The following is a 141,456-nucleotide window of genomic DNA, read 5'->3' on the forward strand; positions in this document are numbered from 1 at the left end:
GCCGCAAGGTATCTTATTATAAATAAACTTGGTAAGAGCTAAGAGTGGCAACACATAAGAGCAAAAGATGGGATGTGCTAAGCTCCATTATCCTCATGAAAGAGACTATAAGAGTGAAGAGTGATTATTTTCTTAAGATGTAATTCAGTTAGTAAACACAGGCAGTGTAATGAACTGCGACTTGTTGTTGGTCTTGCAGCAGCGATTGAGCTGGGAGACTGGAACTCGGGTTTGAGATAAAGCAGCAATTTTTGTGTTTTTGTGACTTAAATCACTCTGTGTTTGGGTGCGAATGTCGTTCTTTCAGTTTGTTGTATTTCTAACTTGTTGTAGTTCCGAATAAATAAATGGTTGAGTGGTGTTTGGTTTGTTATTGAAAGATTTTTAAATAAACACATGCCAAATTGAAGTTGCCGTCAGGAGGAATATGGTTTGATATGAGAATATGAGATGGAAAATGGTGACAGGAAAATTGGGGCATCATCTCCATAGATAAATGGTGACATGACAGATTTTGGGCAGTTTTGTGCGACAAGGAATTATCAGGAAGATTGTTGGCTGGGAGCGCAGGAAGTTTAGGTCTTATATTGTTGACATGTTTTTGGTGTTGATGTTGTATTCTTTACCTTGTGTTTACAGTGTTGTTGTAGGCTTGTAGCTTATGTTATGTTAGTCTAGATTTTTAAGTGTTTTGTTTGGTCTTGTGAGTTGTGACTGTGGCAATCAAAACACGCACTGGAATCACACTTCAAAGCATAAGCTTGTTTTTGTTGCTTCTGAAATTCATGGTGCATCCAAACACATAATAATGAATACATTTTGTCTTTTAAAAACAATAATCTTAACATCTTTAAGATTAAGCGTCTTAATTTTCAGGGAGATTATCTAATTACTTTTGAATGGATGTTTTAGGAGACAAGGTAACATAGTGACTAATATTTTTTAGAGAAGATAGATGTATATTCGTTTAATTCTTATGTCTTCAACTTTTATTTTTGAAATGTAAAATTTAGGGTGAGGGATGATGCTTTAGTTTCATACAAGGAAGACCTTAGAGTCCAAAGAACATTTATAAATTATTGCCCGTTCAAAAAAAAAACTTATAAATTATTTACATTTATACCACTTATTTTATTGGTGAGATTTCTAACCACAAGACTACTTGACAAAAAAAAAATTCATGATAAAATTATATTTATACGCCTAACTCCTCCTTTTTGTGTACCCGTTAACATTCTTATGGTCATCTTTATGGTATTAGCTAGTAAAAGCATTGTGTAACATAAATTGTTCGTATAAATTTAGTTCAGTTGACAGAGACATTACATCACATATCTAAGGCCAGAGTTTGAACTCTAGACATTCTACTTATTTACCTTAAATTTATTTTTGTGGTTTCTGTCATAATCATTTTTATTTTAAATTAAAAATTAACGACCTCAAAAGTCACCTTCACGCTTCATTATTTTATTTTATTTTATTGACAAACACTTCATTATTTTATCTTTACACTTAATTATTTTCTTCATTGTAAAAGTCGTCTTTATAGTATTCATTATTTTTAATTGTTTAAAAAAATGGAAAATTCATATTTATGATAAATTAAATAAAAAATTGATAAAAACAAAAGATAAAATTTTAGAGAAGTATTTTGAGAAATAAAAATAATTTTGGGTAACCAAAATGTCTGTGGGGGTATACTTAACAATATTTTACTTTACAAACCTGTATTGGGCTGGACCAAATACGCACCTTTAAAACCCGTTTTCTTTCTACAGCCCAAATACGCATTTCTCTCTCATTTCATAGTTTCATTCCAACTCTTCCATTTTCCAGCTCCACTTTCAGAGGTCACAGCTCGTTCTCTCTCTCATGGCGAATCTAGCACGCTTTACCAACAAAGCCCTCAGAACCGCATACGCTGTAACAAAGCACCACGTGCAACCGCAATTACTTTCATCAGAACGCGCTTTTGCGACTGAGGCTGTGAAATCGATTACTCCTTCACCGGATCGGGTGAAATGGGATTATAGAGGACAAAGGAAAATAATTCCGTTGGGACAATGGCTTCCGAAAATTGCAGTCGATGCTTACGTGGCACCTAATGTTGTTCTCGCTGGTCAAGTTCATGTTTGGGATGGAGCTTCCGTTTGGCCAGGTTGTGTTCTCCGTGGCGATCTTAACAAGATCAGTATCGGTTTCTGTTCTAATGTTCAGGAACGATGTGTTCTTCATGCTGCTTGGTCTTCTCCTACAGGTTAGGTTTTGTTGCAATTTGATTCTTATTCGTTTGTTTTGATTATAGTTAGAAAATTGTGAATTTGTTGTAGTTATTCGTTGATTCTAGTATTAGTTTGTTTGAAATGTCTAAAATTATTACTATTTGGGAAATGCTGGTGTGATTGATTCATAGTTTTGAATTGATCCTACTACTATTAGAATGCAATAGCTGAAGATGAAGAATATTTGGCATTGATTTATTAGATAATTGATCAGTTTCAAATACCTTATTAAGTTTCTAACTCCAAATTGTTTAGGGTAAGAGGGGAAAATAGAATATATATTTTTTAATCGGCAAATGTTAGTTGTTAGTATATTGTTAGAGGGGAGGGGGAAATGTTTGTAGCTAGGGATGGAACCCTGGACCTCCTTCCTAAACTCCTTCAACGTACCCAACCCTTTACGACTCGGCTACACATTTGGGGACAAATAGAAGATATATTTGATTTATGTTCCATTGCCTGGCCTTAGAGTCCTTAACGTAGTGACTTCATATGTAAATTTGAGTTCAAGTTACTTTCTTTCCTGCAGGAACAAAATGGAGTTAATTTATTGTAAATTCATCTATTTTCTTTTGCTAATTGCTATTTAGGATACGAAATTTAAGTTTAGTTATTATTCAAATATGTACAAGTTCAGGTTCTTGGTGTATATTGTGTGCTGTTGATCCTCTAAGTAAACATTTGGGACCTCATAGTGTTACCTTTATTAAGCCTATAATCTAAGGGTCTATTTGGGTGTTTAGGAGGAGGCGAGGAGAAGATTGTGGGTAAAAGGGAAGTGGGAAAAAAGATAGTACCCCAACTTGAATGTGGGGGTTTATTTTTCTTCATATTATAAAATCCCTCAAAATGGGGGAACTCAAAAATTGTATTGGAGAAGGATTTTGGAGGCCTTCTTAGATAAATTCTTAAAATCCAATCTTTGTTGTTATAATACTTTCAAAATTTAAAATATATTAATCATAAACATTCATTTATCATTCTCTACAGAACATTCACTTAAATAAGGTAGTATTAGATTTCTCTCTACTTCTCTAGTTTGCTCCCCTCCCCTCCAAACTCTCAAACAGAGCATAATGATACATTTTCCTTGGATGGACTAGCGTTTGCTATTACCTTTGTTAAGCCTATACTCTAATGACACACTTTCCTTGGATGGACTAGTTTTTGCTATTATAGTGGTTCTGCTGTAAATGTTCTCTTGATGCTGAGCCTCTGTTAGAATGCCACAAATTCTCAGAGTTAATCGTGTTATTCTTTTCCATTCACCTGATCTACCAGGATGCAGCAATTTTTTTGGGATCACCTGTAGTTTCGTATCAACACTTGATGCAAACACTTATTACCTTCGTCCCTAAATATAGGTCCCCGTTGAGTAAATCATGTGAATTAAGAAAGTTGACTGTGATATTAATTTTTTGACAATTGGTATGGATTTTACAAGTTTGTCCTTCAAGAGAGAGAATTAGTTAATATTAGTTTATTTATTACAGATTGCAGAAAAACATGCAAATTAATTAGGGGTTTGTCTGTAAAGAAATAATTAACGTAGTTGAAAATTCAAAGAGGACCGTATAAAAAGGGGGAAAAAATACTCAAGAAGGTCTTATATTTAGGGACGGAGTTATTTTATAAGATTCTCCTTGTAGATAGCATACAATCTATTTCTACATTACTAATTCATTTTTTAAAGAGAGAATGAGAGGTGGGGCTGCAGTTTTTTTTTTTTTTTTTGTGAAAAGGGGTGGGGCTGCAGTTTGATGTAGGTGCTTGTTTATTCTGATTACTTCACTTTGCAAAGGTATTAATCCTCAGATTATATGTTCGGTATTCAACAAAGTCACCACCCAATATCTTTTTGTCACAAGTTAGCTGAAGTTCAAGTCACATGCTTGTTTTTTCTGCATTGATCAAGAAATGTAATTTTTTTTTTTGAGTAATGTTACTTTTTAGCCATTGATGTCCTGGTCAATCTTGCACTGAAGCACTCTGTTCTGTTATGGGTTGTGTCCAAAAAAATCGTGTAGTATCTACTGATCCGTTTTACTTGCATGAGGTAGCTTTTTCGTGAGACCTTCTTTGTCTATCTTCAATTTTGATTTAAACGTCTATCTTCAATTATGATTTAAACATTAAAATATGTTTTAACTATATTTTTTCGTGAATTTCATTGTAATGACTAAACCCATAAACTACATTAAGGAATAAAAAGATTTGTCTTAGCATTTTCTAATAGCTAATATGTACATAAAGTACTATCACTAATGGCTGGTGTGGTGATGGTTGACCGATTAAATTTCCAATTTTTTTTTTCATTTATTATTTTTTGCACCTTAGTTGAATACCTCATGTATGTTCGATTTTACTTCTAGAGGGGTCAAAATTGATTCGAAAGGTGTAGAATTGATTTTGACTTGTTCGTGTTTGGTTTCTCTAGAGTAGAATTTATTTTGTCTCCAGAATTGTTTCTACTTGAAGTTAGAAATTGTAGCTTTTGATTCTAGAATCAATTTTCATACTCATATTTATTGTTCAACTCAGTTTTCATAAATGTATCCAAACATAAATCACTTTACCTTCAACTCAATTTTAAGTTAGAATCAATTTTTCGCACCGCAGGACCAAACACACACTCCTCCATTGCTGAGGAGAAGTGTAAAAATGAATGAGATGCTGAAAGAACCATGGCTTATCTGAAGTTAACATTTTTTGGCGACCTTTTTTCGTTTATTAGTATTGCGAATTAGATTGTGATATTCATTAGAGGCGAATTTCATTGCATTTTCCAAATTCACTCCAAGATCCTTGAAAAATGAACATTGACTATGCTTAACTATGATTTATGATTTATCGATGTATTGCTATTTCTAATGCATGCATTCTGCTGCAAAACAGGCCTTCCAGCTGAGACTTCAATCGAGAGGTATGTGACTATTGGGGCATATAGCCTGTTAAGATCCTGCACTATCGAGCCAGAGGTCATTATTGGACAGCACTCCATCCTCATGGAAGGTTCATTGGTAGAGACACACTCAATTCTTGAAGCTGGGTCAGTAGTTCCACCAGGAAGGATAATTCCATCAGGGGAACTTTGGGCAGGTAATCCGGCCAAGTTTGTGAGGACTCTGACCCACGAAGAAACCTTGGAAATCCCTAAACTCGCAGTTGCAATAAACGATTTAAGCAGAGATCATTATAATGAGTTCCTTCCATATTCCACAATATATTTGGAGGTTGAGAAGTTTAAGAAGTCCTTGGGCATTTCTGTTTGATGTTCTTTGTTGTTATTCTTTAATGTATGTGTTAGCTGGACTTTTGCTTGTAAGGGAAATAAGAATTTAAACACAGAGCAAGTTTTTGTGTTTCCTTTGTGCTCCTTGCTGAAAGTGTTGGTTTAAGACATCATGTCCTGTATAATGTATTGGAGATAATATGTTAAGAGATGAGATACATTCATCGGTACCTTCGACTGTTGACATCAGTTTTTGCTTCCAATTAGATTGGGTACACCTTTGTTATTTATAAAGGTAAAAAGAAATAATAAATGTCACAGGGTACGACCAACCATTTTCTGCCTGTTCGGCATTTTTCAGCTGAGATTGGGTGGTTAACCTTCCAGGTTCTTGCCACACTTTTTCTTTTATGTCTTTTCTATAAACTAGTTCAAGGCATATGCTATAAAGTTCCAGCGAATCATTTGACTTGTGAGTTGAAGTTTGCCTAGGAAAGTATCTCTCCAGTTCTTTGAGGAATTGATGTTACTTGGCACACTTTTCACATGATCAATATTGTGCACACTAACTAATTGTTATCTGGTTCAAAGCATATCGTTGTGTAAAGGTTTGTTGTATCTAATGTACAAAGTACTAGAGGTGATTCTAATTATCATAAGAGAAACATGATAAATATTGAACATGTTCTAAAAAGGATATTCATGATTCTTATCTGGATTCTAATTATTATAGTTCTCAATTTCAACAGTCCACTTTAACGGAGATTGACTTTATGGAGCACTATATTGAACTTAAAGATGTAAGTTGACATTCATAGTCCATCATCACAATTAAATGAGAAAAACATGAGAAGACAAACACGAGTTATTGAGGAAAAATGAGAGGAAATAAAAAACAATGCAGTGTACATAACTTTTTCACATTGTCAAAGTTATTTTGAAGTTGGCTAAATTTGTATTGCAGAACTACTTGTCAAACATTGTTAAGTAATAATTTTTTCTCCACCTAACAACAAGTGACAAATTAGGCCACGGACATAAAGTTGTATAAGTAATATATTAATGTTTGAAATGGCCACTAGAACCATATAATAAAAGATAAGATAAGAATATAAGGTTGTCCGATTAATTTCTCAGAATAATATTTGAACAATAGCAAGCAATTAGTTGTCAATTTGGCATAATATTGTTGGAAGGATTATTTTTAATCAAAGTCAATTGGAAACCGGTTAGGATAGAAACTTCACCTTTGTGGGCTTGTTATATATATAAGCACAAACCACAATGTAGTCATAGGAAATTTATATATAAGACGTATTGACATCTCCACCATCCTCATTCATTCAAACTTTTCCTATATTTTCAGTTTCTTCTCTTAGAAAGCAAGCCAATTTAAGGGGTTATTCTTCCATAACCCCATAGGCCTTCAGTATAGTTTTATTTCAGCTATTAATTTTGTTGCTGGAGCATATCAATACCCAGAAACAAAGCATTATCTTCACATATACAATGCCATAGTGATCATTATGTTTATAGTTTTTTTTTATTCCTTTTAATTCGAGCAAATGGACAACGATGTTGGCACGGTTCAATCAAATCAAATCTCTCTATGATTTGGGTCCTTTGATATGATTGAGCCGTGCCAATATCAATTTTTGTTTGCTATATATTTAGTTGTTCACTAACTATTATAGTTCCCCTCTTCCTCGGTGCCAAATCTCAGACCGAATATCTCAACCAAATAACCTCTCTATAAAAAAACAGGCACGTGACATGTTATAGTTGGTGAACAGTACAAACAACACCTATCAACCAGTAATTAAGTTTTCTTGTGTATTTATCGCACTTTATTCAAATCTCATTAATTTAATTCTTTCAGTTTTCTCTTATTTCTCTCCTCTATATATTTTCATTATCACCAACTTTCTTAGCAGGAAAGTGATCAATTTTACTGTAGTATTTTAAGAGTGTGTTTAAATTAGTTTATATTTTGTTATGTTATAATTCACACTCAAGGTTTATGACTTGTCCCAAAACATATAATGCATTATTTGAATGAACTAATTTTTTTATTTTGACAAAAACTTGAATGAACTAATTAATAACACTATTACGGGCTTATGATGCAAATAGTGGATATTAATCATATTATACTTTAGCAAAATAATGGATAGTATGCACTAACTAGTAGGTCATGCTAACTTGTGTTTCAGGACATGTGTTAATTTATTTATTTTTAAAAAAGAAGAATTTTTATATTATTTTTATTTTAACTTTTGTGAAATTGAATCCACAAATTCTAACAGAATATTTCTATATTTAGTTCATTAAAATGTACCCTTGAATTCTTGAGTACATATTAGCATTTTTCAAAGAAAGTTGATAGTATACCGTAGCAAACCTGTCACATATAACACATGGAAAAAAATTGATTATTTTTTATGCTAACATCTCTATAGGTTTGCGGGGATCCACGGGGTGGCGACGAGGAGAAAAAACTCTTTGAAGTGGGAAATTAAGATGTAAATGAGTTCTCATTGAAAGGAAAATGATGGAGATGTTTCATTATTCCGGTGAGAACATAATTTATTATAACTCATATTATACATTTGAGAAAAAATCAGCTACAGAACTACCAGCAGGGGCAAAAATACGATAAGTAGGTACAGAATTTCGAATGTGACCAGACAACCAAAAATCAGACAAGTTTGAACCCAAAACATGAAAACTCAAAGATGCGAGCGCTGTTGCTCTTGGTTGGTTAACCTGTATGAATGCTACTTGGCTTGGAAAATTATCGATCATGCATAATGCATTCCACACTATTCAGTATTCAGTACCAGCCAACCCCCACTACCCCACCAAACTTGTTAAATGCAAAATTTTTCCACTAAAGTTTTGTCTGCAGGTCTGAAGTGGAGCGAAAGAGGTGATTTTGGAGTGAATGAAAATATAGTCATATTTTGCATTTTCTTTGAGAAGTTGTTTTCATAGATATTATTAAATAAATCTTTATGCTTAATATATTTTTATTTTGAGAATATTATAATAATGTCGATTAAATTGCTATTTCAAAAAAAAAAAACTTCATTTGGTCTCATATATATAAGTATAGTTTTTTTTAGATTCATTGAATAACTTGTATATTTAGTTTATATTATGGACCAAATACATCAGTTATTCAATTAACCTGAAGAAAAAAAAGAGGTGTGTTATATAAACACAAAAAAGTTGGACAAAAAATACAACACATCTTTTCTCGAGTTGAGATCCTCTCCATTTCTTATGTTTTCCATTTCTTCCATTACCAAAGTTTTTAAATATTTTGGGGTGTATAAATGACATTTGGACCCACTTGATGTTACATTTTTGCATTTATATTCCCAAAACTATATAATAATGGAGGAAATGGAAAGAATTGGAAATGGAGAGGATCCCAACTCTCTTTTCTCCACTCATAGTTCGGATATCGAGGCGTGCAACAAATATTAAAAAAACAAATATTAAATTTTAAAAAATTCATATAAATCCTTTAAAAGACTCCTTTAATATAATTTTTTAGTTCCACCAAATTAAAAGGATTTTGTATTATGAAAGAGGGGGAAAAAATAAAAATGAACCCTCCCAAATCTTCATCTCCCAAACTTCTTTGTTCCTCCCACTTATTCTTTCCTTTTTTTTCAAAACTCATCTCTTCATTTTTCTACAAAACCTAAAAATCTAGGATTTTTAATTTATTTTATACCAAAGATTTTGTTAATTGAAAGTTCTGGAACACATTTCATACTTTTTTTTTTCCTAAAAATAAAATAGACACATAATCCATTACTAAAAATCGAATATGAATTGCATGCAGTCAAAACTGTATACAATCATACCGTCAGATTAAGATCAGAAAGTTATGATTTAAAGCATGATTTTAAAAATGTTTTATATCGTCAATGATGAAATTAAAAGATTTATATCGTCATGAATCAAATTAAGAACTCCCAAAGCAATGATGCAAATAGTGGTACACTATAGCAAGCAGCCCCATCACTTTTTTCTTTTTTTGGTGTTAACCGAGACTTATGAGTGACACGTGAAAAAAAACTCACACAAACACATCTTAAATAATGGTCCATTGCTTTGATGCATTAATAAAAACAAATTGATAATTCAAAAACAGTACAAAATAAAAATAACTGATCAGCAAACAAATTAATTAAGGTGACAACCTTATATAATAGTAATCTAATCCCATTGAAAGGGAAATAATGGAGGAGCTTCATTATGATTTCCTTCATGAGAATGAGATTGATCATTAGAACCCATGTTATACATTGAAGAACAATGAGCATTCTGATCATTTGAACCCAAAACAGAGTCAACAGATCCCAAGCTATGATCATGTAAACTCAAACCTAAAGGTTGCATAAAAGATGAGTGAGTATTCACCATGTGATTCAATCCATTTTCAGGATGATCATGTGTCTGTGGTGGTACTGATGATGACAGAAGAGAGAGAGCACAGGAAGTGTTATTGTTGTTGTCACAGAACATTTTGCATCTTTCTGAAAATGGGTTTGTTGTGTTCCTGTGAAATGTTTGACTCAAACCAGCTGGTAGATGTTGATTGTTGTTGTTGAGTGTGGCTATTGTGTTCTGGTTAGTGCTACTACCTCTGTAGCTGCTGTTTGGAGATGATGAGGTTCCAAGAAAAAGGTCTTGTTTTTCGACCAAATGATGATGATGATGCATTGGTTGGTGTTGGTTGTGATTATGGAGCCTAACATCTCCTCCACCCCAAGTAGGATTCACCATAGCAGTAGAAGGGTATATGTGTGAGCTTGAGAAGGGTAGCAACTGGGTTCCTGATAAAAAAAATTATGCATCAACTTTCGAGGAATACTTGAATGGTCACAAGGATTTAGTCATGTATTTAGTCGCACACACATGTTTATAAAAGGTAAAAACAGAAAATAATTAAATAATGTGTATTTTTAAAATAATTAAATAATTAATTAAATAGAGTGGCCAAATTCATGTAAGTATTTTTCTAAACTTTTTGTTGTCTACAACATCTAGGTACTTTTCATAAATAAAAAATAAAACATCAAATCATCAAGACTAATGCAGAACATTTAAATGCTATTTTTTTTCACCACCAATATCCGACCTACTGAACTGAATAATGGGTCAATTTCAACCATTAACAATCTTGAAAATTTGTCTATACTTCTAATAATTAATTTGTAGAAAAATAGGTCAATTTTTTCTTATAATTGTACATTTTATATGTAGGCATAACACCTTGTTTGGTTTAGTTCTTTTTTCATTGATAATATAGAAATATCACACTTGCTAGTAATTTTCATTTGCATTATTAGACACATTTTCTAAAAACAGTGTGAAAATGATATTTTTGTTGTAATTATTAGTTGAACTTGAAACAAATTTTCCTGAGAGTCAGACCAATTAGCTACACAGTGAATCTTTGTTTCACAATCACATGTACTCAAAACCAAGGTCTAGAAATATTGTGTTTGTTGTAAAGATATGTCCAAATCATGGAAGAATTATTGAAGCAAATAGATAGACAATAATAGCTTTGTTAGAAATGACAGTCTAGTTACTAACCAGTAGCTTTTGCCCCTCTCACATTCAAAAGCCTTTTGTGTGTATGTAATGTACTGACACAGTGACATGTTTGTTGTTTTTGTTATGACCACTAGATTGTGATGAACATAGCAAATAAGTGGACCAAATTATAAAGGATAGGATAGTGTCAGCAAGCATGGTGAGGTGTAGATAGCAAACAAGTGCATTATGTGTAATTTTTGTGTGTGTGTGTGTTAGTATTTGTTACTCTTTTAAGATGTTTGTACCTATGTGGGGATCCTCAGCAATTGTCTACTCCAAATCTAGACAACTATTGGGTCCACTCAGATAATGTTAGCTATCCTACAACTTTAAAACTAACCTTGGTAATTGGACAAAAAGCTACTACTTCGAGTTATGGGTTCTGCTTGTGGCTTTCTTCTCCGTCGGTTGTGTCCATCTAAACGTTTTCTACAGCTCCTTTTTCCTTCATCAAATTCCTCCAATGAATGGAACCTACACAAATTAAGGAAACATTTACATATCAACCTCAAAATAATGTGAAAATCATTAATCACTTGATGCATTCAAGAATATAGTTTTCACCTCATTAAATAGAGAGTATCTACTACTAAGATTTTTAGATGGGGTCTCTCAACTTAGATTTTGTTAGGGGAGTAAACTTTTTTTGGTAGATATACCAAAACCTGGATCAGGGTTGTGTGCAGTCAGATAATAATGATTGCAGTGCAGACGGCCCAATAATCACCGTTGGGTTAAGATCGGATGATCCATAATTTAAGCTTAAATTTTCTATTTATAAACAATTAAAATTCGATTATAAAATCTGAACCGTCTGATCTTAGATTCGGAAAGACATGCTCTTGTGCAAGATCAAGGACAACACTTTACTTAGTATTTACGATAAAATTTACATAAAATAATTTATCAACGCCAAAATTTTAGACTTTAACCCAAATCAAAATAAGTGTAAACGAAACATACCGAAGGTCCAACCATTTGTGTTATACTCGGTTGGCATTTTATTAACTAAATTAACCAATATGTGAGAAAAAAAAAAAAACCAACATTTACAAGTGTTTTGGTAGGGGATTATCTTGACTAATAAGGAAGTATTTTATAGTTAGGGATTCCTTCTTCTTTTTTTAAAACCCCCAACATTAGTTAGGGCCTTTATCAATTGAGAGATTCCTTCTTTTTCTTTGTTAAGGATTGAGCGTCAAATAATTATTCTTCTATAATATTAAGATACTAAATATAATACTTGTGAAATTAGCAAGAATAATGTGTATAAATATACACATAATTTAGATTTTCACAGAAATAAACAACTAAGATCAATTTCATGACAAAACATATATAACACATAAGTTAAACAATCTTTAGTCAGACTTTTACTTAATTTTCAGCCGAATTTCAGATTATCAGAGTTTCTTTTCCCTAAGATCTCCCCAAGGAACCTGAAGTTCAAGACCAAAATTAACACACACAAAAGAAAATGCATAAGAAAAATGCACCTGCTACATTGTTGGCAGAACCTTTGCTTATGTCCACCAATTGTGACTTGTGCAGTCTTGGAATGAAGTTCACAAACCTTATGGCGCCTATGATAATCTCTACAATTACTCAGATCAGCTTGACAACCATCAACAAGACATGAAACTATCTGAGTTCCATTGTTAATAGCTCTAGCTCTCTTAGATGAACCTGAACCAGTTGAAGATGATGAAGATGTCATTTTTGAAACTCCACCAACAACATCTTTGGATTTTGTTACAACTGATTCAGTGCTAGAATTTCCAACATGACCAAGCTTCAAATCAACAGAAAATTCCCTTTGTGTTCTATAATCTCCAAACCTCTTTGAACCATCCATTGTTTCTATGTTGTTTAAGGTTGTTTGATCCATTTCAGTTAAATCCCATGAAGGTGCTTTCAAATTGTTCCACTCCATAACTTAAGATGCTTCTCAATTGCATGAAAAATCAAAAACATTATAAATTAATATGAACATACATTAATTGAACTAGACACTTACAAAAATAGGTAAAGTAAAATTAAATTAAATCTAATTAAGTATATTCTCAAATTTGATTAAAGAAAACAACATTGGAATTTTAATCTAACAAGGTTTTTAATTAAAGTGAAAAAAGATAGAGTAGGGAAATTTGAATAAATTGGAAGATATAAAATAGGCACTTCCTATGCTAACATAATTGACATTGGCTTGTCCTTATTAAGGAAAAGAGACAGTGAGAGAGAGTAGAAGAAACCTGCACCAAAGAGAGTTTGAGAAAAAGAAGAAAAAAAAAACATGAAACATAATTAATGATAACTACAATAGAAGCCAAGTTGAGAGAGTTCCAAGGAAACTGGAAGTTACAATTAAGAATGTTACAAACATTATAGTATAATGAATTAAGCAACTATATGTTATAAAATATATTAAAAAAAAAAGTAAGAAAAAAGTTCATGAATAAGAAAAGGTAAGAAAAATTGTAAAAAAAAAAAGAAGGTAAGAACAAGAACAAATTAAATATAATTGAAAAATGAAGAAATTAAACTTGTAGATGGAGGATGCTTACAAGATATTCAAATTAAGGAGCTAGATTTTTTTTAATTTATTTTCTCTCAATTTTTTAATGTTTTAAATAAAATAAAAAAAACATACACAAAGATATTAGAGGGTTTTATGTTATATTAAGAAAGAATCAACACTAATCTTTACCTTATTAGGAAGATGAAAGTGTGGATTTGTGAAGGAAGACAAGAGTGTGTGTGGATAATGTATATAATGAAAGTTGAAACTGAAAGTTGGGAAGTGAAAAGAGAGAAGAAGATGAACGGAACTCAAAAAGGGTGTGTTATGTTTAACTAGTTGAACTAAATATAATAATAATTTAGAATTTCTTTATTACTAAAAATAGAGGGTATGTGTAGCTTGAGAAAGGAAAGAAGGAAGATAATGTCATAATAAGGACAGGCTGTTGGTTGCTTTCAACTTTTAATAATAGTCAAGAAAAGACAAGTACAAAGAAAGAATGGATGCTCATGACAAAACTAAGCATATGGAATTGTGTTTCACATTTCATAGCATGTCTTCTCTATAGGTTTTTTTTTTTTTTTTTCCTTTCTTTCTTTCTATTGATAATTTTATACTATTTACTTGGAATTTGGAAATGGAAGCCTGCAAGTTTAGAGTGTAGCCCACCCTCCTTGGAGCCACAATGGGGAACAAAACAAAACACTTCCAATTTCAAGATGACAAATTTGTAGAAATATTTCAACTTTTATGTTTAATTATTAATTTTTTTTTTGTGATTTTGTTTGTTTTAATAGACATATACATCAAACAATTAAAATTTTCAAGTTTAATGCATGTATCACGTTGGTTGCTAAATTGACTATTATAGATAAGGAGAATAGATCCACGGCAATGAAATTATTTTACGGTGTAATCTCAGTCATTCATTACGATGATTGTGAAAGATTAAAGTTAAATATCAGAATTTTAGATGGTATAGATGTTCACTACTCTCTCTATAGTGAAATCTACAATTGAAAAAATCATTTCTCATAGATAGCAAACATGTGTATTTATTATTTAAATTAAAAGTTATTACCAAACAAAATTGCCATTTCATATTAATAATATATATAATGAAAAAAAGTTTTTAAAATAGAATATATATATATATATATATATATATTGTTCTAAAATACGATATTTCGGTTTAATTATTATTTTTGTCATAATTTACTGACTTTTAAAAAAGTAATATAATAAATTAGAATTTAATTAGCATATAAATAAAATATGATCAATAATTAATATTGACAATATTTGAATAAAGTTTTTTGAAATAATTCAACTTCTTATTAAGATCCAACCACGGATTATAATATTTATTTATTTATTGCTAAAAAAATAATAATTTATTGGACATAAGTCATCTCATCGTTTTATAATCTTCTTTTTTACTCGAATAAATTGTAAACATGTTTTTTAAACGTTTGAATATATAAAATTATATTTTACCGTGTTTAAGGCAGCTTGTGGGGGTTTATTAAGAGATAGTAATGGTCGATTTTTAGTTGGCTTCTCTGCTCGCTTGAACAATTCGTCGGTGCTTGAAGCAGAACTTCGGGAGGATCTTCCATGGCCTTACAATGGCGTGGGAACGTGGGTTTCGAAAAAATTAAAATTTATTTTGATATTTTGATCCCTATCAAGCTTCTCAAAGATGGTTGTCTTTCTACTCATCCTCGGCGTACTCTTGTGGAAAATATTCATCCTACAATAAGGTGGGTAAAACAAAGAGGGTTTAACCCGATTTGTGATCCCTCCACCAATCATTTTCACTAAACCCAATTATATGAGCGATTTAGGCAAATTGATGGAGTACTTGTTTTTGCTGCATTAAACAAAAATAGTAGCATTGGACTGTAGTTCCTTACGAGATGGCAAATGATGATCCCTTCTCTGCTTTGGTGGGCCTTTGTAGTAGACGTTGAGCATTAATTTAGAGGGCTCCAGGTTTAGATGCCTTACTGATTTAAGCCACAACAATAATGAAATGCAATAAAACATCCTTTGCTCAAACACCTTCCAGCACGTGACTATTTTTACCTTATGTGTCTTAATCATACTCGTCCTATATCTGCGACTCTTACATAATTCATATTTAATGATTCTGGGAAAGATGAATTATGGTGATTGCAGTATACCAGCACTTTAAATTTAACCAAAAATGAGTTGAGTTGAGTTGAATCGAGTCGGATTTAGTTTTAATTCAGTTACGCTCAATTATTTAAAGATCTGCTATTAGTGTAGTGGTCTAATATATTGTTTTCGTGTTCATGAAAAGGAGAGATGGTTGACATCTCCCCTAATACGGATCAGAACAACTTTCGGATTTTTCTGTTACATACCTCGGTTAAGGTTGTGCATCTCTTTGAGGTTGGATCTATAACCGAATATAGTTAATTTAGCACAAAGTTTATTTTGAGTTTGTTATGAAATTTTTTTCGTACCCAATAAATTTAAATTTGCGAGCAAGTTTCTTGGATTCTTCGTAATAAATGGAATTTAAAATCTTAGCTGCACGATCTCAATTTAATCGTTTAGATCCGTTACAATGTGAAAATGCATGAAATTTCTACAACAACGAATCTAAGTCTGTGAGGAAAAAAAATAGTCATTTTAGTCCTTCAATGTGCAACTCGTTGTCATTTTGGTCCATAATTGAAGAAAAAATATAAAATAGTCTTCGACTCTGCAATTCATTAGTCATTTTGGTCCATGACGTTAAAATTGATAGTTAAATTTACAAAAAAACTGACGTGGCCTTTTTTGGAGACATGTGGCACGCTGAGTATGCATTAGTTAAACAAATGGCCTGATGCATGGCGAGGGACCAAAATGACGGTACTTTTTTTTTTCTTTCTTTCCATTTCTTTATCTTCTTCTTCTCATTCTTCTTCATGGTTGATATGATTACAATGATTGATATAAGATTTAAGAACATAAAGTATGTATTTCAATGGTTGATATAAGATTTAAGAGCAGATATGTGTATCTTGATATTGGAGCTAGAAGCTATGATTCAAGCGCTGGTTTAAGAACATAGTTAAGGAGAAAACAAGTTTGAATAATATATAGAACATAGTTAAAGAGAAAACAACCCTAAATAAATAAGAGTAGGATCAAATTCACCTATCATATGTCCGTCCACCTTCAAATTTGTCAGCATCTTCAACAACAACAACAACAAAGTTGCATGCTTCATGAAATTGAAAAGTGTTCATCCTATTTTCAAGAGTTTCACTGCCTCAATCTTAAGATCTTCATCCTTACCACGATTTTTGAGTTCTGCAATTTCTGGATTTTATATAAATGTATGAAGAAGTATGAGAGGAAGAAGATGAAGATGGAGAAATGAAAAGAAAAAAAAAACTGTCATTTTGGTCCCTGGCCATGTTATCCGGCAACTTGTCCAATTAACGCCTACTCAGCGTGCCACGTATCTCTAAAAAAAGGCCACATCAACTTTTTGTAAAGTTAAGTGTCAATTTTAACATCTGGGACCAAAATGACTAACATATTATAGAGTCAGAGACTATTTTGTGGTTTTTCTTCAATAAGGGACTAGAATGACAACAAGTTACACATTGAGGGACTAAAATGACTATTTCCCTCCAAAAAAAGACATACATTTAATTAGTGAGACGGATCTTTCTACATTGGGAAGAAGTTTTAATTTCAAAAAATTGATACTCTCTTTCGTCTCATAAAATTTTGCAACTCATGCACAAAAATAATTGTCATTTTATCAATTTAATATTTAACTTTTTTTCCTAATACATTTTTTTTTTGTTTTTTTTTTACGGTAATATATTTTTATTTGTTAAATTTCAATCTTCTTGACTATTGTATATTCCCTCTAGTCTTTTTAATATAAGAAATTGTTTATTTTTTAGATAGATGGAATAATTTATGTGGTAAATTTTGATTCTGGTGTAGATTCATGTCAACTAGCATCTTTTTTATTTTCTACATGAATAAACTAGCATCATTCACTCAAATCCACTTTGAACTGAATCCCACTAAATGGAATACGAAGGTACTATAGTAGAACGGCGGATGCTAGCGTGAGGTAGTAGAGCATGTCTCCCACCAATGAGTCATGTGCTATGTGGATCGGATTGAATGTGTACGTGATATTATGGTGTACTGTCAGTATTATATTATTTTTTATTTTTAAAAAAAAGTTTCCAATTTTTTTGGGAAAAAGTTTTCGATCTTTTTTGTGGAAAAAATTTTCGATTTTTTTTTCGGAAAAAAGTTTCCGATTTTCGGGAGAAAATTTTCGATTTTAGATAAAAAATAATTTCGGAGGTTTTGTCTGAACAAAAAAGATTCCGTTCTTTTTTCGGGAAAAAAGTTCCGATATTTTATTCGGAAAAAAGTTTCGGATATTTTCCGGAAAAAAGTTTCCGATATTTTTCTGGAAAATTTCTAATATTTTATTCGAAAAAAAAGTTTAAAATATTTTCTGTTTTTTCACTCTTTTTTGTATCAGCAATACTTTTTCAGATGAACATTTCGAAACTATTTTCCCCAAAAAATCGTAACTTTTTTCCGGAAAACATCGGAACTTTTTCCAGAAAAAATCGAAATCTTTTTTTCGGAAAAATCCGAAACTTTTTTCCCAAAAACAGAACGGGAACTTTTTTTTCCAGAAAAACTCCGGAATTGTTTTTATCTGAAATCGAAACTTTTCCCCTAAAAAATCGGGAACTTTTTTCGGGAAAAAAAATTAATAATTTTTTCCCGAAAAAATATCAAAAACTTTTTTTTAAAAAATAAAAAAATTTAATACTGACAGTACATCATAATATCATGTACACATTCAATCCAAACCACAGAACACATGACTCATCAGTGAGAGACCTATCATGGTCTCCCACCCTAGAATCCGCCTAGTAGAACAGGCCAATCTAGTCATAACATGATAGGTGGAATTGCAAATAAAATGACTTATTAGCAGATTAATAAATCATTTTGAAATTACATATACATCACACATCCTGGATCAAGTAAAGACTCTAGGGTTCCTTCATACCAAATACATTAATTAATCATTCTATAAATCTAAAAAATAATTTTTTAATTTTTTTTTTATATAAAAGATTAGAGGTACTAGTCCCCACGAACTTAACTCAGTTGACAGAGAAACCATATTATTATATACTTCACTTTTTCATTTTTAAAAGATAAAATTCTAACCACTAATACTACTTGAGAAAAGAAAAACTGAAGGTAGTGGTATAATAGTTAAGATTGGTTTAATAAATAACACTAATTTTACTGTTTAAATGAACATAAATGGAACACTTTCATTTCATGAGTAGTAGTAGAGCCACTCATTCTTCTTCACCCTCACCCGGCCCTCTGTTTCCTCGTCAATAGAAAAGCAAAAGCCTTTCCAAATCTCTCAGCATCAAGCAGTATGGGCAAAAAGACGTAGCGTGAGCCCCCCCAACACACATTATATATTATATATATTAAAGCAATTCTAGCAAAGTTATTGATAAGTCACTGTAGTACATATCAGGAAAAATCAATTATACATTTAAGGTAAATGAATCACCGTTCATGATGTGGCTTAATGAGAAGAAGAAACTCGTGGGACTGTGGACCATATTAGGAACATGGAAAAATCACGATATTTGCACTCATACAGGTTAGTCACACCCAAATCTTACTAACACATTGTATTTCCTTTTCAGTCATATTTTCTCTATCACACCATACCATGTGACAATGTCACCGTTCGTATATAACTATCGTCGTTACTAAGTGTATGTTTGAATTGACGGTAAACTTTAAAAATCACCGTGTGACAATGTGTACAATTACTTACAGTGTGTGTAATTTTGTGTAACCCGCCATTGACATTTCTAATTCCAAAAATGTATTTGGGTTTGATGAGTTTGAAACGCTTGATTTGTTTTTTGGTTGTAGCGGGACTAAAATGGATACTATGTGCTGCTGAAGATTCAAATTCAAAGACGAAGCGTGTTGTTTCCAGGAGCAGGAAAATTGTAACCATCTTTTCTCTATTTCCTAGGTAAGTTTACCACATATTTTCGTCTTCCCAATTTCATTTGTCAAACCAAAGTGCTAGGAATAATTTAGTGTCCCATTAATTAATCAATAGTGGTATTTTAAAAGTTCGTTTCAATCCACAATTTTCAATTTGGAGAATGTAAACATGTATTTGAAATGCACAAGGTAGATAAGTGGAATGATCGGAGTTCGAACTCCAATCCGCTGCACTCACGGGACCAAAATTTATGTATTTTAATTTACATGTTAATTAAGGAAATAAGTATAAAAGTATTTTTTTGACACTTTTTAAATTTTTTAAGCATTAAACTTATTACATTATTAAATTCATAATTTTTATATGGCAAAATTTATTTTTGATCCTTGTAATGATAGCGAATTTGAGTTATAGTCCCTGGATTTTTCTTTTTTTAAGATTTGTCGCTGTAATTTCAAATTCCTTTCTTTTTAGTTCCTAGTGTGGCCATGTCACACAAAAACGCTGATATGGTCAAAATTTGTTGACTAGACCATTGTCACGTGTTCAAAGGACGCTAACTTGGCATATATTGAGGACGAAAACAAAAAAAATTCACTTTTAAATTTCTGATCGTGTGTCCACAAATCCTAACTTAATCGATAAAAATGTTAAAATTGTTAGGTTTGATGTCATGATATGACTAGGATTCGAACTTTAATCCCTCCACTTTATATGTGAGTTTTTAATGACTTTTCATTTTGTGTACATACCAAAAAAAGGTCTTAGCATGTACACTTAGGGCACATGTTAGTAAGACTCTGACTTTCATATAAAATAAGGAGGGGTGACTATTTTGATCCTCACAAATTTTTTTATGGGTCAATTTAGTCTTAATAAAACTCAAATTAGTCCATGACATTTTTATATTAAAGACAAATTAGTGGTGAAATATTTGGATAAAACACATAAGATACTAGGTTCGATTGATTATGTTGTAAATACAAAAAAATAGTATATTTATTTATTTTTTATTTTTTAAAATTCGGTATCGGACCGTATGACAAACAAATCTGAGAAAACCAATTTCACTAAAAAAAATCTGAGAAAACCAATTTCACTAAAAAAAACCTATTATATCTAGAATATTGAGTCAAAAGCTACTCTAGAAATTAGTCAATAGTTTAGGCACCTAAACTATGGACACCCTCAAAATTTACCGTTCACATATTTTTTGTGTGGATAGGGGGAAAGTGCGAAGAATATAAACATGCAGGTACCATTCCTTTCTTTGGGAGAAATCATTTGACATTTGTGATGGTTTGGTAAATGGTGAAGCCATTCTAGCAATCAAAAGGGATACGATAAGATAAGATGGAATAAAATTGAAGATACACACGACCCTATATTTTAAATTTGATACATAGTACTGTACATACTAGTAGTACTCTTATCTAGATGAATAAATACTTCATTCGGCCACAAATATAAATAAAAATGTACTATTTAGATTCATTGAATAACTGATATATTTGATCGGAGGAGTAAGGTGAACACTTCATGATTCTGGCTTGAGTTTAGTTAGTTACACATTTATTACTATCCAATAATTTAATGTTACGTCATCTTATTTAAATTTTGATTTAATTTTTTCTTTTCTTTTGATAATTTTTTTTCTAAATATTATACTTTCTTTAGTTTCTTAAATTTGATACATAGTACTGTACATACTAGTAGTACTCTTTTCTAGTGAATATATATAAGGTGACACTTCTGGCTTGAGTTTAGTTGGTTAAACATTCATTACTATCCAATAATTTAATGTTACGTCATGTTATTTAAATTTTGATTTAATTTTTTTTTTCTTTTCTTTTGATTGATTTTTTCTAAACTTTAATTGGGTTTGATTCGTAAACATTGTCTCTGAAAGATGAGAACCAATCATGTAGCATCTACATTGAGAATTCAAGTAGCGTATACGTCATTAGACAAAATAGTATATGTTTAGGAAAAATAGTATTGAACAAGACAAAACAATGGAGGTATCCATTTTTATTTTATGAATGGTTTACTAATCCAGTGTATTGTATTTTGAGGTAGTTTAGATTTTCGGCCGCGTTGCGAACTTGCGTGCTTGTTTTTATTTTCGTTCTAGTAGGGTAAGTACTACTTGTACTTCAACTCGACTTGTAGCCTTGTGGTGGGCAAAGTACTCTTAGTACTTTTTTTATTGGAATAATTATTTTTATTGTTAAAAAAAAAAGAAGACAAAAACTGCATTGAGAAATAATATTTTTTATGTAGAAAAACATAAAGGGTATTTTAATATTTTTTATACTAGTTTGTACTATAGACAAAAGTTGTCCTATTGGGGGAAAAATTCTTGTTTTTTTTTTGTCTGGTCTCTTGATATATATGTTTTATCAATCCCATGACCAGTTTTTAGATCAAACAAGATAAAAAAAAATTGTCCCGTTCAATCCTTAATTTTTTAGAACATCAAACACAATGTTATTCCTAAAAAGAAAAAGAAAAATATTCCTAAATTTTTTTTATATCTTTTGAAACTAAAGAGAGTTATTATAAAAAATAATAAATAAATTAAAGAGAGTTGAAGGAAAATACAGTAAAAAAAACTATAAAGCAATAAATAAGGGATGACTTTTAGTCAAAAAAAAAAAGGGATGACTCATCCCTATAATATCAGCAATAATTAAATGAAGTTATTATTTGCACAAACGAAGGGCCCAATAGTTTTGGCGGCAATTATTCAGTTTTGGCCCAAATGTTAAAACCAGACAAAGCCCAATTAACTTATAACCGCTGACTTGGTTCCACACTTCCACTCACAGTCACCGACGATTCCCCTCTCCGCGCCCTTAGATACGAATTTTCAGCCTTCACAGGAAGTTGAATTCACCGCGACTTTCTGCTTAATTGTTCGTCTCTAACTATTTTTTCGTTAAGTTTTTGCTTTTTGTGTGTTCTATTTTTTGCATTTTCGAAATCAAAATTGTGAAGTTTCCGTTAACTTCGTGAAACAGTTTGCGGTTAGAAATGGACGGTGACGGCGAGGAGTTGACGGCGCAGGAGACCGCTTTGTATGACCGTCAGATTAGGGTTTGGGGAGCAGATGCTCAAAGAAGGTAACTCCTTCTTTCCAATTTCTAAATCACTATTTTTTTTATTTACTTTTGTTTTTTTAGTTCTAACCTAATTTTATTTGCTTATTAGTATTCTTAACAACTATAATTTATGTTTTGATTTTTTTTTTAATGATTATGTTGTTTTAGATTAAGCAAAGCTCATGTCTTGGTCTATGGAATGAAAGGAACTATTGCTGAGGTAAAGATATAATTTTTGTATATAGTAACTCAATTTAACTTTGACCCACGAAATTATAATGTAAATTGGGTTTTGTTGAATTTGTTGTTGTATAGTTTTGCAAAAATATTGTTTTGGCCGGAGTAGGGAGTCTGACATTAATCGATGATCGACTGGTCACTGAGGAAGCGCTTTCGGTGAACTTTCTAATTCCTCCGGATGAGAATGTGTATAGTGGAAAGACCATTGCTCAGCTTTGTTGTGATTCACTTAAAGACTTCAATCCTATGGTTCGTGTTTTTGTGGAAAAAGGTTCTTGCTTACCCTGTCCTTGCTAATTTATTTTCTTCTCCTGCATTGTTTCGTTGTTTTTTTAGTTTTTCACATCTTGTTTTGGTTTATCCGTTTCTATTTTGGCTTCAGGTGATTTGTCAAGTTTTGATGTAGAATTCTTCGGAAAGTTTGATGTTGTTGTTGTCAGTTGTTCCTCGCGTTCAGCCAAAGTACTGTGGAAACTCCTTTATATATAGTGCCTGTGTTGTTTACTACTTTATGGATTTCTGATATTATAATTTTTCTTCTAACACTTTATTATTTTTCTGTAGAAACTAGCCAATGAGAAATGCCGGAAAGCATCAAAACGTGTAGCATTTTATACTGTTGAATGTAGAGATTCTTGTGGTGAAATTTTCGTTGATCTGCAGGACTATAAATATTCAAAGGTATTATCCTTGTAGTAACTTTCACTAATGGAAGACTACTCATTAAGTATGTGTGTTTAATTTGAATAGGTTTCAATAGATCTCTTGTTAGTATGATTTGAACCCATGTCATTTTGTACCCAAAACAAACGCCCTACCAAACTGTGTTACATCCCTTACATTGGTTATCTACTTCGTTTTGTTGTGTCAATCCCTTTATGAGATGATGGTTCATAAGATACCATACATTTCTCTTCTATTTATGACGATAATGAATATGGAATCTATTAAAATCATCATTGGTTGTAGGAATTTTTCCTTGCAATCAGTGATAAAGGTTACGGGGGCAGAATTGAAGTACAAAATCACATAAAGCAGGAAACCTAGTGAAATTGAAGTTTGGGATGGATGAAATGTTAAATAGCTCTATTCTTAATGATGCTTATGGTTGTAGATTTTAGTTTGTTGGTTATTTGATAATTATGTTTTAATAAGAATTTTATAAACCTTGTGTGTATATGTGTTCGTAACAACAAGCAAATTGCTTTCGCTGGGTCCGAAGTTCTAGATGATAAGCAGCGGTGGATGCTGCTGTGCTTGCTTCTACAGCAACCACTAATTTTGTTTTAATGTTTCATTCTTCCATGGCAGAAAAAATTGGAGGAAACTATAGAATGCCACCTAAAATATCCAAGTTTTGAGGTATGCTTGTATTAATGTATTATTGTTGCATTTTCTATCCTGCTTTTATTTATTTTCTGTTCGAAATCCATCAATGTCTCTCAAAATAGTATGGAGTATTTAATATTTAACTTAGGGTCTTGATGAGTTGCAACCCTCAAGACCTTCAATGTGTTCCGAATTATATCTTTCGTGTGGCTAAACAGCAGACTGACTTTGACCTGAAGTATATTTGGTGCACCTTCTAACCTTAATGGCTTACCCAGTCATTTACTAACATTAGATGCCCAAGGGACGACATTAAATTCATTATTGTATACACAATGATCTTATAGTGATAATATAGAAGTCGGTAAGAATCAGCCTCTTCCTTTTCTGTCACATACTAAGTTTAGGTGTGTCATGTTGTATATTAGATTCTCCTGCGGATTTCAAAAATCACAGAGTTTTTTGGTTTTTCTTAAAGGAAATTGACTTTTATGAAGTTCAAATAGAAGATCTGCAATTAGGGTTATCATGCACCCCGTTCTGTCGTGATATTTTATGAATATTTTTTAGTGTGCGTTTCAGTCACCGCCACCACAAGTTTGATTGCATTTTACTGCAGATGTAAGACATTCATGTTTTGTCTGCCTCCAAAACAAACACATGCTATGTCATTTATAGTTTATCTGTGTGCCTTACTCATTTTACTTTACAATGAATTATGTATAGTTAAGAGGTTCATATTCCTAGGTATGACTTTGTCAATTTTGCTACAGGATGCTTTGTCAGTACCTTGGAGTGCACTTCACAGGAGAATGTCAAAGCTGTACTTTGCAATGAGAGGTTTGATAAGCTATGCAGTTTTATTTTTTTTATTTTTTATTTATGTAAATGAAATAAGAAAAATGGATTCAAATCTGTGTAAGTGGTCTAATGTATTAGGTCTTTCAACTACGTTAAGTGATAAGAGAGAGGTGGAGAGCAAGGTTATTCACGGGTTGGTCTAGTTTGGATTCCAGGAAATCCAACCTGCGTTTAGTGATCAGGTTTCATCTCGAATTTTTTTTCCAGTCAATTGTATTAAGATTGAGTTGGTTTGGTTCGAGTGATTAATATATTATATAAAATATGACGAGGAACATAATCCAAAAAACTTGGTAGTGCTGGAGGGGAATGCCAAAATTAACAAATAAAAAAGATAAAAGTATAGAAACATTTGAATTATTAAAGTCTGCATAACTTGCAAAGTTTTGAAACAAATACAAAACCGAATGTTTTTCAAACAATTGTAGAAAGCTTAAAATGCTTAACTTTGAATGTATTTAAACCAATGCTATCCAGTTTACTTGATTCGCTTTGGATTATCGTATTTATCAAGTTTAATCGAACATGCCTAATGGAGAGAGAGCTTACATTATGTAGGCTTTTTGTGTTTTGTGTGGGAAAAAGTCGCATTTTCTGCGTGAAGTTAATAGATTGCAATTTTATGATTGTTCTTTCTATAGACAAATGTACAGTTAATATCATTTCATATGTCACAGTAATAGAGAAGTTTGAAGAGGCTGAAGGACGTAGTGCAGGAGATGTTTCGGATGCAGATCTTTCCAGTGTTCTGAAGCTTAAAAAGGAGCTTTGTACTGCACAAGTATGCTTGCTGGAATTGGTTATTTATGTCTTTAAAGTTAATTACATTATTCATCCGATCCTTCTGTTTACGTTACAGTCTCTTAATGAATCTCATGTGCCTGACTTCTGTTTACGTTACAGTCTCTCAACGAATCTCATGTGCCTGATACTCTTCTAGAAAGATTGGTAGCAGATACAACAGAATTTCCTCCGGTTAGTGCTGTTATTGGGGGAATCCTTGGACAGGTATTTTATTGGGCATCATTGTTTACAAGACAATATGCCTTGCAATATTAGCTGACCACGTTGACTGTTGTAACATTACAGGAGGTTATCAAAGCAATTTCTGGTAAAGGGGACCCCATAAAGAACTTTTTCTATTTTGATGCTTCTGATGGGAAGGGTGTTATAGAAGACATATCTGATTCAAATACTGGAAAGTAAACATCTTCGAGTCAGTGTTCTTTTCAGAGTCACCGGCAATCTTTGGTTGTGAATTATAGCAAAGAAAACTAGTAAACTTAAACAGATATCAGTCAAGAGACTGATCTCGTATTAACTGCTTGTTTGTAGTTTTTGTAGTTCCTTATTTATTTTGATTGGTGACAATTTAGGGTTAGAATTGTCTCCTAAATGTAGACGCTCAAATGTATGTATGCTGACCATCAAAGCTGTCTCTTAAGTTACAAAACCTCGCTATGGTTCGGAAAGTAGCTTGTCATGTTTATGTTCTGGGTTCTCCAGTGGGTAAACCTGGTTAATTGAACTACTTAATATAATGGTGCCTTTTGTTATAGTTGAGTATGTGATATGATTATTAGAACATTTCCTAAAAATACACTTACATGAATACTATATAGCAATTATATTTTTCCCTTTGTAAAATGAGATATTACATACACATCAGAGCCGTGGAACGTTATTTTCTCAATAAAACACAATTATGGAATTCAAATAGCTAATTTGAAACATTATTATTATTATGTTATGTTTATAGCTAGTTCTTACATGTTACATTTAGAACCTAAATGGGAATATGTACCGAGATTGTTACTCATCATTCATCAATGGCAATTTACCATCATTGGGATGTTACATTGCAGTTACATTATATAGTTGATTGCTTGTAATAAAGTTTCTCAAGATCTGGTCGAAGCTTTCAGTTGACTTCTCGACAGGGTGAATATGCACTCCTTCGTACGTTGTTTCCACAATCTGCTCCTCTTTGGAATGCCTTTGGATTTGTTTCTTTACATTGCAGCCTCGATAAGTGCATTTGTAGTAACTTCTGAAAGTAGTAAAATGAATTTGGAATGAAAATCTAATTAACCACACATGACTAATTGAGAAGTTGCTGTTTTAATAATACTGGATTATAAAACTCATTTAGTTTGTTCATTTGTTAATGCAAAGATAGAAAATTTACATAATAGTTTTTTAATCACATAGTTTTTCACCTAAGCATCTCCTCTCACCAACATAAATCCATAAGGAGTGGGTTTAAATTTTACCAATGAGATTGTAGTTGTAGCATGTTTTTGTTGCTCAAATTGAATATCTTGAAACTACAAAGATTAATCTTTGGAGCATTGTAGTATTATCATAGAATGGCACATACCTAGGAAATTTGTTGTTTTTCACCGACTTTTCGCCATACTTTCTCCATCGGAACCCATCGTCTAGTATATCAATCTGACTCCTTGTTTGAAATACATATCTATGCTTCATGATTTCTTTGCCTCCTTTCTGCTTTGATGTCTCCTTCCTTATAGTTTTCAGAAATAATTCTGCCTTTTTAGCATGAATATTAGAGGCATTACCGGGTTTAACATCAATAGGAGAAGCATCTTTTGAAGATGAGATAGGAAATATCACTTCATGTCTCTCCATTATTGATTTAGAAGTAATAAAACGAGGACTATAGCATAAATCATGCATGTGTTATATATATAATGGGAAAATATGACGAAGGGTGCATGCATTTTCTAAGGATGAGAAACACGAGGGCTGCAAGATGGTCATTGGTCAACAATCAACATGTGTGGTCAAAATCAAATTTATCTGACTATAGATAAAATAAAAGGATTCATGAAATGAACTCATACATAATATTGGATATGCACACGTACGATTATGTCGTATAAGATGGATCAGCGTGCCGTGAATAACATGGAATCTAATAAACTAAATGCAATTTTAAAAATTAAATAAATAAACTATATGCAACCATACTTTTCTATTGAAACCCATACTTTTCTAATTAAAGTGGCCAAGGCTGAGTCAAAAGTTAGGATGATATCCAAGTGTATTTAATTTCATTGTACATTAGTTTCGTTTTTATTTATTCTGAAAAAAGACGTGACAATTTTGCCAACAGGAAAAAACGTACTGCATTCTATCTATGTACATTTTTATAATTTAATGAGAAATATGAGACACAACATGGAGTTGGCTTCGTGATGGTTGTTAAACCATTGCAGCGGACATTTGAAATACGTATAGGTCATAAGATTCGTTATATAGAAAGTTTCCATGAAATTGCTCGTGAAAAGTATATAGCAATATGTCCAACAGCTAAAGAAACAACAATTACTAGTGATTTTTTGGCTAAAAACCCTAGTAACCACTGCTCGTTCTATGAATGGGAGGTGGATCCGATCCTGTGCTGGAGCCGTTAGCGGTCTTGTGGGTTGTGGGTCCCTTGATTCTTGGTGGTAGATACCATGTTCTATGTCTGTCTTTTATTCTTTCCTATTTTCTCCCTTTATCAGGTGTCTCGGTTCAGGTTTTTTTTGCCAGGTGTTTGGCGTTTTTTTCATTCGTGTTTTTTGTATTTTAGTAGCGCTGCTTTTCGGTTTGTAGTAGTTCGGGAGTGTATTTCTAGTACACTTCCTTATTTTTCTTCTTTTGGTGTTTTCTTTAATTTGTACTACTATTTTTTCGTTATATATTTACCTTTGCCATTAAAAAAAAAAAAGAATTAAGTACGTACAAGATGTGCTTAACAATAAAAGAAAATTACATATTGTAAAAAAAAAAAAATTGAGTTTACATGAACATATAACAAGCCACAAAAAAAAAAAACACCATCTTAGCCCAATTCATCCCTAAACAGGTGTAACACCTATTCTAATCAAATTTAAAATTCTTCTTCTGAATTTTCAGCCACCACCAAACAAGGATTTTGATCTTATCAAACAAAATATCAATCAATACTTCTTTTTAAGAGAAAATTTTATTATTTTTTTCTTTAAATGTACCAACAACATGTCAACTACATCGTTTGAAGATCAAATTTAAATGTGATTAACTCTAATTTTAGTCAATAAATTAATCTTTGTTGAGATAATATTAATTTTATTATAGGACTCGAGGTCCTTCGTTTAATATCGGTTTAGTTTTCTTCTTTTTGGATACGTCCCTATTTATAATATAAAATATCTATTTTTAATAAAATTTTATTAAAATTAATTTTTAAAATAGTTGAATGTGAAGTCTTCTTTATGTTACCAAAAAAATATGAGATCTTTTAATCAAGTAACTTTTTTTTTTCTTCTTTGGGTTGACTCTATAGTATAATTTTCATGATTCAGTGTTAAAATACTTTGCATTTTTTTTTGTGATCACTTTGGATTCTTTTTTAATTATATTAAAGTGGTGATATTTTATGATTTATAAATTTATTAAACCCAAAAATACAAATATAGATTTAGATACTAATTAGATATTCAAAGAGCATATAATACTGCTACATGTATTTTTTTGGTTACAATACTGCTACATGTATGAGTTCAAAATACTGCTACATGTATGAGTTCAAAATACAAATATTTTTTCAAAGGAAAATATTAATATATACCTCTTTAAGACTTGTTTATGTGCTAAAAATATAAATTTATATTGAAAAATATTCATTTCATTTTTAAAAAAATTATCTTTTTAATATAATTTATAAAATCTATACACTCTTAAGACACAAACAAGCACACAACCATTTTTTAAATTGCGAAAACATAAACAGGTTCTATAGTATCACATGTCATCTATGTGTCCTTGATTGGGTAAGTTAAGTGAGCACATTTTTTTGTCTACCGGCCTACATTTTATTTCCATGGATGGGTTCCACAACGCATCATCTCATGCATCTCCCATAAACAAGAAAATGAAATAATTTCACCACGATATACATGTTATAACTTTTCTCTAACAATGACCGATATTTCTGCCTTTAAACATATCATGCATGTTGTGTCAAAATAAATAAATATCGTGCATGTCAGCATGTGGGCTGTGGCTCGATGCCTCGATGCAAGTTTTTGTGACTGAAAAATATACGTAAGTATCAAGGATACTTATCAAGGATGGATCTAGAAACTTATTGCACGGAGGGCTGGAAATAAGAACAATTATTTTGAGCCTTAAACATATTTTTTGTTAGTCATTTTGATTTTCAAATTTATCTTTCCTTTGTTAGTTTGATCCTCAAATATGTTTTATGTTAGTCAGTTAGTCCAAAAATTACTAATAATAGACATATTTGAGAATATTTTATAATTTCAATACACTTTATTTGACAATTAATATTTCATATATTTAAGGACCGGTATATTTTATGTTAGTTATTTATTTTTATCATAATATAATTCATAATACTAAACTAAAGTGTTATAGATAGATAATTGAGACATAATATATATATATATATATATATATATAGATAGATAGATAGATAGATAGATAGATAGATAGATAGATAGATAGATAGATACATACATATATGAGGGGGAGGAGGCGACTTAGCCACCGTCTACCCTTCTTTGAATCCGTCCCTGGTAAGTATAAATACATTTTTTAATGTTGTACCAAATGAAACGTTTTTCAATAATAGTATAACTAAATTATCTAAATATGGGATTTTAAAAATAAATACATAGAGAAAATTTACTTGGGAGAAAATACATAATATATCTTGCGTGATTTTTGAAGGGAATTCAAATTCATATATCTAAATTAAATTTTCTTGTTTGAATGATTAATTTGGAGAATTTTTTAATTGAAAATTTATAAATTATTTTGTTCAATTTAAATTTTAAAATTCATCCAAATATACGCTAGGAATGTATTTGGATGGAGTAATTACAAATTTTACACGATTTAGAATTCTAAGCAATTTAAATGATTCTATTTGAATCAGTTGCGGAGTCAGGGGTGGCCAGACAGGGCCATGGTCCACCCCAAAAAATTGGAAATTACTTAGATAACCCTATACATATATAAAATTATATGTTTATAATTCTAAAATTTCTAATATCTCATCCAAACACCCAACAAAGTTTTGTGGAAATACTACATATGTATATGTAATTTTAAATATTACATATGTTAATAATAGACAAATTAAATTTATATGTATCAATTGTGTCAATCAAATTTAAATGGAGAAAGTATATTGCTTTCAATAAAATAAAATAAGATCGGTGTTTTCAATAAAAATAATACACATAATCGTATTATGAAATGCATACATCAAATGTACAGGTTGCAAAAAAAAAAAAGAGGAATGTTCTCTACTGTCTACTCAAAGGTGTTCAAACTTAACCATTAAGTAATTAGTATTATAAAGATCAAAAGATTGATTTGAAGGGTCAGTTGAAATGTTTTAACGAGCCATACCTATGACCTATCCCAGTTTGTTTCCAGTTTCCATATTCCACAAACAACTACTTTGGCTCATGCATTTGCTTTTTAAAGAAATTAACAAATTTTAACACTATTAAACCATATTTAACTCCTTAAATAATATCAAAGGGATATTAGCATACTACTAATTAACATGACTCTTATTATTGTTAAAAAACCGACTCTTATTAATATTAATAAGACAGGTCAACACTATTATTAGTATAATTCTTTTTTTTTTTGGTCAAACATTATTAGTACTAGCTACAAATACTTTTGTCAAAAAAGAGCAACATAATACTTACAATTACAAGCCTACAAGTTAATTGGTTCTGGGCCCAGCAGTTAGGCCCATATTCCCGGCAAATATTTCTTTTCTGTTTAGTTTGGTCTCTCTCCACAACCCTGACAAGTCATATGAAAATGTTTCACGATAGATGAATTTTAATAAGTTTTGTTGTGATAAAATAAAAATAAAATTAATCAAACAATTGAGTTTAAGTAGTTAATAAACTCTAAATTCTATAGGACAAATCGTTTAAAATAATACAAATTTAATTTTGGAAAGAATAATTTTTTGCCAAACTTTACTTACTAGAGTCGAACTATTTTAAATTATCGATGCGCTTTTCTCTTGATAATTGGACGTTAAACATAAATAAATAATTGGATTAAATGTAGTTTTACCTCCTATTTTGAATAAATCATAATTTTATCCTCCTATTTTAAAATCCGGAATTTTACCCCAATTTTAAAATCCTGAATTTTACACCCCTTATTTTATAATTTTTCGAATTTTACACAAAACTGCTTTAGAGCCTCAACTTCAAAGCTTCGCACAAAAGTCAATTTTGATCAATAATTCACAAAACTGGTACCGAAATGACCGTAATCGAGTTAACTTTCCACATAATCAAATCCAACTAAATATGGAGTTACAGAGAGAGATTAATTGTCGTTTTAGTGAAAGTCTGTCCAAATTAATTATCGTATAGACCTACTACTGGTATTTTTGTCATGTATCACACTCTGTAGCTTCGTTTTGAATAATATTTACATGTCCGTAAAGATAACAAAATTACCCTTGTTGGAATTTCAATTTCATCAAATTTGGAGTTACGATGCGTTCGGTAGACAATGTTGAATTTGAAGGTCAGATGCAGATTTATGCAGAATTAGTAATTAGACAGGTCAACACTAAATCGATAAATACTCTCCCTCTATAACTCCAAATTTAGTGGGACTTTATTCTATGGAAAGCTAACTCGATTATGGTCATTTTGGTACCAATTTGGTGAATTATTGATCAAAATTGAGTTTTGTGCGAAGTTTTGAAGTTAAGACTCAGAAACAGATTTTGTGCAGAATTTTGGGGGGAAAAATCCAAAAAAAAATTAAAATAGAGGGGGGGTAAAATTCCGAATTTTAAAATAAGGGATAAAATTCCGATCTAATCAAAATAGGGGGAGTAAAACTGCATTTAAGCCTAAATAATTAAATTAAAATTGATGGGACTTAGCAAGGGACACCAACACCATTGTTTCTTGTGACCATAACCCTTCATGTTATAAAGTTCAGGTGTTAGGACATTGAGCTTGCACGCCAATAAATAACAAGTTGGTGTTTAATAAAAAATATGTTGCCAATGCCATGTGTCTATACTTTGGGCTTGTTATTAGACAAGTCATTGATCATCCATTCATTATCTCTGGAAAAAAGAAGTCATTGATCACTATCATCGCTTGAGTTGAAGTAACAAGAAACAAAGTGTATTATGTTTTTTTTCTTTCGGTAATTAGACATATTTCAATTATTTGTTATGACATGTTCTTTTTATGATGTGATATAATATCAGACAAAACAACATGAAGAGGGGAATACCTTGTAGATTTGCAGGTATATTGAGAGAGATGGCCTCGATGAAGGGTTTTCTTGAGGACCCTTCAACTTTAGAATACCACATGGAATTTCAATCAGGGGAAAAAATGATTAATGATTAATTTGGTTATAACTTATACTCATAGCACAATTATTAAACGGTGAACATCCCGATATATATATTATGTGAATATGTTACCGGGATGATTGTCTCATTAACTTGTCTCTTGATAAACTCCACCCGAGAAATGCTAAAATAAGAGCATCAACAATCTCATTAAACTTGTCTCTTGATAAACTCCACTCAAGAAATGCTAAAATAAGAGTTATAAACAAGCATACAATCTCTAATAATGTCTCACATATCTGACACATCAACTCTCTAGTACTATGAAATTTAGAAACAACGGTTTTAGAATCTAGCTCGAAATCAATAGTACCTAGCTGAAACTCCTGAACTCGTGTCAATGCATCTAGAAGACCCAAAATTTCACCATCGTCGACATGAATAATAGGTGAGAACCACTCCGTCATTGCAAGAACAAAATTTCCTTGATAATCTCTAATGCAAACTCATGTTCGAACTTTATTTTGTAACGATGAGAATAAGACATCTACATTACATACTTGTATCTACCTTAATCATGTTTGAGCCAAGTTATAGTGGTAGAAATAGTTTGTTGTGCATTTCTCTCTTTGTTATGCACCATGCTTTACAGCGAGCTGGCAAATGGCAAGTAGGAAGTGCCGAAGTGGTGCATCGTGTTTAATAGAATCCTCTAGTTCTCGATCCCTATTATTAAAGATTTTATACTACATTGAATTAAACCAATTTGATAGAGACGTGTCCACCAAAAATACTTGTCCTCTAAAGATTGTTTCCTAAAAATATCCTCCACCTTTAGGGGTTACATAGATTAATAATTAAATAGAAGTTGAACAAAATTTTAATATAAACTAATTATATATATATATATTGCTTCAAAGACTAATTAACTATTACATATTCTTGTCAAAAACAAAAGTTTCAATTGTAGGCCAAATTTATAAAAAGTCATGTCGCACTAGCGCATGCAAACGTTGTTTTCCAACCAAAATTTCTCACATAGTGATTTGTATATATGGTTTATGAATCGGAACCAACAATGTTGTTGCTTCCATATCCATACAATTCATATCTTCCTGCCCCTTATCCCTTCCATCATCCACTTGAGCAACCTTTTGATCACATTATGGGTTTTCATCATCCTATGTTTGTCCCTCGAGTCAACTTTATATATATATATACACACACAACTTTTGTCATGTTTCAATTTGAATCCAGTTAATTTTATTTTATTTCTTACTAAAACACCATCATAATGAAGTCGTTTAGAGTTTCATAGTAAATAGATAAAAATATTCAGCGTAATATTTAAGTCATAACGCGTATAGTGGTGAGGGGCTTTGATAGTATGCATGAGGTTATAGATTCGTTCCTCATTGACAAATATTGTAAACCAAAAAAAAAAAGTCATGACGCTAATAATAGGTACAACATATTCTATTTTTTTTTAAGTATTGTCAATCTTCAAAAAAGTTTAATTTCTAATACAATTTCATTTTTTTTTTATGCTTCTAATACAATTTCTAGGAAGCATTCTTTCTAACTAGTTTCTCCAATTTTACTCTATTTTTTCCCGGAAACTTTACACTAACTACTGGCAAAAAAAATATTTAGTACCGTTATGATAGTAGTAGTAGTAGTTAATACGTTGTAATATCGTACTGTTTGTCAAATACAGGAGAAACTAATAAAACAAGAACTAAATAGTGTACTATTTTGTTTGTAAGCAAAACTATCGATCTCTATTTAGTAATCATGATGTTGAGAGGGCTTTCAATATAACCTGTTAGGTACATCAACCTTAAAACAGGTTATCTCATCTCATTTTCATATAACAACTATCACTTTTATTATCATTGGTGTGGTGAAAAAATTAAGACATTCACCAACCAAACCTTTGCACCAAAAATGCACTCAACCATTGATTCCTAGCTACGGATACTACTTGTATTTTGAAGACAAAACTTTCTTTTATAAGGTCCTTAAATAATGTCCTCAGGCAATTTTATGAGGCAATAATAATTCTCAGATACTCCATGAATTTTTTTATTTTTTTTAATGTAGTTTAATAGCTAGAAATTTCACCCTTAAAAATAAATAAGTGGAATGTTCGAAATTCGAATTTTGAATTCTATATATATATATATATATATATATATATATATATATATATATATATATATATATATATATATATATATATATATAATGTTATGTTTTACCAACTGAATTAAGTTCACGACATAGAGATACTGTATGAACTTCATTTCATGTATTGGATTATTTTCATCTATTTTTCCTACCGTTGATGTAATGTTACTTTTTTTTTTTGGGTACATTGCTGTAATGTTAATTAAATAATGAAATTTCTACAAACAAATTATTAAGTAGTACTATTCATTATACATCTAGCTATTTGCTTAATCAATGAACTTGCATGTGATTACTGGAATCATGTTTGGTTTGGGGTTGGTGATAAGTGTATACTGAAGCACATGACATGCAGCATAACCCCTCAACACTGCAACTTAGTGTTCCTAATCCTAGCTATGTTGCCAGATACGAATACATGGTATTGACAATCCATGTCTCCAACTCTAGTAGGACCCTCAATTTGTGATATATACCCTTTAATCCATGAAAATGATTGGTGGTGTGACATAATCTTCAATCCCAGCTATCCAATCTCAAATTAAGTATCTTGATTTTTAAAAGCTGATTTTATTATTGTAAAAAAAATAAAAATTGTCAAGTAATATAGTAGCTAGAAATTTCATCTTAATATGAATAAGTGTGAAAATCGGAGTTTGAACTTCGACCCCTACATATATAATACAATATCCCTACGAACTTAAGTAAGTCAAGGAACTATTGTATAAATTTAATTTGTTTAATTTTAAATTAACGGTAAAAATTATTTACCACATATAAACAAGTTTATTCTGCACAAAAAACCCTTAATCCTTTGGCTTTTTTGTGGATATAGTAATGTGGCTAAAGCTGTTAAAAAAGTCCCAAGTAATTTTGGGCTTTCTAATTATAGCTCCTTAAAACAATTTTTATTTTAGATCGGTTTGTATTGATTTATTTTAATTTATGAGTGAACAAGTCAAACAAAGATAATGATACATTTAAAATTTGTTTATAATTGATCAAAATGTAAAATTGTTTTGCACAAAATATTTTTAAATTTTATATATATGTAGTCCCTCTAAATGTTTTAAATTTCGGTTTAAGTTTTTTAAAGATTTTTATCAAATAATAGTCTCCCTAACATTTTTTATTTGCAAAATTAGTCGATGCATTCCGTGCAGAGAGGATATATGAGTACTAGTTTAAACTTTTAATAGTAATAAGTATTTCATTCGTCCCAAATTATAAGGGGAAAAATAAAAATCACACTTATTAAAAAAAAGTAAAATATGATAATTTGAAATAAGTTGCACGAGAAGATGTAAAAACAATTCTTATTGATTGTTGTTTATTGGGAAAAGAGAAGAGAGAAAATTAAATGCAATTTGCATTTAATTTTATGAAATTAAGAAAAAAAAATATTCTTAAAATGTTTTTTCCCTTATAATTTGGAACGAGGGAGTAGTTAAGAACTCCAGGAACGGATGATATGGTAGTTAATATCAAATATGTAACCATGAGTGTGTTTGGTAAGTCCAATAAGTTAGATTATAGTTTATTGGACTAGCTTATAAGCTTGTTAGAGGTGTTTGGTAACAAGCTTTTATAATGAGCTTATACTGTCTGAGCTTATAAATTAGTTTTAATTATTTTTATTTAAAAAAATAAAAATTAAACTACCCACGATAGGAACATACCGTAACCGCTTGCCCTTGTTCAATTTTTTTCAACGGAATTTTTTTGAATGTAGATCAATATTTATTATTTTTCTTTTTACATATTTACCATGTTAAATAAAACCATAAAATTTTCCATTAAAAATATGAAAATTTGATAATAAATTTAAACACTTTTAGTTAAACAACTCTGAAATAATTCCATATATCACATTTATAATTTTCAAACTTAATTATAAATAAATTAAATATTTAAAATAATTTGTAGTTAAAAATGTGTATAAATATATTTTTTAAAAATAAAATTAAATATAAATGTACTTTTATATTATTTTATACTTATCAGTTACTTGAAAAACTAATTTTACTAAATACTTCAATTAAAATTAACTAATTTTTTGGCTATCAATTAGTTTATAGCTTATTTTTACCGAACAGACACCGTGAGTACTCGATGGACTAGTCAAATTTGTTAATGATCGGAACTTACGAGTAATTGATTAAATTTGTTCCGTTAAATTGAAGCAATACTAGGTGGAAAGAGCAGAGAGTGATGCCGCAGAATAGATTATTCTAGAGACTCTCAAAACACCCAAAGTCGTCAATGCATATGAAATGCCCAAACTACCGTAAAATGTAGTAAATTTACGATAATAGTAATGGTAAATTGTGGTAATAATGCAGTTGTAACTGTAAGCATGTACATACATTACGTAACATGTTCTTCTATTCCATGTGTCTTAAGCAAGAACGTCCTCGGTTGCACGTGCCTCTTAATGTTTGCCACGTATTGTTGATGATGATAGAATGAGTGGCTTCAAATCGTATGGTCCAATAAAAATGATAAAATATTAAAAAAATGATAAAATTGTTAGAATAGATATATGTGGTGACCGAAGTATAAATGTTAAAAATGTGAGAAATTCTAATGTGGGCACAAACCCAAATAATTTTTGTACCGAAAATAAAAATCCAAATAATTTTATCTTACCCATATTTACAACAAAAATAAAAAATTAAAGAGAAAATAATTAAAGTGATATTGATTGATGTGATTATTTTAATTTTCTTTTAATTTTATAAATTTATGTGTACGTCTAAATTTGTGCATAAATCATTTGTGCATGGGTAAAAATACTTCTAAAAAAGTTAAAAATGCATATGTCCTCTTCTTTGACCGTCGAGCAGTACCCAACAATGGATCGGTCCATGAAGACGCGACTCCAATCAACGGACGAGATGCGTAGTGCATCATAACATCCGACATAAAAATGATGAGGATTTACTGTTTATCATGGCTCTTCAGCCGTTTTCCGATGATCATTAGTGGCATTAAACATGTCCATCAACGACATTGTCTCAGCGTTGGGGAATATATATACTCCTCTCATACAAATGAGTCATGTACATTCTAACCTTCTTTGAAAACCTTGTTTCACAATCACACTATAACTTGAGCGTCGGAGCCCCTGCATGTACACAACCCTCCTCCCATTCGTCGGAACAGAAGAGGAGCATTACCAACGATATATGAATGAAAATTTTAATATATATATATATATATATATATTGTAAGCCACTACATTTGGTCGAGGGGTGAAAATTTTAGATAAGATGCATGAAATTTTAGGTTCGATCATTACTTGTTCCATTATAACAAAAAAAAAACTTGATTTATCTCATTATATTTTTTATTTATTTTTAAGATTTTACAAAAACATCAAATGGTCAACTTTATAATTAATTTTGAAAATTACGAAGTATAAGATGAGAAAAAGAAAAGAAGTCACACACATCACAACACACACTACACTTCATACATTAAAAACACCGAAACTTTAAGGCAAAAAAATAGCCGCAGAACATTGCTTATCTCCACAGAAACTCTGTCTCTATAATCTCATCAACTTCAAACCTTTGAGTCAGTCACTCACACTAAACCAATGGGAGAGGTTTGGTTTTCTTCAATAACTTCTTTCTTCTTCTTCTTCTTCTTCTTCTTCTTCTTCATTTTTATAATATTGATTTTGTTCTAATTTGTTATGAATAGGAAGAAAAGAAAACAGAGGAAACCAAAGTAGAGGAGAAAAAAACAGAGGAACCTAAAACAGAGGAACCGAAGAAAGAAGCTGACAAACCCACCGAAGAGAAAAAGCCGGAGGAATCTAAGGAACAAACTCCGCCACCACCGCCTCCAGAAATCGTGCTAAAAGTTTTCATGCATTGTGAAGGTTGTGCTCGCAAAGTTCGTCGTTCACTCAAAGGATTTCCAGGTAAATAAAATAAATAATCTCACTTTTCTTTACCATTTTTTTATTCATTCTAAGTGGTTCATCAATTTCAGGTGTTGAAGATATTGTTACAGATTGCAAATCTCACAAAGTTGTTGTTAAAGGAGAAAAAGCGGATCCATTGAAGGTTCTAGAAAGAGTACAGAGGAAGAGTCATAGACAAGTTGAACTTCTTTCTCCGATCCCAAAACCACCTTCAGAAGATGAGAAAAAACCTGAAGAGAAAGAAAAGCCTAAACCAGAAGAAGAGAAGAAAGAAGAGGTTCATTTTTTTTATTTTATTTTTTCCATTTTAGATTTCTCTGAATCTGTGATGAATCAGTTTATAATTTTATTTTATGGTGCAGCCTAAGATTAGCATAGTGATTCTGAAAGTTCACATGCATTGTGAAGCTTGTTCACAAGAAATCAAGAGACGCATTGAGAAAATCAAAGGTATGTTGTTTTTTCAATTCAGATTTGATTTGAACTTTTTATTTCATTCAAGTCTAAGGTCCCATCCATTCAGGAATTTGTCAGTTATATTCTTCATTATACAATTCAAATTAATTTAACATGTCAATATCATCTTTGCACTATGATTCTCTTATTAAGACCTTATTATAAAATATTCAACTTAATTAAATTAAATATATTTGAAAGTGGTCCACAATCAAAATCTCATTTTAAAAATTAAAACCAAAAGTTTATATTATAATTATGCAGGAGTGGAATCAGCAGAACCGGATCTGAAGAACTCACTAGTGACAGTGAAAGGAGTGTTTGAAACTGATAAATTAGTTGAATATGTTTACAAGAGAACTGGAAAACAAGCAGTGATAGTGAAACAAGAGGCAGAGAAAAAAGAGGAAGCAAAAGAAACCAAAGAAGAAGAGAAAAAAACTGATGAAAATGAAAAGGAAAAGAAAGGGAGTGGTGAAGGAGAGGAAAAGAAAGAAGCCGCTGCAGCTGCTGCAGAGGGAGATGGAAAATCAAGTGATGCTGCAGAAGAAACCAAGGTGGTGGAATTTAAGAGAAATGAATATCATTATTATAATCCACCAAGTATGGAATTTTATTATAATCCTAGTCAAGCTTACCCTCCACAGATGTTCAGTGATGAGAATCCAAATGCTTGTTCTGTTATGTAAAAATATGGGAATGATAAGGGTAATATTGGAATTATGAAAGATAATGAGTGAAATCTGGGTGATAGCCATATCCTGGGTAAGATGTGCCCTCTGAACTTTTCCCTGCAGTAGAAAAGTGTAATCTACAGATGAACTGTAGAATTTTGCAACCCTTTGTACTTTTTTTTTCCTTCTTTTAAAACAATTAATTGTTATATATGGAAATATAAATAATTAAAGCTTTTTATTTTCGGTATAATTGCAATTTTACATTTAATGCTTCTTACACACTTTCAGTTTCAAATTTCGATGTTCGTTTTTTTATCCCGAATTACGAATTTACCCTCAATTTCATTTTAAATTTCATTTTGCTCTCTTGAATTTTTGTTTTATTTTAGTGTTTCAAATTATTTGGATGTTAAGGACACGAAAGTTACCTTTCAATTGACTATCGGAAAGCAGTTTTTGGATGTTTGTATAGTTCATGCTTAAAATTTTCTTCCGGTTATTTCAATCAAGGGATTAGGTCAGTATATGTCATCGGTAGAGTATCGCACTGTCCTCAAATATTGCCTGATGATTTCTTTATTCTCTGATGATGAGGTATGTCATGTTTGCGTGTCTAGATAGATTTAGGGAGCACGTAGTTCATTGTCGAGAGCTTCCGAGCTTCAAATAAAAACATGTCATTGTTCTGGATTTCCTTTTGGATGTTTTTAAGCGCTCGGAGTATCTGTGAAAAAAGAGATACGTGTGAACTTCTTGACTGTCCCACTAGATGTGAGAGGTTTACATTGAGGTCAGTCGATGTTTTGTTGTACGGGTGGGTAGGAGGAAAACATGCATGTGTTGACTTGACTGGAGTTTTCCCACAGTGGGATTGACGACTGAAGATTTTACTATAGAACAGACAACCCTAAAAATTACTTCAAGCAAAGTGGCCAAATATGAGAGAGCGCGTTCTGACAATCAACATGTGTTAATACCATTTGCAAAGAGTTCAAAAAGTCGTACATATCAATGTGGTGTCCAAAAAGGTTAGCGACGCAACTTGTTGTCCGTTTGTCTTTCATTCAATTGTAATTATCTTACGTATATATAATTAGAAAAATTATTTATTTTTGTTGATAATTAGTGTGTTTTTTTATGCAAGAAAAAATTAAAAGTTTAAAGTGAAACATCAAATTAATATAAAGAATAAAAATATAACTTTACCTCTTTTATCTTTCTTTTATTTTATAATAACTTTATATCTTTTTATCTATGAACAATGTAGTAAATATTATTGATATTCATATTTTATGAGATTTTAAATTTATACCCGAAAAAAAGAATATGAACAAATATTAGTTGAGTTTAAGATGCATTATCTTTCTTTGTTATCTTGATCCTTTTTAAGGAAAAATAACATTTTATATTTTATATTTCCATGTTGTCCGTGACTGTGTTGGGAGAAGTTCTGTTTGCATACTGTTTCCAGAAGTGGGGTTATTTATAGCTGACAACTAACAAGCGTTTATGACTTTGGTTCGTGCGTGATAGCAAAGTCTATGCCGTACAAGTGACTCAAGTTGTACACCATGCACAAGTCATTAAAAATATTATAACGAATACGAATTTTATAAAATTTATCGTTGGATTGAAAGTTTATATTGTATAGATCATCCATATGTTATTGAGACCCGTCAAAATTAACAATTTATGGATTTTTATTGAATACCGTTAATCTTGATGGATCTCAATAACATATCAAATGATTTTCAAAAAAATTTATGAATGATCTAAACGATATAAACTTTCTATCCAACGGTGAATTTTATAAAATTCGTATTCGTTATAAAATTATCGAAGACTTGTGCACCATGCACCAGTTAATCAAGTGGTGCATGTTAGACAAAGCCTGACATGTAAGCGTTTATTATCAACAACATGCTTACATATCAACTTCAATTGACGCTCGACTTATCCAATCTGATGAGTGTCTCTTTTAAGCCATAAGCTTCCGCATCTTGAGAATTTGAAATTTATCATGTTCGTTTGAAACATACAGCAACATGATGGGAGCAAAGCCTACTTTATCTCTTAATGTTTATATGCTCTTCACCTCATAAAAAAAATATCCTCATACTATATGTTTTTTTATTATTTTACGACTTTTCCTGTTTTATATTCTTTTTCCTATAATGAAAATAAATCATTTTACACCGATTTCAAATAAAAATGATTTAATCTTTCGTACTATGATCGTGTTAACATGTGTTCTAGTTTGTTAAAAAAAAAAGTGCACATGTTAACAATCTTAAAAAATAGAAAATGTTTATTACAAAAGTTAATATTTCCTGGACATTTTTAAGAATTTAAATACACACTTTACAATATAAATTTTTCACTTTTTATTACTTGACATGTGCTCTTAAATTAAAGCATATATTAACATTTTCCTTCATTTTATATAAAAAATGAGTGAAATGGATCACCTTACAAAATATAAATTGTTTTACATCGTTCAAATATATTTTTTATCTCAAAAAATTATACTTCATCTGTCCTAAATTATAAGGAAAAAAAATCATATATATTGTATTTATTGATCTTTGATTATCAGAAAAAGAAAAGATAGGTAAATTAAATGACCTTCTGTACCTTGAAAATAATAAAAATTAATTTTATTTACTTATAATTTGGGAAGAACAATTTTGCTTATAAATTGTGAAGGGAGGGATACCATAACATTATTTAAGGCTTAATCAGTCTATTGGTCCCTTAAATATATTTTAGGTTTCACAATGGTTCTTTAAAGAAAAAAGTTTCGGATTGATCCCTTAAAGACACATCCGTTTCTCACATTGGTCATTTCCGTAATTTTTTTACAAAAAATGTAAGTTTTAGTTGACTGAATTGTGGATGTCATTAAGTTTAAGTGGTCCACTAAAAACCTTATTAATTTTTAAAATTTTAACCATTAGAATTTTTTGTTATATTTGGAGTTAAAATTTGGCAAACATATATGTCTTTAAGGGACTAATCCGAGTTTTTTTTTCTTTTCTTTAAGGGATCAATTCAGACAATTTTTTCTTTAATGGACCATTGTGAAATCTAAAATATCTTTAAGGACCAATAAACTAATTAAGCCCAATTAATGTTCTGTCACTGTGTCCATTTACTATATGGTGAGTTCACTTTCACCATCCTCTATTTTATGATGCCGTATGTAATGACAACGACAGCAATGGCTTTGGAGACTAGCAGTAGTAGTGCCGCATTGATCGAAGGAGCTAGTAACTATTCTCTTGGATCAGTCTCAGAGCAAGTTTCCCTTTCCCCTGGCTACATTTATACAGTACAGTATAGTATAGAGGAAATAATTGAAGGAAAAAAGCATGGGGGAAGTTTTAGGCACCGTACTGCAAATATTATAAGTAAAATTTTACTTTTAAGATTCGTAAAATATTAGATGTATTTGGATGTGAAGGGATGGAGGAAGGTGGTGGCTAGGTTGTAAACAAAGAGAGAAGGCAGAGCTTAGTGTCGGTGTTAAAGATTTGTAGGATTTTTTTTGAGTCTCTATTGGTATCCAAATTTAAACATATAATATTAATTTTATTTTTTGACTAAAAAAATTCGATACAGTTTATGTACAGTGGTTTCGTTTTGGTTGGTTCCCTTTGATTTACAAACTCATCTAAAACGTTTGAGATAGCCAACATCACACGACTCTGAGGTGGGTAACTCCATACAGTATAATTACACGGATCCAAATCCAAACTATATATAGCAATATGATTATGATGACGGAAAGTTTTTGTCGGTTGCATTGTATCGTCTCCGGTATGTTGCGTCGCCATCTATATAGGCTAGTAAAAATAAGCTAGCTAATGGCTGATAAGCTAATTTATAGTTAAAAAGTTAGCTTATAGCTGATAGCTGGTAGCTTAAAGCTGAAAAACTAGTAGAATAAAATGAAAGTGTTTGGCAAATTTAAATTTTGTAAGTACAAAATGACATAAAAGTATATAGTTGGTAGTTGTTTTTTTTTTTTGTTAAGTGTTAGTGGGTATTTATTACATAATTTTAAAATAAATAAATAAATAAAACTAACAAGGATAAATATGGAATAAAATGAAAAAACTATAAGCTAGTTAGAGAAGTTCGTTACCAAACACTTCATATTTTTATCAAACAAGCTTATAAGCTAGTCCAATAAACTATAAGCTAGGTTATTCAACATAGCTTATTAAACTTACCAACCAACCAGTGCCATAGTGTGTGATTTAGTGATCATTTAGTAGTATATCTAATTATTTATATAAGAAATAATTCATTTTTTAAGCTTATCGATCCTAGTCCATATTTCATTTATGTGACTATGAATGAAAAGGTACAACATAAAACAAAGTTGTATCGGAAAAAGCTTATTAAATAAAATATGTATCCATATTATAAAACCTTTTTTTATGCTTTATTCGATGAATTTGAATTATTTTTTTCTTATATTTAAAATCGAAAATAGTATAGAGTACCCAGAACAATTGATACATTCAGGGCCGGCCCAACATAATATGAGGCCCTAAAGCAAACTCTGAAAAGAGACTTTTATATATTCTAATAATAATAATATTTTTATTAAAAGAAATGAGATGGATGATGGAGTTCTCATACAAAAGAGAGTCGATCAAATAAAAAAAAGTTATTAACTTTTTTCTATGGTTGAGTTTTTATGAGAGGCCTTTTTTTTTTTTTTACTATAACCTTCTTTAATTATTGGCCTTTAAACTATTCAATTCATCATTTGTATGAGGCATTTTTTCCTTGCTAAATAAAGATACTTCAAATAGTAATTATATCTTGAACAAAACAACTTTTGACTTCTAAAGAGATAAAATTCACAATTTTCAATACAATATTACTTTCTATACTAGTACACTAACAAGTAACAATTGTTTTAAGGACACATGTTAGTTTTTTCCTAAATATTTTACTTTTTTTAGAGTCAAAACTCTTGCTTGGATGGCTTGGTCCTTAGGCCGGCCCCGGAATACATTTTTTTTTTTTTTTAACAAAATTGAGACTTATAAATTACTCCTGTAATATGTAGTAATTGAATTAGACGGATTAGATATTTAGATTCATTGATGATAGACAATTACTAGATTCTGTTGTCACCAAATCATAAGCATAATGCATAATATTAATGCTTTGATTTTCTCCATGGACTTGCATTGTTTTCATTGAGATTCTTGGAAATGGCATCTCTTGGAAGACCACACCATTAGTCCTCAAAACTAATCCATGGGCAGCAACAAACTAAACGGTTTTTCCATTCCAAGTAATGTGATTTTCATTTTCCCAGGTAGTAGTATAATGCAAAATCACTCCCCAATGTACACTTAAAAGCACACTGAATTGCATGAGATCGATGGTGTGTATTTTTTATTGAGATTTTTGGTAAAGTTCAAAATTCCAAATCAATTTCATCTTGATTACTATAATTGTTCTTTCATGCATGCATAGTTTTCTTATTATTGTAGGACCACACATGGGCCCCCATTACCAGGCCCAATTCCAATTTGCAAACAAAAATGTTATTTTAGAAGTTAGATTCACTGTTGTATTGTGATGGTTCAACCTAATTCTGTCAATTTTATTATAAATTACTATCAACTACTAACATGTCAAAATGTTGTAGTTTTGCCTTGATTAAATTGTGTTTATAATACCAACAAAAAATGTGCATTTATACTTTTATCGTGCATTGATTAAATGAGAAAAATGTACACTGAAAAAAGAAAAGCAAAAGGAAAAAGAAAAATTTGAAGTTGAATCCAATGAATTTGATAACTTTAAAAAATGCAATTTTTTTTTATAAAAAAAATGAAGAAGAAAAAAGACCCTTGTGCTCTGACAAAGGTACTACCAATAAAAGTTGAACTAAGTAGGTCATGGTATGGTGGGTTTAGTACATCAAATAATAATATTAAGCACATACTTATAATTAAGCACATGCAATGCCTTTTTGTTATTGTGAGTTTATCAATTAATTGTTGAAACTTGAAGTGGTATTGTCGAGATTTGTGCCAACAAACAGGATACATACATAAGTTAATCATGCATCATGGCAACATATATTGATTATATGTAACTGTCTATCTATGACTCAAAATTCTGATGCCAAAAGGTCCTATGACTGTTTGTTGTGCCTAATTTAAGATTCCATCTCACATGCAAAATTCATCATTCTTCCTGCTTAGAGAGCTTTCGTTTTGTTTTCTTCTGAGGAGAATATTGGTAAAGTTTTTTTGAGATTTAGCTGTGGCCTTTTTTTAATAAAGCAAAAGTTTATTCAATTAATAAAGACACTTAAATTAGAATAGAAAGTACCTTAGATAAATAACAAAGCTTATTGGTGGGACAGAGTGTTCCAATTATGGCATGCTAGTAGTGTGCAAATCAATAGTAAATTATAGTGTGGAGTAGTAGTATATGATAAATGGATTTTGTGCAATTAACTGCAGCTTTCGGCCATTTGATTATGTGATCAAAGTCGGACAACTGACATCGCTCTAACTACATGCAGTTATAGGTGCTGACTACACCCGACGATTCACATCTGTAGTATATGTGATCATATGTTAAATTTTTCCCGCATGAAGGAGAAATTAATGTGGAAAAGCATTATCAAAAGATAACTAATACTAGTACACTTTGGCCTTTAACCTATACAATACCAGATTTCAATTAGTGGATAAACAATTTTGATGAATTTGTTCTTAGTTTGAATGTGGATTAGCTATACACTAACACTATGTTGCTATATTTGTTCTCAGTTGTTTTTAAAATCGGTTTGTATTATGAGTGATAAGAATATGAATGTCCTCATCGATGAAGCTAGTAGAACGCAAGGCAAGTTGGAGATAAGTGACACCTAAAAGAGAATATTCGAATCCCATTTGATAATAATAGTAATTGACATGCACATGAGACATGACATAACTCCCCTACTCGATCATTTTTTGTCTCTAATAGACGGAAGTTACTTACTAGTACAGTATTTCTTTTTTGTTTTCTTAGGGTAAATTAATACTGTATGAGGAGGAAATTTATATGAACTGGGTCGTAGAATAGGTTAGTGACGCAATTCAAATCATATCCTAAGGACTTGTGGTTCCACCTTCATTCGTACTCCACCATAGTACCTCTTTTAACTCTATAGTTTTTAGCTATTGATGACGGATCGTCACACTCTCTAATCCATGCCTATTTTAGCAACATTAAATGCATTTTAGTAGGTTTTAAGCAATAAATATAAGAGAAATCTAATCATAAGCTTGATTACTTGTTTTGCAAGAAAACAGGAAAAATTGCAGGAAATTGCTGATTTTCACTACGCTGGGGGCGTAGCACATCACGCGCCGCGTGATGGAGATCACAGGGAGCCAAGTTTTCACTTTGATCACGCGCGGCGTGATACCTGACCACGCGCGGCGTGAAGCTTTGTTCAGGAATTGGATTGCTCTCTGACTTGATTACGCGCGGCGTAGCACTTGACCACGCGCGGCGTGAAGAGAAGAGGATCAACTACGCCGGGGGCGTGGAGCTATCACGCGCGGCGTGAAGATGGCAGAGCTGAAGATCAGAGACCTCAGATTGGATCACGCGCCGCGTGATACCGTTACACGCGCGGCGTCGTTGAAGAAATTGCAACCACGCGCGGCGTGATAGATCTGACGCGCGGCGTGGTCGCGATCACTATATAAGGATTCTGCATTTTTCTGTTAAGGTGTGGGAAAATTCTGCAATATTCATCTATTCTCTGATTTTGGAAGCATCAAGATCCAGATCAAGGACTCCATAGGAAAGCTCCGAGCACCTCAATAGCATGGATTCTCAAGCCATGAAGTTGAAGCGAGGACGCGAACGAAGCAACATGAGGAGCTAAGCTTCTTTTGGAGGTAGGATCTAGGATAGTCTAGGATGTAGATGAATCAATGTGATCTGCTATATGTAAGAATGTACTCTGTTCATGTGTTTACTCAATGCAAATCTATTCTTAATGCTTTATAATCCTTCATTAGTGTTGTAATGATTTCGAGTTAAGTCACGTGCGAGAGTATTGATTTAATTTCTGAACTGAATTGCATTGAGCACTCGAGTGTTTCCGGTCGAGAGATTGAGACATAGAGTGTAGCGAACGATCGACGCGCTTTCATATCATTCGTTGTAGGTAGCTTCCGCCCGAGAGATCGGGGGAGTATCGACAACGAATAGAGTGGATTTTGACAAGAGATTGCGATTCACTAATTTGTTGATCCAGTTGTGAACATTTGAGTAGATTCCTATGATATAGTAGATTGCATGTGGTTTAGCTATAGACTAGGTGATTCCGATGATTCTACCTCGCTTTTCCATTATATCAAAGCACGTTTTCTAACAATTCATCACTCAACATACCCCCAATTTATGTGTATTTCTTGCATAATGTTTATGAACACTATTAGACTAGTTTAATCACACAATCCCTGTGGATCGATATTTTTATTACTACGTGGTAATTCGTTCACTTGCGAAAATTATCCATCAAGTTTTTGGCGCCGTTGCCGGGGATTGTGATTGATTCGACAAGGCAATAGTGTTTATATTTTCTGTGTTTTCTTTAATTTTTCTGTTTTTGTATTTTTTCTGTCGGGAGCGTTCTACTTGTGTGTTTCCTTGTGCATGCGAAGGACAGGTCTAATTGAGCTGGATTTCGATCCTGAAATTGAGAAAGCAGCACGAGCAAATCGTAAAGCGGAAGGAAGACATGTTTGAGTCATACAATCAAGAGGCACTTTTAACTAGTTGCAAGTTCCATAATGTGTTTCTACAAATCATTACCAAACAACTAGAAGCTCAATGTATGGTGCAAGCAACCTTTCAAAATAATCCTCATTTTAACACCTACAATCTTGGAGTGAAGAATCACATGAATTGTTCTTATGGAGCTAATCCGAATCAAGCATTTCCTCAAGATCAACATTATGAAGATCACCTTGAATCTTTTGAAGATACTCTTATCTTAGCCATGAAGATGACGCAAAGCAATTTTGAGGTGATGAAGGCAAACCAAGAAGTGTCAAGCGAACGTCATGAAGCCTCCATCAAACATCTCGAAAACCAAATGGGTCAACTAGCAAGGCAAGTCTCTTCTCTACAAACTCAAAGTGGTTTTTGTGGAAACACCCCGGATCCTCGTAACGAAAGTTGTAATTCCATTAATTTGAGGAATATAGAAGTTTCATCACCGGAAGTAGTGGAGAATCCTAAGAAGGATGAGAGTAAAAATGGTGTAGTTGAAAAGATGAGGGATGGTGTAGTTGAAGATAGAAAAGAAAATAAGAAAGAAGAAAAAAATAAGGAGGAAAAAGCTTATGAGGGTGAAGCTGAAAAGGGAGTGGAGAATGAGTCTAGTGCCAAGAAAGGCAAGAAACCTCTTGTGAAGGACCCCAAGTTTCAAGTTCCTTCACCATACGCTAGAATGCCTTATCCTAGGATGAAGAGGGTCAAGAACCAAGACCTTGAAGTTTGTGGAGTGGTATCCAAATGTTTCAAAGTGGAAGTGCTAGAGGAAGTGGTAAAAGATGATAAAGAAGAAGAGTGGGATCATGAGATTGAAATTTTTCTTCAAAACTTGGATAACCCCCTAGAGGAGGAGGAAGAGTCAAAGGCGATAAAAAAGCCACTGGAATTGAAAGAACTTCCTCCTAAATGGAAGTATGTGTTTTTGGGTGGCGACCCTAGGAAACCCATGATCATAAGTGATTTGCTCACTCCACTAGAAGAGAATTACTTGTTAAAAGAAGCGGAGAAAGTGAATGACGACCTAGGATGGGACTTGGATGGTGTGGTTCCTATCTATTGTTTGCACAAGATGGCCAAAGAAGAAGAGCCCGATCCGGTTGTCAATCCTCAAAAGTCTTCCACTTCAACATTGAAAGCTTCGGTGAGGAAAGGCTCTAAGAAATCTCCATCACGGTCTAGTAAGAAGGAAAGAACCAATTTGAAGACCAAAGGGGAAGATCTCAAGAGTGATTCGGGAAGTGTGAAATCATTACCTATTGATATTAATATTGCTCCTTTGAATGAAGAGAACAAGAGGAGCCGGGTTGAATCAAAGTTGAAGTATCCTCCCTAACTTGTGATGATGAAGCGTCAAGCTAATGACGAGAAAGAAGCGCTTCATGGGAGGCAACCCATGAGTTTACGGTCCTTTCTTCCCTTTCACTCTTATGCTACTTTATGAATAATTGTTTGATGTTCCTTTGAATTGGCTGGATGAATGTACTTTAAACTCTGAATTTGAATCTTTGTCTTGTTTGATTGTGGAATGATTTTTACCTTTAGAATTTGTTTCGATATTTTGGCATGTTCCTTCTAGTTACTTGAGTATCAATTGCATGATTTTCTCCGTGTGTAATTTGTGAAACTTGCAGTGCAATAGCTTGTTGCACTCATGTGATCAAGAGGCAAAGGAAAGGAACGCACACTTTTTGACCGGTTCTTGGATTCGACCCAACCGTGAGGTATCGAGCCAAACACTCATTTTTCTTCTATGTGTGATATCCACTCATGTATTGTCTCTCGATTTTGCTTGTCATCTTTTTATTTGATTGGTACTTTTGTAGCACACACGAGGCATGTTCCTTGGTACCTTTGAGCTTTTCTATCCACCCTTACATATAATTATCCTTTGCTTAACCAATTTGAGCTGAAAAAGAAAATGTTATTTTGCACAACCTTAAGAAAATTTTGATGAAAAAATGAATGACTTTCTTGGAGGTTAGGCACCTAATTAGTGGTTGATGCGCATTGCTCACCACTAAGTTTGGGGTTGCTCTTTGGAATTAGCAACAAATAAAGTTTGGGGTGAGGGTCCTAGAGAACTTATACAAAGTTTTGATTTCAAAAATTTCAAAAATGTTGCAAGGCTTTAGTCATAAAAAAAAGAAAGAAGAAAAGTATGAAAAAATAAAAAAAATGATGAAACATAAAAAAAAAAATAGTAAGAAAAGAAATATTGGAAAAGAAGTACAAAAAGAAGTGATAGCCTTGATTTCAAAAGTATTACAAAACTTTACTTGTTGAATTGGAAAAGTTCTCTAGTCCACTATAGTTCAAAAGAAGAAGGGGTTTGGTTTATGAATTTTTGACCTTAGGGAGATCTAACTCCAAGTTTTTCTACTACTTATCCCAAAATGTCACCATCCACCCTAGCCAAGCCACGTTATAACCCTTAAAGACCTCTAAAGTGTGTGCATAAAGTGAACCGAATGAATTCTTAGACTACTTGCAAAATTATTGTTGACTTGCATTGATGTGTTGATTTGAGTGAATTACCAAAACTGAAGAGTGTATGTGAGAAGTGTGATGGGATCTTAGAGCCTTGGTTGAAAAGTGTGAATTACTTGAAAATGTCTTGCGGGAACGATTGTGCAATTGAGCATTGTTTGCAGGTGGATCATTGATCATCAGGTGATTCTCACGTATGTATGATTCGAGTGAATTTAAGGAAAATGCCAAGGTCTTGACACAAAAGCTTGAGGTAAAAGTTGTTTCCTTGAGGACAAGGAAAGGTTTAAGTTTGGGGTTGTGATGACGGATCGTCACACTCTCTAATCCATGCCTATTTTAGCAACATTAAATGCATTTTAGTAGGTTTTAAGCAATAAATATAAGAGAAATCTAATCATAAGCTTGATTACTTGTTTTGCAAGAAAACAGGAAAAATTGCAGATTTTCACTACGCTGGGGGCGTAGCCCATCACGCGCCGCGTGATGGAGATCACAGGGAGCCAAGTTTTCACTTTGATCACGCGCGGCGTGATACCTGACCACGCGCGGCGTGAAGCTTTGTTCAGGAATTGGATTGCTCTCTGACTTGATCACGCGCGGCGTAGCACTTGACCACGCGCGGCGTGAAGAGAAGAGGAACAACTACGCCAGGGGCGTGGAGCTATCACGCGCGGCGTGAAGATGGCAGAGCTGAAGATCAGAGACCTCAGATTGGATCACGCGCCGCGTGATACCGTTACACGCTCGGCGTCGTTGAAGAAATTGCAACCACGCGCGGCGTGATAGATCTGACGCGCGGCGTGGTCGCGATCACTATATAAGGATTCTGCATTTTTCTGTTAAGGGGTGGGAAAATTCTGCAATATTCATCTATTCTCTGATTTTGGAAGCATCAAGATCCAGATCAAGGACTCCATAGGAAAGCTCCGAGCACCTCAATAGCATGGATTCTCAAGCCATGAAGTTGAAGCGAGGACGCGAACGAAGCAACATGAGGAGCTAAGCTTCTTTTGGAGGTAGGATCTAGGATAGTCTAGGATGTAGATGAATCAATGTGATCTGCTATATGTAAGAATGTACTCTGTTCATGTGTTTACTCAATGCAAATCTATTCTTAATGCTTTATAATCCTTCATTAGTGTTGTAATGATTTCGAGTTAAGTCACGTGCGAGAGTATTGATTTAATTTCTGAACTGAATTGCATTGAGCACTCGAGTGTTTCCGGTCGAGAGATTGAGACATAGAGTGTAGCGAACGATCGACGCGCTTTCATATCATTCGTTGTAGGTAGCTTCCGCCCGAGAGATCGGGGGAGTATCGACAACGAATAGAGTGGATTTTGACAAGAGATTGCGATTCACTAATTTGTTGATCCAGTTGTGAACATTTGAGTAGATTCCTATGATATAGTAGATTGCATGTGGTTTAGCTATAGACTAGGTGATTCCGATGATTCTACCTCGCTTTTCCATTATATCAAAGCACGTTTTCTAACAATTCATCACTCAACATACCCCCAATTTATGTGTATTTCTTGCATAATGTTTATGAACACTATTAGACTAGTTTAATCACACAATCCCTGTGGATCGATATTTTTATTACTACGTGGTAATTCGTTCACTTGCGAAAATTATCCATCAGCTATATTACACCTTACACGCATCCTTGCAAGCAAAGAGCCAAGAGGAAAAATGCTTTAGGATGTATTCACTACTACCTAAGAGCTATTCTTACCAAGGCACTATTATCATGTACTAGCTATAGCTAGTATAGTTACTATAGTAAGCCGGAAAAAATAGATGTTCAGGGTTCGAACTCAACTTAGTTATACACATAAGATGTCCTTTTAGTTTTCAAGGTTTTCACGCCGACAACAAAATTGAAATTAACATCATCACACTGTAAGGTATGAATCAACTTTATATCAACTAAACTAACTTTTCTTTTACAATAATTAATAGTAGCAGTTATTGACTTTATAGCTTGAATATTTTATTTGGCGCAACTTTGGATTTGTTTGAATAAACAACTTATTTACAATTTTTTTTTATGTACAAGTTTACCTAAACTATTTTTATTACAAATTAGTTTATATGAATTAAATTATGTCTTTTATAAAAAGTGATCGAAAATAATAGTAGTATTAATTAAAAGTGATGAATTTTTTTTAGAGTTTATCTTTTAAAATTATAATATCAAACTCTTTAATGTGGTAACACCTCTTGGACTAATATCGTTCATAAATGAGTTTATCAAATAAATGAGCTGAACTTAACCATGCATATATAGTATGTATGGTTCAACTCATTTAATTTGTGATCATTTTTGTGTGAAATAAAATGTACAAAATTTACATATAAATCATGTTAAGTATTGATTCACAATTTTTCATTTTTCTGCACTTAAAAAAAATTGTATCCAACTTGAGTTGCATTTTTAAGCTGTACCAACTTTTATATACTTGATTTCAACTCAGATTCAAGTCCCTTTTTATAATTGAAAAAAAGAAAGAAAAATAAAAAACTCTAATTCTATATGAATGGATATGGATTCATCATGCATGTTCCAAATAATTATATCTGCAAGATCTGCATAAATGTTTAGATACAGAGTAATTGTACTTTGAACATCTCATAAGAAAATAAGAGCTACCACCTTAATATGTCAAGGACATGTGGCTGTTGTAGCCACATGCCACTAACTCTATGCATATGCAATCTTCATAACCTTTTCCAAGAACTGACAGTACCTTGTTGTGGAATCATTGTAAGGAGAGGCCCAGGCCTAGGCCCATAACATAGTCCAAAAGTAAAAAAAGAGCTGAATAATGTACCTACAAAATGAATGGCAAAGATAGTGAGAGAAATAGCTTCCTTATTTGATTTCTTTCAAAGTCATGCTAAACGGTGATTATGTGATCACTACTACAATTTTGACCTACAATAGCACTAATTTAATAGTACTTTTTCTGAAGTGCTATTAAAAATCTCACTCAGACATTTATAATAGCACTTTTTTTCGGAAGTGCTATAATATAGTGAAAATAAATTTTGAGAGAGGCCTTTAATAGCACTTTCCTTGCAAGCGCTATAAAATTATATCCCTTTGATAGCACTTTTCGTGAAACGCTATTATAGGTCTTTCCGGAAAAGAAAAAAAAAACACTAAAACATTTCGCTGAAAATTTCAAAAGGTTTCATTCCCTTTTTTCTCGGTCCACCGTTTCACTCTTCCTCACTCTCCGTATCCATCGTTCTTCATCGAACTCTCAATCATCACTCTCCATCGTTCTTCACTCTTACTCACTCTCCATCATTAACTCATCAATTGAACCCTAAAACCTTCTTCTCTCCATCGTTTCCAATTTCCCAAAACTTGTTAAACCCTAAATCCCAAATTGAACCCAAAAATTGAAGGAAGTGGAAGCTATACGCAACGAATTAATGTATTGAATACACAAATTTTAAGACAATTTTTTTTTAAAATTTTTATTAAGATGTTTAACTAGTACCTAGAAACACTGTTTAATATTTTTCTTGTTTCAATTCATGATGAAATAATTGAGCTTCATATTACTGGTGATAACAGTAAATATCCAATTACTAATGGTCAAGAAAAATAAAAGATCAACTAGAATATCATGATGACTGAAGAGTTTTAGGACCATTTTAGGGGCAGTACATGAATTATCATACATCTATATTTTTATTTAATGTCACATGGTTGATCAGAAAAAAGTTTGTACTTTTAATCAAAAAAATGTAAAATGAGAGATAAGTTATATACTGTGACACTGAGTGGGTGTCTATGGTGTGGGGTAATGTTTAATTATATTCCCATTACAAGAAAAACTTTGATTCACCACCAAACAAAGAGAGATTCAATCATCAATAATTTAGTGTCACATGTCTTCTCAGAGTTTGGTTGGATGAGATTAATGCTATTGACAAGGCAACTGAGAGAGTCTACAGAGTCATATTTCATTATTGAAAAATTACTACTTACTTTATCAATTGCTTACTCCATTAATTTCATTGTCTTAATTGATTACACTTTTTGAAAAAAATGATGGATTCAAAATGGTCTTCATTTTTTGTTGATAAGTTGCAGAAGCTGGTGGAAATCTAAAATTCTTTTGGTATTTGATTGGCAGAGAACAAAGACTAACTTGATGATTTACGTACCACTAGCATCAAATCAATGTAACACATGTACTCTTTATTATCGTATATATAGATCCTCTTTATATTAGAATTTACCTACTTGTGATGTGTAAGTAAGAGATTACCCTATATCTATACTTCAGAATTAGATGAAATCCGATGGTCTAAATTTTATGTAGTAGGAAAATGGTGCAGTTATGCGGTTAATAAATTGATTAGGTCATTTAATCTTAATGAGACGGTTCTTATGTCATCTCAAAAATGTATGTTTGGTGAGCTTAAAAATCGGGGTAGAAATCCACAACGGAAAAGAAGCTACAACTAATAGAATTGCATAAATGCATGTCTACTTCCACACAAACAAGGAAACAAACATGCCAAAAATTGGATCCCGGCCCCTATATGGCGCAGGATATTGAGATCGACTTTCCACAAATGCTTCATTACATACTCCCTCCGTGATATTTTATAACCAAAAATCTACTTTCTAGGTTCATTGTATATTTAATGAATATACCAGATTCATTAAATATACAATGAACCTATAAAGTAAATTTTTGCTTATAAAGTGTCACAGAAGGAGTACCATTGAAGACCAAATATTCAAGTAGTCTTGACGGTATATTCAATCATATTGGTATTAGAACCAAAACTACTAAGAAAAATGTTAACAATTATAAGTGAGTGTTTGTTTTGCCGATAGGAGTAAAGTAAATGCAAATCTGCGACAAAGCTATAAATAATAGCTTTTTTATTTAGGGCAAAAGACGGAGTTAGAAGGGGACTAGCAAAGGTCACATAGCCGCTAAACTTTTTAAATTTTTTTTATTGTAGCATGTTATATTCTATTTTTGGTTTAATTTTATTAAACTCATTATTTTAACATTTGTTGTCTTTATAATAGAAAAACATTTGTTGTTACTTTGGGCCTGCAGATGTTTTTCCTCCTAAAATTGGTATTTGTTTTTACCAAAAATATGATTTATTGCCCTCAATTTAAAATTTAATGATAAAATATCACTTTTAATGCTAAAATCACCTTTTTGACGTTAAATACATAAAAAATACATAAATGTGAAAATATAGTAACCAAAAAGTTCGACTTAAAGAAGGTGGCTTATAAAATACAAATTCACAATATTGACTTTACATTTATCTTATAAATTTTTTATATATGTTGTTCATTTTAAAATTTAGTTTTTGCTTTACTAAATTACACATTTAAATTTGGTCCCCTAAATTTAGTTCCTGCTTTAGGTCTATATCCCCTAGAAACTATTTTTGCTTCAGACAAACAAAAAGAGTTAAAATATCATGGGAGTAATTATAGAAAAATAATATGGGAGTATGAAACCTTTTCATCAAATTTATCTCTTGGACCGTTCGGGGATGTTAAAAATTATCGTGGGCCATCAAATTTATCACAGGCCTTTGTTTGGATTGTTCATTAGTTCAGCTTGTACAATTATATTTTGATGTTTTCTCTCCCGACCCCCAGGGTTTCTTTTATACCCTCATAAAATTCCATTTTGCCTCGTATTTTGAAAAAATTTGACCAACTTATTTCGGTTTATACAAACCGAAATTTTTAAACATGGAAAAAAAAATCGGTTTATATAAATCGAAATAACATAAATGTTAAGAAAAGAAAAAAGATTTATGTGAAAATTCGTGTAGAGCTACCTGTGGTAAATTTGGCATATTTCTCTGAATATAAGTCGTATGCTAATTATTTTTAATCTAGTGTAAAGAAAACAAAATTTACTACAGGATTGACACTGGAATTGTTAAATTTCATTAAGTATAGTATGAGAAAATCTACTTACAAGTTTGAGAAAAGTTTCTGCTCTATTTCTGTACTAGTACCCATTATTTGGTCAAACTGAACCAATTGGATAGTTAACCATCAAAACAAAAATTATATTTGTAATCTTGACACCCTAAGCTTTCCAACGAGTGGTCGTTTACTCAAATCAGACATCGTTTAGTATTTCAAATAAATTGTGGAAGTTGAGGGTCTGATGCTGAATTTATGCAGGAAATCTGGAAAAAAAATTGGAACACAAAATATCGGTTTATATTAACCGAAATTTTTGAACATGACAAAAAAATTCGGTTCGTAAAAATCGAAGTACCCCCAAGGGCAAAAACAGAAATTCAGGGGGTAGAAAAGAAGGAAGGGGGTCGGGAGAGAAAACATCATATTTTTTTTTGGAATAAAAGAGGGCTAAAGCCCAAAGAATAAAATAACATATTAATCAATGAGGAGTGATAACTCCAACAATATCGGCTATAATATAACGATGTTTTCTCTTCCGACCCCCCGTGATTCTTTTATACCCCCAATATTTCAATTTTGCCCTTGCAAAAAAATTCGGTTCGCAGAAACTAAATTTTTTCTAATGCAAATTCAGAGTAAATTTCGGTTTCTAGAAACTGAAAAAAAATTTCAAGGCAAAAAAATTGCAAGAGAAAAATTGAAAATTTAAGGGATATAAAAGAAATACGAGGAGTCGGAAGAAAAAACATCTAAAATAACAACTAATTTGAGCAGAAACTTGCTCATAAATAATTACAGAACGACCATCATCATATTAGCCAAGCCGTCACATGAATTAAAACATAATGGCCCGATGAAATTAGGCTGTGTAGAAAAAACAAACAAAAAACTCAGAGAATTGGGCCAATAAGTTTTTAGAATTCGGCCAAAAAGTTTTTCTTCAAGGGAATTGCTCGTCGTGCCCCCTTAATTGGTCCGAGTCCTCCTCAAAATTTCAAAATTGTCTCTAAAAGTGTCTATTGAGAGTTAAAATCTGGTGGCACCTTACCAACAGATAAAATTCTGTAGGTTAAAATGTACACTCCTGAATTTCTAAATTTAACACCTACCAAGTTATATCTTCCGATAGTTACGAATTTTAACACCTATCGAATTCTATCTTCAGGTAGGCCTGAAATCAATTTTTTTTGCTATTGTTGTATTTTTGTTTGTGTTTTAACTATTTCATTATATCTTTAAAGTGTGATATGTTATTATATATTTTTAATTATGAGTGATACTCTCGGTGAATCTAAATTAGACCCTGCTAAATCAATGATGCATGAACTTTTGCACGAATAAGACATCTTATTCAAGATAGTTTTATTGACTAGGTTCATTGTGAAACAAGGATACGTTTTTCGGTAGTGATAATAAACACTGATAATAGTTCTGATAGTAGAAAACATTTTTTTGAAGGTCGTAAAAGATGTGATGTCTACAGAGGAACTCAAAAGAAATTGTAAAGAGAAATTTGATATTTCTGCCTACTAGATTATATCCACCGATCTATAGTTAAACATTGACAAATACATTTGTTAGTATAATTTTATATTGGAAATGTGTGTTTTTAGGTTTATTTTATTTTAAGTATAACTACAATTTTAGGATTTAGATCATTTCCAATACTTTTTCTCATCTTTTCTAATTTTTATTTCTTTTTAAGAATAATTAAATTTAAATTTGGTTTGAGAGAAAAATAGGAAAGAGAAAAAAAACATGAAAACCAATGAATAAATTTTTATTAAGGTATAAAAATTCATTCATCAATTTTCGTGTGTTTATCTCTTTCCTATTTTTCTTTCAAACCAAACCCAAGGATTCATGTTAAGGAACAAATTAACCTGAAAACTTGGAGTAATAGCGGATTAGCGATGTCGGTAATGATATGCATAAAAATCAAGACACACTACTTTTTGTCAGAAAATTGAATGAATACGGACATGATGTGACGTGTGTCACCGACCAGCTGGTGTTGGGAAACGTTCACACGTGGCTTGTACATTAGGCAAAGAACTTTTTTTTCGGAGTACATTGTTTTTTGTTTGAGAAGATAGTAGAAAGCACCGAAATTAGGAAATAAATCTATCAAAAATCAAATAAAATTGTAAAATATAAATAAACTACATTTGTTATTTAATAAATAATTACCCACTCTGTACCACAATATTAATTAAATTAAATTTTTTAATTAATGTTATATGAAAATAGAAATTATATATTCGTTTACAAAATTGTCCTTCATTAATAATACAGAAAAGATAAATTAAAGAATGAGGAGTGCTAGCAACACACTCTTTAACAAACACACTTTAACACACTTTCTTCTATTGGTTAAAATTTATATGAGTCCCATAAAAGTTATATGGGTCCACATTTTTTTATGAGACTCATGTGAATTTCAACCAATAAAAGAGAGTGTGTTGGAGTGTGTTTGTTAAAGAGTGTGTTGCTAGCATTATTCTTAAAGAATTGAAAGAAGAGAATAATAAATAGTCAAGAATATGATTGAAAAAATAACATTAAATATTTTATTTAAATTTTAAAACGATCTATAATTTGATATAATTTTTTTTCGTAAAAATGATTTATAATTTGTTATAGAGTATGCATATTTTGTCAAATAACTCTTCTAGCAGGACTTTTTATGTCAAGGGTCTTGCTAATGTTTTATTTTTCATAGAATATGTAAAATTAATTTACAGTGATAAAACATACTATGTACAGTATTTGTTATAATTATTTTGTTTACACACAAAAAAATATACATATAATGTTATTTTTCATCCTTCCACTCATCTATTTATATTTTATATATTAGTAATATATAAATAAATATTATACCAAAAAATGTTAAATTAATTTATAAAATAAGAGTATAACTGTCAAAAACATGTTTTTGTTTTTTTAAATTTATTGAATGATTAATGTATATTATTTATATTATAAACTAAATATATTGATTATTCAATAAATATAAAATGTAAAATTTTGTTTATAGTTGTAGTTAGAGGGAATAATAAAAGATAGGCAAATGCTAACATGTGTCCCAAGGGCACATTTTAAGGTGCATTTAATTAACTAATATTTCATTTAATTTACTTCAAAAATAGTAATAATCAACTTTATTAATTAAAAGATATGATCCACTATATTTATTACCTATTTAAAAGAATTGGAAAGACAAAAATATTATATGCTGCCAAATTTGATTTATGATGACGCGCCTGATTATACGACCATAATTATACGACTCCAATTTTTGTTTTTGTTTGTTAACAATCAGGCTTATATGTACTCCTGGTAATACTTGATTTATGCTAACTTGTGTTTTTTGTTTTTTCTCGGTGAATAAGACCGAATATTATAGTATTATGTTGTAATGGTAACAATTGTTAGTACTATTTTAGCTTTTGAATTGCTAATATGTGTTAGAATTTTATAATACTTACTAGTATAATTTAATTTTGTTTTCAACTTAAAAAAAAAGTTTGACAAAAAAAAAGCTTTGTAGCAAAAAAAAAAAAGTTAATTATCATATTTGGCAAGTATCATATTTTGTCTATGCAATTTTTTTAAATGGGTAATAAATATAATGAACTATATCTTTTAATTAATAAAGTTGATTATTGCTATTTTTGAAGTATATTAAATGAGATATTAGTTAATTAAATACACCTTAAAATATGCCCTTAGGGCACATGTTAACAGAACCCTAAAAGATAATTAAAAAGTAATTAAGTTGCTTATCTAAAAGAGAAAAGAATTAAGATATGGGATTAAGATGCTCACTAGGCGTTAATTAAGCATGACAAGTTTCTAAAGAATCAGATACTGTATTACCTACCTCTTTTCTTCTTTCTCACGTGGTCACGTTCCCATCACGTGTACAATCCAATGAAACTAGATTTGCTAAATAAACAAAATAAAATAAAATAGATATTTAATTAGATTTTTTATTCAAAAACAACAATATTCATTCAAAATGACGAGAAATATATCGATCAAAATAATTACAAATTAAATTTCACTAAAAATTAATAAGGATAAATCTGCAAACAGACCGACACATACAACTTAATAACATAAATACTTAATAACATAAAATCACCTAATGCCTATTGCCTAGAACTAGCCAATATATATGTAAGAGGTAACGGCCTCTTTAATCCATATACCTACCAACGTTGTTTGTTTTCGTAACTCTCTCGTACGTACGTTTCTCCACTTTACTTTGTCTCCCAACCTCTCACTCCTAATCCCTTATTCAACACTAAAATGAGCAAGTTGTGGATTTTTATCACCCAACTTAATTCGGTTGCTGGGTTTGTGCAAAATCTTCTCCCTTTACCTTTTTGTCTTCTTCATTTCAATCAAGATCTTCAATTTCTTTCTTGTTATTATTAATTACCAATTCATGTATATTTTTTTTTTTTTTTTTTTGCAGGCCAGTGTTGATGTTATTATATCCTTTGTAAGTATAACCCCTCACACATATATGATTAATTTACATAAACTTTGATTAATTTAATTTATTAATTTATCATTTATATTATCATAGGTATGCTTCGGTTGTTGCAATAGAGAGCACATCCAAGTTAGATGATGAACAATGGCTTGCTTATTGGATCATTTATTCATTTCTCACTCTTGTGGAAATTGTTCTTGCCTCCCTCTTAGAGTGGTAAGATTTTATTTTAGATTATATGAATCAATAAAAAGATAATTAAATAATTAAATTTGTATTTGATAGAGCATAAATTAAATTTTGTAGGATACCAATTTGGTATAATGCGAAACTATTTCTTGTGGCATGGCTAGTTTTGCCACAGTTCAAAGGTGCTGCTTTCTTGTATGAAAGATTCGTGAGACAACACGTTCGAAAGTACATCACTCCTAACAAAGTGAGTTAATCATTTTTTTTTTGTTTGCTTAATAATCTAATTGAATTGATTCAATTTCTGATGCAATTAGTCATTGTTTGGGAACAGGTGAAACATGTTTCATGAGGGATGTTGAAAAGTAAGGAAGGAAGGAAGGTGCTGCTGAGCAGTGGATGGATTATGGTGGCTATTAAGATAAAAGGTTTTGAATTTATATTATTTAGTATGTTTTTCGTATTTTGTTTTGTTTGACAAACTCACAATGCTTCTTGTTAACGCATCGTGAGTTTTAGGGTAGGTGTTAAAATAATAAGTTGTTGGGCTTTATATTATTGGGCTCATTAGGTTTATAGTCTACTAGGTTTTGCTATATAATCTCTTGTAACTCTATTTTATTTAGTTAATGTAATTCTAATATTATGTAACCCTAGTTGCCTCCTTTGTTATTCTCCTAGTTTGTATCTTTGATTCTAACATGGTATCGAGAGCATGGTTTGATCCGCCTTGAACAATACGACGGTTCCGCCGCCGAGTTCCCAAAAAAAAAAAATTTGGGAATATGATTGTTTTGTTTCTTGTTGATTAGTTTCGATCCCCCTTAGTAATATTTGTTGCTTCTGCCCGTAAAGTTCCCGATAGTTTGGGAATGAAATCATGGTCTTTTGTTTTTTTGTTTGTCCAGTTTGGTTGTTCTTTAGTTAAAAAAAAAAAAGGTTTGCTTCGCTGAAGGAATGCTTGGTTGAATTGATCTATGCTTGCCGTTAACTAGGAGTTTAGTGATGGATTGATAATTTGTGGCGCGTGAGTTCTAATTGGATTGATTGAGATGTTGGTTGCTAATTTGATTGTCGCAAGTGCCGTTATTATGTTATTGAGATTTTGTGTTGATAGTATGATGTGGTTTACATATGGATATGGTGATGAATAAATGGTTTCGACTCTTCGGCATGTGCCCTTTCGTCAATTTTCTGGTATGGTTTTCTTTTTTGGTCAGTGTTGAAATGTTTGTGGGTGCTCCTTTGGTTGAGTCACTATATCCTTTTTGGTTTATTTGTTTGAGTCCAACTCTGTGTTCGTTGGTTGTATGAGTTTTCGGGTGTTTTGAGTTAGTATAAAGAAGAAAAAAAATTAGTTTGATTTGTTGGTTTGCATGTATTTATTTGATTTCGTCGGTTCAGTTTGATTTGGCTTTGTTGTTTTGGTTCCATTTGAATTTGTTTGGATTGGTTTGTTTGGTAAGTTAGTGCTCACAATTTGGTTGTCTGGTGAGTTGAATTCTCACGATTCGATTATTTGGTGAGTTGAGTGCTCACAATTCGGTTTCTTTTGATTGATTGTTGGTCTCTCTTGTTTGATTGTTTCTCTTCCCCTTTTTTTGATTCTTCTTTGTTTGATTGTTTCTCTCTTATTGACTTATTCTGTTTGATTGCTTCTCCCTATACTGATTTTCTTATGTTTGCTTCTCTTCGATGAATTCTCTTAAGTTGAATTGCTCCCCTCCGTCTGTTCTTCTATTTTGGTTGGAATGGAACAATTTGGTTTGGTAAAGTTTTGATTTGTTGGATTGGTTTGAGATTGGTTCTTCTATATGATGGTTTCTCTCTTTGGAGGCTACTTCTCTCTCGGATGATTACTCACTTTGGTTGCTTCTCTCAATTGGTTCGGTTGGTTAAGCTAGTAGTTGGTTGATTTATTTTCTGGGTTAACTTATAACAAGCTTAAAAGCTTAGTAAGCTTTAGCTTGAGGGGTAGTATTAAGATAAAAGGTTTTGAATTTATATTATTTAGTATGTTTTTCGTATTTTGTTTTGTTTGACAAACTCACAATGCTTCTTGTTAACGCATCGTGAGTTTTAGGGTAGGTGTTAAAATAATAAGTTGTTGGGCTTTATATTATTGGGCTCATTAGGTTTATAGTCTACTAGGTTTTGCTATATAATCTCTTGTAACTCTATTTTATTTAGTTAATGTAATTCTAATATTATGTAACCCTAGTTGCCTCCTTTGTTATTCTCCTAGTTTGTATCTTTGATTCTAACAGTGGCTTGACCAAAGATTTAACGTGTTGTAGTGTTTATGAGCTTAATTTTTACTTGATTAAACATTAATACTAATTGGGTTTGTTTTATAATAATCTCTAATGTATGGCTTTTACCACAGTTCAAATTCTGGCATTGTTGTTTTATCACAACCATATTTATGTAATGTTAATTATTCCGTTCACTTTTGTGCAATAACATATTACTTCAAAGGTATAAGAAGTACTGATTTCCAGGTGAAATTGGTTCTGGATTGGGATTGGGTGCAGTCGACACCCATGTCGATGTGCCGTCGCCCGTTAGTTTGTTAGTTTATAATAGCGCCAATAATAAAAATTGTAGTAGAGATGTTCACTTTTATACATATTATTTAAATCTCTCACCATTAAACTAAATTTAATCTAAATTTAATGACTTGCTGTCGCTGTTAGTGATATAGTAATAAAAAATAAAAAGAAATTAGAATCTCAAACTCATTACATAAATTTTAAATCGGTGTTAAAGTTAAAGTTTAACTTTAACGTCCCTTTCAACTTTGCAAAAATCGCAAGTACTGCTACAATTATCCCCTATATCCCCACTAAGGCACTAACCATTAAAAAAAAAAAAATTAACAATTTTTTGGAACCACAGAATTTCACCCCTCCTAAGTTTTCCGAAAATAAAAACAATACCGGAAATCTATTGGCACTACATGTCTGCATCTTACAAAAATCCAAACAAGATGGAGGTGAATAACATGAATTGTTGTTATCTTACTCTTGCCTTCTATTATTATGTAAATATCCAACTCCTTACTTTGCTAAAAAAAGCTCAATTCCTTGATATATGATATTTTCCACCATAAAATGCATAGTTTAAGTGTTTAACCACGGGCCAACTGTTGCAACAATGTGACTAAAATTCCAAAAAAAAAATTTAAAAAATTCTTAAGTTATTTTGTTGCTACTTCCTCCTTTGATTTATATTAGCCATGGTTAAACCATGGCTACAAAGTTGAAAAGTTTCATGAAATTCTTTGATATGATAGTCAATTTCGGTAAACTTTAAGGTGTCGAAAAACTTATGAGGGTGAATGGATTTTGGGTGTAGTAAAGTTTAAGGCGTCGAAAAACTTTAAGTTTCATGAAATTCTTTGGTATGATAGTAAAGTTTCATGAAATTATTTTAAAGGGATAATTGTAGAAATATGGGGTAAGTTTCTCATTAGACCATTCACAATGGTGGAGTTGAATGAGAAGTCAACATGACAATAGGAGTTTAATGGTTGTTGAAAGAGGTGATGAAGATGACATGGAAGAGAGAGGTGTTGAGAAAACTCAACACAATTGAAACTGACGCAGGGGGACACGCGCCACAATTTGTTTGGCTGAAATCAGGCGCGTGTAATACACGCGCAGACAGGGGCGTGGCATGCTTCTTCACGCGGAGAGAGAAAGAGCTCTTGATAAAATCCAGCCACGTGGGATGACAATCCAAAATAAGTTAAGTTCGCAGATAGGCCACAAACTCATAGGGGCCATATGGGATCGGTGTAAGTCTTTTTTTTGGTAGCATAATTGGATCCTAACTTTGGGTCGTGTCGGGAAGGGATCCTCTCCTCTGTGTAATTTTCCCAGGAGGGATTAATATTTCCATCTCAGTCTTTCAACCCTTTATGATAACCTTTATAACATGGTTAGCCTGTCAACAAAAACAAAGAAGAAGTGCGGTTAGGATTTTACTTGAGACACTTTACAATGGAGAGGATTCACTCCCAGTCGTGTCTTGCCATACGTGTCAAATGAAAATTTTACTTTAGGCCCCCCAAGTTTCTTTTATATAGGTGTTGACATTAGCATTATCTTGTCTAAATCTCAATCAACCCAATCAAATTGCGATTACGGATTACACTGAAATCAATATTATCTTATCTAAATATTAGTCACTCAATCATATCGTGATATGTAGCATGGGTACTCCTAAAATGGTGAAGTACCCGTACCGAGTACGTATCAGTACCGGATACTCCATGGTACTCGTATGGTACGCACCGATTCCGTACCCATTTTTATTTGGTTGATTTATGATGATGAATACGAAATAAACATATTGGCTGTTGAAAAATCTCTTAAAATATTATAATTTTTTTTATTATATTTCAATTATCTCTCATTTTTTATGAAAATAGTTGAGACGGTAGACAAAAAAAATTAAACCTTCAAAACATGATGATAATAATTCACTTAAAAATAATTTTTCTAATATTTTATACTAACGTACCCGTACCTTAAATTTTCTAAAAATATCGTACCGCGTACCAATACCGGTACCGGATACTGGTACCGTACCTAGGCAACATACAAATTATGATGACATAAGCGATGATGTCAGCACTATCTAATTTAAATCTCAATCATCCAATCAAACCGTGATACAAATTATGTTGATGTTAGCGTTGTCTTATTTAAATCTCAGTCATCCAGTTAGATCGCGATTACATATTATGTTGACATCAATATTATATTATATAAATCTCAATCACTCAATCGTATCATGATTACAAATTATGATGACATAAACACTTATGTCAACATTATCCTATCTAAATCCTAGTCTCCTAATCAAATTTTGAATATAGATTATGCTGATTTAAGCATTGACGTCAGCATTAGCCAATCTAAAATTTTGTCACCAATCAGACCACAATTGTAGATTACACCGACGTCCGTGTTGAACGTTATATTATCTAAATCCGTGTCACCCAATCAGATCGTGATTACACATTATGTTAATGTCAACGTTGTCATAAGATATTTTGGTGGGCTAGGGTTTGCAAAGGGCTAGGTGTTGTTTTGAAGAGAAATTGATTTGGAAGTTAGAGTGTATGAGTTTATCTTTGTTGGTATAGGAATATTGTAGTATTATATATGAGCTCAAATTCAGAATTCGCTTATTTATTTTAAAGGACAAATTTATAGCTAATAGACTATTTAACAAAAAAAAAAGTGATTAGATGCTCATAAGTTATGATCCAATTGATAATGTCCATATTGTTGGATTAAATATTTTTACTCTGAGAACCTCGTAGTTATATTACACAGAGTATTTATAAAGAAAAAATATCATACATCTTATTTTATATTCCTTCGCAAACATGACCCGCCAAACAAACACCTACCCCTTTGCAAGAGGATGAACTCTCTTTAAATCCCTTAGTATACTCTAAGGCCCCTCAACATACTTTAGAAATTTGGGAGGCCTTAAAGCATATTGAGGAGTTTAAAAGAGAATTTATCTTGCAACACTATCACGTTTTTATTCTTCACAGAAGTGCACCCTCCACTTACTATGATGGAACACAACCAAAATATATACTGACACAATTGGGTGAGATGTAAGAATGAATGATAAGGCCGCAACTCACGGCCTACACAGAAGCAAAGAAACTAAGTCACCTACCCCCCAGTACAAGCCATACCACCCAACCACTAACACAACCCACACTCACTCACTCACACCGACACACCGAGAGTATGTTTGAAAGTGTTTTTGTTACATTTGTATGAAAGTGCATGTTTTACTTTTCAAAAATTATCTTGTCAAAAAATAAAAATGGTTTCTATGTTAAAAATAAAATAGCTTTTCCGATTAATTTTTGAAAAAAAAAATCATTTTTAATTAGAGAAAGGAACACATTTTACACTTTACCCATATTTTTTCTACTAATTTATTGATAATTTTTTTTGAACCATATTGATAAATTATTTTAGAGGAGGGATCCGTTGACTCCAGGAGTAAGTCTCCATTGACTTACTCCGCTTAATAACTCGATATCGACATTATATTTCTTCAATCCAACCGTTGAATTCAAATATCTTATTGAGTAGATCAACTCCACAAATTTTTACAAAAATTCAAAAACCGTAGTTATGCATTCAGACTATTGAAATTCAACGGTTTTTTTTTTTAAAAAAGTTTGTCATACGTTCAATTGAAGTTATCAGAAAAAGTATCAAACAGTTTTGAATTTTTATAAAAATTTGTAGAGTTGATCTACTAAATGAGATCTTTGAATTCAACGGTTGGATTCAAGAAATATAATGCCGATATTGAGTTATTAAGCGGAGTAAATCAATGGAGACTTACTCCTGAAGTCAACGGATCCCTCATTATTTTAACATGTATAATTTTTTATGTTTCTTCAATCATGATTTATATATTTTTTTTCAAAATATCTCTAAAGAATAATTTCTAAATTATTTATACAAAAATTACTTTTATTTAAATCTATAACAAACATGCCCCAAAACATTATTTGTAACATTGACATTGATCCAATTGTAAAAATAAAATAAAAACATTAATTTTTTTTTTCAATTTTTAAAATTATTTTTTATGGAGTATTATTATATATAAATTTAGACTAATATAGAAGAAGGGGAGCATGAATTCATATATACACGTAAGAAAAAAAAAAAAAAAAAATACATGGTTTGATAATTTACACCCACTCATTTTTTGTGGGTGTAGATTAGCTATTAATCATAAATCCCTATTTTGAATTATTTTTACTTTTTGTCTCTCAAATTTGCCCTATAAAATATAGGGACTAAAAATGAATAAATTTTTTTGAGGATGAAACTTTTTAGTTAGTAATATAGGATTTTCGAATATTCATAAATTCATCCGAAATTATTGGAAGTTTATCACGGTTTAATTTTGGATTGGGAGCTGCGCATCAAAGAGCTTTGATACTATTCTGATTCTAAAACCGTTATCAAGTTGTTATCTGATCATGTTAATGCTTGACACTACTATGCATCTATTGTTTATAATATCAAGAATAAACTTGCTAAGGACTGTAGGATTAAAGTTATTTATACTCTTCGAGAGAGCAAACCCCAGTGCAGACTATTTAGCCAAACTTGGAACATGCAACCCTGAAACTTACTCTCCTATAACTATTCCACCTAATGGAACGAGTCTCCTTCCGCTAACTGGTGCTAGTGAGACATTATTTTCTAGATAATGTTTTTGTTGTTTATTTTTTCCTTTCCTTTCCCTCCTTGTACCAAAAAAATAATAAATAATGGCAGAATTGCATTAAGACTGAATTTTAAATCAAAAGATCAATTGTTCCTAAACAATCTCATCCATTCAAGTGCACTTTGGTGAGTTTGGTCTCTTTTTTTCCAAAAAAAGCTAATTTATTCCCCACGTTTCCGACAAAGTGCAGATCAACATTTCCTATAAAAAGAACACCACCCGATTTTTGAAACAGCACAAGAAGTCAAGAAGTGAGGTAACAACAATGGATGATAAACTAGCAGCATCCTCAAAACAAGCACAAAGCTTGAGTAATGGAACCAAGCGTAGTGGTTGGATAAGTTTCCCCTTCTTCATTGGTATCTTTTGCTTCTTTCATTGAACTTTTACCTCAACAACATTATTCCCTCACTTTACCCTTCATTTTTTTTTCTTTCAATAACGTTCTGATTCTTATAAGAAGAGACTATAGTAATCTAAAATACAATCGTAAAATAAATAAAATTTGACTAATAATTATTTCAGTCAAAATTCCAATTTAGTTTACGTTTAATCTTTTATTTTCTTCAAAGAGCCTAATTATATAACTCACACATACCAAGTGTGTAGAGAAGAGAGGCACTGCGAGTCGAACATGTGCCTCAACATATCAATATATTGTCTCTAGTACTTACGAAGTGAACAATTATTTATTCGTTGAGTTCATTAATAACTTGAGCCAAATCATTTGCTATATGATCATACTATATTAATAATATTCTTTTTTTTAATATTGTTGATTAAATATAGGTATGGTAGCAGGGTTGTCAGTTGCAAGCACAGGAATTGTGGGAAATTTGATAGTATATCTTATAAGTGAATTCAATATAAAGAGCATCAATGCTGCTCAGATTGTAAACGTTGTTATTGGAAGCACCAATCTATTTCCAATAGTTGCTGCAATTGTTGCTGATTCTTTCTTTGGCTCTTTCTCTGTTGCCTTTGCTACTTCTTGTGTTGCTTTGCTGGTAATAAATTACATCTACTACATGCTATATGTTACATACATGTTATGTGACATTACATATATGCAAGCTTTTTGTCTCATATAATTATTTGTTATTAGATTATATACCAATGCATTTTTTTTTCCACTAAATATACCAATGAAATATTAATTACATTTTTTTTACTAATACACTTTTATTTAGTATATCCAAACTCATATTCAACTATATGTACTTACTCGGGGCCATGTCGAAGGACATGATAAAAATGGGAGCCTAAAAAAAAATAGAGTAGTAGTATTAATAAATAAACTAGTCCCACACCCGTGCGATGCACAAGTGTTATGTTGTATTTTATATTATAATGTTGAAAAATTATTCGTATAAATTATAACAATAAGTATTATAAAATGAAAATTATAATAATAATAATAATAATAATATAAAAGTGTACGTACTTATCACTTCCTCCAACCAATACATATATATACCTATATGTATAGAGAATGAGTACGGACCATCAAAATTGAATGAAATATGATAATGATAATGGTTATATATTTCAATCTCATAACCTAACTTTTTGCATAACCTTCGCTCTTCTCTACAATTATAATGTAATTAAGTCAATAATGTATACACTCTTCGTATTTTTTTATGTGACTAAATTATAAACTCTTTGTTATTTCTATGAAAACGGTTGACATTTAAATGAGATAAATGTTGAAAGAGAATCCGACTATGCTCATCTTCATTGTCACTAAGGAATGTTATAATAATGTAGAAAAATGTAACATCTTGTGACATCAATTTTTGGATAATTGGAGAGGTATAATTCAATAATAATGTAGAAAATTGTAACATATTGTGATATCAATTTTTGGATAATTGGATAAGCATAATTCTTTATTATGAGATTGATATAATATAAAAACAAAAAAAATAGAGATGAGAATGATATAATATAAGGAAGTGATGTGACATTATTGTGTGATTTAATTGGATGTAAGTGGGTGATGTGGATTAGGGTTAAGATGGATAGTAGGAGAACTATCTAGGAATTATATATATAGATAAGAGATTGTGAATCTCAAAATGAAAGATTTATTAGTTAGAAAAGATCCTAACCGAATATTGTTCTGGGTTTTAAAGATAATTTTTGTAGACATTTCATAGCTAAGCGATATAATACAATTTTATTAAATGGAGAGGCGTTTAATAAGATTGACTTGTTTAATACATATTTTTTTTTTCACTTTTTATTTTATTAAAGTCCATTTTTAATAATCTCACATACTCCAAATAGTTGGAGCCGGGTCCAACATACTACATTAATAATAATAAAAAATTAGTGATTATAGATTCGCAAACTAATTTTTTAATCATATTTTATATTTTACCACTTAGTTATATTTTACCACCTTAGATATAATTTTTTAACGAAAGATTGATTAAACATGAATTTTTATATACTAAAACTCTATTTTAAATAAAATATTGAGTACTTTTTTCTCAAAAAATATATTTAAATACTTTGACAAAAAAAATTACACATTTTAAAATATCTATAAATTATTAAACAAGAAATCATTAGAATGATGCTTCAAAAAATAAATTAGAAAGAATATTTAAATTATTAATAATAAATACATTTATTGGCCATTATAATTTAAGGAGGTTATAAACCCCCGTGACGTGAATGATCGAACCGTGGAGACTCTTATAAATTTTCATCTTTGCACGTGCAGGGAACGGTTATTTTATTTTTGACATCAACTATCAACTCCTTAAAGCCTCATCCATGTAGCAATGATTTATCCATCATATGCAAACCACCAACTGGAATCCAATACACAGTTCTATACATAAGCATAGTTCTAATATCAATTGGTTTTGGTGGTTCACGTTTCACAGCAGCATCACTAGGAGCAAATCAATTTGACAAACCAGAACATCAAGGATCATTTTTTAATTGGTTCTTTTTCACATTCTATGTTGCTTCTGGAGTTGCATTATCTGGAATTGTTTACATTCAGGATAATTTGGGCTGGGCTTTGGGATTTGGTATTTGTGCTGTGGCTACTTTTGTTGGTGTGGTTGTTTTTTTGTTGGGCTATCGATTTTATCGGATGGATGAGCCGCAAGGGAGTGCGGTTTTGGATTTGGGCCGTGTTTTTGTTGCATCTGTTCGTAAGTGGAAGTATAATCTCTCGTCTAGAGTCGAGGATTACTATACTAGTACTACTTCTTGTGATGATGTTATGGTTCAAATGTTGCCTCCAGCTACACTCGGAAAAAGATTAAGGTACTAAGCACAATAATTTGGATTTCTTTCTCACAATTAAAATACATTAATCTTTAATATATAATTGAAAACTATTCAAAATTATAATAATGAAGAGAAAAAAATGGAGAAAATCCCAACTCGTCAGCAAGGTTATAGTCTTTTGGTGGTGGTGGAGAAATCATCACAGTAATGGTTGATTTATGTGTGGTAGTGGCCAATATTCAACAGTGTTAATTAATAATTTTGTCTATAGTTCTAGAAGACCATAGTTGTAAAGTAGTGGAGTGGGAAGCTTTTAGTAATGGCCACTATTGTCCGTAGTTGTAGGTAGTAGTTAAGCTAGTGGACAAAAAGTCATATAAAAGTGCATGGACATTTTTTTCTCTATTCATTTAGGATATATTTAAATCTACTCTACTGACATAAATTGTTCAGAAGAGTTTATGAAAATAGCTTATGATCATAAGCACTTTAAGATAGCTTATAGAATGATCATGGTTCTCTGCATTTGAAATCTACTGAAGGTCCTATATTAGTATAAAATTTGAACATGAGAGAATAGATAACAATTAGGTGATGAAAAGATAAACAACATCATGCATAATATTGCAAATATAGGGAATGTTATAACCTTGAATGAAGTAACCTTATTTCCTTAGGAAAATAACTTATAGTTTATATAAAAACAAATTAACTTGATTTAATCTTTTACTGTAACAATAACTTATAAATAAACATTTTGTTAAGAAGTATCACATCAGATTTGCGTTGGTCTAGACAAGAGTTTATAAATAAGAGACAATTCTCACCTTACAAGTCGGTTTTGTAAGGATAGTTAGACCCAACTCCCAATTCTAACATGGTATCAGAGTTTCTCCAAGATCCGTTGGGCCACCTGCTATTGGGCCACCCACCATTTATATCTACGCACTATGCCCAATAGTGTTTGGCGTGAGAGGGTGTGTTAAGAAATCTTACATTGGATGTGAGTTGGTCTGGACAAGGGTTATAAGCCGGTTTTGTAAGGATGAATTTGACCCGACTAAATGTTTAATCCAAGTTACAATCTATCAACGTTCTGCTATACATTAACATAGTGCTAATCTATATGCAAATGCAGGTTCTTCAACCGTGCAGCTCTAATAACTGATACAGACCTAAAATCAGATGGTTCAATCAAGAAATCATCATGGAGACTATGCACAATTCAACAAGTGGAAGATTTCAAAAAAATAATTGGAATCTTACCACTATGGACTTCAAGTACATTCCTAGCAATACCAATAGCAATGCAAAGTAGCTTAACAGTACTTCAAGCTTTAGTCATGGATCGTTCAATAGGATCCCATTTCAAATTCCCAGCTGGTTCTATTTCTATTGTAATCTTAATATCAACATCCATTTTCCTCACCTTTCTTGACAGAGTGTTATTGCCAGGTTGGTATAAGATTACTGGAAAAATGGCTAGGCCGCTCCAACGAATAGGCGTAGGGTATGTTTTGACTGTTCTTAGCATGGCTGTCTCTGCTCTTGTCGAATCAAAGCGGCTCAAATTAGCACATCGGCATGTGGACATGTCGGTCTTATGGTTGTTTCCACAATTAGTGTTGGTTGGGATTGGTGAAGCTTTTCATTTTCCTGCACAACTTACATTCTACTACCAACAATTTCCACAATCACTTAGGAGCATATCAACTGCATTGATTTCATTGATTGTAGGAATTGCTTTTTACCTTAACACTGCTTTAATCGATCAAGTTCGTCGGAGTACTGATTGGTTACCTGATGATATAAATCATGGGAAGGTAGATAATGTGTACTGGATGTTAGCCTTGTTTGGGGGTATCAACTTTGTGTATTACTTACTGTGTTCTGCTTTTTACAAGTATGAAAATTAATGTTTAAAAGGAATATGATGTTATGATAAATGTTATCACTCTTATGGTTGGAATAAGTAATAATGATAATTATTGGATTGTGTAAGTCAATCTGTCTTCAAGTTCGCTTATCGAGCAACTGGTGGCTAAGCGAGGATAGGTCGTGTTTTCTGGCTTAGCGAGCTCATTTGGTTTTGTATCTGTCTGTTATGATAGTTATAGGAGTTAGTTTTCTGTTGTGACTACAGCTGTATTGTTAGTTTGTTAGAGGAGTTAGGAAGTTGTTAGCTTACTTGTTTTACAAGTTACCTTTCATTGTATTGTACTTTCACCTATAAAAGGTGCTTTTGTGATTAATAAAATTAGATGGTTTTCCCTATTGATTTTCATAGTTTTTACAAAATTCATTCACAATTCAGTTTTAATATTCTTCATTAGGGTTCATAGTTCAAGGCTTAAACCCCAACAAGCCATGAAGTGATTATGCTTCAATGAGAAAAAAGTGAGTCCCGTTTGCATGTAGATTAGGCATAGATTAGGCATTGATAATATTGAGAAAGTAAAAAAAGAAATAACTTTTTTTTTACAAACAAAAATGAATGTGCTCGCCGGATTAGGTATAACAAAAATGAATTTTGACACGGTGTCTCTAGAGACTGCACTCGAATCAAGATTCTGGCTTTGACCTTTTGTTGTACCTCTTTGGTGTCAATCAAAAGAAAGCAATGAATGTGCTCGGACTCTAGAAGCGAACAACATACCGAGGAAGGGATCGTCGGTGAAATGAGCGACAAACATTGAATCTGAAGTATGTGGAGGTTCGCACTCCAAGCTAAATGGTCATGGTCCGAACGAGTTTCGTGATGGGGGTTCACTACTCAATCCTGGCAATGGCTGATGACGACGACCAAAAGGAGTATCCCGTAAATTTAGATTGATTTCGGATTTTTCCATGACTCGTTATTCATAGAAAAACACCACAATCTTTGACATATCTAATCCGACATACACCATGGTATAGTATTTTAATTGATTTAGATGACTCTGATGAGCATCAATATTGACTGCGACAAAAGTACTGCAGTAAATCTGATTTCATCGATCAATATTTCATATATCTGTCATTTTCCAATAAATAGTCACACGATTAATTTTTAATCATTTTGTATAAGTTATAACTCTACATCAAAGTATGTTACATAATAACAAAAAGCATTTTTTTTCTTTTTTAAGCCCAAACATGGCTTAGTGGTTTTTATTTTACATTTCTTGAAGGGGAGGGTCCCATATACTGGCCAACCAAAATACTTTTTGGCAACTTTTGCAGAAACCACCACACATCCGAAGGGTGCTTGGAGCTTTGCGCTGACTAATAAAGCTAGAAAGATGAGTAAGCTATCAAAAAAATTCTCAAACATTTGCTGATACTATATTGTTTTCATGTTTTCTTCCCCTATCAGGATTGATTGATTGATTCTCAACACAATTATATTATATATCTCTAGTTTTGCATTTTATAACCTTTGCCATGTATTCACATGTGTCCAAATCATATAATTTAATCAGACTTATTTATTTTTAAGGAAAAAGAAAATAGCATAGATAACAATAAAAAAAAAAAATACGTCGCCTGAGAGATTCGAACTCTCGCGGGGAAACCCCATGTACTTAGCAGGTACACGCCTTAACCACTCGGCCAAAGCGACATTAATCAATCAGACTTATTTAAATTTTAACTACTAAAAGAAATTTTAACTGATAAAAGAGTCTTGTTTTCCACATATATACACTTCTTTAGGATGTTTTTTGGGTCTACATTTGAACATTTGTTAAGATATTTTTCATAGCAGAAATACACAAACAACAAAGATATTTTTTATCAAATTTGTGTACATGTTGTGGGTGTGTCCTTAAATATAAAATCCCTTTAAAGAAAATGTAAGTTTTTTCTATGTGATATTGATAGCCTTAAACAGTCAATCCTTGATTTTCTCTTTGCTACATTATTCTCCTTTCCATCCAATTAATAATGAGGCTTCTTCAATAAGAAATGTAAAAGAAAAAGTTAAAGAGCTTCTTTTATTGATATCTATCCCCACTTTCCTTTCCTCTAAGACCACAAGAAAAAAAAGATAATAAGGCTTTCTAGAAATTAAACAAGATCAGTCAAAAAATGTATTCTTTTCTTAACAGGGAATGTTGGGGTAAAAGTAAAAGAAAACAACTTATGATGGCTGAGTTATTTTTGTTTTGCACTTAAACAACAATAATTGTACGTGGCCAATGTGGAATCATAATCAGATAAGCAATGGACAACATTTGATTAATGATTTTTTGTTAGCAACTACTATTTTTTTAAGTTATCTTAAAAAAGAACACACTCAACAAATAGTTGATCAAATATTAATTATAGTTTATACAAGTAGTTTGTAGTTATCACTAAATGAAAAATATATTAGCAATATTATTAGAAAGTATGATAATCAAATTCCAAATGGTAAGAGTATCGGTTTTTTTAAGCAAGTAATTAGAAGTTCGATCGCTGACTTTTACGTATAGAAAAAATTTAATTAAAAGGAAAGAATCCATCTTATATGCCCATAAATTCTTCGGTGGATATTAGTTCGTACATATAACTCATAATGCAATGCTGATATTATTAGTCTAAACGTCTTCATTCGAAATCGAACTCAAGACCTAACAAAAAGAAAGTGCATTAGTAGCTAGCCTCAAAACTGAAGTGAAGAGTGAATTATTAAGATTTGAAATGAAAAAGTGACCAATAAACGCCACACCACTATGTCCAATGACTTTAAAAAAAGTTGTCAATGATCCTTATCAAATAATTATAAAGTATCATCACTTAAATAATTTCACTAATTAATCCCTTTCCACAATCTATATAACTCACCATTTCTTGTAATGTCTCATTTCAGAGAAATATTTTTTTTTCTTTCATATATACTTTATACACCCCCTGCTTCAAAGGTAACTTGAATCAAATGGATCCTAACCAGATCAAGAAGATTCAATCCATGAACAGGTACAAGAAGAACAAATTCCTAGACAATTTATATTTCTATTCCTTAACAGCTTTAATATGTAGTTTTTTCTGTTGTGTCACACTTTGTTTACCCTATCTATCATCATTCTTGGTGTATATGTCAAGTTTAATCCCTCTTCTTTTGAGTTCAAAGCTCTTATTCATTCTATGCAATATCATAATTTTTGTCCTTATGATAAACTCCAAAATCCTTTCATCAGATTCATCTACAAATTCTGATGTTTACTATGATGAATATATTCAAAGTAGTCAAAGTCAAACTACAAAGCCTCATATTCAAACTTTTGAAGTCAACAAAGTCAAAACATTTGAGAAACATGTTGAGGAAAATATTATGAACATGTTTGAGAAACATGTTGGACAGAACACTATGGATTTAAAGAGAAAGGTTTGGATTAAGGAAACTACAAAAACAATGGAAGCCAAAGAAGAAGGTGATGATTTAGATGGAGGTTATGAGAAACAAAGTAATTTGGTTGGTTGTTCTGATGAATTGAACAAAAGGGCTGAAGATTTTATTGCAAGAGTAAATAGGCATAGGGAGTTTGAACTTATTCGTATGCAAAATGGTTGTTACTAGACTAGTATAGTAGTTGTAAGGGGTGCAAGAGTTTTTTTCCATGTATAATGTCTCTGTGTGACACATGTTAGCAGATTCAATTGATGGAACAAATTAAAGAAACCATTATTAAAAACTTAATGGTTTTGTTAACAAATGTTGATCAAAATTCAATATTTACTTGTATTAACTCTCTGAATCTCGGGGAAAAGGAGTTCTGGTAATCTAAAAATGTAATTATTTAACAAATCTAATATTGTTTTCATAATTTGCTGGACATTTAAAAAAACAATATTAGTGATCATTTTATAAAACTTTTGTTTTGACAGAATTATGAAACTTGAACTATCATTTGAGATTACAATGTAAAACTTGAGCAAACACCTCATGGAAATATATATGAGGAGTGATATATCAACACAAATTTGTAGACAAAAATACGATACATTCTCTCTTTTCCTTCACACACGCAATTCGAAACATGCAAAATATATTAAAAAAAGCAAAAAGTATATAAATGTTGTATATTTGTTAGATATTTGTGTTTGAATAACATTTTTGAAATTTAAATATACATCATAACTATATTATCTACAAATTTTCATATTACTTTGAATAATTTATCACTCACATGATTTCACATTTTATTCTTGATGTTCTCTAATCTCTAGCACCGGTGTGTATATAGGTCTAGCAAATATTTGGTATTACGTTGGATATGCTATAATTACGGTCACTCACCATAATTTTGGAGAAGCTATACAAAGTGTAACTTTTTAAAAATTACACGTGATTATGGTATATCCATATGTGATACCAAACATAGACTTATGGATCTCACTGAGCCATGATAATCCGAAAAATGCTTCATGGATAAGCAAACTACGTACTTCCCACTTGTACGTGAATATCTTCTACACGTGCTAATTTTATATACTAGTATAGTGCATGAAGCCACCGTACATTTATTTAATTTAATTATTTGTGAAGGATTCTTATATGAGCTTTTTGGTTGTGGTTGCTCGTGGTTTGAAGCTTCTATGTATCTGCTAATTACATCTCCCACGGGGACAATTTTCTAATAACAATTCAAATAAATTCGGTAGATATTTTTGGATGAATGAATGGTGAATCAGTTCTGAGGTATTAGGGGGAAACGGATTTCCCGGTAACAGCTAAGGACCGTTTGATCAGAATCATGTGGTTAGAACCATTTCTAGTAATTTTGTAAACGAGCTTATTTAATCTGTCCATTTTAATAATTAACAACTGAGATAAAAAATAGTGTAAAACTGTGTGTTTTTGTAATGCAGTAAATTCTGATCCGTATTAGGCTAACAAATTTGATGCAGTAATGTACCACACAGTTTTCAAGCTGTTTTTAATCGGGGACCATCCGATCTAAAACTAATGGTTGAGATTGTTTTGTTCTAATTTTATTAAGATGCAATTTGAACTGACCGGTTTAAAATGGATGGTTGAGATCTGCTACATTGTGTAACTGTGTGCTCTGACTACAGCAAAAAATCGTAATCCCATATTATGGGATCCAGATTCCCTGCTGTAACAGGTGCACGCAATAGTCAATCTCAGCCATTGATTATCAGATCGGATGAATCAGATTAACTCAATTACATCAAGTCGCATTAGGACTATTTGCAGTCTTACGATTAAATTCGACTCCAAAACATCTGATCTGATTAAGTTAAAAGAGAAATCCTTACTATCACATTTATGTGATTTTGGGTAGGCTTGTTAGCATCTGGAACATCTCTAGAAACAAATTAACCGCATGTAACACACCGATCCATATTGTTTTCACTCTGTCTGATCTCTCTCTCAAAGACACATGTCCTACACTTGCCATTCGGTGCTGCCACCTAATCTTTACCTGCATGCTTCTCTTCTTACCACTCTATAACTATAAATACCAAAAATATTAATTCCATCCTTAAATTAAGCATATCTTAGTTATACTTATTGCCACACTCTGCAATATTCCTTTCTCTTAATTTAGTGATCATGGACCTTATTCATAAGTTCCTCAACATATTAGCTCCACCATTCACCTTCTTTTCCTTACTCCTTTTCTTACCACCCTATTGGACTTTCAAGTTCTTCCTTTCTACTATATACACATTTTTCACTGAAAATGTTGCTGGTAAAGTTGTTCACATTACTGGTGCTTCCTCTGGCATTGGAGAGGTACTCAAAATTAATTCATAATATTTACTTGTAATGTAAGTAAGTAAGTAACACTAATTAATTAATTAATTAATTAACATTGTATTTTGTAGCATTTGGCTTATGAGTATGCTAAGAGAGGTGCTAGATTAGCACTTTCTGCTAGAAGAGAGACTGCATTGCGTGAAGTTGCTGATAGAGCTCGTGGTTATGGTTCTCCTGATGTTATTATAATGCGTGCTGATGTTTCTAAAGTTGATGATTGTAGACGATTGATTGATGAAACCCTTAATCATATTAATTATTCAATGAACATTAAGAATGAATATATATATATATATATATATATATATATATATATATATATATATATATATATATATTGGTGTGTGTTAATTGTCTGTGATGCTGCCATTGCAGTGGATCATTTGGTAAACAATGCTGCAATCGGTGCTGCCGTGATGTTTGAAGAAGTAACTGATATCACCAATTTGAGACCTGTCATGGTAATTAATAATTTACCTGATATAATCATATATAGGACTAATTTGGTTGTTTAGTAGAATAACAATCTGCTAATTGTTGCAAATATGTTTTGTTAGGACACAAACTTTTGGGGATCAGTTTACACAACACGTTTTGCTTTACCACACCTCAAAAACAGCAGAGGCAAAATTGTAGTCCTTTCATCTGCTGATTCTTGGATGCCTGCAGCTAGAACGGGTATCTATAATGTAAGTGTAATTTATCTCTCTTTCCAATTAATTAACCAAGAAATTGTGGTTAATGAGCTTCTTAAGTCGAATCAAATTCGACTTCTGGTGGAAACAAACAATTTTTGATTTGTCGAACTCTGGATTATCAGAACTCATTTTCTGATAGATTCCACGTAGTAGTATATTCATATGTTCATTTAATTCTCAGATATTATTAAATTAAACACTAATACAACACTTTACCCTGCAGGCAAGTAAAGCAGCATTAGTAAGTCTTTATGAAACATTGAGGGTTGAAGTTGGATCAAACATAGGCATAACAATTGTTACACCTGGTTACATAGAATCTGAATTGACCAAAGGCAAATTCTTATTAGGACCAGATGCCAAAATGGGTGTGGACCAAGATATGAGAGATGTAAGTAATTAACCATAAATTTTGCTAGTACCTTAATAATTAAATATATAATATGGTGACAAATTAATGTGTAGGTTGAAGTGAGTGCAATGCCAGTGGGATCAGTGAGTGGATGTGCAAAATCAATAGTGAATGCAACATTGAGAGGAGATAGGTACTTAACTGTACCAGCTTGGTTTAGAATGACATATATTGTGAAAGTGCTGTGTCCAGAATTGGTGGAATGGAGTTTCAGAATGTTGTATTTGAGTGGATCAAAGAATAATACTCCAGCTAGAGAAGCACCTAGTAAAAAGATTTTGGATGCTACTGGGATCAAGAACTTGTTTTATCCATCTTCAATTCAATCTCCTCAAGTTAAGACTGAATGAGTTTTATCAATTGAAAAGAAATGAACTGAATCATGTAAATTGTCTTTTGGCAAAATCAAATAAAAGTAAGAAACTTCATTAATTTATATTTTAGATTTTGTTTGACCATCTTGGAATTTTAAATTGGAAAATCTGGTCTCTTATAATAAGAGAGCAACAACATGTCAATTTCAATGTTTAAGAAACTCTAGCTGCATCAAAGGAGATTGATCAAAATGTCTTTTTTTCACAAAAAAATTAAAATAAATTGAAGTTTTATCTGAATGCTACCAAATTTTTCAGATACATTTTTAAGATAGAATTGTCAAAAAAATGGAAAAGGCCAGAATTGTCAAGACTCATATTTGGGCCATTCATATGAGAATTGTGGTTTAAAATACAAAACTAACGTTTTTGCCCTCAAAGTATGTCGGTTTTTACGAACCGATTTTTTTTCCATCGTTTAAATATTTCGGTTTTTAAAAATTGAAATTTTGTGTTCCAAATTTAATGGCAAAAATTAGAGTTTAGGGTATAAAAGAAATGTGGGGTCTAACTGATTTTTTTTCCACGCAAAAAAATTCGAAAAATATTTTACACTAGAAACATTTTATCCGTTGAATTTTAAATTTTTCTTATTAGGCGATTTATTATATTTGAAGTTTATGTGAAGGCAATGGCAATAACTATGCTCAAATTTGTTCTTGGTCCATTCCACTAATTAAACGTGTCATCATGATGGGATAGAAGTTAATTTCTAAATCCAGATTTCGTATATTTGAATGCCACCACCCACTAACTTGTTTATCCATATCCATATTTAATAGAGATAAAAATGAAATGATGAATGCACATTATCATATAATATATGCTAACCTCCAACACACCAACCAATAACGCTCAATAAAATTGGCCAGTATGGCTCACATCACCATAAATTAAGGGTGGGTATATAATAATCTATGTATTTCCAAAAGTTTGAAGACACAATTTCTACTACTCTAGCTTGTTGCCAAGTTGTGATTTTAATCTTATAGTTCAATAACAATGAGTACAATTAACAACATACTGAATATAGTATTGCCCCCATTGTCACTTGTTCTGCTCCCCATTTACATGCTACCTTATCTTTTCTTCAAATTATTTATTTATGTAAAAAGCTTGTTCTACAAAGAAAATATGGCGGGGAAAGTAGTGCTAATCACTGGTGCAGCCTCAGGACTTGGTGAGGTATAACTTCCAAGTACTCTATTCTTTTTTTTTTTTTTTTTTGGTCTTAGATGAAGTGGTAATCCACTGAAATTAAACTCACATATAATTGTGAGATCATGGGTTCGAACCCGGATCACGACGTCCGACCTAACAATTTAGACATTTTTACTAGTTGAGCTAGGACTTATGGGACACAAGTACTCTATTATAATTCTAATTAATGCTAGTTTTTTTTTTGTGTGCAGTTAATACTAGTATTAGTAATGTTGCTAATAAAACTCTTGTTACTGTGTAATTTATTTATTTGAAAAGCAATTAGCTTATGAGTATGCTAGGCAAGGAGCAAGGTTGTCCCTTGTTGACATAAAAAAGGAGAATCTTGTAGAAGTGGCTGATATGGCAACATCTCTTGGTTCCCCTGATGTTATCATCATTGGTGCAGATGTTTCCAAGGTCCAAGACAGTAAGCAGTTTGTTGATGAAACAATTAACTACTTTGGACAATGTAAGTGTTAACAATAGAAAATATATGTATTGAATACAAAATTTTATCCTACCAATATAATATTTAAATATCAATGGACTAAATTACCATTAAGTTTAAGGTAAATTATAATATGAACCACTTTATCAATGGTCCATGGTGGACCAGTCATGAATAATATTATAACGAATACGAATTTTACAAAATTCGCTGTTGGATTCAAAGTTTATATCATATAAATCATCCATAGAAAAATTTAGAAAAATTGAAATTCATTTGATATGTTATTGAGACACAACAGGATTAACGGATTATTAAATAACGTAAATCTTGATGGGTCTCAATAACATATCAAATGATTTTCAAAAAAATTTAAAAAATTTATGGATGATCTATACGATATAAACTTTCAATCCAACAGTTAATTTCGTAAAATTCATATTCGGTAGATCACTTGTCCACGGTGAACCACTTGTAAAGGTGGTCTACCGTAGCATAGCCTTAAGTTTAATGTTCGGTTATAACCAAAAACCCATTATATATTGTCTAACAGTAAGTAGAGTAAGTAGATGCTAGTTAGTGAAATTTTTTATTAATTTCCTAGAAAAAATTTCTTGACAACCTTTGAGTTTCTGATGCAGTGAATCATCTAGTAAATAATGCTGGAGTTGGTGGGGACCCAAGATTGATAGAGGATTGTTCTGATGTTACTAAATACACTTCAATTATGGTTAGCTATTTTTAAATTTTTGAAGTGTTTGAAAAACTCATTAGATGATTTTTTAGGTAAAGAATCCACAAAATTTATTGGGTGAAATTTCGGTCATGTATCTGCATAACTGTACATCAATTGGTAGCTGTCAATGATATTGATTCTCATGAACCTGTATTTTGTTTCCGAACATTTTTAAGATATATATGAATATGCTTTTCTGAAGTAAATCAGAATTGTAGCCTTAATAATTAGTATCTCAAAATTGGTTTCAAATTAAGGTAGCTTCTATGTTTATTCACAGGATACAAATTTCTGGGGAGCAATTCATGGCACTCTACAAGCAATCCCACATCTCAAAAACAGCAAAGGCAGGATCATAGTGATTGCTTCGTATACTGGATGGTTCCCACTTCCAAGATTAAGTTTCTATAATGTAAAATTAGAAATTATACTGATTCATTTCAGAATTGTAGAGATATTGCATGCCATTAATTTAATTTTCATATAAGTAGAGTGTTCAGACCCCAACTCTTACATATAAAATGTGATGTCCCTACCAATTATGCTAAATTCACGGAAATTCAATTAAGTTTTCATAATGTGACTTATTTATTTAATGGTATCAGGCAAGTAAGGCAGCAGTGATAAGCTTCTTTGAGACTCTAAGACTGGAGCTTGGTTGGTGTATTGGCATAACAATTGTCACGCCTGGTTTTCTCAAAACCAAAATGGCATTGAGGGCTTATGAATATGAGGTTGGTCAATTAGTCTCATGCTTAATATTAAATGAAGCACCTCCTTTAATTTAAACCTTAATCAATATTCAATGATGTGTATTCTAATTCTAATTCTTCATTGCAGGCTAGTCTGAGAATAATTCCAATGGGGTCAACATTTGAATGTGCCAAAGAGATAGTGAAAAGTGCATGCAGGGGAAATATGTATGTGACAAATCCTTCATGGGTCAAAGTGATGTTTCCTTTTAAGATGTTTTATCCTGAATTGGTAGACTGGGCTCAACAACATGTCTTTGGGCTTTTGCCAAAATCTTCTAAAAATGGAAATCTTCATATATTGAAGAATAATCAAGTGCTTAAGGAAGAATAAAATGTTATTTTATCCATCTTCAAATTCGATCTCCTGAGGTCAAGACAGAATGAGTCATTTCAATTGAAAAGAAATGGACTCAACCATGATACATATATTTTAAAGAGTTAAATATATTCTTAGTCCTTACATTTATGCGACATTTTATGATTAGTCCCCCTAAAAAAATTATTATATTTTTAATATTTTTAGTCTCAACTATTTATCAAAATTGAGAAAAAATAAAATTTTATATTTTTTGAATTTTTTATCACTCATAATAGTTATTTTTGAATTTTTTAATGAAAAAATGTAAAAAAGTTATTATAATGCTTATAAAACATTGAACTTGTGTTCTTTCTTATGGAATTATCATCTCTAAAATACCATGATCGACAAATAGTTTTTTAATTTATAAAATAATCGTTAATTTATTAATTAACCGATCTAATGTACCGGTACATTGAAATTTTTCATATGTATCATAGAAGCTCCCATTCTCACCGTGAAGTTTCCGCTAACGGGACAAACAGAATTGCATATAAAATGCCACCGGGATAATGTGTGTACTCAATTAATTATATGGCATGCCACGTGTTATAAAATATTTAAATTTTGATATTTATTATTAAAACAAATAAAAATTTAATAAGAAATGAAATGAAAAGAAAATCCTATTCCCCTTTAATCTAGTGAGTAGTGTCTAATTTTTTTTTACCTTAAAGGTGAATAAGTGGAGTGTCTGAAAAATAAACTTCAACTCTTGCATATATAATACGATGTCCTACCAACTGAGCTATGCTCGCGAGAACTCTAAGCTCAAATTTTATGGCTCAAAAGAGAAACATATATATTGGTCAAAAGTAAATGTAAATTTGAGTAAATTACACTCCTCATTTTTGAAAAATGGTCATATTACATTTCCCTTTCCTTTATGTTTAAAAAATATACAATTTGGTTGTAAAAAAAATAAATATACAATTTGGTCTATTTAACTTAATACCGTGATAATATTATTTTAAATTTTTAAATTTTGAACATTATCGTTTCTATTGATTTGATGATTAGTATCTGCCTTCCCTAACCATTATTCCTACCTTCCCTAACCTTAACCCTTGTTCGTTAATCTTTCTCATTGTGTGACTTCACCGTTCAGAAAATAAATTAACGATCTGGCATGCAGGGTTACATATTTCTTTTTTTTTTTTTTTTTGGTTAAGCAGGGTTACATATTTCTATCGAGGCCTTATATCTTCATTCATATTTTTTAGGTGGCTCATTTTCCCATAAAAATATCGAAAAAATTTATTCCAGTAAAAACTCGGAATTATTTTTATCTGAAATCAAAACTTTTTTCAAAAAAAATCGGGAACTTTTTTTTCTGAATAAAATTTCACATTATTTATCCCGAAAAAATATCGGAAACTTTTTTTTCGAAATAACCCGGAATTGTTTTTTATCTTAAATCGAAACTATTTTTTGAATAAAATCTCAGATTTTTTCCCGAAAAAAACTCCGGAATTATTTTTTATCTGAAATAGAAACTTTTCCCCAAAAAAAAATCAGGAACTTTTTTTCCAAATAAAATATCAGATATTTTTTCTTCGAAAAAAGATCGGAAACTTTTTTTCCGAAAAAAACTCCGGAATTGTTTTTTTATCTAAAATCGAAACTTTATTCCCAGAAATAATCGGGAACTTTATCTCTGAAAAGAATCGCAAACTTTTTTCCGAAAAAGGTCAAAAACTTTTTTTCGGAAGAAACAGAAACTTTTTTTCCGAAAAAATATCAGAAATTTTTTCCCGAAAAAAGATCGGATACTTTTTTTCCTGAAAAAAACTTTGAAATTTGAAAACTGACATTTTGAAAACTGAATTTTTTTACTAAAAAACCGGTTTTGAAAAAAAAAAAAACTAGTTATTAAATCAAAAACCAATTTTTAAAAGCAAAAACCAGTTATAAAATTGGTTATAAACATAATCAGTTTTGTGAAAACTAAACCGATTATAATATTTAGTTTTAATATTCGGTTATGATATTTAGTTATGGACAATTATTTTGATTTATCCATTATACTCATCCTAATATTTTCTACTTACTCTTTCTTTTTACCCATCTATTCTTTCTTTTACTTTGCTCTTAAGTGTGTGGGAAAGTTTTACCCCAAAATACACATTTGGGGTTTTCCAATGTAGAATACATTTAGAAATTTTGCCGTTTATTATTATTTTACTCGACCCTAGGATTTTCTCTATGAAAGAGTTCCGAAAACTAATTCTATTCAAAGTTTTTCAACTTGAACACAACTCAGCAGCACCATTGTACGTGTACAGCTCTAAAAGTGTTACGTGTTGCGTCCTCTGCATGCAGAATGCCAACATTGCATATCTTTGACTACTTCTTGTTTTCGTACAATTGACAATGACGCAATTTTCTGTCTCTCTAAATCTGTCTCACGTTTTCTTTTCTCCAACAAAAGGCACTGGCTTAACTCAAACAAGAACAACCATGGTTTTCTTTCATGGAATCTTGGACCTTATAGTTCCCCCTCTATGCCTAATTTTCCTGCTCTGTATTTTACCACCTTATCTATTATTCAAGATTGTTTACTTCTTCATAAGATCAATGTTTAGTGAGAACGTAGCAGGAAAAGTAGTACTCATCACTGGGGCCTCCTCTGGCATAGGCGAGGTTCTTACATACCCACATGCCAAAAGTTAAACAATTTAAAATTTGAACTTTGTTGTTAATAATATATAACTAAGTGGAATTTGGTTTCTCTTTGTTTTCCTTTTTGATTTGTTTTGCAAATTAAGCATCTGGCATATGAGTATGGTAAGAGAGGAGCACGCCTAGCTCTTGTTGCCAGAAGAGAGAATCGACTAAAGGAGGTTGCTACCAAAGCCAAGTCCTTTGGGTCTCCTGAAGTCATCACCATCCCAGCAGATGTTTCATGTGTCCAAGACTGTAAACGTTTTGTTGACTTCACATTCAATTCAACCATTTTGGACAATGTGAGTTATTTCAAAATAATATACTTTTTTAATTTTTCAAAGTTTATGGGAATGCAAATGATTAATAATCACTTTGTATATTGTCACATTTCTTTCTAGTGGATCATTTGGTGAACAATGCAGGAATAGTTCCTCTCAGCTTATTTGAAGACATTACTGATATAACTAATTTTGCACCCGCTATGGTAACGAATCAAATGGATTTCTATGAATAACTTTTTTAATTGCAAATAATTTTTCACCTGACAAATTAACAGGACATTAACTTCTGGGGTTCTGCATACGGCACATATTTTTCAATCCCCCGTCTCAAAAAATCCAAAGGCAAGATCATAGCCATAGCTTCCTCAGCTGGATGGTTGCCTGCTCCAAGAATGATGTTCTACAATGTAATACACAAAATCTCACCAACAAGCTAAGCTTCTATTGTGATGTATATCTTTCTTTGCAATGTCAATAACCAACCAGTAACCAATTTATAGTTTTCAAAATCTACAGGCAAGCAAAGCAGCAGTGATTAGCTTGTATGAGAGTCTAAGAACTGAATTGGGAAAGGACGTAGGAATAACTATAGTTACACCAGGGTTGATTGAATCAGAAATGACCCAAGGGAAGTTCCTATCTAAGGAAGGCCAAATGGTTCTTGACCAAGAAATGAGAGATGTAAGCTTAAGCTAGCTTTAATTTTCAAGGGAAACTTTAAGTTTTTCTTAGTGTATGAGTTTTATTGTTTTTTTGGCAGGTTCAAGTTAGTGTGGTGCCCATAAGATCAGTCACAGAAGCTGCCAAAGAAATTGTGAATAGCGCTTGTCGTGGAGACTCTTACTTGACAGAACCAGCATGGATTAGGACTACCTTCTATTGGAAGGTGTTCTGCCCTGAAGTATTGGAGTTTTTAAACCGTTGGCTGCTACTATCAGGGTCTTCAGAGAGGGAAACAATTAGCAAGAAGCTAATTAATCTACCAGGCTTAAAGAAATATGTGTATCCTGAGTCAGTTAGAAATCCCAAAGCTCAAGCCCAACTAACGTCCAATTGTATGTCTTTGAAATCTAGGTCATGCTTTGTAAATATTGAAATAATATCTGATGACACTATTACCCCACCCCAAAAAAACTTGTAATGTAAAGCATGAGTGTCTTATAATCCATGTAAAAGAAACGTGTCCTATAGTTTAGTAAATGAAAATATTTCATCTTTTCAGGAGCACAATTACAAATTGAAATTGCAATACCAATTATCTTATAATCCAAGTGAAAGAAACTTGAGTTTCCTTTAAATGATATCTCCATTCGAGTTGTTCTAAAATAAAGTGAAAGATACCCTTGTACCCCCCCTCCTTCAGTCTTTTTTGGGGGGTCAATAGCCTATGACCAAGAGCTCTCATGGATTTGATCTCTGGTCAGTTTTTAAAACATTTGGGAAAAACGTAGTAAACCATACAAAACTAATGAGCTAAAAAGCAACAAAGCTAAAATTACTGACAAAAATTTACATTTCAAGTTAAATTACTAAAACATTTGTACATACATTAACTAAGTGCACCACCCCAACGGCAACATGATATACAGGGCAACCTGAGGTTAATGGGACGGCCATACCGTATTTTGATGAAGTTGGACACCACATTTTGATCAACTTTTCTCTGGACCTCGAATGTAAATGCCTTCCTTCAATCCACAGGTCAACTTGGAACCTTCACATCAGGCCAGATTGCAGCATCATTTCATCTCATACAGCCACATTTCTATAAGTCCATCTTAATTCTGCTAGAACTTTAGGAATCAAGAATTTTGGTGAAGTGTGAAGAACAGTTTATCGTCATCTTAAATATGTAAGGGCTGCTATGGCATGTTGCCATTCACATTGCGTTTGATGGTAACATTTTGAGCCTAACTCTCTCCCAACCAAATTAGGAAACGTTAGCCATTCAAATAATTATGGGGATAAAACAATTGTGTCTGAAGGGAAATGTTTTTGAGCTTGTGCAGGGTGATGAGACTTCAACCTTCTCAGAAGGGACCACGCATCAGATTTAGGACAGCCTTGACTCATGTCTAGAGCAAGTGGAAGGGAATATTTTCTATTTAATTCCACAAGTATTACTCCCTAGAGATAAAAAAAAAAAAAAAAAAAGTGAATTAACAGAATGAAGAAACAACTATTAATTTGCTGCTAGCTGACAACTGATACAAAGAAAGATTTATATTACCTCAAAGTTTGCTAAGAAAGCTTGGAATTTGCGCATAGTCTCCTTCATGTTCTGGGCTATATTCATGTCAGAAGAAGAAAGAGCCGCAGTGACCTCGACAGGAGAATAACCAATTCCTTTCTGTACAACCTAAAATATTTTATGAATGATCAACTTAGTACGGAAAAACGATAAAGCTCACACACTAAAAGCTTAAATTTTAGAACAAACTCACATCATGATCAATAAGGATTTCGGAAATAAGACTGCCGTCATCTACATATGCCTGAAGCTCGTAGGTTGTTCTTTTCTTAAACTGGAATCCTTTTACACCGGTTAGAAAGCACTACAAAAAAAATAATGGATTTATAGTATAGAAAAATAGAGATTGCAGAAAATAAGCATCAACTACGGCGTGCTCAAAAGAAAATATCATCCACGAACCAATATCACCATAGAATAGCAATTAATGCCTGATATTCAAATCTCACAAATATGAAGCTTTATACCTAGAGGTGAGAACAAGACATGTGGATTCAACTCAAAGAACTTTTGACAACAGCAGAGTATAACATGTTTGAACTTTTAACAACATAGCATCGTCGTAAAACATGTTGGTAGGTAGCTATTCTAACAACTCATATTGGCTAAACACTCTTTGAATACTGGTACTAAAATATGCACGAGCTAAAAACGAAAAAATCACTACCCAAAGAAAGAACATTGGACAGTTTAAACTCCTTACCTTAATTTTACCCCGAACCAGAGGATCTGTCTCCTTCATTGCAGCCCACTTGGCTGACAAACTAGCTAGGTATGTGAAAGGAACTTCTCGGTCTCCAGACAGTATGAGCGGATTGTCATTGGCATCATCCATCAGGATATCTTCATTGTTAAAAACAGTGGAGGAGGAAGATCCATTCAGAGGAGTATTATCTGTGACTACAGGAACTCTGTCCCTCTCTGTCTCAACTTTTTCAGAAACAGGAGAGCAGTCAATAGTCACAGAACTTTCTCCTGTTACATGAATGGTGTCTTCATGGGTCGTTGCAACATTTGAGTTCATATGAGAAGACCGGTTGCAAACAGAGTTTTCCCTGGTAATATTAGCAGTGTCTATATGCATCTCCTCAGCTATTGAAGAAGTCCGGTTACCAGTTGAACTATTATGGGACACAGGAATGGTACCCCACTGCATATCAATATTCATTGGCTCCACATTTGAAACCATGTGAGGTATTGAATTCGAAGTAGCAATTTGTTCATCCATAGGTGAAGCATCTTCAGTTGTCATTCTGGCACCCTGCTGGCGCTGCATATCAATATTCATTCGCTCCACGTTTGAAACCATGTGAGGTATTGAATTAGAAGTATCATTATGTGAACCCATGCGCGAATTATATTCAGTTGTTATACTGGCACCCCGCTGGTATTGCGTATCAATATTTATTGGCTCCTCGTTTGAAACCATGTGGGGTATTGAATTGGAAGTAGCATTTTGTGCACCCATGCGCGAAGTATATTCAGTTGTTACACTGGCACCCTGCTGGCGCCGCATGTCAATATTCGTTCGCTCCACGTTTGGAACCATGCGGGGTATTGAATTGGAAGTAGCATTGTGTGCGCCCATGCGCGAAGTATATTCAGTTGTTAAGTTATTACCAGTGTCAGGAATGTTGTGGCCGGTACCTGGTGTAAAACACATACATAAGGAGAAGATGAGATCAGAGTCAAGAATACTAAGACTGAGACCGGTTACATCATAGGTATGTACACCCTCGCTCACACGCATTTTTGTACTCTAATCTAGAAAATAAGGACTTACCTTGGTTGTTTGCCTGGACGGTATCAGTACTTGAAGGCCATGCAGCAAGAGTCGCTCGGGTAGCTAACGGAGGAAGCACTCCATTTCTGGTTCTGCATGACGATGACAAAGATTAACACATCAAGTTTTACCTATATACAGTAAAATAACATATTATAATAGTGTAGAAACCAGCAACAAACATAGAAACAACAAGAAAGTTTGCACCAATTTAGCATCCCTGTAAAATATAAATTTCCATTGTTCATATCAGTCTGAATAATCCTATTGGAATAATTTAACTTGTACCTGTTTCCCCTTGCTGGCTTATTAAGTTCATCAACCAGCCTCTTTCGAGCTGCATCCAGCCGCTCAACTAATCCCCCCAATACTTCAATGGTTTCAGGAACCAGCATCAAAAGTCCACGGCGCACTTGTACATTTGAGATTGCGACCTACAAGTACCAATAGATCCCTCAAGTTCACCCTTACTCAGGGAGAAAAGCAAATATGCATGCATCAATAGCAGATGAAAATGATAAGCAAAGAGACGACCCCTAGAAAACTAAAACTAAGAATGGACTGTTACTTATTTGATTGAGCGTTTGAGCTGATACCATATACCCAGATCTATTATTTAAATCCACCAAAAGTAATACATCCAAATCAGTACTGTTACAAAATTATCTAATCTAACTATAATAAACCATGCAAGAAATAATCCAATAAGAGCAAGTTTAAATGTAGAAAATAACTTATTCCTTCAGGCCAAATAAAAGCATTATTGGCATGTATTTGTATTCAGATGAAAAGAAAGGATGAGTTATGGCTTTGAAGAAACCTTTAAACCAGAAGACGCACAGACGTCAAGAGCTTTAATAGGCCTGTACTCCATTCCAAAGACTCTTTGAATACCATCAGTCATTGACAACTTCAAGCACCTTTTAAGCCCTGGAGGAGCTTCTTGATATCTGCTTCGTAGAGGACAAGTGATATTGAGAATTTCATCAACCTGCCAATGCATTCGGGTATAAAATCTTCAGGTTCCACAAACAAGATTGATGGATAAATGACACACGGAAAATACATATCATCAACCATCTAAGCAAAAATTACTTAGCCCAATGTCAATCACATATGAGCATAATTTTTATCCCATCAACCTAATTATGATGCTACATAGTATGATAAACAATTAATTATCATTAATTAAAGTGGCACTGATGACCATTTTGCAATTGTCCCAAAACACAATTTGAACTTCATTCAAGCTCTTAACACTGAACCGATATCTCATGGACTGATAAAAGGATTAAAAGTAATGATCAAATTCAAATTAAATTATTAAATCATAATAATAAAATGAAAAAATATAACTAATTAACTTAATCGTTGAACGGGACGAAATCAATACCTGCAAAACGTAGGGACCAGGGAGAACATCTAAAAGGATTAAAGTAATGCTCAAATTCAAATTAAGTTAAATGTTTTTTTATTACCAAAATGCATAGGGTGAAACAATAAATTCCATTCCAATTACATTCCAGTAAGTGTAGCTCAATTGTGTGAGCCTAGCTAGTAGGCTACTTGAGCAAAAAATAAAATAAAACCCCCTTCCACATTAGTACTAACTTGTGGAGTGCAATTCAACAAAAATGTGATAATGAAGTGCAGAAAACAATAATAATTGTAACAATAAGGTGAAGAATATAACTAATTAACTTAATCGTTGAACGGAACGAAATCAATACCTGCAAAACGTAGGGACCAGGGAGAACATCGAGATGCATAGACTCGACATTGGGAGGAAGAACACCGGAGCCACAGAAATTGAGATCGGAAAATAGAAACTGCTCGAAACAGAGTTTGGCTTTTGTAGCAACATCAAACCCTTGGAAGCCATTCACCGAATCCCCTAGTTCGCGAAGACAAGTAGCAAGCGAGTCTCTCTTCAAGCCAAATCCAAGGCCGCGAAGAAAATCGTTGACTGGACAATCGGAGGCCTGAGGTTCGGGAATAGGCGGAGGAGTAACCAGGTCATCAGAGATGTCGATGAAGTCATCATCGGAGATTTCGACGGCTGGTGAGGGAAAATTGGAGTTGTTTTCAGTTTGATGTGTGGCTGTTTGAGGTTGTGGCTGCGGTTGAACTGATTCGGCGGCGGCGGCGTCTTCTTCGTCGTCGTCGTCGAGCCTGAGACGGCGTATGTGCATTTTTTTTTTCTCAGCGAGAAGAAGAATAGAAGCTTTTTTTGAAAATGTCTTCGTTCCCCTTTACGGGAATGAGCGGGAATAATATAGGTTATACAATTTTCTTAAAGTAAAAAAGGGAGGGGCAAATAGAAATTCACACACAATCATAACCTCAAGTTCGTATTACATTGTAACAATACTTTAATCAAAGAAATAATAGAACTCAATTCCGATATTCTTTGAGGATTAGCTTGTATGGTGTTCACTACGACTTTGGAGTCACTTTCACAAAAAATATTAGATCATCCTTTAGATATGGCTTCCCACATAGCCTCCAAAATAGTCATAATTTTGCTCTCCGCAATGGTAAGTTTATGCATACATTTGTTTGTGCCCGCAGCAACAAAAAAACCATCGGAATTTCGCATACACCAACCCTACCTAGCCCGCAACGCTTGAATTATGTGAAAGACTCGCGTCAACATTACATTTCCACCATTCGTTGTGAGATTTCTGCCATTGCAGCTGATCTGTAGCATGCCAAATTGGTTGATAAATAGGATCTGCAGTTAGAGATGAGAATAGGCTAGGTCGAGCTAGGTTTTGGCAAGCCTGAGCCTAGCCTGTCAAAAAATCGAATGTCTGAGCCTGACATGTGGCCTACCATAAGCTTAATTTTTAGGCGTGAGTCCGTCCTTTTGAAAGTCTGATGTGGCCTGTTAGCCTGTTTAAAAGCTTATTTCATATGAACATATTTAAATAAATAATTATATTTATTTTTAAATATACTTATGAACAGATAAATCAATGTTCTTTTTAATATTTAGCATGATATTTTAGAGAATTTAACTATATATGTCATCATATTTCAATTCTAGTTTATAATAATACATTTATATATATTAAAACTAATGTAGATTAATAAACTTAAACTACTCAAAAAGTTAATAGATTTATAATTTAATAAAAGTACAAATTTTAATATATAAATAATAATCATAGTAAAAATATTATTCATATTAAGTTAAATAGGCCGGCCTAGTAGGCTTCAAAGGCTTTTTTAGTGGCCTGCGACCTGACCTTTTTAACTAAATAGGCTTATAAAAAAGTCTTGTCCTTCTCTATTTAAAGAAATAGGCTGACTTGGCCTGAACCTATGTAGTCTAGGCCATAAGCCCCTGTAGGCCGTCCTGTCCATGAAGTTTGTTTTCACACTTTTTAGTCCCTGAAGTTTCATAAGACAATGTTTTTAGTCCCTACATTTCTGAAGGATTGGTACGCACGAGTTGAATGAAAAGTAGGGACTAAAAACATTGACTGATGAAACTTCAGGGACTAAAAAGTGTGAAAACAAACTTCAGGAACTAAAATGAAAGTTCTGGGAAACTATAGGGAGCAAAAACATATTTAACCCTAAAAAAATAGTGATTTTTATCAATTAAAAATTTCTAATATGGATATTTAACTTATTGAATGTCAAATCACCCTTTTAATTCATAAAAAGATGAATTTAAAATAACGATTTATTATTTTTAATTAAATTATCATAATTTTTATAAAAAAAAAAAGAAAAAGAAAAAAACACTTTTTTTTAAAGTTAAAACCGACTCAAAGTCTAACACTCTTGCTTTACTAGTGGAGCTTTGGACCGTTCATTGTGTCATGTGGTATTTCAAATACGGGAGTATCTTCAATAGAAAATCTTTGAATTTATTTTCTTCCTTTCTAGGGGTATTTTACTTGTATTTTTTATTTTTTTTTTACAAAATTTTACTTGTATTTTATTCTTTAAATCTTATCCTTTCACCAACAAGTTGATTGGCGGGTATTACCATTACTACAGATTTTCATTTTACTTTTTTTAAAGGCAAATATAATATTATTCTGCACAAGATGAATAGAGGTCGGAAAAACGGAACTACAAAAGATGCCATATATAAGCGGAACATTAATGAAATTTCGGGAATTCATTGAATTTTATCGGTTGAGATCAGTGATGGATCCAGACCCTGATTCAGGGGATGCAAACTTTTACGTTACAATACAGGGTCGGTCTAAGGGCCAAACAACGCAGATAAAGATTTTCATATCTACTTGATTGATCAACATGTTTCCTATTTCCAGTTTACACGTTTTCTTTATTTTTAGTGCATGAATCTCAATAAGTGTAATGATATCTTCTTCTTTTTCAATTTTACAAATTTATGATAGTTAATATTTTTAGTTGAAACACATATAAGATAACTAAATTTCGTTTATATTTAATATTGGAGTAGTAAACATGTTAAGATAACTCATGGAATCATTTTAAATTCCGAAAGGCTTGTAGTCCTAGAGTTTTGTATAGAGTTGAAAGTTCGGGAATTCATATTGAATTTTATTTGTTGAGATTAGTGGCCAGACCATGATTCAGGGATGTAAACCTTAACGCCACACAAAGATTTTAACCTCAAAATTTTGAAGCAAAAAAAGGCCTCGAAATAGTTTAATTTAGCTATAAATATATAATATATGACAATTGAATTTTAAGTATTTTTTAGTTGAGTCGGTCGTTGAAGGCCCCAAATTCTTTTTTACTCAAGTTTAATCCAAATTATAAGAGATTTTTTTGAATATTTTGATTTTTCTTTTTATAAAGAAAAAGTTATAATTTTCTAGATGTATTTATTGTTTAAATTACTAAGTAACTATCTGGCCATCAGTTTAATCTAGTGATAAAATTTTGAGAATTTATAACTAACGAGGATAGGTTCTATGATCTATCATTGTAATATTTTCATAATTATACATATGAATACTTTTGAATTTTTTCAAAAAATAATGAGTAAAAGAAATCAATATCAATTAATTTGAATAGAAATAAATAAAATATGGTCACATAACATTAAAATAATAAAAAAAATTACACAAAGTGTACGTGAAATGAAAGAATTTAAATTAAATAAAGAATAATGCTAGCAACACACTCTTTTAACAAACACACTCCAACACACTCTCTTTTATTGGTTGAAATTCACATGGGTCCCATAAAAAAATGTGGACTCATATAACTTTTATGGGACCCATATAAATTTTAACCAATAGAAGAGAGTGTGTTAGAGTGTGTTTGTTAAAGAGTGTGTTGCTAGCACTCCTCTTAAATAAAATGTCAACAAGCAAAATCAAAGTATAGAAAGTTTACTAAGAATATGGCTTTTAAAGTATACGAAACACGTGGTCGTTTAGCTGTAGGTGCAGTAAGAACCGGGTGGATGCAACATTAAAAATTCAAGGGTTGCACGGTGCAATTTTCTAGAGAATTATGGGCATAGTTTTAAAAACTCAGAGGGTGCAGCTGCACACCCTCGGCCAAGTGTAGGTCCGCTCTTGGTCGAGATATATTAAGTGTGAGTTAAAATTTTATATTAGATGAAATAGTTGGGATGCAGATTTGCTGCAGTAATTTTTCACGCAGTTTTGATTCTGGCCGTTGATTGTTGATCGGACGATCCAGATCAACGCAGTTATAAAATCACTTAAATCAATCTTGATCACACAGTTTAGATCGGACGGCTGTAATTTAAAACAGCGTGAAAACTGTGTGAAACCAAACAGCAGGAAATCTGTTTCCAATTAGTTGAGGTTAAAAAACAAATAAGTGATGTACCAAAAAAAAAACAAATAAGTGAGTGAACTCATATACTCAATATCTTTAAGTTTGTTGGTGAATACGTGGTGTCCAATATTCACTTGAGTGGTTGCCCATAGCCTAATGTGCCGATCTAATTCAATGGACTTTCCTTTATAGTCCAACAGTTGTATCTAAGGCTGATTTGAATTCGACTTGATGGAGGAAGGGAAGAGATTTGTGGTGTTGGATCAAATGTGAAGAGTCTCACACTTGAGAAGATGTATTGGGATATATCGAGTGTGTGTTGGGTCATCACGAGGGGGCAGTCAAAGGGATCATCCACATTGGGCTTAAGAACAACTCTACAAGTGAGTTTGACATCATACACTTACCAAAAACCTTAAGGTGTTAGGTTTATGGGTCCTCTCACTTATAAAATGTTCAACCTCCACTTTTCTAAGCAATGTGGACTTAACCACTCACACTTGCCACAACAATCTCCCCCTTAAGTGTGAGTCCATCCACTCTGGGATATGCTCCCCCTCAAACGGAAGCTTTCTTCATCCTACACTTGTACCGTCGTAATCGTAAGCCACACTGCTCTATGTGACTCGCCGCCTGACCGTCTCAACTCAATAAAACTCCCCCTCATAGCACAACAATATGACTAATTAAAGCAATGTATTTTTTAAGAAGTAAAACATTTTATTTTAAACAAAAGAAATTGATGAAAACGTATCCATTACCTGTAATTTTTACCTTTTATTTAATCAAAACAAAGGGGAAAGGACTTTCCAAACATGTTACTAGAGGCAACAAGATCAGAACCATCATAATTCATATAAGTCCCCATACTGTGTGCTATCCAAACCACCAACAACACATCATTTGTTGCATTATACACATGGCACTATGTTGAAGAACACCACCTTACATTGTTGACAAACAATTCAACTTTCATTAAACCATTGCAAGAATTTATGAACAATCGATATGATTGATATCACATAAGGATAGGTACGTTAGAAACGTAAATATTCGGTACTCCTTCTGTATAGGATGAGAATAGGCTAAGCCAAGCTAGATTTAAGTCTGATCTATCAAAAAATTTAAAACCTAGTTAAATTTGAGATATATTTTATTATAGACTTATTTTTTAGACTTCAATATAGTTGAAATCCATTTCAATAATTCATGATGAATATACTCGCTACCTTGAAATTTTTGGTGAAAATCTAGTATATTTGATATGATGGTAGGCATGTCAGAATCTCGTTGACCCAATCATAGTAGGTATGATGAATATACTCGCTACACTTTATAACTTGTTCAAAATTACAGGAGATTACGGTGATTCTGTCATACTCACTGTGAAATATATATGTTAGAATAGAAAATATTATAATATTATTTGTTGAGAAAATATCTCGATTTGGTTTGTTTATTCTTAGCCCTATAATAAAGGGATTTAGTTTAGATTTAAATTTATTCACTTGGTTATAAATATCAAGGTAGTATCATACTGTTTGATTAATGTAAATAATGTAAATATTGTAATTAGGGTTATTGACATCATTATCAATAATATTCTATTGTTCTTTATTATTTTCTCCTATTCTTTAACTTAAATTACCCAAATTTCAACAATATATCATAGAGTCTGACAATTGATTGCAAATAGAATAAATGAAACAATGAAATATATATATAGCAGAAAACACATTTATTGGACAGACTAAATTGGGTTGTCATATCATATAACTTCCCAACTGTGTTATTGTCATGCTGTCACCAATTTTTTTAGCTAGGCTCTTCCTATATAACTTGATTGAAAGAATCGAGAAACATGCACCAATCTCAGTTCTTATATAATAACTTTCTGTCTGCTTAAGTTTTCTGCATTGAAATTTCCTTAACAACTTATTAGTTTCATATTGGTATGTTATTTCCTTGCATGCATTGTCATATACATAAAGACTCTTTTGTAACATGTTGGTACTAATTTCACTATATATTTTTTAATTGTCAACAGGTTATTTTATCTAATGGCAAACAAAATGAATATAAAGTTAGGAGAACCAACTCTTGTTCTTCCTGCAGAGCCAACAAAGAAGGGACTATACTTTCTTTCAAACCTTGATCAAAACATAGCATATCCAGTTCGTACAATTTACTGTTACAAGTCATCTTCAAAAGGGAATGAGGATGTTGCAAAAGTCATTAAGGATTCCTTGTCAAAGATTCTTGTTCACTACTATCCTATGGCTGGAAGGTTGACAATAAGCTCAGAAGGAAAGTTGATAATAGATTGTACTGAAGAAGGTGTTGTGTTTGTTGAGGCTGAAGCAAATTGCATGATGGAGGATTTGGGTGATATGACAAAGCCTAACAATATTGAAATTCTTAGAAAACTTGTTTATGATGTTCCTACTGCAAAGAACTTACTTGAGATACCTCCTCTTCTTATTCAGGTACCTGTCATGAAATTGTTTCTGCATTAATTTATAATTAAGCTCATGTTTTGGATTATTTCTCATGAAAAGTATGCTTAAATAACACACACACACACTCCTCTTTATAAAAGGTTCTCTAAATGTATATTTGGACAGGACAAGGGTAATTAGAAATTCTAGTGAAATTATAATTCAAATGTTTCTGTTGAATTTTTTGGGCTATTTTATAAAAAATTTAGAAGTTTTGAGATAGAAATATAAATATACAAGAAAAGGTTATATAAATGATAATTTTAAAAATTTGAGTAAAATTTAAAATTTCAAAAAGTTGAAGGACCAATTTCAAAAATATGAAAAATAGTAACTAATTTGCAATTTAAAAAAATTGCAGGGACCAATTTGAAAATTAATAGGGTCTTGTTTGCAATTTTGGAAAATTATATGGATCCATCTGCAAATTTTGAAAAATAAATAGGGACTAAGGTGTAAGTTTTTTAAACATATGCAAATTATTTTCATCAAATACAATATAAGAAAGTTGTAGTGTGTGTTTGGTTTGGTGGCGAAGATAACTGAGTTTGGGAGAATTGAGTTTAAGAGAATTGATTTTGGTTAAAAGTGAGTTGAACAGAATTGATTTATGTTTGGATACATTTGTATAAGTGATTCTCACCAATTTATATTGTTTGGATAGTTTAAATCAAAATTGCTTTTGGAGTGGCTAATTACCAAAATGGGTTTTTAATATGAAACTTTTTTTTTTTGAAATATACCTCCTTTTAATTGCTTTAAAATATTCCTTCCTCATTTTTAGATACATGAGTAATTTTTTTAATTGTCACATATTATAAAAATATTCACCGAGTCATTGTCCTTTTTATGACGGAAGAAAGAGTAATTTATTTGTACCAAAAAATAGGATTCTTATAGTATAGAAACTATTGAGCACCGCACCGACCACCGTAAAAACAAATTGATTGTTGTTTTGGTTGAAGCTTGAAGATAAGCGTTTTTCTCACTTTTCCTCTCCTCTCTTTTTATTTTTTTTCTCCATCACTCAATACCTGTTAATGGCCTCAAGCTTTCAAAGGAAAAAAAAAAAAATCAGATATGGGTTTCAAAGGCAAAGAGAAATTTGTAGCTGGTTGAAGTGGTGAATATGGGTGATGTGAATCAGAAAGCAGTTTGTAGAAAATTGGAGAGTAAAACGAGATAGATCTAAGGGAAATCAGAGAGATGGAGGTGAGGGCAAAAATGGAAGAAAAATGAGTATATTAACTACCAACTAACAGTAAAGAAGAATTGATTTTGGGCTCAACGCAGAAGCTATAAATTGGAGCTTCTCATAGAATTGAGTTTGGAAGACAGAATCGATTTGGGAAAAGTGAACCAAACATGTTGCAAAACTAAGAAATCACGGTGAAGGCTTGCAAACTCACGTCCATGTGTTGCAAACGCCTAACCAAACAGGCACGTAGTACTTGGAAAAGTAAAAATTGACCTTATTTAAAAAACTGTCATGTGTTCAAAATAAGGACATTTAATATCCAAAATTTATGTAACTCGGCCGAAATAATACATAATTGAGTCGGTTACTTTCTTTTGTGACACAAATTTCACTTTTCTTGTGAGCCACCGTCATATATGAACCAAGCCAATTTACTTTAAAAATAAAATATTATTTGACAGGACATCATTACACTTCAACCAATGTTAGAATTTTCTTTACTTACTATTTAATGTCAACTTTTGGCTCCAAAACTCAAATTCAAAGGGTATATATGATATGCCATTTAAGTATATTTAGGAGGATACATGTAATTTTCACTTATATATAAAAAATGTTTCATAAGTTTTTTTAAGACTAATGTTACTTATTAATTAGTATGTTACGATAGTAGTGAGTGTTTTAATCATGTACATTTTTTTCAAATTTCTTCAAATGTTATGTTCAACCGCTTACTCAGACAAAGATAATTACATATATGTTTGATATTAAGATGGATATGTCAGAGTTATAGTGATTTATCACAATTTTCAGAAACTACAAAGTGTAGCTTTTAAAAAATCACGGTAAATCACCGTGGTTCTGACATACTCATAATACCAAACATAGGTTAAGTTATGTAACAATGTCATGTATTTAAGTTTGAGCTAAACCTTCTTTTTCAGGTGACAAAGTTCAAATGTGGAGGATTTGTTTTGGGGGTAAATGTGAATCATTGTATGAATGATGGTATAAGTGCTATGCAATTTGTTAACTCTTGGAGTGACATAGCAAGAGGACTAGACTTAAAAATCCCACCATTTCTAGACAGAACAATACTCAAATCACGTAATCCTCCACAAATAAACTTCCCACACCATGAATTTGCTGAAATTGAAGATTTATCAAACACAAACAAATTAATTCAAGAGGAAGAAGAAATGGTCTACAAGTCCTTCAATTTCAATGAAAGCAAACTTGAACTTCTGAAGAAAAAGGCCACAAAAGATGGTATTGTGAATAAGTGCTCAACTTTTGAAGCACTTTCAGCCTTTGTTTGGAGAGCTAGAACTAAAACTTTAAATGTGCATCCAAATCAAGAAATGAAACTACTTTTTGCTGTTGATGGAAGATCGAAATTTGTTCCACAAGTACCAAAAGGGTATTTTGGTAATGCAATTATTTTGTCAAATGCTATGTGTAAAGCAGGTGAATTATTGAAGAATCCATTATCATTTAGTGTGGAAGTGATTAAAAGAGCAATTGAGATGGTGACTGATAGTTACATGAGATCTGCTATTGATTACTTTGAAGTTAAGAGAAGTAAGCCTTCTTTAACATCAACACTTTTGATTACAACATGGACTAGGTTGTCTTTTCATGAAGCTGATTTTGGTTGGGGGAAACCTACGAGTTTTTGTCCTGTTACTTTGCCACAAAAGGAAGTTATTTTGTTCTTACCACATGGTGAAAATACAAGAAGTATAAATGTGTTTGTGGGTTTGCCTGCTTCTACTATGAAAATATTTGAAAAGAATATGGAGATGTGAATGGAGCATTAATCGGATGAAGGAATTATGAATGTTTATAGTATACCTAATAATATTATTAAGATATACTACTATCTATATACTATTATCTTCGGCTCTAACTATAAGAAAAAATTGAATCAATAAAAATTGATATATTTGGTACAAATTTTAGACCAAATACATTATTATTTTGTTGACCCAATTTTTTGTTATACTTAAAGATCATATATAGTGTATACTTTTTATTTGTTTTCTTTTTGTTTTACATTATTACAAAGTTATATCATATGTGGCCTACAATGGTAGACTACGTTTGTTGCTGATAGATGTTGATGTTTCATATGTAATAATAATGGACTTTTCATGTCATATTTCTCTCTAAGTCAAAAATATTATGGGTCAAAATCATTAAAAACTTATTAGAAAAACAAAAAATTATTTTAACAATTTGACAACTTTCTCTCTCTTACTCATAGTATATTTTTATTCTCTCTTTTCCTTTTTCTCTCTCCATTTTTTTGCCAATAAAAATTGACAACAACCAAATTGTCCCAAAAGTTGTTAAAACTAGTCATTTAAATATCATCCCTCTTAAAAAAAAAGAAGGAAGATAAAGGTGTGATAACTCTTGCTAATGTGACTTACCCTATTAGTTTTCCTCCTAATAAACTCAACTTTCTGTTGAAAAAAAAAACGTCTACTCTTCTCAAGAATGTGAAACCAAAATTATATTTGGCATCAATTATAATGATAAAATACAATCGACAATATTCAATGTTTAGATCCCATTTTAAAATAGGGTTTTGTTAATATGTGCATATTATGGCACATGTTAAGGTATCATAATATAAAAAATTCAACATTTAATAATATAATTTTTATGTTATGAATAATATGTAATGAATGCCCATTATGGGGTAGGTTTTCTTGTCCCCTAGTGTGTCCTATAAATGACACTCTTATTTCCATGTAAATACACACTTGTGAATAAGTCTATAAGTCTATTCCTTTCTCTTCTTCTTCTCTATTCTTCCATATTATTGTTCATGCTTAGGAATAGTTTATAACACGTTATCAGCACGAATGATCTCACCAACTGAGACATGTAATTCTTGTTAATCTATTTTTAATATGTATATAAATTTTATTTTTTGTATCGATGATTATAGGCTATACTGTTATAATTCCATCATTTGGAATCAGTGCCTTATAGATACATTTAATCACTACTAGTATTTTGTGAATTCATATATAATAAAGAATCACGAAAGATTCACAGATGATTTTGGAAGAATTCAAATTCTTCTAGATAGTTTATTGGTATAGCTTAAATCAATTGAATGTTGGCCACTCACACATGACTACGGGTAGACCTGAATCCAACACATATTAAGGGTTCGAAAATTATTCTGGAACTGAAAGAAGAATATATTTGTTTATGCTGTTATAGTTGTTAATTCAATATACCTAAACATATATGCAGTGAACATATAAGGATGCAATTTTTTTATATGTCGTAAACATGTAATTATGTTTTTGTTTTTATAATTTATTTATTCCTTGTTTCTTCAAAAAAAAAATAAAAAAAAATAAAAAAAATAAAAAAAAAATTATTTATTCCTTATATATTCAAGAAGAATATATTCATGCATCCCCGAAGGATTGCACAAGATATTATTATTATACAATTCCTGAAGAACTGAAGAATTCAAAAGCAACTCATATTATTCTCTATGAATTCCTGAAGAATTCAAAAGGGTAGTTGCGGAAGAACTCAACATTATGCTATGTGAATTCCAGAAGAATTCAAAAAAATGGTTAATCCCTGAAGGATTGATTAGAGAATTAATTTTATTGTTAAAATATATTAAAACTTAATTTTTTCCATCATGAATTCCGGAAGAATTCACTATTAAGAAGTCTTACCGTCTATTATGATCTTAGTTCCGGAAGAACTTACGAATCTCAATTTTATTATGAATTCCATAAGAATTCAATTGTCATATATACCCTGATAAATTTTTATTTGTTTAGAATTTTGAATTCAATCAATTTTTATTATCAAATATTGTTTCTATAACCTATATGTCATCGATATGCCAATTTTTTTATTGACCGTAAATACATACGATATGTAATTATTATAAAATTTTGACAATTAAGGCAATTGAATGGAATTTGTATTAAGAAAGAAAAATACAAGGGATATGATACTCGTATTAGTTATTTCTTTTAATGGTAGTTCATTCTTTCTTTTATTTTATCTATTCATTTCTTATATCAGTTAGAATATGTATTATGACCAATTAATTCCATTAATTTTGTCACCTTTGATTTCTTATGACAACTAATTCCTTGATGAACGTTATTATCATTATTTTCTAAAAGTTAATAAAGGAATTTAATATTATTATTTTTTTTTATCCTCTATTTCATGCTAATATTCTTTATCACAGTTTTTTCATTTAGATGATGTGTTAATAATATTTAATCCTGATAAATTTTAGAAGAATTCAATGTTAAAGCACTCTTGAAGGATTGCTCAAATATTGATCTTTGGTTTTGTTTATGAAGATCAACTATGGTATAGTTCCCGAAGGACTATAGAAGATAACCTTAATATTGAAGCAAGTGACTTCTCAAATAATGAATATTATATAATTGTGTTGGACATTTGGACATAGTTCTTGAGGAACTAGAAACTTAATATCACGCATCCCTGAAGGATTGCGCAAAGAATGAATTACTCTTGAATACTATGAAGATCATTTGTGATATAAAATTTAATAGACCATTCATGAAGGATTGTGCAAAGAGTGAATTGTTTTTTATTACGAAAGTCTTGTAAGATAGTTTTGCATAGCATCCTTGAAGGATTGCTCAAATGATCATTGCTTATACAGTTCATTTGTATATAAAATGTTATGTCTCTTGAATATGCTCTTGAAGTAGCAAAATTGAGAAAATAACCAAACGGAACAATTCCTTTCTTATATTTTAATACACTTGGTGTTGATAAATAAATTTATATCGAGCATTAATCCCACGGCAATTTGTTCGGTACGTATTGTTCACTATCCTTTTATTTACCGTTGGATTCTATGTTTTTCAAACTCATGTTAGATTATTAATTTTTTCTTCTAATGATCTGATTTTGAATCACCTTGTTATTTTTCTATGTATATAATTTTTTTTTATTTTTTTTACTCAATGTAATAATAAATCTCAGAGCTATGATTTATACTTATCAGTTATATTTATGACTTTACTCCATGTTACTGCTTATAAGTTGCCATGATTTTATTTCTCAACAATTAATTTAATTATTTATGGTTAAGCAACATATAATTATTTTATTGCCAATTTATCAGTTACCATGTTTAGTTTCTTTGACTTGGTATAGAAAACGATTTAATCAATGATTTGCATAAGTTACGTATGGTTTAATTATTTTGTGGCCTAATTTTGAATATTAGTTTTAATTGAAATCAATATATCAAGAAATAGGTGTAGTGATGTTGAATATATCTTTTTATTATGAGACATATTTTGGATAAAATAAGTGTAATGAAAAAGTTTTAAACCAGAAGTTTATACTACACTTATATATATATTAATGCAATCGAATCACAAATTATTGTAAACCAGAAGTTTACAAGTCATATTAAATTTATTGTTGGCAAACCGGTTGGGTTATCCCGGATTTATTATGATGCGAAAAAGAAATTCTATAAATATGTATTGAAGGGCCCGAAGTTCCTTCATTCTAATAATTTTTGTGTTACCAGTTCCCAAAAGAAATTGATAATTTGAGAAATTAGACCATTTAGACATTTTGTGACTTAAATTGATGCATCAACTAAATTGGTCAGATGTATGTTGTTAACTCACAACCAGAAGTTTGTGAAAATGTTTTCTCAAATAGTGTTGCTAAGATATAAATTTCTAAATTTTTAGAAGATATTTGATAAGTATCGTATGTCAGTTGAAATTGATAGAATATGATCATACAAGAAAACAATGGACTTGAAGATCCATTCTTTAGATGTCTAAAGTTTAATTACATGACCGATACTTATGAGATCATGACTTCTAATTTTATATTTTGGGAACATTCAAACATGGTATGTGAGATAATGATTCGCATCAAGCCAACAAGTTATTACGAGTTCTCCCCTAATTTACAATTTGAACATTGATTTATAAACATGATTCCCATATAATCATTTTTGGATGTATTGTGTATGTGCAATTGCTCCAATATAATGCATTTAAATAGGTAGTAAAAGAATATTGGGAAAATAATTTTTATATGAATCTCCAAATTGAGCCAATAATTGGAGATATTTTTACAGCCCTGTAGGCTGGTTATCAATTGGTGAATTAGTTTTCCCAATATTAGGGGGAGATAATAAGCAGCTAAAAATATGAACTAGAAGTTCAATTGAAATGTTTGAAATAAATTATTAATTGTTATTTTGATCCTCTTAGAAATCAATATGAACCAGAAGTTCAAAAAGATAACTCATTTGCAAAGTTTATGAAATCAATCAACAGCTGCTAATGCTCCAATAAAAATGAATGTCCTTGTTGGACAATTTAATATTGCAAATGATTCTTAACCACGCTTGAAGCATGGTAAGCAAATCAGTTTCAAGGATAAATTCCTCAAATAAGATAAGGAGCTAAAAAAAAGAAAGATGACCCAAGTGAGGATATGAAAATCTCAAAAGAGCATTTGACATAATTGATTTTTCAGTTCCAGAAGAACTTATTAGGTACCTAAAATTTATGAAAATAAAGAGATCTCAATAAATTATGTCATGAATGGAATACGATGAAACCGAGATGAAGTCAACGTTGACAATATTTTTGCACATAATAAAGCGCTATATATGTGATAAATGACAATGAGGATCATAAATCAAAGTCTATTAAGGATTATAGACAATAAAATGATTGACTAAATAGATAGACGCAATTGATACAAAATTAAACTAGCTTTGCAAAGCGAAATATTTTTGGACCCGTAGTCCATTTCATCTGCAGATGAAAATAATTCGATATGAATAAGTTTTCAAGAGAAAAAATAATGGAAATAAAATATTTAGAGTTTGAGTTCTTATTCAAGTATATTGATAAATGTCTATCATTGATTTTCAAGAAGCATAACTTGAAGTGAATTCAAAAAAAAAAAAAAAAATTAATTAAGTTGAGTAGCATATGAAATACTCAATTCATGTGAAATATGTGTTTTAACGTATTTGACTGGCTCACTTGATAATGATGATCCCGGAAGGATTTAGTTATATTTGACAATGAATTTTTTATATCTGAGGCTTATATTGATGATAAAAATATCATTAAGACTCCTGAAGAGCTTATGAGATATTGTTATTTTTCTTACAAAATAAGTAATTGAAGAATGCTTCGTGAATCATGAACCTTATATAAAACATGATTCTATATGAAATTGTTGAAAGTTCATCAATAGTGAACTACTAATTGGTCATGAAGTACCATATATTAAATGCTAATATATTTGTTGAGAAATATCATTTACTATAAATATTATCAGAACTCCTGAAGAGCTTCTGAAATTCGTAGATTAAAGAAATATGTTGGATGCGCAAAGTTTGACATGGACAAAAGTATTAGAACAGTTTGACATGGACAACTCTGTTGTGTACTAAAATGGTTGCGATGTCATTTGCAAAGATCGTGTAATGCATCTAGAAAATGATGAACAATTTGAATTGGTCCTGAAGTACCATATCTTAATTCAATTAAGGACACTGATATATTTTACTATATATAGTTATAGTTATACATGTCGTGATATTTTATTCAGCTAACACAGATATTGGACAAAGTCAAGCATAATATTTATACCTTAAAGAAACACCAATATCATCCAATCGTGTGAAGATTTCAGCACTACATCAAGCAAGTTGAGAAGGCGTTTTTGTCGAGGTCTGTAATTCAACACATACAAGAAACTTGATGTTTTTATTACAAAAGGATGGTTCATGCAACAATTCAATGTGAAGATAATATCGGACTCACTGCTAATTTGGAGAAGAACATAATAAAGAAGATATGACAGATCTTTCTACAAAGTCAACTTCAAGTAAAGCTTTTGATCAACTAGTACTGGAGATTATTTGGTTTTTCATCTCCTGTATAATTGTCTTTATGAGGGGGAGACACAAATATTTACTGCACTCTTTTTCCCTTCACCATGGTTTTATCCCACTGGGTTTTCCTGGTAAGGTTTTTAATGAGGCAGTTCACACATAAATGATGATGTACTCTTTTTCCTTCACTTGATTTTTTTTTTTAGAGAAAGAATATCCTTCATGGACATTCAAGGGGGAGTGTTATGAATAATATGTAATGAATGCCCATTATGGGGTAGGTTTTCTTGTCCCCTAGTGTGTCCTATAATTGACACTCTTATTTCCATGTAAATACACACTTGTGAATAAGTCTATAAGTCTATTCCTTTCTCTTCTTCTTCTCTATTCTTCCATATTATTGTTCATGCTTAGGAATAGTTTATAACATTTTACTTTTTCTTCACGTATTATCCTTCAAAATATAAATAGTATTGGTTTCAAATAGGAAAAAGTATGGGGGTGTACTACACCCACTCAAAACAACAAAATACAAGATTAGTTCATGTACCATTATTTCTAGTTAAGTGGGATCTAGTGACAAAAGAATTTTAATTTTAAGGTAAATTAATAATTAAAAAATTATAGATTAGAGCATCAATCTCTGTATATCAGGGCCGGCCCAAGCTACAAGCAGCCCAAGTTAGGGCTTTAGGCCTCACAAAAAACCGAATTTTTTAAAGTCTATTAGGCCTCCAAATAATTTTTGTTTTATTATATATAGGCCTCATGTCCGAAAATATCATAGAAGAAATGTAGCTCAGTTGGCGCACGCGTTTGCAGTTTTGAAAGGAGGTCTCATGCAAGCAGCATTTTTTGTTGATTTTTTTTTTATTTTCTCCTTTCTAACTGTTTTGGAAGGCCATCACCTTTTTTATTTGACAGAAAAGGCCCATAACGTTTCTTTATTATGAAAAATAATGCTTTACTATTGTACTCTATTAGTATAGTTTGTTTAATTTTGAACTAATTGTGGCCTGATGTAATTTTTTTTAAAAAAAATGTGCTCTTAAAAATAAAGTTGTTTTTTAACTTAAATTTAATATTATACAATATGAATATTGAATCTTAAATTAAAAAAAAATCAATATAGATATTTTGAACAAAAAAACAAACATTAAATTAGAGTTAAACTTATGCAATAAAATAGACATAAAATAAAGTGCAATGGTATTTTTTTTAGTTCATAATTTAGTTATATTATTATTATTATTATTATTATTATTATTATTATTATTATTTAAATAATTATAGATAATCTGTGCCTTTGTAAAATTATTTTTATTTTTTAAAAAAAACTAAAGGCCTCATTTTAATATTCGCTTTAGGCCACATAATATGTTGGGCCGGCCCTGCTGTATATTACAATGTTTCAACTAATTAAAACTATTATAAATTTTTAAAATAAATGCTACTTACTTGAAGAATTGTATATTTAAATCATAGACTCTGCATATTTCAATATCTTATTTATCTTTATCAACTGAGTTATTCATCATTCATCATGGAATAGAGGTAGTACGAGCTTGATCAATATATATTGACTCAGAGTCACACACATAACCTTTTGAGATGTGTGAGCTTGAAAGATTGTGATGATACTTAATTAAATGAGACATGCGATCGATCAACTAGCTATATGATAAGATCCAATACTTGACCAACTGAAATTTGATTGTGCAACTGCAAACCAAAAAAATTCATTTCAGAAGAATGATTGCTTCTGCCTTAATTTCTTAAATGAGTAAAACAAAAATATTCAATGTGATTGAAATTCCATTCCAATAATCATAACAAACAAATTCATTTTAGGTGTTTACTGTGGGCCTATTTAATAATGTTTCTTCCATTTTAGTATTTTTTTTTTGTACAAATTTTAGTTTTTTTTTTATATTGGGCATAAGTCAATATTTATTTTAACATATAAACATATGTTCATGTTACATTTCTCTAAAAAGGCTCTACCTACTTTTTGCATGTCATATGTATTTCCATTTTTATCCTTTGTTACTTAAATACATTATAAAAATGATAATTTTTTAAAAAAAAATTTATGTTGTCTGCAACTTAAGTAGAGAACACTATAAAAAAAATTAGTAGGATGTCTTTAAAGATATCCATATTACCTAAGTAGTGGACAAGAGTATTTTGATAAATTGCACGAAAAAATGGATAGGATGGTAAAATAAATTATCATCTTCTAAAGTGTGGGACTCTTGAACATTGTCCACATCCAATGTTAATAGTCCGAATAAAACTATTGGATGTGGATTGTTTTAAGAAGCAAAAACAAAATGCACGCCTAAAAATAATTTTGGTACAAATCCTATCAACAAGAATATCTATATCACTATTATTATTTTATAAAATTAAACATAAATGAATTTAAAGTCAATTTATTTGTACTAAAATCAATTAAAAAATGATGTTCATACTTGATATCTGTGAAAAGTGAAGATCAAACACCATTGTTGAATCTAAACATAAGATCTGAAGCTTAAACATTGAATGAAAAGATGAATTTGGCTTAGGCATTGAACAAGCCATAAGCAAGAGAAGAAGAAATCTTTTATTTCACAAAACTCAATCAGTTACAATGAAGTGGTTGTGCTATATATACAATGATGAAGCATAATCATCATCTAACAAACTAGTAGCTACTCTAATCCTATCCATTGGATCAAAACAGAAATCAAACTAACTCAAAACAGAAAAAAAAACTGTTTGTGTAAAAACAGTTATAACAAGTCAATGACTTGTGATCTAACCAACTACTTATTTGACTTTTTCTTCTACTTTAACATCCCCCCTCAAGCTGGAATAGATGTCAATCATTCCAAGCTTGTCCTGCAGAGTGTAGAAAGGGCCTGGATGAAGTGATTTGGTTAAGATATCAGCCACCTGTTCTTTTGATGAGACAGGAAGTAAATGAATGAGACCTGCTTGTAATTTTTCACGAACAACATGGCAATCCAGCTCAATGTGCTTGGTCCTCTCATGAAACACTGGATTGGCAGCTATATGAAGAGTTGATTTGTTGTCACAGTACAACACTATTGGTTTGGGATGAGGTATATTGAAATCCTGCAACAAATATTTGAGCCATTGAGCTTCACATGTAGCTTGTGCCAATGCTCTATATTCTGCTTCTGAGGAAGATCTAGAAACTACATTTTGCTTCTTGCTTTTCCAGCTTATTAGTGACTTGCCTAAGAAGAAACAAAGACCTGTGGTTGACCTTCTAGTGTCTGGACAAGCTCCCCAATCAGAGTCTGAAAAGCCTTTCAAACTTAAAGAGGAATCAGCAGCAAAAAACAAACCTTGACCAGGACAATTTTTGATGTACTTCAACACATGTAAACCTGCTAGCATGTGAGCATTTGTTGGTGCAGCAAGGAACTGACTTAGCTTGCTAACTGCATATGCAATTTCAGGTCTAGAATGAGTGAGATAGAGTAGCCTACCAATGAGTCTTCTGTATACAGTAGGGTCAGAAATAGCTTCACCAGATGCTTTATGTAATTGTAACTGTGGTTGCATAGGTGTAGTACAAGGTTTAGCACCCAGAAGACCTGTGTCCTGAATCAAATCAAGAGCATATTTTCTTTGGCATAAAGAAATTCCAGCTTGTGTTCTGGCAACTTCAAAACCCAGAAAATATTTCAATAAACCAAGATCCTTTATGCTAAATTTTGCATCTAAGAGTGCTTTGATGTTTGTAATCTCAGCAGCATCATTGCCCCCCAAGACAAGATCATCAACATAGACAAGTATAACTGTGAACCCTGTAGGAGCTTGTTTAGTGAATAAAGAGTAATCTGACTTAGACTGTTTGTAACCAGAACCAATAAGTGTCTCAGTAAGCTTGGTGTTCCATTGTCTACTGGCCTGTTTGAGTCCATAGAGTGACCTTTGAAGCTTACAAACCAGATTACTAGAGGGTAGATACAAGCCAGGTGGGGGTTTCATGTAGACCTCCTCATCAAGGTCACCATGAAGGAAGGCTGTGTTAACATCCAACTGGTATAGAGGCCAATTTTGAACAGCTGCAAGTGCCAAAAATAACCTAATAGTAGTCATTTTAACAACAGGACTGAATGTGTCCATATAATCAAGACCTTCAGTTTGTGTATACCCCTTGGCTACTAATCTAGCTTTGTATCTTTCAATAGTCCCATTAGCATGTAATTTGACTTTGAATACCCATTTGCAACCAATAGCATGCTTATGTTTTGGTAATGGAACAAGTGTCCAAGTATTGTATTTTTCCAAGGCAGTTAACTCAGAATTAATAGCATCTTTCCAATTTTCATCACAAATAGCATTCTCATAGCATGTAGGTTCAGTAATATTGGTAAGGTTAGCAATGTAATGATGATGTGCAGAAGAGAGATTCTGATAGGAAATATATGAAGATAAAGGATACTTACATGTAGAAGATGATGTGGTAGTATCTGCAGGTAACCCATGAATTGTACTGTCATCACTGATGAGGTTGCAGTAGTAGTGTTTAGTGAGATATGGAGGTGGTTGAGTGATCCTAGCTGATTTTCTAAGAGGTGCAGGCTTAATATGTGGAGTGTTTTGAAGATTGTGAGGCAGGGAAGAAGAATTTGACAAATTTTGAATGTCATGTGATTGGTTACTTGCAGGAGAAGTAACCTGTGGTGGAGAAGAAGAAGTAGGATTTGGAAACCCAAAATTAGGGATAGAATAAGTAACATCATTAGAAATGGGATTTGAAATAGTGTTTGGTGTATTTAGGTTAGATTGTGAATGTGTGTCAAGAGTTGAAGAAAGGTCATCAATGAAAGGGTCATCAAACACAAAGGAAGTAGTATTCTGTGATGAATTAGATTTGACACCATCACTTGTTGAATGACTATAGGGAAAAATATGTTCAAAGAAAACCACATCTCTTGACAAAAAAATCTCTTTGTTTTTCAAATCAAATAAAACAAAACCTTTAACACCACACTTAAAACCCAAATTTAAGCATTTTCTGGATCTAGAATCCAGTTTCTTTCTATGTGCAGATAGAGTTGCAGCATAGCATAAAGAACCAAAAAATTTCAAATTTGATATGTCGGGTAAACAATTGTAAACAACCTGATAAGGAGATTTGTTGGACAAAAAAAGAGTAGGAAGCCTGTTAATGATATGAACAGCATGACTAATGGCATAATTCCAAAAAACTTTTGGTAAATGTGATTGAAACAACAAAGCCCTTGCAGTGCCTAAGAGGTGTTGGTGTTTTCTCTCCACAATGCCATTTTGCTGTGGAGTACCAACACAAGAACACTGATGAAAAATTCCATGTTCATTAAAAAAATCAACTAATTTGAACTCATTGCCATTATCTGTTCTTATACATTTAACTTGTGCTTGAAACTGTGTCTTAATCATAGAAACAAAATTTTTTACTAAGGTTGAAGTTTCAGATTTGTATTTCATAAGATAGATCCAAGTGAACCTACTCTTATCATCAACCACAGTCAAAAAATATCTATGACCAGACATGGAGGGTATAGAGAGGGGACCCCAAATGTCCATGTGAATGAGGTCAAAAACATTTTCAGAAATAGTAGAACTATCAGAAAAGGGTAAACGTTTTTGCTTAGCAAAAAAACATGTGTCACAAGGAAAATTAGACTTTGACACTTTGATATAAGGAAAGACTTTATTCAATTCAACAAGTTTGTCATATGATGGGTGACCAAATCGTAAATGCCACAAATTACATTCTTTTGTGCTATCTATAGATTGAGCACTCTTATTTCTATTTACATTATTGGTACTAGTTAGACTATTTGCAATAGAAGCAGAAAATTTGAAGTCTTGCTTGTCTGACAAGCAAGCAGAACCAGTGAAGTTGGAGAATCTGACTGTGTACAATCCATGCTTTACCTCAGCTACACCAATCGTCTTCATTGTGAAATTTTCCTGTATCATACATTTATCTCCATTAATCAGTAAAAAACAATTTAGGCTTTTTGTGAGTTTAGTGATGGAGATCAAATTGAATGAAAAATTAGGGAAATACAAGACATTTGTAATGTACAGGTTTTTGTCAAAGATTATGGTGCCTGCAAAACAAGTAGAAACCAATGCACCATTTGGCAATTTTAGTTGTATAGGTTTAATTCTCTTCATGCACTGAAAAAATTTTAAGGAATGACAAACATGGTCTGTAGCACCTGTATCTAATATAAAGGTGTCATCAGGGTCATTTTGAAGAGGAATTGTGCAAATAATACCTGTACTGGTGGAGGGTTGTGAGGTTATATGATTCAAGCTATGAGAAGACACATTTGATGCAGAATTTTGAAGAAGAGCCAATAATGCTTTGTGCTGCTCTGGAGTGAAATACAATTTACTTGTATCCATGTCACCATTATCCTCATCATAAGCAACTGACTTGGAATCCTCTTCACTTCCACTGTTGTTGCAATTATTCACTGCACCACCTCTCTGCATGTGTGGTGGGAATCCATGCTTCTGAAAACAGTCATCTATAATGTGATTTGTCATGCCACAGTGAGTGCAAAGTTTATTACCCTTGCCTTTGCCTCTGCCATATGATGGTTTCTTACCACCATTACCTTTGCCACGAGAGGAATTAGAGCCTCTACCATAACCCTGATTGCTATGACCCTGTGTAGAGTAACCATTGGCAGCAAGGAGTTTTGATTCATCAAAGACCAATAGAGATTGTCTTTCTTGCTGAACCAATAAAGAGTAAACTTTGCCTATATTAGGAAGAGGTTCCATGAGCATAATCTGAGACCTTACAGCACTGTACTGGTCATTCAAACCCTTCAAGAATCTAATCACTTGATCAGAGTCTCTATACTCTTTCATCTTAACTATGGCTTGGCAATTTTCAAGACAGAAAAGCTCAGGAATTGGACGAAAGTTGTCCAATTCTTGCCATAGTTTCTTCATCTTAGTATAGTAAGCAGAGATAGAAGAATCACCTTGCTTTAAGGTGTAAATTTCCTCTTGAATATCTGAAATGCGAAACACATCTCCTTGGTAGAACCGTTCTTTGAGTTCTTTCCAGATTTCTGAAGCTGTGTCCATCCAAAGGATACTCTGAGAGATTTCAGGATCAACTGAATTGCTAATCCATGACATGATCATCGTGTTGCATCGATCCCAAGCAATAGAATCTCTATCATCATCATGCGGACGTGGTAAAGCACCATTGATGAAATGCAATTTGTGCTTGGATCTCAAAGCCACAGTCATTGCCCTCGACCAAGAATGGTAATTAGGACCAGAAAGAAGAGGAGTAACAAGCACATTACCAGGATTTTCATTTGGATGCATGAAGTAAGGGTTCAATGTGTCGTTTTGATATCCTTTGTTCTGCGGAGTTTGTTGAGGAATGGCTTGATCTCCATTGATGCTGCCAGCGGAACTACCTTGAGACATGATGAAGGGAAGTGCAGAAAACACGATCGAACCAAAGAAAAAATCAAGATCTTTGAAGATCTTGCAGAGAAAAGAAAACAGAAAACTGTTTGTGAAATTGATCAATGTAAGCTATAACAATGGCAGAGATCAATGATAATTGCTCCTGATACCATGTGAAAAGTGAAGATCAAACACCATTGTTGAATCTAAACATAAGATCTGAAGCTTAAACATTGAATGAAAAGATGAATTTGGCTTAGGCATTGAACAAGCCATAAGCAAGAGAAGAAGAAATCTTTTATTTCACAAAACTCAATCAGTTACAATGAAGTGGTTGTGCTATATATACAATGATGAAGCATAATCATCATCTAACAAACTAGTAGCTACTCTAATCCTATCCATTGGATCAAAACAGAAATCAAACTAACTCAAAACAGAAAAAAAAACTGTTTGTGTAAAAACAGTTATAACAAGTCAATGACTTGTGATCTAACCAACTACTTATTTGACTTTTTCTTCTACTTTAACAATATCACTAATAATGTTTCATATCACCGCATGACCAATCCAACACAAAACTATATCAAAACTTTATAATCCTTTTCTATATAGGCATAGATACATACTCCTATCTACAACATTAATTTTTAATTACAACGTCATACCAAAACCAAAACCTCGTAATTGACATCACAAGTCAGATTATAAGAAGAGCGACAAGAAAATGAAGAATGAGAAACTGGGCTGTGTTTGTGACCCATATCATCACTCTCTATCTCCAAAAGTGCTTCACAAAATAAGTCAACATGACAAGGAAGCCATAAAGGACCATCATTTGTATAACCATATTCATTCTCAACATCTTCTAAAAATGTTTTGAACAAAGGATGATTGAATATTTTGATCTTTATTACAAATCTCTGTCTCTCAGATCCAACATAGACACAAATACAACCATTTGGTGCTAATTTCTTACTATTAATATCCTTTTGTTTTTTGTGACACTTGTTCTCTGATAATTTTCCATAGCTTCTTCCACTTCCACCACTACTTTCTTCTGAATCATACAATCTCTTGTTGCTTCCCAATACCCTCTTACACTTCTTCACAAAATCCATCGTCTATATATGAAGATTATACCCGTGACAAACAAGCAAGATATATAGTTTTTAATTTATATATCTTGTTGTATGGGAAATTAAAGCAAGAGAGTTATACGAACTATGTTGATTGTGTATGAAAGGTTCCTAAAAATTAATCTCTTCTTATATAGACGAAGATGAATAAAAAGTCTCACCCGTAGTCAACCCACCCTATTATATTATTCGTATACTACAATTACAACGGCCTTATTGCTATATTTTAATTTAATTTACCGGTCCACACGTGGTGCTTTTGGACTTTGAAGTTTGAATAGTTCTACGAAATTGTCTTAGAGCACCCTATTCGTGAACTTAACATGATGCTTAAGTGGATTTAATTTATAGAATCAAACGATTTTATAACATGCTATATTATTCAAAATTTTACAAATTCAAAGTTTTGTCGAATACCATTCAAAAAAATATAGGGTGTTAAGAGTCCTACATCGGTTGAGATATGGCCTGACTAAGTGTTTATATACTAGAGGCAATCCTCACCTTACAAGCCGGTTTTGTAAGGATGAGTTAGGCCCAATACTCATTTCTAAGATGGTATCAGAGCCTCTCCCCGATCCGTTGGGCCACCTGTTATCAGGTTTCCGCTATCGGGCCACCTACCGTTTATATCCACGCACCAAGCCCAATAGTGATGGGCGTGAGGGGGGGTGTTAAGAGTCCCACATCGGTTGAGATATGGCCTGACTAAGTGTTTATATACTAGAGGCAATCCTCACCTTACAAGCCGGTTTTGTAAGGATGAGTTAGGCCCAATACTCTTAGAATTTTAGAGGCCTATACTCAACCACAAAAGCTAGCTTGAGAGTTGAGGTTTGCACTACACTTATAAAGGCTATCTTTGTCATATCTCTAGCCAATGTGGGACTTCTAACACACCCCCTCACGTCCAGAACTGAACAAGCTGGAACGTGGGATCAACAACAACGGGTGGCCCAAATATGGGAGGTCTCCACAACAAACAACAAATGGATCTAGGATAGGCTCTGATACCATATTAGAATTTTAGAGGCCTATACTCAACCACAAAAGCTAGCTTGAGAGTTGAGGTTTGCACTACACTTATAAAGGCTATCTTTGTCATATCTCTAGCCAATGTGGGACTTCTAACATAGGGTTAAATATCTTTTTGGTTCATGTAGTTTTACAGAATTTTCGTTTTGATTCATGTAGTCAATGATTTTAGTCTATGCCGTCCACATGGACTTAATGGAGGATGACGTGGCAGAGACGTGGCACTGCCACGTGTATTTTTTTTGGCTTGCCACGTCACCAATCAGTTTTTTTTCCAGTTTTTTTTAAAATATTTTTTTTTCAGTTTTTTTGCACCCCCAATCCCAATTAAAGGGAAAAAAATTCCTAATTATTTACAATTTTTTCTCTAATTAGTTTTTATTCTCATATTATCAGTTGGTTTTTATTCCTAATTAGTTGGTTTTATTATAACCAAATTTATATGAAGGAAGTAATTTAACAAAATAAATAAAAAAAAATTAGTTAATTAATAATTAAATTCAGAAAAAGAAAATAAAAATTACTTTGAAAAATAAAAGATAAGTTTTTTTTCATTTTCATTGATTTCCATGTTTCAAGAACTACATATAAATATTCTAATTGAGCCAGCGATGCCATTACTAATATTGAGTACACTTCTTTGAATTGAAGTATGTTTGATGTGTCCAACACATTCTTATATGCCCCAACACTAATGCAAGCACTAACAAGAGAAAATAGCAGGTACAAATTGCTGCAAGCACTAACAAGAGAAAACAATGCTTCAAAAAAAAAAAAACAAGAGAAAACAAACAAAACCAACCGACACTAGGGTGTGTTTGATTGTGAGAAGAAAATGAGAAAAGAAAAATATGTGAGAGAGTATGAGAAGAGAGAAATATATTAGAAATAGAGAAGTAATAGAGTAAATTTAATGTATTGATTGGTATAAGAGAAAGAAAAAAGAAATAGAAGAGAGAAGTGTTGATTGTATTTAAAAGTACCAAAGTGCCCTTGAATTATATAAAATTCCATAAAAAATTAATTAATTTGACTAATATAAATTATTATTATTTAAAATACAAATGAAATTAACCGTTCAATTTCTAAATTTTTATTATTACGGTTCAATTTCTAAGTTAAATATAAATAATTAATTAACTTTACTCACAATTATTTTCGCGTACCAATAAGAGGCTTAGTGACAAAGACCAGCCAAAACAAAGAGACATCACATCCCATCACCACAACTCACACACTAAAAGAGAACCCACACCAAAATACACACAACAATGTGATTGCTGTAAACAAAAAACCAAACTGCCCCAAACAACACAAAATCTGTTAGGATTCCAATTCAAGATTAGTCTAATAGGTAAAAAAGTTTCATGGCTTAAGTATCATTGTTGCTGATCCTGTTGGCGCAACAAAAGCATTAAGCGTACACACACAATGCACAATGCACATAAGCTCGAGGCAAGCATATGAGCATGAACACAGTTTTGCAGAAACTGTGATGAATGAAAAGGGAACTATGTTCTTGGCTTGTGAGGAAGAAGATGATGAAAAACTAAGAAAGAAAATCAAATTTTATTCATCCACCAATGGACCAAGTAAAAGTATTTTACAAGTGATACACATAAGTGTATTTATACGTGTTACTTAAGCTACAAGTAACAAACTATTTGGCCTAGAAACTAACTTCTAACTAACTTGGTAGTTTAGTTAACTAACTAACTAACTACCTAAAACAATTTTAACCAACTTTCAATTGATCAAAACTGACTAACAAACATGTAAAATCAGTTATGAATTATACATTCTCAACATATCCAACCCCTTAAACCTATGGTATCTAATGAATCGGTAAGATTTTTCATTTTAATATAATCTTAGGTATTCACAGGTTTCGTCGTTCCCATTGCTTTTCGATTTATGGTTAGGTCTAAATTCTATAATGGAGCCTTTTTAATATTAATAAGATTTCATTTTTAAAACTCCAACCCCCAATCTATATATCAAACTTAATATGATAGACTTAACAAAGAATAAGAAATACGAAACTTAAGCACCAAATCCTTTCATGTTCCAACTCTAAAACTCACTCCATTGAAGAGCATTACAAATGATAATATCAAAGTCTCCCTACCTGTATTTTTCTCTAGACCAGACAGCATGCCTGAGCAGAAAATTACCTCCTGCCTTCATTCATAATTAATTGCCAACTTTTCCTGAATTCCATTTTATTATTGCACATTATCCATCCTTGTTATTGTCGATGATCTAGTCCAAATTTTATGATTAAATTTATTCGAAGACAACAAACAATGGAGATGATCCTAAGTTCCTAACTCTATTAATTGATTGAAATGTTATAAGTAACACATTTCCGATTAAAAATTTTAATACACTATGAAATTATGAGGAGACACACATGTTGGAAAAATATCTGACATAGAATTATTATATTAATATAAATTAAAGAAACATTAGAACAAATAATTATTATACATAACAAAATAAAATTATAGAGCAAGATGAACTTATCGCATTATTGACTGAGGCGTGCAATGCACTGGGCTTAAGAGTATTTCGCCACCACAGGTAAGTTACCCGGTGCAGTTGGTCTCATAGCTAATACCCTCCAGGATACAACAGTCACTTCTTGCTAGCACTGCACGTGAATTAGCAAGGTCTCATAGAACTACTTTTTGGATGCTCGTGGGAACTTAGTATTATTATATATTTTACTAGTGTCACTTCATTTCCTCCTTCTTACTCTCTCTCGTTCACCCTTATATATATACTGATCAGTCTTCCTTGTATATGCAATATATCATTGCTTAATCTTTCTCCCAAGGCAAAACCATAATTAAAATATTTATTAAGATTGATTGAGTATTACTGCCACAATAAAAAAGAAACCGCTAATTGACTAAGCAAATAATAACGTTCATCACCAATCAATATAATAATAACAATAATAATAATAATAATAATAATAAAATAACTTTAAAATAAATTAATAAAAAATCCAACAATCCCCCACAATTTATTTTAAAGTTTTAGTTTTTAAAATGTTCCCAAGAGCGTGAAAAATCAACGCATAAGCACTAGTGTCTTTTGGACTATGAACTAGCACATAGAGCAAATGAAATTTGATCCACTAGAATGTCGGTGAGATTATAACCTCTATGAACCTCATTCCGTATGTGAAACAGTGACTTCATCACTCACATTGATCTTTCGTCCAAAGTTGTTCAACGCGGTGTGGTGCATTTTGGCCTTGCACCTATTCCTGGATTTCATGAGTGGCTCTAGAAAGTCTGCCCAAGCTTTCATAGAAGCGGCCTCACCTCAACACTCATATAGGTGAATCTATCAAGTGTACACCACAGTCAAGCACACCACTCATTCATGAGCTATAGATTCATTAAGAGAAAAACTCAACCTTCATCGCTGTAGTATACACTATCCTACACCATAGGGATGAACTCAAATAGAAATTGGATAGTGTCTCATCAAATTGACAAGTGACTTGTTCTTACCCATATGAACATAGCCTTGCGAATTTTCACAATCTATGTTGGGTTACCATCACTCTCAATTTTTGTATTGGACATAAATCCATCCCCCTCGATGTATATATCATCCACTAGTTTCTTGGTCAGTGGGATTATCACAGGATCCTTTATATATATATATATCACTCAACAACGCGTTGTTTCATAAAATCACAATACATTGACTAAGACGTCTCTTAATCAATATTTCATCATTTATTTTCAAATGTACATCTATGATTTACTATCATAGGCTTACTTAGATAAATTCTAAGCAACAATATCTCCACTAAGAGAGAAATTAAATCTATATTTAGATTTATTGGCACAAGTCTACTTGAAAATTTCCAAGTGACAACCCCCCACATTTGGTAGAATTAATTTTCCAAACAAATTATTTATCCAAATCTACTTGAAAGATTTCCAAGCGACAAACCCCCACATTGGAAAAACTAATCCACACAAATATTTATTTATTTTATTTATTTATTTATTATTATTATTATTATTATTTTATCCAAAGTTTTATTAATCATCATTGTATTATTCTAATACAATGGATAATCCACAATATATCATATTATAGTTTATGGTATCTCTCAAATATTTCATGAGTCACAATCATAAGTCTACTTAGAATATTTCTAAGCGACATCTTTTCTATCACATATTCAGGTCATGAAATTTCTCAATAAAATATCTCCTCAATTTTCCTCCGAGAAAGCACAACATTTTTCCGTGAGATAAAACCTTACTGCATCACTTGAATAACAATTAGAGGACAATATATATACATATACATAAATAGTGAACAATATAAGCACAACAAAATATTATTCACCGATTGGAGAAATCAAAGTTTGAAAGTACTAAAGCTTTAAAACCAATTCATTTTATATCACCCCATGTATGACAACCGAGTGCAATCCAAAATATAGTATCTCCAATTTTTCTTAAATCTTGCAATTCACATATATAGAATAAACATTGTAATAAACCAAGACACAAGCTCATTATAGACAACAAATTCATAATTTATAAAGAGTACCACTCATACCAAAACTTGGTCACGTCAATATATAGGTAATTTTATTTTCACAAAAACATTAGAATAATTATATCTCTTTATTCAATCATACCCAGCAACCACACTTGTTTCATAAAAACATATAATATATTTATTTCCAAAATTTATCAATTTCTTTCCAATCACATAATAAATAAGCAAAATAATCTTTCATGATGAAATAAAAATTTTATCCAACAATGCTTTTGATATATTTACATTAACTTTAATTATATAATTATATGCCCCCACAATAAAATATATTTCGCACAAATTCAAGTAGACATTTTAATTTATGCTCAACAAAATTTTATCTTTAAAAATAAATTCTTACACATTTAACTCAGTTAACCAATACTATGGCAAAGTGTCAAAAACTAAAAACAATCCACAAGATAAATTACCATGTGAAACAAACTCCAAACTTACATACATACTATATAGTATTAAAATAGGTACAAAGTAATTATTCCATAACAATAAGCAATTCAATATTAAACCAGCATGATTAGTATGGAATGTACACTAGCATAGAATCGAACATACACGGTATTTAAAAGTCTAAAAACACACATTCATGGACATAGTTTGCAATTAACAGTAACAAATCATAGTCGAGCAAGGAAACATAGATAAAGTGGAATAATTAGATAGAACCTGGATGAAACTCATTCATCATTTCTCTATACAATCAAGATCAGCACGCTCCTAGAGTGAGTAGTCTCAAAATTTGCTTTCCATTGATATCATATCTAACTTCATTCCTCAATTTAAAATTCTTCCTTTTCATCAACAAATAATTCTATTACCAAATCAAAATTAAAATTAATAATAATTCTATGCCGAAGAATTACTCTTAAGATTGTTGGAAAAATATCTGACATAGAATTATTATATTAATATAAATTAAAGAAACATTAGAACAAATAATTATTATACATAACAAAATAAAATTATAGAGCAAGATGAACTTATCGCATTATTGACTGAGGCGTGCAATGCACTGGGCTTAAGAGTATTTCGCCACCACAGGTAAGTTACCCGGTGCAGTTGGTCTCATAGCTAATACCCTCCAAGATACAACAGTCACTTCTTGCTAGCACTGCACGTGAATTAGCAAGGTCTCATAGAACTACTTTTTGGATGCTCGTGGGAACTTAGTATTATTATATATTTTACTAGTGTCACTTCATTTCCTCCTTCTTACTCTCTCTCGTTCACCCTTATATATATACTGATCAGTCTTCCTTGTATATGCAATATATCATTGCTTAATCTTTCTCCCAAGGCAAAACCATAATTAAAATATTTATTAAGATTGATTGAGTATTACTGCCACAATAAAAAAGAAACCGCTAATTGACTAAGCAAATAATAACGTTCATCACCAATCAATATAATAATAACAATAATAATAATAATAATAATAAAATAACTTTAAAATAAATTAATAAAAAATCCAACAACACATATATCTATTGTTGGTGTATCAAACCTTAGAATATAAATATTTTTAAATTAATTAAAATGTTATATCCTACTCATTTTTGTGATTTCTCAAAGTTCAATGCAAATATACAAATATGTTGCCCTCATTATGCTTTCTAAGTCAACACATATTGGTATAGTGGGAACAAAATAGACATAAAATATATCCCTCTCATGTTTTTTTAAAGTCAAGGAATAATAAAGTTGGGCCATGTGGCGCAGTCATTTTTGACGGGTAATTGACATACAAGCCGTTCACCAATATAAGAAATTTGTCTTTTTCAACCACAGTAGTAGTTAGTGAGTAGTGTACTACTACTACGGCGTAAGAATCATGAAAAGATACAATGATGCTTCATCAGTTAGTTCATTGCAGTGCACAAACTTTGAACGTTGAATAATGAATATCAATCATCGTCACTTTCATATTTTTGCCATTAAAAAAGAAAATCATCATCACTTTCAAACTTTTTTTCAAAGGTTGAGATAAGTTATTGAAGAAGGAAAAGAAACAATGGCATGTACTTGACTACAAGAACAAAACATAACACAGATGTCAATTAGCTCCTATTCAGAGCACCAAGCTATATACATGAAAGCTTGAAAATTCAACTAAACAATATGAATTCCATCTTCCTTCAAAAAAAATAAATAATATGAATTCCATCTTCAACCACACAGTAAAATCGGCTTAAAAGTTACAACAAGTCAAAATATATTAACCACGAACCGTCCTATATTTGTTTTTACTATTGTTGGGCAAAGGGGGTTTTATCGGGTTGGATCGGTAATTTGGGCATTAAAAAATTATACAAGTGATTTTAATATCACACTTTCACTCAAAACCGTAAGACATTAAATTTATTGGTTCTCCCTTACTAATAAAGTGTTCAACCCTAATTCTTCCAACCAATGTGGAACATAATAACTCGATCATATACTAGTACAATTGATTGATCTCGACACATATCTACAAGTGTGAATCTCTCACTATAAATCTCAACAGCTATAGTTTTCATTCACGACCAACTGTTTTAGGGCTCAAATTCCTTACTATTTTAGACTGTTTCTTTTTTGGACGCTAAATGTCCTTCTATTGTCATTAAAAAATAAATTGATGATTAGATACATATGTCTGCGTATCACCTAAAGGTGAATGCAGAACTGTGATGCTCAATTTGGATTTTTTATTATATTATAGTCAATGAATGTATAAATTAATTAGCGTAGGTAAACACCACTTTTTAAAAACTAATCCTGAATGTGTAAATATGCTTTTCTTGAATCTCTTCATCTTTTTCAAGTTATATCTGAATTAATTAAGTTAGATCATTAGATGATTAGATCTTATGCTACTTCCAAATCACAAACGTATTGAATTGTTAGGTTTGCACGTTTGCTCATGTGCCCATTTATTTTGAATTTACATGAGAAGCTGAATACTAACCAGTGTCATTATAACATTTGTTAAGGAATCAAATATACTATTTCATCTTTGTCAAAAAAAATATACTATTTTATCCGTTCTTAATTATAAGTCTCTAATTTTAAACTCCTCTTACTTTTCTATCTCTAATTTTAAATCCTCCTTACTTTACTTTTGTACATAAAAATTATAAATGACACGCACTATTTGTGTAAATTAATTTTATACTAGCAACCAATAAAAATGGTTTAATATTTCATGTCATGTCAAGAAAATGAAGTTAATTAATGGAATGACGTGGCCGAAAATATTTGTAATTGGTTGACGGTGTAATTTTACAAAGTCATCCCAACTCCCAAGCAATTAAAAGACTCTGTTTTAATATTAAAAATTGGGGAATAACCGAATAACAATAAGAAACAAAAATAAAATAAAATAAAATAAAATCATCTAAAGAAACTCATGTTAGTTGTGAAAATTAGAGACAACTCTTTATAACCGAGCAAAAATAATTATTTGAAATATTATATACAAAAATATTATCATATATATACATGGTTGATGTTTTGGTTCATAGGATAGAACTTCAACCAAGAAGCATGCTGATTTTACCTGATCAGAGAGGTCGACCGCACCGGTGTTTGTTCCATTGAAGCCCCTGTTGAAACAGAGGGAGGTTGTCTACCTGCAGACACTCCGACGCTCAAGTCAGTAAGGTGGAGTGAAGGTTTTCTGTGCTAAATGATATGTACCTTGTGAATGGCAAAGAGCTGCATATATATATGGCTATCAAGTCAGTAAGATGGAGTGAAGGTTTTCTATATATAGCCCTCAGCGTTGGGCAAGACCCTTGATGACATTTATGGCTATCAAGTGGTTGCTGGTAAACGGCTAGAAAAGTCATGATGAGCAGTTAATGCTCATCATTCCGGTTAACAGCCGTTACATTACGTGTTGGTATTGAGACCGTTGGCTTGTCGAACATAGCTTGCGAGCAGCCTCTTGTCGGGTCTTGCTCGAGAGTCCATTCCTGCGATTCCTCGGCATTTGGGCTTCTAGGCCCAGTTCAGAACACATGCACTTTACACAAACAACACAACCCAACCACTAGGTTAATGACTCGTATTATTATTTTTCTAAAGTTAACTAATATTTAAAAAATGAAAAATTTGAAAAGAAAAATAAAAACCTATTTTTGTGGCCCGAAGGATCATGTTACCCTTGTAAAGGGCCAACCCTTTCTGTCAACTTTGTAAATACCTCTTATGTATTAATGTGTAACTTTAATTTTTGAAAAAAAATAAGAGATATATTATTAATAAGAGACATATTATATTTTGTCAAAAAAAGAGACATATTATATTAATAAGAGATATATTTTGGAAAAAAAAAAGTAAATGCATCTAGTAACATGTATAATATATATAGGAGCAAAATATTTTTTGAAAAGGGACTTATAAATAAGAAACAAATATGGAATAAATAAATGCAGAAGCCTGCATTAGCGATCCCTGAAAAAGAGGTAATCCATCCGCACCTTCCAGTACGAAATAAAATTGTATCGAAAGTCGGATAATCAAGTCTTTAAAAGTTTAAAATTAAAAGTAAGGACCAAATCTATAAACAGTAAAAATATTGAAGACTTAAAATATAATAAAATTTAAATACAGACTAATCTTAAAAAATTGTATAAATTGATATATAGAGATTAAAAATATATTTAATCCAATATTTAAACCTACTTTTCTTTTTCATTTTTCTCTTTTCATGTTTTCTCTCAAATGTTATACTTGTACTCTTTATCTTTGTGCACTTAATGGTTTTAGTCATAACATTATTAGATACATTTAAAATATATATTTAAATTGTTATTTATTTATTTATGTTTATTGGTTAAGTTTCACATATATATATATATATATATATATATATATTAAATTTAAAAATAATTAAATACTAATTTATTTTTCTTTATATTTTGATACACCTCATAAGATTTATAATACCTTCCTCTTTGATGTTATTATTTTCTTAGTTCACCAGAAAATAACATCTAGTTTTATTCCTGTTGATAAAATTAATCTTTCCTTTACAAAGGAGAGCTTAACCAAGCTCTTTCCCCTCCTAGAAGAAAATTTTAAAAAGAAAAAATTTATATCATGAAGACAAGGATAATGATCTATTTCACTTTAAAAGCCATTAAGACTGATCTACTCTATCTTATGTTAATTTTTACAACTTCACAACAAAATCTCATAATTGGCAACAGAACTCAAGTTATAATTAGAACGACAAGACAGTGAAGAATGTGAAACTGAGTTGTGCTTGTGATCCATAGCACTCTCTATCTCCAAAAGTGCTTCACAAAACAAGTCAACATGACAAGGAAGCCATAAAGGACCATCATTTGTATAACCATATTCATTCTCAACATCTTCTAAAAGTGTTTTGAACAAAGGATGATTAAATATTTTGATCTTTATCACAAATCTTTGTCTCTCAGATCCAACATATACACAAAGACAACCATTTGGTGGTCTCTTATTAATATCCTTTTGTTTTTTGTAACACTTATTTTCTGATATTTTGCCATAGCTTCTTCCACTTCCACAACTTTCTTCTGAATCATACAATCTCTTGTTGCTTCCCAATACCCTCTTACACTTCTTCACAAAATCCATCTCTAATTAAAATAATAACTATTAGATTGATCCCACGACAAGCAAAGATATATATATATCTCTAGTTGCTGGGGAAAAGCAAAGAGAGATTAGAAATTTGAGTGTTGATTTTCCCAAGAAGTTATATAAGCTCAGTATATATAGTAATGGCAAATTCTATGGTGCCGTGTTGCTTTTAACGGTTCCAGAACCGTGCGTTGACTGGCCAATCAGAAGCCAGAATTGGACAGTGCTGACCTTTTGCATGCCACATCGGATTATACGCTGCAACACCATTTACCGTGCACTTTCTGTGTTCCCTCATAAAATCAAGCTAGTTTTAGATCTTAGTATATAGTAGCTACACAGGATGATATCTCAAAATCTTTAAGTTTACATCTAAAAATCTAGATTTTTATGCTCATCTTCTACAACCATAAATCCCTACAATCACTCTATATTCTTCAACCTCACTTCTTACCCCATCATCACCTTTTTCCTTCGTCACCCACCCACACCAACAACCAACCATTTCTTTCTCAACAACAACTACAAACTCATAAAAACAACTCAAAATTAGCACAAAATTAGAAAACCCCAAAATTCCAAGATCCGGAAATTGAACCAAATTAAAACCCAATATCTGGAAATAAAGAAGGTCCACGCGATGATGATGTTGTTGAGAATCAATTTTTGAGAGATTTATCTCCGATTTATAAATAGAAGACATTGAAGTCGTAGATCTTGTATTTTATTGGTAGTTTTGTTTCTGAGTGTGAGTTTCATGTTGTCTGGGAGCCTTGCTTTTGGTTTAATTTCTTCTAGATTTTTTGCGGTTGCAACATGCTGTTTGGTTTTCTCCCTTTGTTTTAGGCACATTGGTTTTTATTTTTTAGGGGATTTGGTTTTTTAGTGCTTCGGCTGGGTGGCACTTGTTGTGCTAGGAGTTTGTTTGTTTGCCTTTTTTTTCTCCCCTTCAAGAAAGTTGCAGATTTGTTGTTGATGTTGTAGATGAAGAATCATTGATGAATTTTTTACTGGGTTTGTTTGTAACTGAAAATAATATTTTTTTTTTATTCCGTCAAAAAAAAAAATTGTAAAAAAAATAGTTATCTACTACTACTACTAACTGCAGGAATAAAATTGAGAGAAATAATAATTTTTTATTGTAAAAAAAATAGTTATCTACTACTAACCGCGAGAATATAATTGAGAAAAAGTGGCTCTTAATTTCGATGATCTATCGTAGTAACAATCTAAATGGATAACTCGTTTTTATGAAAGTTGTGGAGTTTAACTGAAACTACATATTTGAAAACGAGAAAGAATTCCGATGATCGAACTCCGAATATATAAACATATCGTAATAACAGTCTCAACGAACAACTAGTTTTTTTTTAAAGTGTCCTGTAGTTTGACTGAAACTATCGATTTTGACTTGAGATTTCGAATTTTATAAATCTGACCGTTCAATATCACCTAATTGGACTAAAAAACAAATGAGGTAAAAAAGTTCAATGATCGGACTCTCGATGTATAGACAGATCGTAATAACAGTCACAACGGATAACTAGTTTTTATTAAAGGGTCGTGAAGTTCTCCTGAAACTACATATTTTGACTTGAGATTTCGAATTTTATCATTCCGACCATTCCATATCACCTAATTGGACTAACAAACAAATGAGCAAAAAAAATTTGATGATCGGACTCCGGATGTATAGACAGATCGTAATAATAGTCTCAACGGATAAATAATTTTTATGAAAGACCGTGGAATTCGACTGAAACTACACATTTTGACACAAAATTTTGAATTTTATCTGATCGTTCAATATAAATTAATTGGACTAACAAACAAATGAAAAAAAATAAATTAATTAACCAATTTTTTTTTACACACACTTTCTCTTTCCAATTTAATATATTATGTACAAAAAAAATGTATGTACCAAAAAAAAATTCAAATATATATTAAATCTTTTATGGTTTCAACAACTACTCCTAAATATTTGGAATTTACACGAAGGTAAAATAGACAAAATATAACCTTAAATTATCAAAACGACAAGTAATTTGAAACAATTTTTTTTTCTAAAACAACAAGTAATTTGAAACGGATGGAGTATTATTCAAGTAAAATTATATTTAAGCGTATAGATTCCGAAAGATTAATGAAAAATAAATGCAAATCACGACAAGACAAGTTCTTGGTTATGTGAATTGATTTTCACGGTGAATGAGTGGTGGTCTTTTTTTATAGGAGAAAGAGAAATAATAAAAAATAGGGTTGCTAGAATGTGAAGATAGCGGCTCCACTAACTCATAAGATGGATAAAACTTAGCGGATCCACTAACTCACCTCTAATTTTTTATTTTTTTTTTGCGGATCCACTAACTCAAATGAATGTGAAGATAGCGGCTCCACTAACTCATAAGATGGATAAAACTTAGCGGATCCACTAACTCACCTCTAATTTTTTATTTTTTTTTGCGGCTCCTCTAACTCTTCAACTTTTTTATTTTTGCCAAAGCTTGTTTTTTCGACTCCTCTAACTTCTTTTTTTTTGCCAAAAAAAAGTTAGTTTTTATTGCCATTCATTTGTCTCTATTTTGGAATTTAGCTAAAAGACAATTTGTGTAATCTGCACAAAAAACATGTTTTTGTCCACATAAGAAGCCACGTTCTACCAAAGTGATTTTTTTTCTACCAAAGTGATTTTTCATTTGAATAATTTTGGCACCTAAACTCAATTTACTCTTCAGAGTCTCAGAAAATTTAATACTCAATTTCACTGCAACAATTACACAAACACATTGTGAGCAAGGTTTTCGAGATTTCTGTGACCGCATCCTAAGCTCAAATGAAATACGGACACAGACATTAATATCGAACACATTGTGAGCAAGATTTTTGAGATTTCTGCAATCACATCCTAATCGCAAATGAAACACGGACACAAACATGAATACCAAACACGACCATAGCAATTTGAGAATATGAAATATTTTAATATAATCACATGTGCCAGTATCCTATCAGTGTCAAACACCGGACGCATCTTTCGAGTAAAGTCACATATTCACAGATCACAATTGCACATCAACAAAGACAGTGACATAATCATAACCGCGACTACAATTTAAAGCCTCGATTGTGAAATCGAATATAATGTGATCTCTCAATTTTGAATTACCATGTTCAAGAATCCTATTTGCAAAATTGCTTCTTTCCATTATTGGGACTCTCTTTGAATTTTCTTTATCTGCAATATTCACAAAAGAAACTCTTTCAATTTGTCATTGGTTTAGGATTTGATGTAATGAAAGAAACTAAAGAAAAAAAGTGATTATTTTCTTACATGTTATGGAGGTAGGAACAAATGAGGCTCTGCAAATGAGGTTCTTTTTCATTAATCTGGCTTATCAATAAACCAGAAGGGCATTAAAAAGCAATCAAACCACCTCACTAATTAGATTAGATATCAAAGATCACTGGCACACAATTATGTAAAACAAAAATTCCTGTAAAGTGGTTAGTATACTATTCACTAGCACACAAACTGTGAATAAAAATTCATTGTCCTAAAGATATGAAATTCTAAGCAGAAAAATGATATACAACATATTGATATTAACGTAATACAATCACAGTATAAAATACATTCAAACTGACTGAGACCACTTAGTCAAAGTGAGATGATATTTCCTTGTCAAACAAATCACATAATACATTATGAACAAGTTAGATACCAAAATATGTTTTACAACATGCCATGGAAAGTGGGATTGGTAACAAAATAGTCAATTAAAAAGAATAAAACTAAACTTACAGATCTGGAAAAGCATTGGCTACATAATCACATTCAGTTTCTCTCCATCATATCTCTATTTTCCTCTTGGCTAAATAAGTCATACTCCAACGTATATAAATGTTTGAAAACTCATCCTTCATTTGGTTCTTGACACCAATGCGACCATCTTTGGTAGCCACAACAGTTGGTTGTGATGTTCCAACTGCCATAATTTCTTCCTACAAAAATAAATCCACAAAAATAAACAAATTCATGTTTCCCATAGCTGTTTGATTTGAACACAAATAAGATTACTCATGGTTTATCTTTATCCCCATACACATGGCGCTTAATCTAATCTCAGCTGCACAACCTAATATAGAAATATAACCAACAAGCATTTTAATTATGACATGGTAAAGAGAAAGCCCAAAAAAACTTGTCAAACTGAGACTACAAAGTAGAATGCCACAAGTAGATAATATTGAACGGTCCACATTAATGCAACTCTCATTTACAAAATTTTGCTTTCTAGAAATGTCATAAGTAGTTATCACTCAAAAAGAAACAAGGCCTTGATCATATCCACAACATCAAACATATCAATGACAACAAGATTAATTTAAAATCAAATGAATATACACAATTTCCGGCTCTCAAATATTTATGTAAACAATGGAAAGTTCACACATTCTCACCTGGCTAGATTGTATAACACAAGCTTCAATCATGTTCAACAAAAATAATGAGAAGCATCATAGGACAAACAACACAATTCAAGAACATGTTGAGTTCCTAAGCATATTTCAAACATTAATCAAAAGTTGACATAAACCCAGCGAATCAAAATTATCATGTTTGCTCATTGATTTATCACAAACCTATCTTTCGGATCTTCAAAAGCATGTGAGCTTGTTTTCAAAAAGTATTCACAATATTCACAATACTAACTACTTACAAATATAATATAAATTACCAAATGTCATTTAATTCAACAAAATAAAAAAAAATAAAAACACCAAGTACCACATGTTCAGAGTACCTATTCAAAATTTCACAAACATCATGAATCTAACATATTCAAAATTAGTCAACTGAAATTAAAGACTGAATTAATAATAATAATAATAATAATAATAATAATAATAATAATAATAATAATAATAATAATAAAAACTGTAAAAGTTCACTGGGATTGGCCTGCTTTAAGCTCCATGCTCTCCTCCATCTTGCTCATTATTATCTCTAACTTCCACATCATTTTGATGAGCTTCCCCCTCCAGTACATGTGGACTGACCCTGGGCCATTTAACAAATGCAGCAAAGATCTCAAGTGTAGGCCGAGCAAAAGGAATTGTTGTGCCTTGCTGCATATGCATAATCATGAATGCACTATGAAATGGCATTATTCAGCTTCAATGGAACAATAACTCACTGAACTCAAAAGTAACTAGAAGCATTCATGACAGTGTCCATCACAATTAAAATGAGCTAGCAACCTCAAATCTATCAGTAGCAATTTTTCTAATATTTGCCATCTATCATATGAAACATACATCAAGGGTAACTCATTTATAATTATAATTTAGAAATGAATCTCTAGCTTTCTCATCTATGAATGCAATCATTTGAGTGTTCAAATATAAATAAAACTGAAATCTGTGTTCATTGGTACAAAAAGTGATATAAACATGCTAAAAATGAAGCTACTTTTAGTGTATTTTTCCATACCTACAACTACCAGTCATTGTGTGGACTGAGATCAAATAGACAAGATTAGTGTCCATATATGAATGAAGCAATATTAACTAATTTTGTTGTTAGTATAACTCAATAAATTGTTACGAAACTGATATTAAACACATCAGCCCCATATCATACCTCCTAAACCTATCTATATAAAACAAACCCAGCGATGCCATCCCTAAATCAAAACACATAAGCCTAAACCAAACATAGCAAAAATAATTAATTGAACACACTACTTTTTATTCTTATTATTTCCTTATTTAATTTCTTTTCTGTCTACAAAATCCAAATCGAACACAATAAATAGCTCAAAGAAACACCCAAATATAATAGAAAGGAGGACGAGACCTGAACAGTGAAGAGAAACAACAGGATTTGGGAGGAGCAAAGAAGGGAGCTGAGTCGGCGTCTATGGAGAAACCACGCAGAGAGGAACTGAGTCGGCGATTATAGATAACAACGGAAGAGACGTGAACGGCGAAGATGAGCTATGGAGAAAGGAGCTATGAAAATTCTTCGAGCAAAATGACTTGATTTGGGATTTTTGCAATTTGGCGAAGATGAGCTGTGAACCATCTAAGAGACAAATAGAATTTGGGACTTTTTTTAGGTCAGTAAGATACCAAAAAAGATTTGATTTGGGAGTTTTGGGGGTAAAAACTAAAAATGAAAATGAAAATTTTCCCTCTCAAATGAAAATGTGGGGAAATTTTTTCCCTCTTAATAATTTTGGACGTTTTTGGCCAGATCTTAGTTTAAAAAAAAAAAAAATGTTCTATGATTTGTCTGAAATCCGTCTGAACTTTTGGGACGGATTTTAGACCTACATGTTAAAACAATTAGTTTCGTCTAAAATTCGACCGTTCAATATCATTTAATTGGACCAACAAATAAATGAGAAAAAGAATTTCGATGATCGGACTCTGGATGTATAGACAGATCGTAAAAATAGTCTCAACGGATAACTAGTTTATATGAAAGGCTCGTGGAATTTGATTGAAACTAAAAAATTTGACTCGAGATTTCAAATTTTATCAATCTGACCGTTCAATATCACCTAATTGGACTAAAGAACAAATGAGAAAAAGAATTTTGATGATCGGACTCCGGATGTATAGACATATCGTAATAACAGTCTCAACGGACAATTAGTTTTTATGAAATTGTCGTGTAGTTCGACTGAAACTACCGATTTTGACTCGAGATTTCGAATTTTATCAATCCGACCGTTCAATATCACCTAATTGGACTAAAAAATAAATGAGAAAAAGAATTTCGATACTCAGACTCTGAATGTATAAATAGATCATAATAACAGTCTAAACGGATAAATAGTTTTTATGAAAGGTTGTGGAGTTTGACTAAAACTACATATTTGACTCGAGATTTCGAATTTTATTAATCCGACCGTTCAATATCCCCTAATTGGACTAAATAACAAATGAGAAAAAGAATTTTGATGATCGGACTCCGGATGTATAGACATATCGTAACAAAAGTCTCAACGGATAACTAGCTTTTTATGAAATTGTCGTGTAGTTCGACTGAAACTACCGATTTTGACTCGAGATTTCGAATTTTATCAATCCGACCGTTCAATATCACCTAATTGATTGGACTAAAAAACAAATGAGAAAAAGAATTTCGATACTCAAACTCCGAATGTATAAATAGATCATAATAACAGTCTAAACGGATAAATAGTTTTTATGAAAGGTTGTGGAGTTTGACTAAAACTACATATTTGACTCGAGATTTCAAATTTTATTAATCCGACCGTTCAATATCCCCTAATTGGACTAAATAACAAATGAGAAAAATAATTTCGATGATCGGACTCCGGATGTATAGACATATCGTAATAACAGTCTCAACGGATAACTAGTTTTTTATGAAAGGTCATGGAGTTTGACTGAAACTATAGATTTTGACACGAGATTTCGAAATTTATCAATATGACCATTCAATATAACAAACAAATGAGAAAAATAATTTCGATGATCGAACTCCGAGTGTATGGACGTATCATAATAACAGTCTCAATGGACAACTAGTTTTTATGAAAGTGTCGTGTAGTTCGGCTGAAATTACCGATTTTGACTCGAGATTTCTAATTTTATCAATCCGACCGTTCAATATCACCTAATTGAACCAACAAACAAATGAGAAAAATTATTTCGATGATCGGATTCCGGATGTATAGACAGATCGTAAAAATTGTCTCAACGGATAACTAGTTTATATGAAAGGCTCGCGAAGTTCGATTGAAACTACAAAATTTGGCTCGAGATTTCGAATTTTATAAATCTGACCGTTCAATATAACCTGATTGGACTGCAGAACAAATTAGAAAAAGAATTTTGATGATCAGACTCCAGATGTATAGACAAATCATAATAACAGTCTAAAAGGATATATAGTTTTTACAAGATGCTGTGGAGTTTGACTAAAACTACATATTTGACTCGAGATTTTGAATTTTATCAATCCGACCGTTCGATAACACCTAATTGGACTAAAGAACAAATGAGAAAAAGAATTTCGATGATCGGAATCCGAATGTATAGACGTATCGTAATAACAGTCCCAACGGACAACTAGTTTTTATGAAAGTGTCGTATAGTTGGACTAAAACTACCGATTTTGATTCGAGATTTCAAATTTTATCAATCCGACCGTTTAATATCACCTAATTGGACCAACAAACAAATGCGAAAAAGAATTTTGATGATCAGACTCCGGATGTATAGACAGATTGTAAAAACAGTCTCAACGGATAACTAGTTTATATGAAAGGCTCGTGGAGTTTGATTGAAACTAAAATTTTTGACTCGAGATTTCAAATTTCATCAATCCGACCGTTCTATATCACCTAATTGGACTAAAGAACAAATGAGAAAAACAATTTTGATGATCGGACTCCGGATGTATAGACATATTGTAATAACAGTCTCAACGGACAACTAGTTTTTATGAAATTGTCATGTAGTTTGACTGAAACTACCGATTTTGACTCGAGATTTCGAATTTTATCAATCCGACCGTTCAATATCACCTAATTGGACTAATAAACAAATGAGAAAAAGAATTTCGATTATCAGACTTCGAATGTATAGACAAATCGTAATAAAAGTCTCAACAGATAATTAATTTTTATGAAAGGTTGTGGAGTTCAATTGAAACTACAGATTTTGACACAAAAAATTTAATTTTATCTATCCTACCGTTCAATATCACCTAATTGGACTAACAAACAAATGAGAAAAAAAATTTCGATGATCGGACTCCGGATTTATAGACAGATCGTAATAACAGTCTCAACAGATAAATAGTTTTTATGAAAAGCCGTGGAGTTTGATCGATACCATAGATTTTGACACGAAATTTTGAATTTTATCTATCCTACCGTTCAATATCACCTAATTGGACTAACAAACAAATGAAAAAAAAGAATTTTGATTATTGGACTCCAGATGTATAGACAGATCGTAATAACAATCTCAACCGATAACTAGTTTTTATGAAAAGCCGTGGAGTTTGAATGAAATTATAAATTTTGACTTGAGATTTTGAATTTTATCAATCCGACCGTTCAATATCACCTATTTTATAATAGTTATGATAATATTAAAAATCATTATAAAATATGATATTTCAAATTAAATATGATAATATATGTTATAATATTTTTTAAATGATAATACATAGTATTTTTTTTTGTTACTATGATATTGGTACGAAGTTTTTACCGATGTTAGCGATCACTAATCATCTTCGAAGAACCTGTACGGCACACAACGTGGGTTCTCCCCTCCCACGTTTGGCCTGACTTTTTTCCTTCTTATTTAGAGCTTATGCAAACAATTTATGCAATTTTTATATATTATTATAAGTTTGTCAAGGTAGTTTATGATAAAATAGCTTATAAAATTACAATTTTTACTAATGTGAACTTATAAAATAACACAAAACTTAATTTATATTGCATAAGCTCAAAAAAAAGTTAGGCCAAACGAAACTTAAGAATTAGACTTAACTTTTGTAAAAAAAAACTATTTTTTTGACAAAAAAACTATTTCTTTTTGACGAAAATTAACTTAATATTAATAAACGTTAAATATTTTTATTTTTACAAACTGTAGAACAGATTTGTAAACCCAACAACAACTTAGCGGTAAGAACACAATATCATGTGTGGAAGAATCTTGCTTGGTTGCTTATTATTTTTTTTTTTTGAATAAGCAAATTTTATTAAGGTGAGATCTTTGCACAAGGAGTACAACAGAAATCCCTAAAAGAAAGGAATAGAGGGAGAACACAAAAGCAGGAGAAAAAATAGGCCAACACAGTTATAAACTGCTGTGCCTAGAAACAAGAAAAGAAAAAACAGTGGTTTTGAAGTATTTTACTGAAAAGAAAAGAAAAGAAAAGAATCTTGCTTGGTTGCTTGGATTAAGCTATATTGGTTTTGAAGTATTTTACTGATTTCTAACTCCTTAAACTTATTGATGTCCAAACTTTAGTTGGCATAATAAATTGTATTATTTTTAGAATGTGGTTAGGGAATGTTCTAACACATGTTTTTTAATGTTTGTACTCTCTTTATCTTATTATCTGATGAAAGATGTTGTTTACCGTAAAAAAATAAAAAGAACACAATAACTTTGGTTCTTCATCAACAACAAAATCAAGAGAACCGTTCTTGAGGAAGCTGAGATTTGAGAACACAAAAGCTAAAAACACAGATCGTCATCAACATGAGAAGGGAGAAAGAAGAAATTGAAATCTAGATCTACCATCATAAATGTTACAGGAATCAAACACCTTTCCCATCATAAATGTTACAGTCGGCATCTCATTAGCCAAAGAATTTTCTGATAGGGACGAGCTTCCAGCAGTCTCAACCACTTCTTCTTTCTTATCCGCAACTTCATCAACCAAATCTGAAGGCAATTCACTAACCGTATCACCGCCCAGATCATCAAAACGCTTTATTGGATCCATTGCCTCCTCAAAAACATCCTCTCCTTCAAAATTCTTAACACTCTCCTCAGACACCCCAACATCAACCCTCTCCCTTTCTCCCTCATTATCCATCATCACAAATCTCCACCTCCTTATAAAACCCTTTCACATGTTGTTACTTAAAAGATTGAGACGGGAAAGGTGTTTGATTCTTGTAACATTTATGATGGTAGATCTAGATTTCAATTTCTTCTTTTTCCCTTCTCTGATGTTGATGACGATCTGATATTGAGGGTATACACACACAATGGGATGATGGGGTTGTGACTTGTGAGTGAGATGGAAGTTTGTTTAGATTTTTTGGATTTTAAAATTTTATTACGTTTTTAATTTTTAATTTTTTTTTTTATATTTGGTTGAAGATTTCTATAAAACAAAACTTACCAAAAAAAAATGATTTCTATAAAACAAATAAAATAAATTTGGATGAAAATTTGGGTTGGGAAAATAATTTGTGTTGTGTGAAATTTCTTGAGATAACTTTGTGATTTTGAGGTGAGGAAGATGAAGATTCATCCATAATTATTTTTTGTTTAAAAAAAGTCCAACTTATGTTATTATGCCA

The 141,456-nt window shown here is 31.7% G+C and overlaps 15 protein-coding genes, 1 long non-coding RNA gene and 2 other non-coding genes across 23 annotated transcripts; 11 read left to right on the forward strand and 7 right to left on the reverse strand.

Annotated features, from left to right (window-relative positions):
- Window positions 1-1,790: 1,790 nt before the first annotated feature.
- Window positions 1,791-5,744, forward strand: LOC123915990 (gamma carbonic anhydrase-like 2, mitochondrial). Its single transcript, XM_045967303.1, has 2 exons — window positions 1,791-2,257; window positions 5,178-5,744. The coding sequence occupies exons 1-2, from the start codon at window positions 1,873-1,875 to the stop codon at window positions 5,552-5,554; spliced, it is 762 nt and encodes a 253-aa protein (XP_045823259.1). The 5' UTR covers window positions 1,791-1,872; the 3' UTR covers window positions 5,555-5,744.
- A 3,870-nt stretch (window positions 5,745-9,614) lies between these two features.
- On the reverse strand, window positions 9,615-14,021 carry LOC123915991 (squamosa promoter-binding-like protein 13A). The gene is made up of 4 exons (XM_045967304.1): window positions 13,844-14,021; window positions 12,633-13,080; window positions 11,477-11,610; window positions 9,615-10,367 (listed from the first exon to the last, which is right to left on the reverse strand). Exons 2-4 carry the CDS (start codon window positions 13,067-13,069, stop codon window positions 9,748-9,750), a joined length of 1,191 nt encoding a protein of 396 aa, XP_045823260.1. The 5' UTR covers window positions 13,070-13,080; window positions 13,844-14,021; the 3' UTR covers window positions 9,615-9,747.
- A 1,948-nt stretch (window positions 14,022-15,969) lies between these two features.
- On the forward strand, window positions 15,970-16,101 carry LOC123919225. The gene has a single exon (XR_006813135.1). It is a non-coding gene; the product is annotated as a U6atac minor spliceosomal RNA (small nuclear RNA).
- A 6,360-nt stretch (window positions 16,102-22,461) lies between these two features.
- LOC123915992 (SUMO-activating enzyme subunit 1A-like) lies at window positions 22,462-26,816 on the forward strand. Of its 3 annotated transcripts, none has more exons than XM_045967305.1 (11): window positions 22,462-22,642; window positions 22,748-22,849; window positions 22,997-23,048; window positions 23,144-23,339; window positions 23,451-23,530; window positions 23,633-23,749; window positions 24,380-24,430; window positions 25,171-25,237; window positions 25,936-26,039; window positions 26,162-26,266; window positions 26,348-26,816. In XM_045967305.1, the coding sequence occupies exons 2-11, from the start codon at window positions 22,761-22,763 to the stop codon at window positions 26,462-26,464; spliced, it is 978 nt and encodes a 325-aa protein (XP_045823261.1). In that variant the 5' UTR covers window positions 22,462-22,642; window positions 22,748-22,760; the 3' UTR covers window positions 26,465-26,816. The 3 variants fall into 3 exon arrangements, with proteins under 3 accessions (XP_045823261.1, XP_045823263.1, XP_045823262.1); XM_045967306.1 differs by having other exon boundaries at window positions 22,531-22,665; XM_045967307.1 differs by lacking the exon at window positions 26,348-26,816 and having other exon boundaries at window positions 22,484-22,642; window positions 26,118-26,262.
- An 82-nt stretch (window positions 26,817-26,898) lies between these two features.
- LOC123915994 (probable WRKY transcription factor 43) lies at window positions 26,899-27,960 on the reverse strand. The gene is made up of 2 exons (XM_045967308.1): window positions 27,639-27,960; window positions 26,899-27,308 (listed from the first exon to the last, which is right to left on the reverse strand). Exons 1-2 carry the CDS (start codon window positions 27,956-27,958, stop codon window positions 27,113-27,115), a joined length of 516 nt encoding a protein of 171 aa, XP_045823264.1. The 5' UTR covers window positions 27,959-27,960; the 3' UTR covers window positions 26,899-27,112.
- Window positions 27,961-39,247: 11,287 nt separating this feature from the next.
- Window positions 39,248-41,151, forward strand: LOC123915995 (heavy metal-associated isoprenylated plant protein 7-like). Its single transcript, XM_045967310.1, has 5 exons — window positions 39,248-39,444; window positions 39,543-39,765; window positions 39,837-40,045; window positions 40,131-40,218; window positions 40,489-41,151. Exons 1-5 carry the CDS (start codon window positions 39,436-39,438, stop codon window positions 40,911-40,913), a joined length of 954 nt encoding a protein of 317 aa, XP_045823266.1. The 5' UTR covers window positions 39,248-39,435; the 3' UTR covers window positions 40,914-41,151.
- A 21,211-nt stretch (window positions 41,152-62,362) lies between these two features.
- Window positions 62,363-65,309, forward strand: LOC123915996 (HVA22-like protein e). 3 transcript variants are annotated; one of them, XM_045967311.1, is made up of 6 exons: window positions 62,363-62,528; window positions 62,651-62,677; window positions 62,765-62,887; window positions 62,978-63,107; window positions 63,195-63,269; window positions 65,127-65,309. In XM_045967311.1, exons 1-5 carry the CDS (start codon window positions 62,482-62,484, stop codon window positions 63,210-63,212), a joined length of 345 nt encoding a protein of 114 aa, XP_045823267.1. In that variant the 5' UTR covers window positions 62,363-62,481; the 3' UTR covers window positions 63,213-63,269; window positions 65,127-65,309. The 3 variants fall into 3 exon arrangements, with proteins under 3 accessions (XP_045823267.1, XP_045823269.1, XP_045823268.1); XM_045967313.1 differs by having other exon boundaries at window positions 63,195-63,266; window positions 65,124-65,309; XM_045967312.1 differs by lacking the exon at window positions 65,127-65,309 and adding an exon at window positions 64,853-65,075 and having other exon boundaries at window positions 63,195-63,288.
- Window positions 65,310-70,268: 4,959 nt separating this feature from the next.
- Window positions 70,269-75,682, forward strand: LOC123915997 (protein NRT1/ PTR FAMILY 2.6-like). Its single transcript, XM_045967314.1, has 4 exons — window positions 70,269-70,512; window positions 70,943-71,160; window positions 72,888-73,444; window positions 74,547-75,682. The coding sequence occupies exons 1-4, from the start codon at window positions 70,419-70,421 to the stop codon at window positions 75,322-75,324; spliced, it is 1,647 nt and encodes a 548-aa protein (XP_045823270.1). The 5' UTR covers window positions 70,269-70,418; the 3' UTR covers window positions 75,325-75,682.
- Window positions 75,683-76,927: 1,245 nt separating this feature from the next.
- TRNAS-GCU lies at window positions 76,928-77,009 on the reverse strand. Its single transcript has one exon. It is a non-coding gene; the product is annotated as a tRNA-Ser (tRNA).
- Window positions 77,010-78,211: 1,202 nt separating this feature from the next.
- LOC123915998 lies at window positions 78,212-79,125 on the forward strand. Its single transcript, XM_045967315.1, has one exon. It carries the CDS (start codon window positions 78,306-78,308, stop codon window positions 78,945-78,947), a length of 642 nt encoding a protein of 213 aa, XP_045823271.1. The 5' UTR covers window positions 78,212-78,305; the 3' UTR covers window positions 78,948-79,125.
- A 1,789-nt stretch (window positions 79,126-80,914) lies between these two features.
- Window positions 80,915-82,615, forward strand: LOC123915999 (11-beta-hydroxysteroid dehydrogenase A-like). Its single transcript, XM_045967316.1, has 6 exons — window positions 80,915-81,131; window positions 81,224-81,416; window positions 81,531-81,616; window positions 81,713-81,844; window positions 82,077-82,244; window positions 82,319-82,615. The coding sequence occupies exons 1-6, from the start codon at window positions 80,949-80,951 to the stop codon at window positions 82,613-82,615; spliced, it is 1,059 nt and encodes a 352-aa protein (XP_045823272.1). The 5' UTR covers window positions 80,915-80,948.
- A 920-nt stretch (window positions 82,616-83,535) lies between these two features.
- LOC123916000 (11-beta-hydroxysteroid dehydrogenase-like 4A) lies at window positions 83,536-86,303 on the forward strand. Of its 2 annotated transcripts, none has more exons than XM_045967318.1 (6): window positions 83,536-83,824; window positions 84,119-84,311; window positions 84,932-85,020; window positions 85,307-85,438; window positions 85,632-85,760; window positions 85,867-86,303. In XM_045967318.1, exons 1-6 carry the CDS (start codon window positions 83,642-83,644, stop codon window positions 86,110-86,112), a joined length of 972 nt encoding a protein of 323 aa, XP_045823274.1. In that variant the 5' UTR covers window positions 83,536-83,641; the 3' UTR covers window positions 86,113-86,303. The 2 variants fall into 2 exon arrangements, with proteins under 2 accessions (XP_045823274.1, XP_045823273.1); XM_045967317.1 differs by having other exon boundaries at window positions 83,556-83,824; window positions 84,920-85,020; window positions 85,867-86,287.
- A 2,296-nt stretch (window positions 86,304-88,599) lies between these two features.
- Window positions 88,600-90,228, forward strand: LOC123914520 (11-beta-hydroxysteroid dehydrogenase A-like). The gene is given in 7 exon segments (XM_045965722.1): window positions 88,600-88,782; window positions 88,908-89,081; window positions 89,084-89,105; window positions 89,205-89,290; window positions 89,363-89,494; window positions 89,604-89,768; window positions 89,848-90,228. Coding segments are annotated over 7 exon segments (1,143 nt in total).
- Window positions 90,229-90,251: 23 nt separating this feature from the next.
- LOC123916002 (recQ-mediated genome instability protein 1) lies at window positions 90,252-95,596 on the reverse strand. The gene is made up of 8 exons (XM_045967319.1): window positions 94,852-95,596; window positions 93,942-94,112; window positions 93,410-93,555; window positions 93,122-93,213; window positions 92,042-92,985; window positions 91,532-91,642; window positions 91,318-91,446; window positions 90,252-91,214 (listed from the first exon to the last, which is right to left on the reverse strand). Exons 1-8 carry the CDS (start codon window positions 95,311-95,313, stop codon window positions 91,044-91,046), a joined length of 2,226 nt encoding a protein of 741 aa, XP_045823275.1. The 5' UTR covers window positions 95,314-95,596; the 3' UTR covers window positions 90,252-91,043.
- A 4,985-nt stretch (window positions 95,597-100,581) lies between these two features.
- On the forward strand, window positions 100,582-104,802 carry LOC123916003 (omega-hydroxypalmitate O-feruloyl transferase-like). Its single transcript, XM_045967320.1, has 3 exons — window positions 100,582-100,839; window positions 100,935-101,373; window positions 103,528-104,802. The coding sequence occupies exons 2-3, from the start codon at window positions 100,948-100,950 to the stop codon at window positions 104,389-104,391; spliced, it is 1,290 nt and encodes a 429-aa protein (XP_045823276.1). The 5' UTR covers window positions 100,582-100,839; window positions 100,935-100,947; the 3' UTR covers window positions 104,392-104,802.
- A 13,227-nt stretch (window positions 104,803-118,029) lies between these two features.
- Window positions 118,030-119,089, reverse strand: LOC123914521 (auxin-responsive protein SAUR72-like). The gene is made up of 2 exons (XM_045965723.1): window positions 118,637-119,089; window positions 118,030-118,131 (listed from the first exon to the last, which is right to left on the reverse strand). Exons 1-2 carry the CDS (start codon window positions 119,087-119,089, stop codon window positions 118,030-118,032), a joined length of 555 nt encoding a protein of 184 aa, XP_045821679.1.
- Window positions 119,090-129,732: 10,643 nt separating this feature from the next.
- Window positions 129,733-130,449, reverse strand: LOC123916004 (auxin-responsive protein SAUR71-like). The gene is made up of 2 exons (XM_045967322.1): window positions 130,419-130,449; window positions 129,733-130,352 (listed from the first exon to the last, which is right to left on the reverse strand). The coding sequence occupies exon 2, from the start codon at window positions 130,343-130,345 to the stop codon at window positions 129,905-129,907; it is 441 nt and encodes a 146-aa protein (XP_045823278.1). The 5' UTR covers window positions 130,346-130,352; window positions 130,419-130,449; the 3' UTR covers window positions 129,733-129,904.
- Window positions 130,450-133,314: 2,865 nt separating this feature from the next.
- Window positions 133,315-136,396, reverse strand: LOC123916005. Its single transcript, XR_006812032.1, has 5 exons — window positions 136,215-136,396; window positions 135,308-135,484; window positions 134,157-134,356; window positions 133,686-133,741; window positions 133,315-133,589 (listed from the first exon to the last, which is right to left on the reverse strand). It is a non-coding gene; the product is annotated as an uncharacterized LOC123916005 (long non-coding RNA).
- Between the last annotated feature and the right edge of the window lie 5,060 nt (window positions 136,397-141,456).

This window comes from Trifolium pratense, linkage group LG3 (assembly GCF_020283565.1).
Source record: "Trifolium pratense cultivar HEN17-A07 linkage group LG3, ARS_RC_1.1, whole genome shotgun sequence".
Lineage (NCBI taxonomy): Eukaryota > Viridiplantae > Streptophyta > Magnoliopsida > Fabales > Fabaceae > Trifolium > Trifolium pratense.

Excerpts from the sequence above, each read along its gene's own strand:
- LOC123915991 (XM_045967304.1), bottom strand. The coding sequence starts at position 13,069 with ATGGAGTGGAACAATTTGAAAGCACCTTCATGGGATTTAACTGAAATG. Across the intron at positions 11,611-12,632 it reads TTCTGCCAACAATGTAGCAG|GTTCCATTCATTGGAGGAAT; the intron begins GTGCATTTTTCT and ends TAATTTGTGTAG. Across the intron at positions 10,368-11,476 it reads CTTTTTGTCCAATTACCAAG|GAACCCAGTTGCTACCCTTC; the intron begins GTTAGTTTTAAA and ends TTTTTTTATCAG.
- LOC123916002 (XM_045967319.1), bottom strand. The coding sequence starts at position 95,313 with ATGCACATACGCCGTCTCAGGCTCGACGACGACGACGAAGAAGACGCC. Across the intron at positions 93,556-93,941 it reads GTGCGTCTTCTGGTTTAAAG|GTCGCAATCTCAAATGTACA; the intron begins GTTTCTTCAAAG and ends TGGTACTTGTAG. Across the intron at positions 91,643-92,041 it reads TGGTTCGGGGTAAAATTAAG|TGCTTTCTAACCGGTGTAAA; the intron begins GTAAGGAGTTTA and ends TTTTTTTTGTAG.
- LOC123915998 (XM_045967315.1), top strand. The coding sequence starts at position 78,306 with ATGGATCCTAACCAGATCAAGAAGATTCAATCCATGAACAGGTACAAG.
- LOC123916004 (XM_045967322.1), bottom strand. The coding sequence starts at position 130,345 with ATGGATTTTGTGAAGAAGTGTAAGAGGGTATTGGGAAGCAACAAGAGA.
- LOC123915995 (XM_045967310.1), top strand. Across the intron at positions 39,766-39,836 it reads TTCACTCAAAGGATTTCCAG|GTGTTGAAGATATTGTTACA; the intron begins GTAAATAAAATA and ends CATCAATTTCAG. Across the intron at positions 40,219-40,488 it reads ACGCATTGAGAAAATCAAAG|GAGTGGAATCAGCAGAACCG; the intron begins GTATGTTGTTTT and ends ATAATTATGCAG.
- LOC123915994 (XM_045967308.1), bottom strand. The coding sequence starts at position 27,958 with ATGCATGATTTATGCTATAGTCCTCGTTTTATTACTTCTAAATCAATA. Across the intron at positions 27,309-27,638 it reads AAAAACAACAAATTTCCTAG|AAGTTACTACAAATGCACTT; the intron begins GTATGTGCCATT and ends TACTACTTTCAG.
- LOC123915999 (XM_045967316.1), top strand. The coding sequence starts at position 80,949 with ATGGACCTTATTCATAAGTTCCTCAACATATTAGCTCCACCATTCACC. Across the intron at positions 81,132-81,223 it reads CTTCCTCTGGCATTGGAGAG|CATTTGGCTTATGAGTATGC; the intron begins GTACTCAAAATT and ends TGTATTTTGTAG. Across the intron at positions 81,417-81,530 it reads CCTTAATCATATTAATTATT|TGGATCATTTGGTAAACAAT; the intron begins CAATGAACATTA and ends CTGCCATTGCAG.
- LOC123914521 (XM_045965723.1), bottom strand. The coding sequence starts at position 119,089 with ATGGATTTTGTGAAGAAGTGTAAGAGGGTATTGGGAAGCAACAAGAGA. Across the intron at positions 118,132-118,636 it reads ATTACGAGGTTTTGGTTTTG|GAGCAATTATCATTGATCTC; the intron begins GTATGACGTTGT and ends ACATGGTATCAG.
- LOC123916000 (XM_045967317.1), top strand. The coding sequence starts at position 83,642 with ATGAGTACAATTAACAACATACTGAATATAGTATTGCCCCCATTGTCA. Across the intron at positions 85,439-85,631 it reads CAAGATTAAGTTTCTATAAT|GCAAGTAAGGCAGCAGTGAT; the intron begins GTAAAATTAGAA and ends TAATGGTATCAG. Across the intron at positions 85,761-85,866 it reads TGAGGGCTTATGAATATGAG|GCTAGTCTGAGAATAATTCC; the intron begins GTTGGTCAATTA and ends TCTTCATTGCAG.
- LOC123916003 (XM_045967320.1), top strand. The coding sequence starts at position 100,948 with ATGGCAAACAAAATGAATATAAAGTTAGGAGAACCAACTCTTGTTCTT. Across the intron at positions 101,374-103,527 it reads TACCTCCTCTTCTTATTCAG|GTGACAAAGTTCAAATGTGG; the intron begins GTACCTGTCATG and ends CTTCTTTTTCAG.
- LOC123915997 (XM_045967314.1), top strand. The coding sequence starts at position 70,419 with ATGGATGATAAACTAGCAGCATCCTCAAAACAAGCACAAAGCTTGAGT. Across the intron at positions 70,513-70,942 it reads AAGTTTCCCCTTCTTCATTG|GTATGGTAGCAGGGTTGTCA; the intron begins GTATCTTTTGCT and ends GATTAAATATAG. Across the intron at positions 71,161-72,887 it reads CTTCTTGTGTTGCTTTGCTG|GGAACGGTTATTTTATTTTT; the intron begins GTAATAAATTAC and ends TTGCACGTGCAG.
- LOC123915996 (XM_045967311.1), top strand. The coding sequence starts at position 62,482 with ATGAGCAAGTTGTGGATTTTTATCACCCAACTTAATTCGGTTGCTGG. Across the intron at positions 62,529-62,650 it reads CAACTTAATTCGGTTGCTGG|GCCAGTGTTGATGTTATTAT; the intron begins GTTTGTGCAAAA and ends TTTTTTTTGCAG. Across the intron at positions 62,888-62,977 it reads CTTGCCTCCCTCTTAGAGTG|GATACCAATTTGGTATAATG; the intron begins GTAAGATTTTAT and ends TAAATTTTGTAG.
- LOC123915990 (XM_045967303.1), top strand. The coding sequence starts at position 1,873 with ATGGCGAATCTAGCACGCTTTACCAACAAAGCCCTCAGAACCGCATAC. Across the intron at positions 2,258-5,177 it reads TGCTTGGTCTTCTCCTACAG|GCCTTCCAGCTGAGACTTCA; the intron begins GTTAGGTTTTGT and ends GCTGCAAAACAG.
- LOC123915992 (XM_045967305.1), top strand. The coding sequence starts at position 22,761 with ATGGACGGTGACGGCGAGGAGTTGACGGCGCAGGAGACCGCTTTGTAT. Across the intron at positions 23,531-23,632 it reads GTTCCTCGCGTTCAGCCAAA|AAACTAGCCAATGAGAAATG; the intron begins GTACTGTGGAAA and ends ATTTTTCTGTAG. Across the intron at positions 26,267-26,347 it reads TTGGGGGAATCCTTGGACAG|GAGGTTATCAAAGCAATTTC; the intron begins GTATTTTATTGG and ends GTAACATTACAG.